We start from the raw sequence: 122,701 nt of genomic DNA, 5'->3' as shown, positions 1-122,701 counted from the left end.
GTAGGCGTGGGAGACTTCACTTGAGGCTCCCCTGCTAAGGTGAATTTTCTCTCGGAGCTAGCTTATTGGTCGTGACTCCTTTGGTGGCAAGTGACAAAATCACAACTCAAACCAGCTGAAACCAAAAAAGGCATTCATTCACTCAGAGGGTACCCGGGGAGCTGAAGCGCTGAGGCCGGCAAGCAGAGCAGTCACCGCTTTGCCTCTGTCCCCTGCCTCTGCCTGCCTCTGCTTGGTCTTCATCCTCAGGTGGTGTCTCCCAGTCTGTGGCGAAAGATGTCGCGCCGTCCCTCTTTATAGGTGGAGGAGATAGATGCAGGGGAGAAAGTCGGTCCTCTTGTCCTGCAGTTCCCGCGCTGGCCAGAGGGGGCACTGGTAGTCCGGGTAAGCCACCTGGTCTAGGAATGCGGGAGATGCTGAGCGGTCAAGGGCACTGCACACTTCCCTGGAGGCCAGCTACTGAACATACATCATTCCGTCCTTACCACCCTGTGAAGTAAGTGCTGTCGTTCCTGTTTTGCAGGCTAATTTCACACACTATATTAGCGTGCTAGGGCTGTCCAAACAAAATCCCACCGACTGGGCGGCTTGAACAATGGAGATTTATTTGTTCACAGCCCTGGAGGCTGGAAGTCCAAGCTCAAGGTGCCAGTGAGTCGGTGTCCTCGGAGGCCTCCCTCCTGCTGCCTCTACACACGGGCTTTCCTCTGTCCCCTGGTGTCTCTGTGTGTCCCAATCTCCTCTTCTTACAGGGTTACCAGACTAATTGGAGTAGGGCCCGCCCTAATGGGGAAAACACATCTCCTCCCCTCCCACTTCTGTCAGACAGAGCAGTGCTTCCCAAAGTGTGGAATTCAGACTGCTGGTGGAAGTGTGGGTGGATCCGGATGTTACACAGATCACCACATTTGAAGGGTTACCAATTTCTTTGAATTTGTATTAAAAGCACATCACTTGTCCTTATGAATCTGTACTTTCACTGATATTGCTTTAAAATAGAAATGTCAGGTATCAGTCCATTGAAAGAAAAATATCACGTAAATCACATTAAGTAAATAAAGAATCTGATGAAAATTGAGAAGGTCGTGTTTGAGTAACTGAAATTTGGGTAACACTTTTGGTCACAGGCATAGATGTCACCTTACTTTTGACCTGATTCATCTCTACATTGGCCCTTATTTGCCCCGAGGACTCACCGTGTGAGGGTGTGTGTGTGTGTGACTGCAGGCCTTTGGTTTCTCGCACCTGTGCTCCTGTGCCAATCATCTTGGACCAGGCCAGGTGAAGAGGCAAGGGGGCTCCTGGGTGGAAATGAGAGGCTGGCCCTCGTCTTCACAGCTTCGGGATCTTATTTATTGGGGGTCTCACTCCAGGGCTCTTGAACGGCGGCAGCAGCTCACGGCCGCGTATGTAAGTAGGTCTTTATCATTGTGTAGGCAAGATTTTGAGCACCTTGAAGTCTGATGTGAAATGAAGCACTTAAAACTTAATTCCACATGGGGTCTTAACGGAGTTGGCATAGTTCTGTGAACTTAATTACTGTGGGTTTTAGCAGTGCCTTCCCCTCCTTGAATTTCAAGCCCCTCCTCTCCATGTTGGGCTCCGTTCAGCGGCCACTGCAGCTGCCGACACCTTCCACAGCTCGTCCCACGTTTCTGCTCCAGGTGCCTGGTGAGGATGACGGGCCCCAGTGCAGGCGAGCTGGCTGCCCGGCCTGCTCTGCTCAGATGCTCGGTGGGCCTGTTTCTGTGGCTGCAGAATGCGGCCATTGTACTGACTTTAAGCTCTCACATTCTGTGATTTCTGCGCTCCCCCCTTTATGTTCTGCTTTATTAATGTAAGGTTGCCCCCCAGTGTTCAAAAAGGTCATGTGCATGGAGAAAAGGTTCCCTTCTTCAGAAAGGCTGGCACAAACCTGCTGGCGTTTGTCCGTAAAAGGAAGATGTTTTAGAGCGACGCTTCTCTAACCTCACTATGTGTGTGAATCACGAGGCGGTCTTACTAAAACACAGGTGGGGACTCAGTAGGTCAGGGGGGCGGCCTGAGATTCGGCATTTCTCCCAAGCTCCCAGCTGACTCCAGCGCTGCCGGCTGGGGACCCCACTCCAGGTAACGAGGCTCAGAGCGATTTTCCCTGCGTCTAGTAGATGCACAACCACAGTGCAATCCAGACGATGTCCGCAAAGCCTGAATGCATGAGAAGCATTCAGTCTCCCTGCATGTCCTGGACCCTGCCTTCCTTTCCTCTCCTCCTCCTCCTCCTTTCTCCTTCTCCTCTTCTTCATCCCCTTCTTTTTCTCCTCCCTTCTCTTCCTTTTCCTCCCCCACCTCCTTCTCCTCGTCCTTCTTCTTTTTAAAGTAGGTTCCAGGCCCAGTGTGGAGCCCAAGGAGGGGGCTTGAACTCATGACCCTGAGATCAAGATCAAGAGCTGAGCTGAGATCAAGAGTTTGGATGCTTAACCAACTGAGCCACCCACGCACCCCGCCCCCCTTCTAATCTCATTCTCCCCTTCACTCACTCCTCTCTGTCTTCACTGGAACATTCAGTTCCTCAAATACACCAAACTCTGACCAACCACCGTGCCTTTGCACATGCTATCTCTGTGCTTAGAGTGCTCCCACCCCTACCTTTCCCTTGCGTACTTCGTTTTCATCCTTCAGTGAGTATGAGAAGCGAGTTCCTTTCCGCTCCTCTCTCTGGTACTCCATTTGTTGTCTGTGCGGTCGTTATCTTCGTGTGTCATCTCTTTTTCTGTTACTTACTTACCATCTGTTCTCTCCTCTAGACCAGAGCCACACGAGAGCTCACACTGCCTTAACACTGTTGAATCTTCAGTGCTCCTGCCTCTCCCCAGATGCTCAGTAAGTATTTGCTGGGTGTGTGTGTGTAGGAAGGGAGCAAAGGAGCGTTTGTTAGTGTCCTTTTGCACATTTGAGCCACCTGTCTGGAGGGGCCATGGTGGGGATGATTTTTAGAAGAGTCATGTGATGAGTGGTCCGGAGAGGAGATACGTTTAAGCCACATCCCATCTTCAGAGATGTCAAAAGTGAGGTAAGTGTTTATCTTAGGGTAGAAATAGGAAATACAGTAGAAACAGAGTAAGTAACATTTCTTAGAGTTAGGGCAAATTAGTTTATGAAATGTTGAATTAAACAAAGGTACTGCAGGGCTTTGTGGGACTTTTGGCAATGTACGTTGTGGGTCTCTAAGGGGAGGGCAGTGGCTGTGGCAGGGACACTGTGATTCACTTACCCAGAGGCCCTTCTTTGCCCATCTCTTTCTTTCTCAGCACAGCACTCGCCACCCACTATTGAGGCTCAAAATGCCAAGTACTCAACCTCCCAGCCTTCTGTGCAGCAAGGGCATGAATCTGTTCCCTAGCTCTGCCAGTGGGACCTGAGAAGTCCACTGAGGACTTCTGGATAGTTTTCTGATCAAAAGAGACACATAAAGGGAAATTTATTTCCTGTTTTTTGTTGTGGTGGTGTGAAGACTTGATGCCTGGGGCCACAGCAGCCTTTTGTAAACATGAGGTGTCACATCTCAGGACAAAAGCCACTCTACTGAGGATGGTGGAGTGAAGAGATGCAGAGAACCTGGGCTCCCGATGGTATCATCGAACTGCTGAATTGATTACCCCTGCACTTGGATTTCCAGTTGTGCAGGACAATAGGGACTGTCATTGTTTAAGTCACTTTTAACAAGGCACTCCTTACTTGCAGCTGGAAGCATCCTGAATGCTAAGAGGGGCTAAGCAGTCTCTCTAAGCCCAAACAGGGTGAAATTGGCTTCTGCCTCCATCATGGTAATTTTAAGTCCTCTTGAAAGCTGTTTTCTCATCTGTGAAATATAAATAATTATTTTTATGTACTCCCTCTTGGGTTGTTACAGAGGCTGACATGACGTGACGGGTAAAGTCTTCAGTGTAGACCTTGGCCCACCATCAGTACTTAATAAAGAACTATTGTTATTCTTGCTGGTTCGGGATCACAGAACCATATTTGTCGGAACATCCTCCCCGTCTTGCAGACCCCCACCTGCTGCAGGACACAATCTGGGTGATGCTCGCCTTGTCAAGTTTTCTTAATTTACAGGAGGAGAAACTAAGGCCAAGAGAGAGCTGCTCTCTAGATTCTTTTATTTTAGAAAATGTGCACGGTTCGGCCTCTTCCCATATCACGCATTTCCACTCACACCAGAAACAACAGAAGGACACGGGCCTGGGTTGAAATTATGTGCTTTTATGGGAAACAAAAATACCCAACAACAATAACAAAAGCCCTTCATCTTGCCAAGTTCTTAACCAGTGATAATGAGGCAGTTTCAATGATTGCGTCTGGCTGGGGACATTTCTAAAGGGTCAGGACAGTTGAAAGACACTGGCCAAGAAGAGAGTTGCAGAGAGGGTTGATGTTTTAAATGAGAGTATGTTAGACCTCCTTCTGGCCCCTCATCCTATCATGCTTTCAAGTTACAGTGTCCTCTCAGTTTACAAAGATCCTTCCTGAAATTTGCTCATACGCAGTCTCTTCCAGAAAGCGCTCCTTGGTCTGCACCAACGTGCATCTGCTTTCTCAGTAATTCCACAAACACGTTCTCATGCCATCTCCGTCACTTCCTGCTTTACATCCATCACGTGTGAGTCCATGCCTGACGACACCAGTGTTAGCAGGCACGCCTCCCCCCCACAGCCCAGATCCCATGTTGATCATCTCAGGGTCCCCATCTCCCTCCCCCATGCAGTGCTCAGGATACAGTGGGGGCTCAGCATCAGCAGGTGCTCAGTGAGGGTTGCTGGGTTGGAGTCAGTTCTCTATTTGCCACGTCATATCACCAGCCTCGAGAGTCATATGGTTATTTCCACTTCTTCATCTTCCCTCCGTGACCTCAAAATGATCTATGTCAAGGCATCTCCAAGAAGGAACAGACCCCACCACACATTACCAACTGGGGGTCAAAGGTTTGGGGAAGGGAGGAGAGAAGTTAACGTCAAACTTTCATCCCTGCTCAAGGCGGCAAGAGGGCAGGAAAGGCAGCCACTGGGGAAATCCAGGGTGATCACGAGCAGTGTTGGCCAGTGCTTCATTTTGGAATTCCATAAGCAGCCATTCTTCTAAAGGTTTCCCCTATGAAACATGGCCAGCTTTGCAGTGGGAGCTGACGACTGGTGAGGGACTGGTTCGGTTGCCCTTCTAGCCCAGGGACCAGCAGGTGTAGACCAGAAAGCTTTCTTTGGGACATGGCCTGTATTATGTTTAGAAGGGTGTTAGAGGTTGTCTGTTTAGTTGTTCTGTTGGAGCTGTGATGGGAACGTTAGCCCTGTGGTGTGTTGAGTTGTCAGGCACATAGATCATAGTAAGGCTGAAGAATACGGGCTGTAATAATGGGCCTCTCCTCCAAAGGGGGGAAGGGTCAGGAGGTGCTGGGAGCAGTGAGGGTGAGAGGAGGGTCGCAAGAAGTCCTGCAGCTCCAATTCTAACAGGTTCCTTGCTCTAGCTCCTGTTGCCGGCTCCCACACCTTCCCTCGTTTCCACATCGGGGTCAGGCAACGGGGCCAGTTGGAAGTGGTGGAGGGAAGGGAAGTGCTTTTTCTTCTCCTACCATGAGACTTGGACAAGGGAGAGGTTAGGATCAAGGGCAGAAGGAGGAGGACTGAGGAGCTGCAGAGAGGCCAAGGCCCTAGCCACTTCTGTTTGCTGCTGTACTGAGTAGATCCGAGGCCCCCACGGCTAAGTGCATCACCCCCAGAGAGCACCGAACTCCTAATTGGGGGAGATGAGAAAATTCTTCACGGGCTCTCAAAGGTGCTCAGTGACTTTGGGAGATCGCTGTGGATCCTCCCGTGGGAGGGCCCCTCTGGGGCCAGTAAGGTGTGAAAACTGCATGGTCAGCATCCACCCTGGAGACTGGGGAAAGAGCCTAGAAGCAGAGAGAAGACAGATTTCTTCAGGCACCTCCTTTAGGAAAGAGATTTGGACCTTGGGGGACTCAGGTTAAGACAGATGTTTCAGTATAAAAAGGATCCCCAGTAAAAGGATGGGAGTCTCCTCAAATCCCTTCCCAAACCCCAGAGCACTTAGAAAAGAGAAAGTAAGGAGCATAAAAATATCTCAATGATGTGGGCTTGCCTGACAGTACAGAAAAGCAAGTCTCATGGCAGGCAGTGTCTCCCATTACACAAGAGAGGATTATACCGAGCTTCAGTATAGAGATTTTACATATATCTTTATATAAATGCATATATATTTATAGAGCCTCTGCCTAGAACAGCCGGGCTTGCTTCTTCAGTTCATTCCTCTTCCAGAGGGCCAGCCGGTCAAACTCGGAGATGGTCATGCCGAAGACCTGGTAGAACTCCTCCTGGGACAGGTGGCGCTGAAAGGAGGTGGGAGGGGACAGAGAAGGAACAGCTTGAGGACAACAGGTGGAGGCTGGGGGCAGGTGCAGGCAGAAGCGACCCCTGTGTATTTCCTCTGGGTGTGCTGTGCTTGGCACAGTGTCTGACCCTCAGAGGTGTGGTGTGGGTAGTTGAATGCAAGAGTGTGTGCGTGAATGTTTCCTTGGAGGGGCCTCCAGAGCTGGTCTGGAGGGGCTTCCCCTGCCCAAGACTCAGGTGGGGATTCTGCTTTACCTAAGTGCCTCTCGATGCATCCTGGTTGACCTCACCTATCTGCATCCTGCTCTTTGCATTCTGTGCCCCAGCGTGTGTATGAATTAATGAGGTTCTTCCTAATTTCAGGAGTAAAAGGGGTGCATGGCCAATATTTTGGGTGTACATCCTCTCATTAGTATTTTCATAAACGATCTGGAAGGCTATTCCTCAGGCCAGTCAATGAAAAAAAATTTCTGTTCATATTTTTCCACCCACTGAAATGTACTTTCGTATCTTTCTTATTTGAAAACAAATATGCCATATAATGAAGCATCATTCGGCATTCCTTGGCAAGTTTCCCTCCCCCTTTCTGCCTACCCTTCCTCTTGCCCTTCCAAGCAGCCTTGAAAGTTGATACATTGTCAAAAGCTTTCTGCGTTGGAAATATATTAACACCTGAAATGTGGCAAAATGTTAACAATTCATGCATTTAGGCAAGGGTAGAAGCATGTTCATTTCACTCTTCTTGCAACTTTTCTGGAGGTCTGAATTTTTCAAAATAAAAATTTAAGTTATGTTTGAAAAGAGATATATAGGGCTTATATCCTCCCTGAAAACCTGCTGGAATCACTGAGATGACCTGTTGGTAGCAATCATGTTAGCTCATTGAATATTGAAGGAGAGTCACTGAGAATTATGCATACAGCCACACAATAATCAGCCAACTGTCTGGCCTCTGTGAGCTCATGTTTTGGCCACATTTCCAGATCCTGAAGCAAAGGTAACTTTGATACTTTTGATAGATATCATTGGTTGCTGGTGGCTTTGAGCTGGTTTTCCAACACCTAACAGCATTTAATAACACCAGTGATTCCTTGCATTGCATTTCTGTCATGCCTGTGACTGTATGGTCACCCCCATTTTTCTCACTTAATCCTTCCAACCCCTCTGAAAACCAGAAATTATTTCTATCCAATGAAAAGATGAGAAAACCGAAAGTCAAAGAGTGAAAGTGACTAACTTGACCAAGAGGGAGGGAGGGTGGGAGGGGGCCTGGGTTTTAAGTAGCAGAGCTGAGACCAAAGGCCAGGCCTTCTGATCACAAACACAGAGCACTCTTGCCACCCCCTTGGCCAATCCCATTACTCATTCATAAATAAGTCTTTTACGAAAAATTTCAAAAATACTCAAAGGGGAGAAAATAGCACAATGTACACCCATGCTCATTACCCAGATTCAGTAGTTATCAAGAGTTTGTCACATTTGCTTCACCTGCTGTGTTTTGCGGAAGTATTTTAAAGCACACTTATTTTAAAGCACATTGTATCAGTTCCTGCCTCTCTAGTGTGCAGGCATCCCCCCCAGAGATGGCAAAACATACTGAAACATATTTTCTTAGGTAACCATGACAGCATGAGCAAACCTAAAAACAATTGACAATAATTCCTCGTAATTACCTAATACCTACCCATAATAATAAAATTCCCCTAATTGTCTCAAAAAGGTCTTTTTACAGTTTGGCTGTTTGAATAAGGCTTCCAACAGCATCCACATATCACATGTGGTTGTTCGACCCCTTCAGTCTCTGCCAGGCCAGACTGTGCCTTCTTTTGTCCATGCTGTCGACTTGTCTATATTTGTTTCACTCACACTCAAGCGAGGGCTGAGAAATGCTGCGGATACGGGGGAGTTCTCCACTCCTTCCATGGTAAAGACTGAGGGGGACTGTCAGTCTCATCTGTTCTTTTTTTGTTGGAGGGTGATGGTTACTATTGATTCTCTAGCTCATTTTCTCTGCTGTGCCCAAAAATCTTTTTTTTCATGAGTTTCAGTGCCAAGGAATGGCTGACTCAACTTGAGTACCGTGTCCACTGTAGAACAGTCTGGAGGAGACTGAGGCTCTTCTGCTCTCCCTCTGTGAAGGGCCAGCTGGAGCCTCCTTTCTCTTGCGAGTTCTCAGAGAACCTAATGCCAACGCTTTCCCTTTGACCCTCTCCATAGACTTGAAAGCATAAAGGTGAAGTGAACAGGCTTTAGAGCAAGGCAGATATGGGTGTGTGACCTTGGACAAGTTACTTCACCCCACTGAGCCTCAATTTCCTCTTCTGGAAAGTGGGAGCATCCTAGCACCTACCTCCTGGATATAGTGAGGTTGAATGAGATGGTTCAGGTCATGGAGAGCGGCCCGCACACGGGAAGCACTCCTCGCTGGTCACTCTCACTACTGAAATGATCTCTTCATGTGGCTGTCACATGGTGGAGTCCGGTCCTCATTTCCTTTGATTTCATTTCCTCCTCATCCTCTTCCCTGTGCTCATGTGACCCAGCCACACTCACCACTTGCTGTCCTCACCTGTGTTAGGGCCTTGCCTGTGGCTTTTCCCTCTGCCCGGGATGCTCTTCCTTCTTATATAAGCACGGCTACCTCCCTCTCCTATTTTGAGCCTTTGTTTGGATGTCAGGTATGCAGTGAGATCTGCTCTGACCGCCCAATTTAACAGTGCCACTTACCTCTCCCTCTAACCCCCAATTCTCTGCTCTCATTTTACTTCTTCCCTCAGCCCTATTAATTTCCCATGTTCTAGATCATTTATTTATTATTTGTGTTATTTAGGTCTGTCTCCTCAAGTGAGAATTCTGGCTCCAAGGGGGCAGGAGTCTCTGTTTTGTTCACTGATATACTGCCAGCACCTAGAACAGGGCCTGGTCTATATAATGGACTTTCAATAAATATCTTCTGGGTGAATGACAATCTACATGCTGAGCTCCTTGAGAAGCTCTTCAGTCCCCTCCTTGAACGGTGCAGGGGGCTAGGACAGTGTTTGTAGCCCTGCGGTCTCAGCTCAGGCTCCGTGGTTGACAACCCTGAGAGCCTCTGAAAAATACCAGCGCCTGAGCGCCTTCCCCAGATTGCAATTTAATTGGTCTAGGCTGGGGTGCAGTATCGGTATTTTTAAGAAGCTTCTGATTCTTAGGGCAGGTTATACTTCCCTGGTCGGAGGTTCTGGGTGTCCTGGAGGATATAAGAGGGCAATTGGTCCTCCAGGATCAACCAGGTTTCCATGCCTTAATGCTGGCTCCACTGAGCTGCCCTGGGAGCTGTCCCCTTCAGCACCGGCAGCTACGCAAGGCTGGACGGTAAAGGAGGCCCTCGTTAAAAATGTGGGGATAATCACCGGCTTGCTAGGCTGCTAGCCCAGCCTGCTAGAGCTGGAAGGACTCACAGAGCTTCCTGGCTTGCTCACATTCCCCTCCCTCTGCTCCAGCCCTTTATTCTGGGCAAATTCTCAGCAGCCAGGTGAACGGTGGTTGATATGCTCATCCCAAGGGGTGCTGAGCCTCCTCTCTTAGAAACCTGCATTTGAATTTCACAAACATTTTCCAATGTTCCCCTGGTTCGGGCCTCATGGTAGAGGACTGACCATCTTTGTCAGAGGAAATGGATAGCTCCCTGCTCTGATACAAAGGAAGGGGAGAGGCGCTTGATCTCCACTCTGGACACAGTGCTGGGAGAGGCTGGAGGAGGGCTGAGGGACACATCCTGGGAAGGTCTTAGGAGCCCTGGGACACACGCATCATTACAGGGGGTCCTGAGGAGTGAATAGGCTGGCAAGTTGGGAAGGGCATTCTAAGAGAGGGAGAGGCAGGGAGAAGCACCGTAGAAAGGGCAGAGTGTGCTCTAGGATCAGAGGCCCAGGCACCGGAAGTCCAGGCCAAGTGGAGCGGACTGCTGGAAAGCCCGATGCTGTGCTCAGCCCTGCCTCTGTGCTTTATTTGTGCTGTCCCACTCATCATGATGCTCTCCTTCCCCTCTCCACCCATCCAAACCTGCTCCATCGAAGTCTTTGCATCCAGGACACAGCCAGACTCTGTGCCAAGGGCTCTGTGTGTAGTGTCTCATTTACTTCCATGGGCACCTTGAAGGAAACACGACAACGGCCCCACTCCACAGAGGAAAAAACTAAGGTTTGGAGAGATTGTTACTTGGCCAAGCTGTCTGCCTAGGGATGGCGGGACCAGGGCTGGACCAGGAATCTGATCCGAGGCTACCTCATGCTTTTACCTTCTACACAGTGTTGACTCCCTTGTGCTCCCCACGAGGAGCACCGGTTTTCTGTACCATCCTGCAGAAAACCAGTGCTATGTTTCTTCCTATCAACCAGACTGCAGGCCCCTGCGGGCGGGAACCAAATCTAGCTCTTGTCTTAAGTCTGCAGAAGCATCAGGTGGGGACACTTCACTGCTGTGCACCAGATGCTAATCGAATGCATAGCAATGTCTAGTCTTAGGCTAAAGAAACGAGGTTGGCCTCTCCACTTTTTCCACAAGCTATGTGACCTTAAAGCTCTTCGTTTTGCCTGTCCTCCTGAGCTGGGTTACAATGGGCAACTTCTGGAATCCTTTCAAACCCAAAGGCTCCTGCTCAGTTTTCTAGACCCACCTCTAAACGCGTCCGGTCCACATCCTTGGGCAGCCGATTTCTTCCTCTTGTAGTCACCAGCAGCAGCTCATAAGGGTAGATCTGAGGAGAGAGGACAGGGTGGGGGTGGGGCACCAGGCTGGCTGAAGGTGGTGGGCTTGTCCCTCCAGCCACATTTTGTGTCTGGGCACCCTCCTCTCCCCAGACAGGGCCAGAGGTGAAATTCTGGAGGAAGGGCTGTGTCTGTTCTCCTTGGGGGTGCCTGGCGGCCTCAAGGCACCTTCTCCCCAAAGGCAAAACCCGAGTCCCTTAATGCTGCCAGGAATGAGCTTGGTGGCATTTGATATTAATGTGGCATAAGGCCTCCTAATTGTAAATGTCTAATGTCTGGTGATTGGGAAGCCTTCAGAAAGTCTCTAAGGTCCACGGGGAATTGTCTGATTTTAGTGGGAAAGACACATGGGGCAGAATTCAGGGAAAGGAGGCCAAGGAGGGGCTGGAAATGCTGGGCTGAAGAGGACCCTTGAAGTTATTTATTCGATAGCCCCTTCCCTGAGTAGAGAGTGCTGTCATCTTTCTGCTGGGTCCCAATGCAGCAGCATCCAGGGTCTCAAAGACCCCCAGAGTCTCTGTATCTTCTTTACCTTGTACTCTGTGGAGAGAGAAGAGAGACACACAAAATGGAAATATGTTGGTTTTCCCTTTGCATCACTAGACTAGCCTCTGTCTTAGAGTCTCTGTCCTTGTCGAATACACCCCGAATCAAGGCTGGGAGAAGCACGATGCACAGCTGGAGACAGGGGCTGGGCTGATCCCGAGATAGGGTTTTAGACGAAAAATGACGTTTGAGATAATCAGAATAGCAATAAGAACAATCTGAGATTGTGAAGCCCTCGGGCAAGACCCTCCATCCTCAGAGGAATCCTCCAGCGTTTTGATGCGGGCTTGTCTTCCTGCCTGAGCCTGCTTGTAGGAGCCGCTGGAAGCGGGCAGGGGAGCATCACAGGCAGAGAGCGCGAAGCTCATGGAACGTTTGCTGGGAACAATGTGCATTTGGCTCTGAGTGTTTCCCTCCACCCGGGGCTGGCAGGCAACTCTGGCTCAGCAATACGACTCTGCAATGGTTCTGGGAACCCAGATGGGACAGATGGCCTGGAGATCACCCAAGGCCAGGGACTCAAGAGGATGAGGGAAGAGGAGGGGAAAAGGGAGGGAATGGGAAGTGAAAGGGAGTGTGGGAACTCGGGGTTTGGACAGAGCCCAGCGTAGGGCCAGAATCCCGTTTGTGGAAGGTCAAGCCGCAGTCACGCAGTCACGAGCAGTGCATCCAAAGCCACTGTTGAGTCGCAAGGGAGGCTGGCACTCACCTCGCATGCCCCAGTTGACGGCGTTCATGCTGTCATAGTGGAAGAGGTCTGCGCTGGGTGTCTGCAGGGGAGACAGAGCCAGGGCTGGCCTGAGCACGCTCACTGCTGCCTTCCTGAAGCCCTCCCCCGCTCCCGAAAATGGCCCCTCTCAGAGAAGCCTCCGTCTCAAGTCAGGCTGACCTAACTCAGGCCACACCCCCGCTGCCTAAGGGTGGCACGTAGTAGGCACTCGATAAATACTCATTTCTTGGTGAACTACATTTCATGCTTTCTCTTGCTGCTCTGATACCACTTTGCCTATGAAATCTGCCCTGGCAGCTCTACTGAAATTGCAAGGGTGCCTGGGGGCTCAGTCAGTTAAACACCTGCCTTCGGCTCAGGTCATGATCACAGCGTCCGGGGACCCCCTGCTTCTCCCTCTCCTTCTGCCCCTCACCTGCTTGTGCTCTCTCTCTCTCAAATAAATAAATAAAATCTTTAAATAATAAATAACTAAAATTGCAAGTTGCCCCCTCCCCAAACTGCTAATCCCCTTTATCCTGCTCCAGGTTTTCCTTTTCTTCCCCCTAGCACGTTACGACCTTCTATATTCTCTATAATGTGACTTGCATACTCTTGACCACTTGTTTTCGGTTTCTCTCTACAAGAATAGAAGCTCCAAGGGGCAGGGGCCATGGATGCATTGCAAGTACCCGGCGTATATGAAAGCTTTCAATTAATATCTGTTGCATGAGCAAATGTCATGTCTCGGCTCTGAGGGTGTGGCGCTAATGCTGGACTTGTTAACATCTTGGGGGCAACGTCTCAGCACAGCTTCTCTTACCCTGTGCAGCCCGTTCCTTCGGTAGGCAGGCAGGGAGGCGGATTTGGAGATGAGGGGGTCTGAAAAGAAACAGCCAAACAATTCCCAGGAGCCCTAAGCCAGGGGTCCCTGTCCCAGAGGCCGTCTGGCTGCATATGGCCAATAGTGTTCCCCGACCCGGTGGGAAGTGGGAAGAGGCAAAGGCCACCAGCTCCTCCCCCTGCTCTACAGACATGCAACTGACCATCTTAGAGACGCCTCGCCCGGGCAGAACTCCAGGCCTGCACGAAGCCCATGCACACAGTCTTGTGGCCTCACCCTACACACATCTGTGCTCCTGTGATGAACCCCTGTGTCCTGGCCACAGGTGGCTCTGGACAAAGGCCCTGGACTCAGAGTCGAGCTCAGAGCCCAGACAGGTAGGCTCCCACATGGATGGAAGGGACTCCAGTTCTTTCTTTCTCTCTGGGAGCTATTGGGCTTGGCAACCCTGGTTCCAGAGCCAAAGATGGAGGCCTACGTCTGACAAACACAATGGGGCGGACCATTTGAGATCAGGACTGTGCTGGGACATCACAGCTACAGGGGACCCACAACCAGCTCAGCTCTGGCTCTCACAGGACACGACAGGCTGAAGGTAGGGCAGGCAGAACATACCGCTGTCAGCCAAGTAGTGGGACCGAGGGGCTGCAAGAGAGAAAAGCCAGAGATCAGCATTCATGGGGAGAGAGAGACATGGTGGAAAGTTCATGGGACAAACAGACCTGGCTCCCATTCCTGGGCTACCCTAGCTGGTGGGGAGAAGGGGCCTCCTCCACTACCTCCTTTCTCACTGGTCCATTTCCAGGAGCTGCTCCTGCCCCGGGGGCAAAGCAGGTGCTCTGTGATATTTGCTGCCCGGATGCCATTGAACAGAACTGGCCTTAGAACGGCACTGGCGCATTGCGCAGAGCCCAGAGCCAGGAGCTGGGAACAGTGTCCCTACCTGGCCAAACAGGGAAACAGGCTCATCAATTTAGCCTGGCTCTGCGATTAGCAGATAACTAACTTCTATACGTTACTCCATTATGATTTGGTTTTCTTGTAGTAAAATGGAGAGAGATAGCGTCTCCTTTATAGGTGAAGAATATATGACATATAGTACCATAAGGTATTAGCACAGTGGCTGACAACATACAAAACACTCAATAAAACTGGCTTTATCATCTTGACCACCACAATCTTCAATCTCAGCTAAAGTCAAGGTGCAGTGTGGTAAAGAGGGAACAGCTTTTGGCCTTGGAGTTCCTCTGACTTGGGCCTGATCCTGGCTCTGTCATTTACCAGCTTATTGACCTTGGGCAATTAGTAAGCTCATGTCTCTCATCTGTAAAGTGGGTGATAATAATCCCTCTACATTCCCAGTCTTTGTGAGGACCAAGAGTAATAATGTATTGAATTGAGATAGGATTTCCCGGCAGGACTGACTCCCACAGGGGTAAGAAAGGGAGGGAAACATGCATTTGTCCAGAAACAGGGAGAAGCTTACAATGAGAGGATCTCTGGGCAGAGCACTTGCATCAAGCGTCTGCTTGTTTACCTCCTGTGATGGGGGGCTCACTACCTCAAGAGCCAGTCCCTTATATCTTTGGGCCATTCAGGCTATTAGAAGACATTTTTCTTTACACTGAACCTGACTACAAGTCACAGCTTTCAGATGCCCCAAAGAAACAAATGCCTGCTCAGGGCAGAATAGGGTCTTACTTAGTGCCCCATGCAGCACCTCCCCAAGTCTGTATTCTAGACCCAGGCAGGGCCGTGGGAGTTCAGATTCTTTGAGGGAGTTGACAGGAAGTGCCCCCAGCCCGCAGACTTCCAGGGTGGTGCTTACAGCCATTGAGGGACATCTCATAGCCAGCTGTGTGCAGGGCTTCCCGGCTGCTGGTGGAGCTCCGGGGCGGGGTCCAGGGATCCGCGTAGGAGCTGGACCGGGCCTTCATCTCCTCCTTCAGAATCAGGCGGCCGATTCCGCTCTGGAGCTGGGCGTCGGGGGAGGACCAAGATGAAGTGGGAGGGAAGCAGACAACAGGAAGCAGGATAGGCTTGGGACAAAGGCCGGGTGGCCAGATTGTGGGGAACCTCTGTCATTTTCACCTTCCCGTCATCCCTCCCTTCCCACAGCTGCCTTTGGGACTTCGTCTCTCTTCCACAAGTGGTCCTGAGCTCTGGGGAGGGGGAGGTGGGTCTGATGGAGGGCACCGAAAGCCAGCCTGGCCTAGGGCAGGTGGGTGGAAGGCTTCAGCCAGGCCAGGAAGGGCCTTCCTTGGGACTCTGGTTGTTGCTGGCACTCATCTCTTTAAAAACATTTTTTATGGAGGTGAAATTCACATCTGATACGATTAACCACTTTAAAGTAAACACTGCAGTGGCATTTAGTACGACCACCACCTCTGTCTAGTTCCAAACAGTTTTGAACACCCCCCCCCCAAAAAAAAACCAAAAAGACCCTGGACCGAGTAAGCAGGCACTCCTTCTCTCCCTCCCCTCCCGGGCCCTGGTGTTCACTAGTCTGTGTCTGGCCCTGTGGGTTTACCTACTCTGCACATCTCGTATCAATGGAATCATCCAGTATGTGGGCTTTGGGGTCTGGCTTCTTTCCCTCAACATAATGTCTTCGCGGTTCGTCCGCACTGTGGCCCGTATCAGTCCTTCGTTCCTGTTTCTGTCTGGGTAACGTTCCGTTGGACGCATGCACCATGATTTACTTCTCCATTTGTGAACGGATGGACATTTGGGCGCTTCCCCCTCTTGGCTCTTGTGACTAGTGCTGCTATGAAGATCATGGACGTGTGCTTGTTTGAGTCCCGGTTTTCAATTCTTCTGGGTAAGTACCCAGGAGTGCAATCGCCAGGTCATAGGGTAGTTCTGTTTAACTTTCCGAGGAACCTCCAAACCATTTTCCCCCGGTGGCCACACTACTTTCCACTCTCACCAGCAGTGCATGAAAGCTGCGGGCACCCACTTGTCACCACAGAAGAAGAACCTTCCCCGGGCATGAGGCCAACGCAGCGGTGAGCCAGCACAGGAGAAGAGAGAGACAACTTTCCTATGGCAATTTGCTGAACAGCCGGATCTAGCCATACCTGAAACTTCCCCTCCCCTTTGACTTTTGGGTTATGCAAAGCTACATGTTTCTTTTTTCTACCGTAAGTGGGTTTGAATTTGGTTTCTGTCACTAGCAAATGATCAAATCCTCAGTAACACCTGTCTAGGCATCTCGTCCAGGGTGGACGCCACTCACCTTGTGCATGCTGCGGTCGAAGTCGTCCTCCTCTCCTCCAGATGAGAACCTTCTGGCTCGGGGCACTGCCAAAAGACAGCTGGGATCAGCTCCCGCGTGTGCGCCCCACTCAGCCTGCCCCCGGCAGAGGGCCTAGAGGGACACAGAGCCTCGGCAGGTGGGGGTTTCCTCTCAGCCCCCGCACTTTCTAGCCGAGTGACCCTGAGCGAGCGTACTTTGGTGAACCGCCCCTCCACCGGGGGCCTCCCGTACGGAGAGGCCCAGCAGCCCTTCCCATTCCCGGGCGTGAGGAGCTGGTGAATCCGACTGCCAAACCTGGCTAACGAGCCTCGATGTTGGGACTTTTCCCGCCACTGGTGGGAGAGAGAAGTCCTCTTTCTGTCCAGAGTAGGATATAAGCCTCGACGGGCTGGAGCTCATCTTGCCACAACCGGGGCAGGGCCAGCCTGAGAACGGAGCCACCCCAGGGACAGGACATGCTCTGACGATGGTGGCCATTCACCTCTGCATCCAGCGGTGCCTCAAAAACTTTCACTCCCATGACCCAGAAAATCCCTGTGTTGGCTTAAGCCGATTGGAGTTCTTTCTGTCTTTGGTTTGTTCTTTCGTGATTGAAATGCTGTAGGATCCCTCCGCCCACCACGTCTCCCCCCAGACACGTGTATCTCTCGGAGATCTCGGTCTGCTTCGGGGTGTAGTTGTGTTGTGTCTTAGCTCCTTTTCCAAATGCAGTTTTTGAGGGCAAGGAAGGGCCCATCTCCGAGCTCCTGTGAGGCTTTGCTCAGAATGGACGTTCAGTTAGGAAAGGTGTGTGCTGAGTCAAAAAGGAGCTTGATGAAAATGCATCCCGTGCTTGAAAGAAACAGCTCGAGATGCCCGACTGGGTGGGATGGCGCCCCGAGGACCATGAAGACTGCAGCAGGGTGCCTACAAGAGTCTTCCATCCCGCACAAACTCCCTTTTCTAGCTTCCAAACCGCTTTCCACCCCAGAGCCAAAGTGGTCTCTGAAACCCACGCATCTGATCCTGTCACCTTCAACGGCTTCCTACTGTTTAGGATAGAGACCCAAATCCTTGCTTCAGTGCACAAGGCCCCGTGGGATCCGGCCCCACACGCCCCACCTGCTTCCCTCCCTCTCTGGCTCCCCGTTAAGCTGACAGCCTTTCCTTTCTTCCGGGGGAGCCTGCCCTCCCAGCCGGGGTCTTTGAAGATGTGATTCTATACTCTGCTGGCTTACCTCCACCCCACTCTTCCTGTGGCAGCTGAGGCTCTGCTTTGAGACGGTTTCATCACCTTCCAGGCTGCACAGCATGCCCCTGCCATCATCTCCCCCCTCCTGTGTGTCACCTCCTTGCTGCACGTCACCTCCCTCTCCAGCTGGAACCTGGGTCTCCTCCACAAAGGCAAGGACCTGGTCTATTTCACTCCCCAGTGGCTCACTAGAGCCCAAGGCTGGCCCTCAGTACACGTTCACTGAATTAATAAATGAACAACTGTGTGGAGGAGGGGGCAGCCGTCCTAACTCTGGGTCCCTGGCGCAGGTGACAGGGCTCTGGTCCAGGCTCCTCTGTGGAGCGTGTTACCTTTGGGGGACCCATGGTAGGTCCAGTACTCGGACTCTGCAGCATAGTAGGGGTCCGGTGAGTAGGCTGGACTGTACTTGGAGGCCTGGCTGATGTCTTCACTTGTTTTGCTCTTGGTTGCTGTTGACAAATCGCCTGCAAAGGACCCAAGGAGAGAGCTTCAGGGAAGCAGAGTGTCCTAGAAGAGTGTGCTGTACACTTTTTACCTGCCTCGGCCAGGCTCCAGCCCAGGGGAGTGAGGGCACTTTGAGGCCAGGGTCTGGAACACAGAGCATCAGAGCTGGAAAAGCCCTGAGGCCAAGCCCCTCATGTTACAGCTGAGAATCTGGATGCCAAGGAGGGGAAGGGGCTTGCTGAAGACCACACAGCAAGTAGACCAGACTTGGACCGGACCCCAGCTCAGGGCTCCTGCCACCACATTCCATGGACTCCCAGGTCTGCTCCCAAGTGAACACTAAGGCCATGGCTCCTCCAAGTAAGATTAGACAGGTCCCAGGTGATCCCATGCCCTTACCTTCCTCAGCCTCTACAAGCCTGCCTTGTTTGGGATTTGAGCCATACCTAGGGCGGAAGTGGCCAAGGACGGCCATGCGGCATGTCAACTTCCTCCTCACGCTGAAATGCCAAACCTTGCCTGGGCAGACGCTATGGCCCAAAGAAAGGAGCACTGGACAGGGAATCAACAATGCTGGGTTCTGGCCCCGGCTCTGCCACTTAACTTAGCTGTAACACTGGGTACGTCCTGTCCTTCCCTGACTCAGTTTCCTTATTTGTAAGTATCTGAACTGGTCAGCTGGTTTAGGTGCCCCCCAGCTTTAAGCTTCCACAACATGGACCATCAGACCTACTGCAGACACAGAACCTTCCAGGTTCTGGTTCTTCCAGACCATCAGTGACTTTAGCACAGCCCAAAGCCTGTCGAGAGGCTGACTAGGGCCGAGAGAGGGCTGGGGAAACAAGGGGGCCCCTGACCATCTCTCAGGAGAGAAGTGACAGGGACAGCCTCTCACCCCGTGCAGCCAGAGCAGGAGAGGGGCCTGGGGTCGGCCTCTTGCCAGCTCCAGCCTGTGCACCCTCCCCCAGCAGCACTGGCTTCCAAAGCTTCCAGAGCTTCCAGATTCTCTTACACTGGGGTTCTGGGCAGTCCCTCCCACCCCAACTGATGTCATTCAGCCTTTGCACGTGCCCGTTTGTCCATGCAATCCCCCTCTACCCCAAACTCCTCCAGAGCCTGCTCTGGCGCTGCCCCTCGAGCCCTTCTGGAAAATCCCACACAGTCCCAAAGCGTCTTGAGACCTGGGGCCCCTTTCTGGACAAACTGGCTTCGTCACGGTTGGTACCTTTCTGTGGCCCCTTGGGGTACATGGCTTGTCCTTCACAGCCACACAGAGATAGGGCCCCTCTGAACCTGAGGACGTTTGTCTAAATTGTCAGGTCTTAAGCCAGAGCCACCATTTGTATTTGTCTGGCACCTCTACCCCTCAGTGAGCTCAGATCCCAGTACCGGGCTGCCTCCGCCTGTTTCTGTGGTTTTCCGATTCTGCACTCCTCTCTGTTACCAGGTAGACTGTAGTCACGGTGGCGGGGTGGGGGTGGGGGGCACAGGGTCGCAACTGCACCTCTGCTCCTCAAGGCAAGGGGTGTGCTTTGTCAGCTAAGGCTCTGTAAGTGCGTTTGCAAGAAGGAACAGGAGGTCTCAGTGACGCCTGATTTGGTGGTTCCCATACGGAGCGCAAGTAGGAATCATGAATGAGGCCGGTTACCCTGCAGATTCCTAGGTCACACTCCCAGTGTTTCTAATAAGAAAGTCTAGGGCAGGGGAGAGGCCAGGACATCTGTTTTTTAAATAAGTGTCTCAGGTACAGGTGGTCCACGGACCATTCTCAAAGAAACACTGAATGAGTGGAAGAATGAAGGCACCCTCATCGAAGCCCTGCTCCTTTCTCATCCACATCTCCTCTCCAAGCCTTCATTGACTCTCAGGACACTGTGACTGAGAATAGCTTAGAGCAGTGGTTTCCAAGCTGGGGCGGGCTTTGGAAGCCCTGGAGAAACTGTTACAAACACAAAATTGCGATTGGCAGGTCCAGGGTGGGGTGCAGGAGTCGGTATGCCTCCCGCAGGGTACTAACGACCATCAAACTTGAGCATCCACGCCTGGGAATGCTCCCAGTGCACGTGCGCTTGCCAAGGGCTGCTGTGCCCGAGGAATCTAGGACACCAGACAGTGGGGACGGGGGTGGGAAAGGAGGTGGGAAAACATTTAGGGGACACGAGGCCTTTCTTGCTCTTTTGAAGTGACACCAAACTCCTCTCCAGTGTCACCTCAAGTGACTGGGGGATAGCCAACAAGAAAGGCCAAATTGCAGCCTTGCGCGTGTCCCCTCCTGGTGGCTCAGGTAGACCATCAGCAAAGATGGTTACCGGCCCCGCCCCCTGTCTGGCCACGCCCTCTCTGCCCGGACCGTACCATGCCGTTTGTAGATCGGGGGTTTCCGGTAGATGTTACTCTCTCCAGCTGCCAGGCAGACAAGGAAGGGACCATGGGGAGGAGAGAGAGAGAGATATAGAGAGGGAGAGAGGAGGAAGGAGACAGCAGTCGGTCAGCTGATCTCAGAAAGAGAGGCAGTCAGCATCCTTCCCGAGGGTCCATCATCTTTCCCTGCTGGACCTGCTCTTCCAAAACTCAACTTCCAACCTCAACCCATGAGGTTCTAAGAAAGGTGAGGGCAGAGGAATGGATGGATTCTAACGGTGCTGAGGAAGGGACTGGGGCTCGAATGGTGGGCATGCAGGCGCGAGGCAGCGCGTGCTCAGCAGGACCCCATGCAGGAAGGTGTCCCCCGCCTCCCCCCAGCAGCCACGCCTCATTCCACATGGAAGTCTCCAGAATGCTGCAGCCGCCCGTTCAGCATGACCGGCCTCCCACTCCCTCAAAAACAGACAGGATGGGACCTTTCTGGGGCAGTTGAGAAAGGTATAGATGAAAAAGCAGGATGAACTCCTGGAGAAAAGTGGGGAGTAAAATTCTGAGCTCAGAGTTGGGAGACCAGGTTCCAGGCCCAGCTCTGCTGAACTCAGGGGGAGCCCCTGTCTAAACCATCTACAATGTCACCTGGCCCCTGCCTTCCTTTTATGTCCTATCGCTCCCCTCCTGCTCACCACTTCCAGCCACGCTGGACTGCTACCAGTTCAGTGTTTCAGGGCCTTTGCACTTGCTATGTCCTCTGCCCAGGACTTTTTCCTTAGGATCTTCACACGGCTGGCTCCTTCTCAACTTTCGACCTCAATGTCACCTGCTACAAGAAGCCCTTCCTGACCACCCTACCTAGCCCAGCCTCCCCCACCCCAGTCACTCTATCACAATGCCCTGTCTTATTATGTTTACTGCACATATCATTTACCTGAAACTACCCTTTTACTTGTTTGTGTACTCATTTATTAACTTTCTCCCCATGCACAAACACCATGAAGGCAGGGTCTGGGCTAGTTTGAGCACATTTGCAACCTCAGGGCCCAGAACAGTGCCTGGCTGTACAGAGGGAACAGCAGAAAGGCTCAGGGAAGTTAAGGAACTGGCCTGAGGTCACAGGCTTCTCAGTGGTGGAATTGGGATTCAGTCCCAGGAGTTTTGATGCAAAAAGCGCATGACTTTCAGGGCGGTTACTGCCTCGTCCCATCACGGCCCTCAGACATCCGAGGCACTTTTCCGGCTGCTTCCTGGCGGGCTTGATCAGGGCTGGCTGTGTCATGTGGGTGGACTAAAGCCCATGGGCGTGTCGGGACTGCAGGGTGGGTTAGTGTGGGTGACTGGTTAGGGAGGGTCCCCAGGAAGCGGCTTCTCCTGCTGCCGGTGCCGGTGCCGGCGACCCCGTGGAGCATGCACCCATGCTGGAATTGCGGGCTGGCAGCCTACCTGGGATGTGAAAGTGCTTGGGAGCCTGGTAAGAGGTCGGAGTGGAGGACCTCACATCTAACTGGCTATGGTATGGAGAGCTCCGGCCACTCTCGGGCCCTGGAGCGCGCAGGCAGTGGTCCCCAGAGAGAACAGAGGCACAGAGAAAACAGGCATTACTGCGGTGGCAGTTAAGGCAGCAGTGACATGATGACAGCAGGGATGGTAGGGAGGGGCTGTGCTCTCATGCACCATGTCTGCAGAAACAAGCTCGAGCCTCTTTTCTAGCCTCACCCCAAAGTCAGGTGGTAAGCATCAACTCCACTGAGCTTCCAGGAGGGTGTCTTTGGACCCCTTGGCTCCCCAGCACCCCTCTCAGTTGCTTCTTTCCTCCACCCAAGCCCCTGCTTCACCCCTAACCTCAAGGCAGCTGTGGATGATCTGACCAGATGGGGTAAGGCTGGGCCTGTTTCTGGTCCTCTGGCCCTCTGGATGGGGCAGGCCAAAGGACAAGGACAGACGAGTCTTCTTCCAGCCAGGGCTGCTGCGCTGCCTGCCACTCTCCTCGCCTGGCAGCTTACCACCCACCTTCCTGCTGCTTCTCAGCTCCACGTGCCCCTTCTCTCCCCCAGCCAGGGGCATGTCAGTTGGGACTGGCTGGTCCCCTGGGTGGTCACAGGCCTCCAGAGGGCCATGCTGTGACGGAGTTCCTGGGGGAAGCCCTGGGCTGTCTCTGCAGCTGGCGACAGCCAGCCACTGCATGGTCCCCCTGGTTCTTCCTGTTCCTTCAGGGGCTTCCCCCTCCTTACCGGAGCGGTAGTAGTGGTGAGGCGAGCGGGAAAAGGTGGGGGACATGCCCTGCCGGCTGTAGGTGGGGGAGTCGATGTATCCGGGGCTGGAGGCCCTTCTCTGCCGGAGGTCCAGGTTCTCGTAGATGTCCTGGGGGAGGAAGTGGGCCATGAGCCAGGCCAGCAATTAAACCAGCCTGTGACCCCAGGGTCCAGCAGGCAGGTGGGGGAGTGACATGGGGTCCAGGAATCTAGGGGGCTGAGGATTTTAAATTCATGGTGCTGCCCTTCTGAATACAGAGGCCCCTTCCCTGAGTTATACACATAGCCTGAAGAAAGCTGTAGACAATTTTTGGGGCCTTCACCCATCACTCACAATCTCTCGAATAGGACCCGTGGGTCAGGCGCCTGGAATCCTGGCCAAGGATCACAGGAGCATCAGGGAGGCTCCCTTCGGGTACAGAGGGCACATCCTCTACCGTTAAGCCGCAGTCACTTCCTCCAGGTCATGCCCTGGTCGGGGAGCACGCCGGGAGGCTGAGGGGGGCGTGAAACCAGGGGTCTGCTCGGGCAGCATAAAGGGACACAGGTATAGAAAATGTCTCCCCGAACCAGATCAATTACCTGGGAGTAGGGAGATAATGTTCCCAGCGACTTAGAAGCGAAGAGTTTGAAGGCCATCGTGGGAGGAGCAAAGGAGAGAGCGGAGGGAGAGAGGAAGAAGGGTTAGGTAGCTGAGCAGAGTGGGCCCGCAGCTGCTTCGGGGCCTCCCTCCCAGACAGCAGCCGTGCTTAGCGTGCTGGAACCCTAGCAGTGCCGACAGGTAGTCGGAAACCCTGAGATCATGCCCTTCGTTTACCAAAGGGAAACCAAGGCCCAGAGAGGGAACGGGGTGGCTTGGGGCCTCTCAGGTACAATGTGGTAGGGTCTTCACTTGGACCCAGTCTTCTCTACCACTAGCTCAGAGCCATTTCGTGATCTGCCCTGTCACACCAGTTTGTGACCCCTCCGTGTTTCATGAGGACAATGTGCAGGGCCGGGGACCCAAATGTTGGGCCAGCCAAGGGCCTGGCTGCTGCCATCCATGTGGGAGTTGGGCCGGTGGGTGGTGCGGCGGCTGGCGCTGGAGCATTCCGTCTGTAGAGGGCAGCGGCTGCTCAGCCCCCGGGACCCCTACCCCATGGTAATGCCGCTCCCGGCTTTTCCAAGACAAGTCAGAAATACAGGTTCTTGTGTGAACTTTCTGCATGTTTAAATGTTGGCAACTAAATTACATTTTAAAAAGGTACTTAGTGAAGCAACACAAATCTGGGGGTTGGCTTTGGTCTGTGGGCCCAGTATGCCATTTCTGGCTTCAGGACCATCCGTTTCTGCCTGGTCCTCCTTTCCTGGTTCATTTCAGGGGCCAGAGCCCCAGGATTCTCAGCATTGGGCTCTCTAACCAAATGAACCCTAATTCCCTTAGAGAGGAAGGGGACAGTGGTGGGGTGGGGACAAGAGCCTGGGTCCCTGCTCTCCAGGCCAGGGCTCCTTCTTCTTTCAACAGTCTCTGCTCAGGGGCCCTCAATGGGGTTAGGACTCGCCTGAGATACAGCCTGCCAGGACCTTCAGGGTAATAGCCACTTGCCTTCTCCAGAGAACGCTTTCTCTTGCCCAGCAACCATTTAATTCTTCCGAAAGCCATCTGATGCTGAGTTCTTAAAAAGCACCTCTGGCTTTGAGCAGAGGGGCGCATTCGTGGTGGCCAGGTACGACAGCCAGAGAACCTACCTAGCAGGGATCATAAACCTGAATGCCCACGGAGCCTGTCAGGGATGAGAGCCATGGGCTGTGTATAAAATTACTCCACTAGAAGAAAAACAGTAAATCAAGTGATAGGTGGTCACAGGTTCTTGGCTTCAATGCTGGGGTTCTCAGAGAATGGTGGAAACTGGGGAGAGCTGGGGAGAACTGGGGAGTCCAGGCCCTCAAGTAGGCACTGCTCCCCCCTCCAGATAATGGAAATACACCTGCTCTGGTTTTTCAAGAAAAGCCAGATGTTTGGATGAAATCACTTGATTTTTAAATGTTGACTATAAATTCCAGTTTAAAAGAGTGCAGGGGCCAACACTGGAGGCCAAAGTGTCTGTGATGGAGTGGCTGGGGACCGTGCGGGCCTTCTCTCCTCCAGGAGCCCCGGAGAGCGGGGCGAGATGCCATACCTCTCCATAGCCACATCTCTCCAGCATCTCGTCGGACGTGTATCTGGAATGAGGCTCGTAGGAAATGAGGTCGGGGCGTTGTACCTCGTAGATGGACTTAACCTTGGGGAGAGCTGCCAGGTCTTTGTAATTAAGGATCTCATTATCCACTTTAGCCTGGGGAAGAGGAAAGGTACAGGAAAGAGACAGAGAGATAAGAGGGAAAAGAGAGAGGAAACAAAAACCAGGCACAGGGGAAAGAGCTTCTCTAGTTTCCACGAAAAACAGAACATTACTAGGACGGAAGAAGCACAGAATGTTAGAATCAGACAGGTCTTAGAGGCCATCCCTTCCAACAGGGCTCACACTGGTTGAGCGCATTTTATGCGTGAGGCCCTGCACTTTGCAGGAATTGTCTCCTCTAAGAGTCCTGATGCCTCTGTGAAGTCAGTGGCAATGTTATTACTGTTTTCCAAACGAGGCTCAGACGGTTCTGAACTTTGTGTCCCTTCGCCAGTAGGTTTGAATCCTGTCTGAACTACCCAGCCTGGGTGGGGACTGCCTTCCGACCACACACAGGGAGGACATCCTCACTCACAGCCCCTTGAAGGTGACTGAGATGGTAAAGACAGAATTAATCAGGTGAAACCCGAGCTAACATTTGGGGGGCCCTTAGGGCGAGCCAGACTCTGTCTGAAGTCCCTTGTAGGGATTCACTCCCTTAGCTCCTACAGCTCACAACGCTACTAGCAGCCCCCAAATCATCTTCATTGCTGAATAAGGAAACAGGCACGGAGAAGCCATGAACTTGCCCAAGGCTGCATGACTAGTAAGTAGCAAAATCAGAATTCAAGCCCGGCCAGTCCGGCCTGAGGACTTGCCTTCCCGGCGGCCCCTGCAAGCTTCGCAGGGTGGGGAGCTCACTGTCTGACAGGGGGCGGAGGGCTGCCCTCAGAAAGCAGGCCCTACATTGAACTGAGACGAGCCTCTAGCCACTACCTGATGCTGGCTGAGCCCGGCCTTCCAGAACAGCGTGGATTAAGAGACTGCTTCCCCTTGCATGGGACAGACCGCTTCTTGGGGCTCCCGAAGCCCTGTCCTTTCCATGTCTGCACCCTTCAGCTGCTCCCTCTGTGACTGGCTTCTGCTGTGGTCAGCCACGATCTGTCTCCCCATCACTACTGTGACTTGCGAGGTCCTGACACGAGGTGAAGCGAGAGGCCACTAGACAGAGACTCCAAGGAAACTATATTGTCCAAATAACATTCTTCCAGTGCCCGGGGGCCCAGGTGAGTCTCAAGGCCAGAACTATTGTGGAGAGAGCAACTCTCATGAAGACCTTACAAGCACTGCTATTTGAAACCTATTCCAAGGCCCTCCCACTATTCTGTCCCCGTCCCAGCCCACTGCTGTTTGGGCGCTCTGCTGTTCATTCTGCATTGCCTCTAGACGCACCATCCATTCCTCCTTGCCCTGATTTGGGCTCCGAGGCCCCATGGACTGCATCAGAGGCTCCCTGGCTTCCAGCTGGGTTGGGCCAGTGGGGGGCACCGCAGACTGGGGGGTGGTGGAGAGAGAGGCTGCACACCTGTCCCCTGGCACTGCCCTGGCATCAGCGGCTGTGGGGGGCATGGCTCCCAACCAGGGCTGCCTTTCACAGCTCCAGCTTTCGTTGGACCCTCTCTTCAGGCCTAGGGTGGTGACAGCTCCTGCTGTTGTAGACCCTGGATGGCACACGATGTCTTGTGGGTCCCCTTACCCAGCCTACACCTCTGTAAATGGTCTCTTCACAAAACCGTCCTCAGTAAAACCCTCAGAAGTGGGCCATCTCATTTCTGCCAGAGCCTGCCCGGGTCAGGCACCACATGGGTACCAATCTGGGGGTGTGTGGGCCAAGGGAACCTTAATTGGATGGTCCCCTTGCTGAAGTAAGAGCTGCCTTTCATCATGGGATGTTAGATCTTGACCTTGAGAGCTCTTGGCATCTTGCAAACTTGTCTCGACCCATCAATATCCAATATTCTCAGCGCTTTAGTCCAAACCTCAAAAATACTATATATATACTTCTTCTTATAGCCACTGTGTTTATAGGGTTACAAATGAGCCTTCGGTTTGGAGGCTCAGTGATTGAACAGAGGCTTCCCAACATAATTAGCCAGGAAGGAAGGAAGAGAACACGTGGAGCTGGTCAAAGTCAAACGTCCTGAAGATGATTCTAGCAGTCAGTGGGGGGGGTGGGGCAAAGTTTGAAAGACCCTGCCCCCTCCAGGTTCATTGATAATTCTATTTTAATACCAAACCTCCATATTTATGAAAATCAAACCAATACTCTATCTTTCTGCCTGTTATTCTGTGTCCCGAAAGTGGTCGGATGGTTTCTTTCCTGAATTTGGAAGTCATGTTTGGAATGTTCTGATTGAAAACACAGCCCACGTGACATGTGCAGTCATTCCCCAGAGCAGCTGAAGGTGAGGTGTTATAACAGGCAGGAAAGGAGAGTACAAGCAGGGAGACACATGCCCGCATGCACGGGAAGCTGAGCCCCCAGCCGGACGGCACAATGGCAGGTGTCCCCACTGCTCTTGTCCATCCCTGTGGAGCTGGCCCTCAGAGGGGCCACTCTGAGATCTTTCTCCAGGACTCCAGGGTGGCTAACTTGTTTCATGAAGTTTACTGAGGCTCCTTAGTGGCAGGGAAGACCAGCCAGGGATTAAAGGCATTAGAGCACTGCCACATAGATACAGATACAGATACAGATACAGATCTCCCAAGTTTGCATATCCTGGTAACTCTCCTGGGGACATGCTCACTTTGTTAATAACCTTATCACGGTATAGGGCCTGAAATTTAGCTCATTAATCCTGCTGCGTCTGGCCCCATTCATAGCACTGGGGGGATAATCGTCTGTCTTGTTCTGGACAGGAATCTTCAGTGGGGCTGGCCTGTGATCAAAGGGCTTGTCTTCTGTGGGAGCCGCAAGGCATTACTGACCATATGGAAGTTGCTGCCAATGATAACTCTTATGTCTGATTTTCATTTGAACAGAGGAAGAAAGGCAAGGAAACAGCCCCATTAGTGGGCATTATCCAGGGATCAAGGAGGAAACTGGATGTGGATGTGGGGTAAAATAATAATGGAGCAAGGGTGCTCAGGGCCCACCCAGGGCTGGCTGGTTTGGGGGCTGTATCTATAGCTTCTTATCAGGAGCAGTCTTCCTGCTCTAGGCCATTCCCCTCCCTCCACCCCTCCTCCCAACTTTGGTCCTCTTGGCCCCTCTGACGTGGGACCTTGGGGAAGGCTGAACAGTCCACAGTCAGATGGCTCATTTCCCTTGCTCAGCTCTGTCCTCCCTGGCTCTGCTTTAACTGACGTCTGTTTCTCTCTCAGGTCTGAGCTTAAATATTCTTCCTCAGGATTCTTCTTCCAGTGGGCCCTAGACTGTCTGTCCCTCTGTCCATCAGCAGCATCATTAGAGTACCCTGCACTTTTCTTCCTAGCACTGACCAGGACTGCGACTGTTTACTCGTGGGGCTATGTGTTCAGTGTCAGGAGGACAGGCATCGGGTTGGTGCGCGAGCTAGCAGGTGCATGAAAACCTGACCGCTGTCTTCGGCTGTCCTTAGAAACCCTTTACATACCAGACCCACGGACAAGAAGGTGGCTGAATGGTGATACATACGCAGATGACTCGGTTGGGTGACCCAATGCTGGATCCGGGGGGTGAGATGGAAGTTTCGGACGTCCGCCTGTGCTGTGGGAGAGAAGAGAGAGAGAAGGAGTGAGAAGCTGCGCCGGCAGCCAGTGGGAAGGCGAGGAGGGGCGGGGGAGGAAGAAGGCAGCTCTGCAGGAACAGCCACAACACAGTTAAATACACTCGCTGGCTTTCTGTACTTTCTTTTTATTTTCTGCCTTTGTGCTCAATGTCTGAGTGTAAATGAAACTGGAAATGCACAGGACTTCGGGCTGTTGGACAGAATTTGGATTTGTGGTGTTTTGTTTTGTTTTTAAACATATTTGTAATTGACCTTTCAGGCATTTATTCATGAAACTTTTCATTTGGGCTTATCCTGCCAAAAATGTATTTATTTCAACTGAATAAAATTGGTTAGCACTCATTCCTTAGCAGTTTATTTATATAAAATGTACAAGCAGGTTAAACTTTCTGTAATTACATAAAGTACTGACTCTTTACAGTGTATCCATTGCAAATTGACATCGGCTTAAGGGATAAACTTAAAAATTTTCCCTGAACAACCGCAAAGATGTGTTCATGGCTCCCTCGGCAGAAGGAGGGGACTATGTCAGCCTTCCTGCAAGCTGGGAGACTGGCAGCATGTTGTAGTCAAAAAGCAAACAGACTGGAAACTGAGGGCCCCTAGAGAACCATGTGATTTTAGAGATCCCAGATTCCCGATCCGTAAAATGAAGGGGCTGGTCTGAGGGACTGCAAAATTGCCTGCCAGATCTCTCAGGCCACAATTTGGAATTAAAGCATTCTCCCTGGGGCTTTATAGCAGTGTCTCCCAAAGTGGTGACTCTGACCAGATGAATGTAGGGGGAGCATTTGATGACACTGGGTTGCCGTATGGGAGACTAAAATGTAAAATTGTATTTCATTCCTCTTGGTTAGATCAAGGAGGAAGTCTTAACTTAGTGCTGATGTATTTCAGCCACTGTCTCAACAGTTGTTAATTTCCGCCCTCCCAGCCTTTTTTTTTTTTTTTTTTTTTTTTTTTTTAGCAAAGAGAGTAGAGGCAACACCATCTATCTGGAATTTCTAAGATTTATTTTTAAGAAACATCTCATTTTCCTTGAATGTATTTTATGGTTACCTTCTATTTATAGCAAGTAATACTGGTTTTCCACTTGGTGATATAAAGTTTTATTTTAAAATAAGTTTTGTGAACTGAAGAGTAGTGGGTTGATTTAGAGAAGAATATTACGTATGTAATGGCACAGGTGGTACACAGATGTGGCAAAAGCATTGGGCTGTAGAAGGATAAATGAACCTGAGAAATGCCACCGAAAAGGTAGAAATTGAGGAAGGAAAGGGCAATTAGATCCTTTTACATCTTAAATGGAGAGCACTTGGAAGAAACGGGGGAGGGGGGACCTCATGGCTCAAACAAAATTATACAATAGACCAGTTCTTTTGCAAAATGTAGAGGCACTTCGGACATCATCAAGTGCCTGTCCCCAGCATGCACCCGGCTTTCTCCTTCACAGTGTCAAGGACTCAGGAGCTGGGCTCCTCCCTGCAGTCCTTGGATCAAGAACCCAGATTCATGGGGCGCCTGGGTGGCACAGTCGTTAGGCGTCTGCCTTCAGCTCAGGGCGTGATCCAGGCGTTCTGGGATGAGCCGGGCATCAAGCTCCTCCGCTGGCAGCCTGCTTCTTCCTGTCCCACTCCCCCTGCCTGTGTTCCCTCTCTCGCTGGCTGTTTCTCTCTCTGTCAAATAAATAAATAAAATCTTAAAAAAAAAAAAAAAAGAACCCATTGGGGCGCCTGGGTGGCACAGCGGTTAAGCGTCTGCCTTTGGCTCAGGGCGTGATCCCGGCGTTATGGGATCGAGCCCCACATCAGGCTCCTCCGCTATGAGCCTGCTTCTTCCTCTCCCACTCCCCCTGCTTGTGTTCCGTCTCTTGCTGGCTGTCTCTGTCAAATAAATAAATAAAACCTTTAAAAAAAAAAAAAAAAGAACCCAGATTCACAGGACTTCATGGTACTAGTCGGAGCACAGTAATTCAGAAGGACGCGGGACCACAGCTGGCCCAGCGTGAGCCTGGGGACACTGGCTGTGCGCCTGCCTGCTACGTTACTGTGGGCAAATCAACACCCTCTTTAGACTTTGAATTTCTTACGAGCAAAGAGAAGATACAATTCCTTGCCCCATCTGATCCACGGGTTAACGAAATCAAATCAGACAGTGGCCGTGAAGATGCTTTACAAACTGTCAATTTCGTGTCAACGCTATTATTCTTTCTACTTATTCTTAATAAATGACGTTAGGCTGGGGAAAACCCCAGCATGTGTGCTTCAACGAGGCCACCATCTTGGTGAGTAATACTAAGGCAAAAGCCTTCCCTCAGAAATGCTAAGAACTCACAGTTTTACAATTTTCAAAGTCTCTCACATCCAATGTCTTTATCCCCTCAAATGCCCAATGAGGCAGGTGTTACCATTAAGGAAATCTAAGGATCCGGGCATACATCTGGGAGTGTGCATACTAAGGAAAGACCCCCTACTAAAGCACAGTGCCCCCAACCCGTGGCAAAATTGTGGTCTGGTATCACTACCAGCTTGCTTACCTTTAACTTCTTCTCTGCCCGGGCTGCCTGTTTGCAGATGGGGTGCCAAACCTCAGAACCTAAGGGTCAGCAAAATTACAAAGGCTCAGACCTTTCCGCCTACTAGCTCTCTCGCCACCCCTCACCCCAGTTTACTCCCTCGGCAGTACATTTGCCCTACACAGCAGCCAGCGGGACCCCCTGGTGAACCAGGCTCTTTGCTGCTCCATCGATCAGCCACTCCCACTCTTTCTACCTTTCCAAATCCTACCCATTCCTCAAGGTCCACGTCTCACACGGCATCTTCTTGCAAATTTTCTTACCTGCCAGCTGGGAGTGACTTCTCTCTTCTCTGCAATCCATAGTTCTTTGTATCTTTCTTAACACATACGATCTCAAATCACAGTGGCTTGTGGATTCATGACCCTAAGTAAATTAGAAGCTCCTCTGGACAGGGGCTGAGCTTTATTCATTGCTGGCTCTCCTGCAGCATCCAGCATGGGATCTTGCTCTCAGCAGAGGCCCCATCCATGTTTGCGGGGTGAGCAGATGAGTGGATGACTGGCAGTGAGTGACAAGTAGCAGGTGGTCAATAAATATTTGTTGAATGAATGAATGGCAGTGGAGGTGAAATAAAGCATCGGACCATGGTGAACGCCAACCTTCCTTTCCCTTCAAAGACTTACGACAGTGTACGAGAGCTATCACACTGAAGTGTGGGGGGGGGGTCATGGTGTATATAGTCTGCTTGAGAGCACTGACTGTCTTGACTGCTAATTCCCAAGAGGCTCTGGACTCTTCAAATTTAGTATATTGCAAATGCCTGCATTTTATTGGGGGGGGGCTGTCCAGTTGGCCAGCCCCAAACTCAAGAGGCCAGTTTGGAAAGGCATGAGCAACAGGTGGCTGGTCACATGTTGAGAAGAAGCCCCGAATATTACACATTCCCCAAAGAAGAAACAGGTGTCCTGGATTAGAAGGAAAAGTAGGAACATATTATCCCTTTGGTGCCATCGCTCTTATTACCAGCCCGAAAAGGAAAGAAGCCAGCAAATGGTTGGATTCCTGAGTACCCAGATGGCATTTGTTTGTCTGACTTTGTTTTTAGGATATACTTTCCATTATGGTTTGTTGCCTGGAACCCCCAGGACTGGAATGCTGGCCAAGCGACAGGGTGGGGTGGGCGTGGGGAGGGGGGCAGGTGTTGCCATAAAGTTGAAAAGTTAGCTCCCAAAACGTGATGGAGAGAAGATAGGCCCGAGGTAAAGAGCCTGGGATCTTGTTTCTGGAGCCTGGATTCTTGCCTCTGCTTGGCCCTGAACACATTCTCTCTTCCATCCCGGTTTCTTCATCGGAATAACAATGAGGTGGGATTTGGACGGTCTTGGAGATTGTGTTTATCTCCCCAATTTTAATTCTAGGCCCACTTTGTCATTTATGAGATAGATAGGGATCCTTCAGTTTTGTTTGCTGATTTTCTTGAGTTCCTTAGTAATTCAATCTGAGTTTAATTCTTGCTCACGTAAAGTGCAATGGCTCTCGGAGCCCAGTAGAGGGACCCCGGGTCTGCGGCTCGAGCCTGGCCTTCACAGGGTGTGTCTGCTCCCAAGTGTGGGTGGGGATCCTTGCTTTGGGGCGTTATGAGAGAGAGCATTTCCGGGTCCCGGGATGCTGCTGAATGCACTAGCAGTTGTTTACCCCCGTGGCTCTGCCAGGAAGCATATGTCACGGGTCACCATAGGAAATGGATGAGGGGGATACGGATGTCTAAGAAGGTTGTGAGATAAAGGGAAAGAGGCACAGGAAGGGAAAGGGGTCAGGCAGAAGTCCTCATGGGGGGCAATGATGCGTAAAGACAGGAGGTCAGACTCGATGGTCTCTCCATGCTGCTCACATAATCTGTTCTGAAATAACACTGAGGCGCCTGGCTTCCGCACTCAGCTCACAGGAAAGCAGGTTTATAGAAGTGAGTGGGGAGAATCAAAAGGGAGAAAGAAATATAATTAGAGATGAAAAGAAAGCAGAAGTTTGGCAGGTGGCAGGAGAGCATCGAAACTAAAGAGGGAAGGAACTTTCTGCTTTTGGGCAACAGACTTAGATAAATCAAGGTAAGAACAGGTAATCTGCTCACGAAGACCCCTAGCAAATGGGGGCCTGCTGAGCTTTTGCCACTAGCCAGTAGCTCAACGACAAAGACAGAAAGACAGCATCCAGAGTGAAGAAGGTCGTTACTCTCTTCCATGGGCTTTCTCCCCAGAGCTTAAAACAACACCTGGCTCATGTGTGTTTCATAAAGACATAAATGAATGACTGGCTGGATCCTACCTCTCTATTTGATTTTAGCTTTTTTTTCTTTTTTAAGAGATTTTATTTATTTATTTGAGAGAGAGAAAGAGAATCTCAGGCAAACTCTACACCAGCATGGAGCCCGACGGAGGGCTCAATCTCACGACCCTGAGATCATGACCCAAGCCGAAACCGAGTCAGACTCTTAACGGACTGAGCCACCCAGGTGCCCCCACCTCTGTATTTTAAAATGAGACACAGGCTGAAAGGCACCCAGAGGATGATGGTAACCAGGATGGAGAGAGAACCCCAAATTAGGCCATAAGGCAGGGTCTTCACCGTGGAGAAGAGAAGACGTAGCAGAATGGTGAGATAGGGTTTTGAGTATTTTCATGCCTTTCTGTGGGAAGAGCAATGAACTCGTTCTGCATATCTTGTAACGCAGAACAAGGACCAAGGGCAGCAGTTTCAGGGAAAGAAAATTCAATGTCTGGGGACTGAACGGGTCCATTCTGAGAGTGAGCTCCCTGTCCCTGCAAGTATGTAAGTACACATTGAGTGGATACGTGCACAGCAGGGATATTGTAGAGGAGAAATATAATGAGGTAGTTACACTGATGGATGTTTACTTTCCCTCCCAACTCTGGGAGATTCTGTGTTTTCATCTTTACACATTTCTCTGTATAGAAAAAAATGAATTATTTGCCCCTATCCAGTGAATTAGACTGGAATGTAGGTTCTATAAGGAGCGGGATTCACCTCTGTCTTATCTGCAAATACAGCTGCAGGGAGTGCAGATTCTCAAGAAATCCTCGTGGAGTGAGTGAGTAAAACAAAAGAAACAGGATGCGCTGTTTTAGGCCAGTTGAATTCTCCAATCTGGGCTCGGAGATTTGGACAAGCAGTACAATCTAGACTCTGATTTGACAGCTACAGTTCCAGAGTGAGTGTCTGCCAGAATATTCACTGGACTGGGGTTTGTCCAAGTGTGAGCTGTGGCCCAGTTGTCCAGAAGCCGGGTAAAATGCCGATTCCCATGGAGCCCCTGACGTCAACTCCTGCCGGTGGGGCCTGAGGATCTGGGATCCTAATAAGCTCCCCGGTGACTTTGGACTCCGATGGGAGAACCACAGGGCTGAGTACTAGCTAGCACTCCAAATTCATTCCTTTGGAATGTGATGGGGTAAAGAAACCAATTGTATGAGACAGAGGGACGTTTTAACTTCTTGCAGGAAGTCAACACCTTTGCTTGTTAGACTCCTGGTTCCACGAGTCATACCCTTGGCCTCTGAGATTGTCCCTGACAGTTCCAGGTCCGTGGTTAAACCTCCTGTAAAAGTTACGGAGTGAAGGAATTAGCTATTTCCATGCGAGCTGACTCAGAGGCCGAGATAGAATCTCCGAAATGATCCCTCAGACTGTAGGGAGGCTCTTCGTAATTACTAGAAGAGGCAGCACCAGCCTTCTCTCTCTGACTGGTCACAGCACACCCCACATTTTGGGTTATTTTTGGGGGGGTTATTTAATGTTTGGGGACCCACTCATCTTTCTGCTGGACCTAGAAATTCCATTTGCCAATCTTCTTCTTCTTCTTCTTTTTTTTTTTTTTTGCATTAGTGGTGATTTTAATGCGGAAGCCAGACCTGGTACCACTGTCTTCCAGACCGCCCAGCCAGGGTTACAAACACAGCGGTGGCTGAACCCGGCCCACCCAAAGGTTCGATTTGCCCAGCACAGCGTTTTTGAGCATCTGAATGCTTTTAGACCCTGCAGGTGGCCAGTGACCCTCCCTGCTGTCTGCCTCCCGGCCCTTCTCCCCCATTTCAGCTGGCATTTGGGTTTTCAAAGCTGGATCCTAGCCAGGGTGTTCTCTCACAGCAGGTTTCTTCCCTGGATTTCTTTTGACCGTAGCAGGTGACATTTCTCCAAGTTCTGCCTGTACGTCAGCGGCACAGCCTCTGTGACCTAGACTTGCTAGGATCATGGAATGGGCTGTTTTAAAATCCCTGCCCGGACACACAAAAATGTGCTGTATCCACACAGTGGAACAGCATGCAGCCATAAAAAGGAATGAAGCACTGATACATGTGACATCATGGATGGATCTAGAAAACATTATGCTATGCGGAGTGAAAGAAGCCAGACATAAATGCCTATGCATTGTAGGATTCCATTTACATGAAATTTCCCAAATAGGTAAACTATAGAGACAGATAGCAGATTCGTAGTTGCCAGGCTCCAGGGGGAGGGGAATCGGTATGGGTCTCCTATTGGGGTGCAAATGTTTTATAACTAGATAGAAGTGGTGGTTGTACAGCGTTGTGAATATACTAAAAGCTACTGAATTGTACACTCTACAATGGTTAATTTTATGATATGTGACTTTCAGCTCGAACCAAAAAATCCCCACTTCCTGCCCCTACCAGGTGGACGGCTTCTGTAGACCACAGGATACTCTGCTCTTCTGTTATTACTAAAGGGTCCCAAACTCAGCCATAGGGAGAAGAGTGAGCCTTTCTGTTGACGCTGACATACGAGAACAGCTGTATCTTCGTCAGTATCATCTCGGGCACAGGGAAGTCCTTCCCGTGTACTGGGCAATCTCTGCATTATTTACTGTAATATTCTTCAGGGGTTTGAATGCCAGTTACATCCCTTCTTACCTGCATCATCTAGAGCTAGTCAGTTACCTCTCTGTGCCTCAGTTTCCCCCTGGTAAAATGGGGATGGTAACAGTATCTGCCTCAGAGGTCTGTGGTGAGCAGGAGAGAGTTCATATTCGCAGAGCACGCAGAACTAGGGCTGTTAGAGTTGGCACTCTGCGAGGGTCAGTTGTTGGGATTACCATCATCTACCCTCTCCTACCAAAAAAAAAATCTCTTTGCCTGGATCTAGCCTGGGGAAGGGGAAAGGAGTACCGGAGAGACCTGAGGGCAGGGCGGTAGTGTTTACTCTTCTACTCCCGGGAGCCTTGGCCTGGGCGAGCGAGGGGTGTGCCGCCCAGGGCTGGCTGCGCGGGTGGAGTGGGCGAACAGAAGCCCGGCTTCGCTGCCAGCACACCCCTCTGGGAGGCTGGCCTTGTGCCCAGGGACGAGGGCAGCTCAGGAGAAGTGGAAAAGCCTCGCTTGCCTGGCGCTGATAGGATCAAGTGGGCTTGAAGCTTCATAAAGAGGTGGAGGGAGAAAGTGCTGAGCTCCCAGGAAGCTGGTTAGCATGCAGGATAGGAGGCCGGGTGAGGGAAGGAGTGTGGCAGCACCCACGTGCCCAGTAGCTCAGTAGGAAATACTAACAGCTGATTGTAACTCATTTATCATTAGTTTTTAAAACTTATTATAGATTTATTTATTATTATTATTTATATATTAGATTATTATAACTAATATTTAGAAAGTGCCTCTGCCAGGCCTTATGCTATATATTTTAGAACAGTAGTACTTAAGTCAACACTCCCCATGATAACTAACATTTACTGACCACATAGGCTAAGCCCTGTGTTAAGCGTTGTAAATAATGACGGTAATATTGACAACAGCCAGCATTTTTGAGTACATGGCGTCATGGGGACTGGCCATTTCTACATTCCTGGATGTTTACGTGAGCTCAGGTGGGCACACCTGGCAGTGCCAGGCTTGGTGTTAAGCTTTATTGTATGTTCGTTCACTTAATACACAGCCTGGCAAGGTGGGCCTAGTGCTATCCCTGTTTTCAGATGGGGACACTGGGGTTTAGGGAGCTAAGACGTCTTGCTTCGTCCAGCATGGTCTCTTCACCCTTGCCTGGGTATGCACATAGGACCGAGTCAGGCTCCACAGAGTCTCTCCGGGACTTCTGTGCTGAGCCTGGCACGGAACACTGCCCCTCTGTGTCCACGGAGCCCCTCCGTGTCCACGGAGCCCTCCTTCCCCAGCATGGAGGCAGCCAGGGCAGGGCCGGAGGGTGTGCGGCCACACGCTGAAGGAAGCAAGGAACAGAACCACCTGCTGACCCCTGCGGGCTCCTCAACCCACTCGTGCTGCTTCTAGATGCTTCTCAGTTCTGTGAGATGATCAATCCCCTTTTACCTAAGGTTGTTTCTGCCGCCTAAAAAGTCCAGACTAATAAAACATCTCATTGAGCTAAAACCCGAGTATCTGACAAGTTCTTGACTTGCCCGGAGGGCAATTTTGTTTCCCAGGAAATAGAGGAAGCACAGGGAAATTGCTACTCTGGACCTAATTCTGACCAACGTGGACAAATTGGCTGGCGGAGTAGATGTGACATGTAACTGGCGAGAAAATGGCCACATCGTCTCGAGTTTGAGGTTACCGGAGAGAAGAAGCAAGTTGCAAACAGACTTTAAAATACAAACTTCAAGCTACTACGCTATAATATTTTCTATAGGATTCGAGATGTTTGGTAACCCTAAAAATCTAAAAAAGATATCGCAGCTCATCCAAAATGAAAATGTAGTCTATTTAAAGTGAAATACGCTTAGTAGATTCAGACGTTAGGAGATATCAATTTAGTACAGTAACAGGATATGTTTGAAGAGTCTAAAATTATGTAGCAGGATTGGGGAAACATGAGATTTAAAGTTTTGAAGCATTACTCCTACAAGCTAAGCTGTCAGGAGAGAGATCCAATTTAAAATAACAATGCTAAACTACTAACTTAGAGCAACCCATAGTACGTCGGTGCCTTTTAAAGTGTGGTTTGATGAGACACGTAGATTATGACTGAGGGCTGGGCTTCTACACTCCGTACCAACGGGAGGCACCTGCCCTGAACATCTGTTCGCCCCATGCACCTCTTCTAAGGTACTTGTCAGAGGAAAAAGAAGCCTCCGCTCCATGTCAGTGGCGTCCCCAGCTGTGCCAGAAATACACACCTCCTGGTACCAGGACCTTATATCATCTGAACTAAAAAAAAATGTGATCCGAAATAGACACTGTTATAGAAGAGAAGGTTTTGGGGTAATGATCAAAGCAAGCTTTCAGGGCTCTGTTTTGGATTTGCAGTAACACAGAACTGAGGCTTCTCACTTGATTTGGGGCTGTGGACACCTCTGAAAATTTGACAAAACCTACGGACCCTCTCCTTAAAGAAATACACCTACATGCGAACTTTGACAAGCAATTTCTCGGAGCTTCGTTGGATTCAGAAGGCCAACTACAAACCACAGGTGAAGAATTCTGAAAATAGGAGCGACTGGGTGGCTCAGTCAGGTAAGTGTCTGCCTTCAGCTCAGGTCAGGATCTCAGGGTCCTGGGATTGAGCCCTGAGTTCGGCTTCCTGCTCAGCAGGGAGTCTGCTTCTCTCTTCCACTCCTTCTCCCTCTGCCCCTCCCCCTGCTCGTTCTCTCTCTCTCTCTCAAATAAATAAATAAAATTTTTAAAAAAAGATTTTATTTATTTATTCGACAGAGAGACAGCCAGCGAGAGGGAACACAAGCAGGGGGAGTGGAAGAGGAAGAAGCAGGCTCCCAGCAGAGGAGCCCGATGCCTGGCTCGATCCCATAACGCTGGGATCACGCCCTGAGCCGAAGGCAGACGCTTAACCGCTGTGCCACCCAGGCGCCCCAACAAATAAATAAATAAAATTTTTAAAAAGAAAAGAATTCTGAAAACAAATGGGAGAAAGTGCTTTAAACAAAGCCTAGTAAGATAGGCCAGTTAACCTTGGCCCAGGGACATAACCTCTCTAAACGTTCTTGTTCTCTAACGTGGGGACATTCATGGCTGTTGTGAGGATAAAATGGAAGACTGCATTTAAGACTCTTAGTACAGAGCCTGGCACAAACTAAGTACTCCAGGAATATCAGCCGATGGCCTATTATTATTATTAGCAGGACCTACAGTTTGTTACACTTCTTCCTAACTTAGCAGAGCAAGGTTTGTCAGGATTTCCTGCCCGCGGGTTTTCATTAACTGTATGAACGATAACAGAGACCTGTTTAAAACTCAGCAGCCGAGCTCCTGGGCTCCCAGCGTCCTTCTCTCTCAGACCTCGGAACAGGGATGTGTGTAGCGTAGAAAGAAGGAGAGGCACAAAGTCTCTCCTCTTCCCTGGGTACAGGCATTTTTAGAATAAAACCAAAATCTATCTCATGAGCCACATTTTGGGTTTAGAAAAACTCCCGCCGATCCAGCAGTTGTAACCTTCGTGATTTCAGTGTGTTTTGTCCCAAGCTGCAGCCTCTTGGCTATTATTCTGCCGCACGAGATCAATGATGTGATTTCCTGGTGAAGCCCCAGTGAAGGGCCTGGACAGCAAACAGATTAGAAATCTGGCATCTTTACAGAAACAGTGAAAAGACTGAATGCACGACAGAACTTACAACAAACAGAAGAAAACTTGCTTTGGTCTCCGGGGGTCCCCAAAAGTTCTCCTCTTGACAGACGTCAGCTTTCTCCCAATTAGAGCTCATCAGAAAGCCATCACACAGTAATTAAAACACAAACAAACTGACCCGAGGAGCCTCCCGAGGCCGGCTGCCAGTGCCTCGCTGTCCCGCTACAGAACTGACAAGACTGGGATTTTAAACTTTGTAGCCTTCCTAATGCTCTCTCTCTCTCTCTTATGTTGCTTCATGGGGCACCTAGCACCTTCACATTCATTCTCTCTGATATTCACGAGACCTTGTGGAGCACACCTGCTCTCTGTAGGCAGGGCGTGTGGGGCCTGCCTCAGTTTCTCCACCGCATGATGCTCTTCCTCCCACCGAGGGCCTTTGCACCTGCTGCTCCCTCTGCCTCCACCATCTTTCCTCCCCTCTTCACCCTCCCACCTCCTACTCATTTCCAAGGTCTTGGCTTGAAATTTCCCTTCTTCAGCACAGCCTCCTCTGGCCTCTCAGACTAGATCAGGAGCCTTATAAACACACTCCCATTGCTCCCAAACTTTCTCTTCTCTGCATTTCTCACAGCTTGTCATTATATTCACGCTTCTATTTGATTACAGTCGGCCTCCCTTCCTGGTAGTGAACTCCACCGAGGAAGCAAGCACTCCTGCCTCGTTCCTGTCTGAGCGCCCAGCACATTGCAGAGGGCCTGGCACGTAGCATGGCCCCAGTTTGAATGTATGGATGAGAGACAGAATAATTATCCTCATTTTGCAGGTGAAAGAAGAGACCCAGAGAAGGAAGTCACTTCTCAAGGTCACAGCCCATCTGCAGGAGTGCTGCTGCTTGAACCCAGGAGTCCTGGGTCTCCTCACTTCTGTGCTGCCTGCAAGGAGAATTTTCTCGCCATTTCTGGAGACTATCATTCTGAGTCCTGGTACCCCCACCAAGGGAGGGTGTCCAAGATAATCACAGGCCCGGCTCTTAGTAGTAGCAGAACCCCCTGGTGGCTGACACCCCTAAGACACCCACAGCATGGGACGGCCTGGTGCCCCTCACTGTACAATCACCCAGCATCCCTTGAGGCAGGTCCTCGAACGCCCTGCAATTACTCCCACTCTCCCAGGAGCCAGGAGGGTAGGAATGGGGATAATTAAGGAGGAGGGTGACAGGCTCTTCTTCATCACCGAAAATATCTCCCACCTCCTGCAGGCATATCTGTCGTGGGTTCGATTGTGCATTCTCTCAAATGATCACCAAGCTGTTCCCCTCATCACTTAACCCTTGCAGCACTCTGTGAAGTTCTGGCCAGAAGCGAGGCTCAGAAGATTCTGATACAGGAGGCTGTGAGCTCCCTGAGGGCAGCAAACTTGGCAGATGAGCTCACTGCTACATCTCCAGCTGTTAAGGGAGCACACAGGCAGTGCTCCATAGATATTTGCTGAATGACTGAATGAACTAAGAGCTTTCCACATGTCACGAACTTACTCTATCTTGTAGGGGCTGTTATTAGCCTATTTTACAGGCTAGGGAACTGAGATTCAGTGTTAAGAGACTTGCTGAAGGTCAAAAACTTTGTAAGCAATGAAGCCAGGATTCAAGGCGCCAAATGGGGAGATCAGGATTGGGAATTCAGGCAGGGAGATAAAGATGTTGATTATTCTATGATGTGAATGACAGAATAGTTTCAACACTAGGAAATGTGTTTACCAGGAAAGGGGGAGAGGAATACCATGCAGTGAATTTCCAAACTAAGGGCACAGTCAAGATTCCCACGGTGGTCAGGGTCCACGAAGACATCATGCAGTGTGCTGAGACTCAGGGGGACTTCCCAGCACATAACCCAGGGCCCTGTGGCAGGAAGCGCTAGGGATCAGCGCTGATGGGAGGGGAAGGTCCAGTCCCTGCAGGGACCTAAGTAGCAGGCAGAGCCTGTCCCAGGAGGTGAGCTGGAAAGAGCCCTGGGGTGGTCATCATAAAGCCAGTCTGCCGCTGATGCTCTACCCCTCTCTGGGCCTCACAGTTCCCATCCATACACCGGGGATTGTTACTTCATAGTCTAGGGTGACCTCTGGGACCCTTCCATCTCCAGTATCTGTCTGGCTGTACATATAAGTAGGTAGTTGTAAATTTCCAGCATCTTGGAAATGGTCACCTAGTCCAATCCAACAGAGAATTCCTGCCCCAGCATTCCCAGTGGAAGGTGTGAGATTCTCTTGACTATCTTTAGGCCAGTGGTTCTCAACAGAGAACAATTTTGCCCCCCAGGGCAGATGTCTGGGATATTTTTGGCATCAAGTGGGTGGAGGCCAGGTACGCTACTGAACACCCTGCAATGCACAGGACAGTCCTTACACCAAAGACTTCTCTGGCCCAAAGCGTCAACAGTGCCAAGGTTGAGAAACCCTGCAAAGGCACAGGCACGCGTTGCAAGTTGAGGGAGCTTGGGCATTTGCGGCTAGCACAAGCATGATAGGAAGACACACTCTCTGTAAGTGCTTCCGGGGGTCTTAGTTCTGTCCTGGGGGGAAATGTGGAGGAGGGGCCTTCCAGTGGCTATTCAAACATCTGGGGATGACTAATCGCCCAGCTATCCAACCAATCAGCCAACAATGACCACCTGTAGAGTGAGTACTTAGTGGGGTCAATGTTGGGAGCAAAAAGTCTCCGGAGAAGGCCAAGGCTTGCACCGCAAGTTGGAGGGGACCGGGAAGGAGGGAGTGTGTTAAGTTGTGGGTGGGGTGAGGGGGCACCTGAGGGGGTCATGCAGTCGGGTGCGACCCACCTGGGCCTTGAATGGCAGGATTTCCAAACAGGGCATGGGAGCCTGGAGTGTGCCAGGAGGCAGGCAAGCAGAGAGCCCCAACAAGGACGAGGCAGGGTGAGTTCGCTGTCTGCCCCTGCCCCCCGCCCCCGCCCCCCAGCCTCACTTCTCACCTCACCTGCTCCAGCTACAGTCTCCCACTCCTGCCACCTGCCATTTCTTCACCCACCTCAGAGCCTGACAGATTTTATCCCCTCAGGGGGCGTATCCCAGCCCACCCATCCTTTGGGGCCCAGCTCCTGGCCCTCAGGGAATCCTCCCCAACGCCCACTCCACACATTCAGTGCTCTCAGAGTCCCTTACCTCCCCCCTTCATAAAGCTTATCATGATGGTTATCTGTGGGATTACTGACTGCAGCGGGGTGGCGGGGGGGGGGGGCGCTCTCCCACACGGGGCTGGAGCTGGAGCTCACTAAGGCCCTGCGGCAGGGCGCGCACATGGTGGCGTCTCAGGAGATGGTTGTTGAGTGGATGGAGAAGCAATTGCAAGAGGGCTCTGGCAGCTGAGATGTTGGGTTTATTCAAGGCTAGAAACAGTCTGAGACCTCAGTGAGAGGGTCCTGAATGCGAGGCCGAAGTGCCCATACCTACAGTGGTGGGCAGCGAGGGGCCCTGAAGACAGGGATCTGCCGAGAACACTACAATATTCTGGGGGGATAGACTGGGCCGAGGTTGGAGCATAGAAGAGCCTGGGGTGACCGGGAGCCTTCCAAGAAGCCTGGGGCCAGAGGGCTGGGCCCTGGGAGATGGCAGAGGGAGACAGTGCCTCTTTGCTTCTTGGAGACTGCTGGTTCCCTTCCATTCCTTTTGGTGTACCCCAAGCAGCAGGCCGCTGTGGCGCTCAGAGGGGAGGGGGCGGGAGAGGGAGGTGGGGTGGAGGCCATCAAGCTGCGGACGTCCCTGCAGCACGCAGCACAGGCATCTCTGTGGGTTCTCGACCCCTTGGCCTGGTTCAGCTCCCGCTCCCGCCCCCAGGCGGAGCCCAGGGAGTCTGCTCAGAGCACTGCCCGGGAAGCAGGCCAGCTGGGCTGCGGGGTGGAGGCGCACAGGGACAGAAGGCAGATTACATGTCACTTCATATTAGCCACACCGGCAACTTTCCCAAACCACCCAGGGAGGGGCGAATTAATTGCAATTCTGAAGACAAGCCAAAAACAAAAGATAACACCGCAATGAAGGAGACCGTACCTCCTTCCCAGACGCGGGCGGCTAGGGCTGCCTTCCGGAAGGTCTGATCTGCTTACCTGTGAGGTACATCTCCTCTCCTTCAGTGAACATCTGGCGGCAGCGGACGCACCGAGCGCAGGTTGGATGGTAGTGCTTCCCTCCTGCCTGTGGAGATAAAAAGAAGGAGGAGGAGGTCAGAGGTGGGCCTGCTGTCCAGGGAGCAGGTCGGGTTTGAACATCTCCTAGGCACATTAGCGCTGCTGGTGCCTTCGGGACCCTAAGGCTGGTGGGGAATCTACCCAGGGGAGTCCAGAACCGTCTAAAAGCCCACCTAGGAACCTTGGTGATTCCATACTGTGGGTCCCTGAAGGAGGTTCAGGGGACTTCCCTGGCCACCCTCACTTCTATTGTGCTGGTGGAAGGACCCCCTGAAGGCCACTGGTCCCACCTCCTCATTTCTAGATGAGGAAACCATCTTGCTTTGAGGACATCCCAACATTTCCCCAAGAACGGGGCCCTTACCACTGGCAGTACCTGAGTGACTTTGAGTGGTACATGGACCTGGGATTTAATGACAAGGGATCAGTGAAGAAAAGGCCCTCCTTTTCAATCCCCTGCCAATTCTTGTTTTATTATTTTTTAAAAATTTTATTTACCTAAGTAGTCTCTATACCCAACGTGGGGCTTGAACTCACAACCCCGAGATCAAGACTCATGTGCTCTTCTAAGTGAGCCAGCCAGGCGCCCCGAGGTCTTCTGCTTTTTTCAACGACAGAGTACCAGTTTGGTGCTAGTGTGTCTTTGACATCTACCTGACACTTACTAACATAGCTTTTAAAGAATTAGAACAGGTCTGAGGCTTGGCACGTCCACAGCCAGAGAATCCAGTTAGAGCCACATTTAGTTTTTGGTTATTGGCAACATGGCCCGTGATCTTGGTTTACCTGCTACTTTTTTTTTGTTTTGTTTTTTTGTTTTTTTTTTTTACTTGCAAGTGAGCCAACTTAAAGACAAATGAAAGCATTAGGTAAGAATGCATATACAAGGTTCGCAGACATGGCAAAACTTCTGAGAGTAGCACGTGAAGGTTTGGTGGACAAATAATGGGCCCCACAAAGGCAGGACCTGCTGGGGAGTTTCTGACCCGGAGGCTCCGGCCTGCGGCTGTTGCACCCCAGTGCCTCGGCCCCATCCCCAGCTCACCCCAGTCTAGTTTGGGTGAGCTCCCTTGACCATTCCCACTTTCCTTTCCTACAACTACTTCAAATAGAAATGAATGATTTGCAGCTGCAAATTCTTCTACGGGGGAAGAAACAGCCTCAGAGAAGGTTATAACTCTAGTTGTCACTGGAAACCAGTAGCAACAGAAGTTGGACCCAGGAGGGCAGGTCACCCGGGAGGGTAGGTCACCCACGTAGCATTCACTTCCACGCTGACCGTTCTGACACTACGATCCCAGCCCAGAGGGCTTCGTATGCAGGGATCCTTCAGCGGTGGCTTCAGACTCCCCATATGGAGGAACTCAGCCCAGCGATGGGGTTGGAAGGTGGGGCTTGTTTTGAAGGTACACTTGACCCTTGAACGGCATGGGTTTGAACTGCATAGGTCCATTTACAGGTGAGCATTTTTTTTGACAAATACAGCACTGTAAATGTATTTTCTTTCACTTGTGATTTTCTTACTAGCATTTTCTTCTCCCTAGCTTACGTTATTGTAAGAATACTATATATAATACATACTTCACACAAATACGTGTTAATTGATGTTCGTGTTATGGGTGAGGCTTCCAGTCAACAATAGGATACTAGGAGTTAAGTTTCTGGGGAGTCAAAATGATATATGGATTTTCAACTGTTTGGGGTCGGTACCCCTAACCCCGTGTTGTTCAAGTATATATTTTGCATGTTACGGCAAGGTTAATTTGGGGGGATATGCCTGAGGGCAATTGATGGATATTGGGGGATTGTTAAAGGCCCTTCCCAAGCTGTCACTTGGCGGGATGCTAATGGGTTCCTTCCAACTCAAAAATTATAATTGCAATTGAATAATGCTGATGGCTTATTTCTGAATCGTTTTTGGGGTGGTAGATGGGTAGGCATGGGCTTATCTATTCTGGAGATGCTTGATTTATTCTAAAAACTTAGCAAGAATGAACAAAGGGCAGATTTTTCAAAAAAGAAAAAAAAATCTCCACTGTTCCTGTTTCCGCGTGGTTTGCGTGGCTCCCACCAACGATAAAATGCCCTTATCATCATCAAAGCAAACCGTGTTCAAACTCTGGAAGGAGCCTGCTATCTTCCCTAGCTGAGATGTCGTGGGACTGATTCTCTCCTACCATGACAAGGATAATCGGTTTAATTAGTAGCCTCTTCCTACTTTGTGTCTCTTTATCATCATTTCAATTATAGACCTGTTTTCCAGGGAGGCAGCGCCTTGGCAAAAACCGAAGTTTGGCATCTTCCTAAATGTCGCGCCCCATCACCCCACCAGGGCCGAGAGAGGCTGAGACGCTGCACACCATCTCAGCGACAGCTTGGAAGCAACTTGAGGGAGACAGGCTGCTGGAGCAGCCGGCACCAACATAAGGGAAACCAAGTCAGCGAGGTAGGATGGGACATTCTGTCTGTTAAGAAACCGAAACCAAGAAAATAGTGCAGAAATATGGGGCATATTGGAGAGGGCGGAGAACCAGAGCAAGGTCAGGAGAGGCGGTACTCGATGGTGCGGTTCTCCTCGGAGAGGACACAGACTAGGAAGAATGGAGTGGGACTGTCACCCAGCATGCTGACCTCTGTCACTGAGGTAGGGCTTGTGGGGTGGCCTAGGGAGGGAATGGGAAAGGGGAAATGGAATTTAATTACGTGTCTATTGTGTCCCTGAAAATGCCCTGGGCCCTATAGTGGGCAAGTGTTTTGTTTTCCTGGCCAACATCCTTCCCCCTTCTTCCAGGAACAGCACCAGGCCTTCGCTGGGTGGGACTACTCTTTCCCCACATCAGTCCGTGTAGTTAAGTAGGGCTGACCCCACCCATAAGTGTATTCTAACTCTATGGTCATAGTTATTGTTTGGAGATGGGTCTGAGGTTGTCCAGTGAGAGCCAGTCCTGGGCTGAGCTCTGAGAAAAGAGGAGCTCTCCTTCCCCTGGGGGATGCTGTCTGATAGGATGTAAGCCTGCTGTCCAGCTCTCCCACCACGAAGGAGAGCCTTCCTGAGAATAAAGCCAGCACAGGACAAAGTGGAGCCAGGATGGCAGGATACTTCAAATGCATTCGTTTGAGTGCTGGATCCAGCTGGGCCTGAAGCAAGACCTCCTTCTGGGCTTTTTATTATGGGAGCTGATAAATTTCCTTTTTGGCCCGAGCCATTTGAGTATAGTTTCTGCACCTGCAACCAAAGTCCTGACTACCTGTAAAGACACTCCTGTCTGTGTCCTTGACTCTCGCATGACTACCCTACTCACAAGACGTCTGACAGTAGATGTGCGTGAGGGGTGTTCCAGAGCAAGCAATCACTGAGCCACCAGTGGGGTGTCCCACCGCTTAACTCAGTTCTGACACTATTTACCTGGACCGAGCGTCAGACCCCACGGGTTAAGGGCTCTGTCTCACAGGGCTTCCCTCCCCCACTTCGGATGCCAATCCCAAGTCCCAGGTTGTCACCTGTGCTTCTGACCGACTGGCTATAAACTGGGGCTCCCACGACCCCCAAGCTGGGTTCGATAATTCTCTAGAATAGCTCGCAGAACTCAGGGAAACACTTACCTTTACCTGGAAGAAAAGACAGAGGTGAGCATCCAGATGGAGGAGATTCGTAGGACAAGGGGTGTGGGAAGGGGCTCAGAGCTTCCAGGCCCCCTCCCGGCGCACCGCTCTCCCAGAACCTCCAGGGCTTCAGCAACCCGGAAGCTCTCCAGACCCCATCCTCTGGGGACCATTATGGAGGCTTCTTCACACAGACACGATCCGTCATTACCTCACTCTCCAGCCCCTGCCTCTCCCCCTCCTGGAGGATGGGAGGTGGGGCTGAAAGTTCCAAGCTTCTAATCATGGCTTGGTCTTGCTGGTGATCGCCCCCATCCTGAAGCCCTCCAGGAGCCCACCCAGAGCCGCCTCATTAGAACAAAAGACACTCTTATCACCCAGGAAATTCCAGGAGATTTAGGAACTCCACGTCAGGAACCAAATATTAGAACAAAAGATGCCCCTAGTACTCTTAACACTTAGGAAATCGCAAAGGTTTTAGGAGCCTGTGCCAGGAACTGGGCAGAAACCAATATATTTAGTTTCTATTATTTCACACTGACATAGTCATCAGAAGTTGAATAACAGTTGTATTCACCGTGATAGATAAAGACTCTAAGTCTTAGAGAAAGTGACTTGCTTCAGGTCTCATGGCTAGAAGTGGCAAAATTGGAATCCAAGTCTGTTTCACTCCAACCATGTAGCTCATGACATCACACGACCTCAAAGACCCCCCGAGTGGCTGAGAGCTGTGGGCACGTGTATGGGATAGAGGGGTCTGGAGTTCTAGATTTTAGCTCCCGCTGTCCCGGAAACACCACGCATGACCTTGGAATAACATCACACGTCTTGGGGTTCACTTTTCTCATCTGTAAAATGAGGAGGGTTAACCAGTTGATAGCTAAAAGTCTCTTCCAGCTCTAAGAAAAAAAAAAATCAATAAGCCCATGATGCTAATGGAGCCTCGTACAAATGGAATCAATTGAAACCTGGTTACAACAGCAGCCCGAGAGGAGGCTCCCACGATACTAAACACAGTAGCACAAGGGAGAAGACAGGCACCGCACACAGTTTCAAAGCAGCTTGGAAATGCTGGGATGAATTCCCATCTGCAGCCCTGCGTGTGATCCAAGTTTCCCCCTTTTCCAAAGAAAAGTCTGCTTTTATGACCTCTTATCCCACGGACTCTTTACTCCCCCACAGTGCAGATGCCTTTCTCCTATAACCCTGCAGACCTGAAACTGTCCTGAAGCTCACCTTTCCCCGCCCCACAGCTTCTTCTCAGCCCACATAGTCCTCAACTGCTCTACAGAATTGGACCAATGCTGGCAGACCTCGCCCTCCTTTCTGAAGCGCTTTCCTTTTGGGGCCTGGCCCCCAGTCTCCCCCACAGCCCTGACTGCCCTTCTTCTTTCTCTGACATCTCCTCAGTCTCCTCGTGCCACCCATAGCCACTCCCCAAGGCTGCCTTCAGCCCACTCCTCCCTCCCTCTCCCACCTCCCTCTCCCTCTCCCTCTCCCCTTCCCTCTCTTCCTCTCTCTCTCTCTCTCTCTTCCTCTGTTCTCCCCCAATCCCCGTGACTCCCCTGGTGCTGACTCTTATTCAAATCCTAGCCTTTTTGAGATTATTCCTTCCACAACGCTGCCAGAGCTTTGTTCCTGAGCTCAGCTCCACATTTCTGACTGCCTTCCTGAAACCTTCCCGGAATTTCAATCACAACCTGTCCCGAACGGAACTCGCTGTGCTTCTGCCCAGATCAGCTTCTTTCCCTGCCACCCCTGGTTCGGCAGAGGACAGCACCAGACTTCCTCTCATCCCGGCTTCACGCTTTGGTACAACTTTCGGCCTCTTTCCCTTCAATCCTCGTGTTTACCGGCGGCCCCACCACAAAGCTATGGGAATTCCACTCCCATTATGCGGGAGGCAGGTGGGTGCTCTGTCCACTGCCACTATAGGTCTTGAGTCCTGCCCGAGGTGTCATGGCCTCCTCACTGGTCTCCCACTTCCAGTTTCTTTCCTCTGAATGTAACCCGTGTCCATCAAGTCATCCTCTCTAAGGAGCAGCTCTAAGCGGGTCACTCATACTCAGTCTTTCCCCAACCCCTGTTGCTCAGTGAATCCCATACAAACACCTCACCCTGGAATGGGGCTCTGAGAAACCAGGGCCAACACCCTAGCGGTGCTCCTGTGTCTTGCCTTCTCCTCCACACTGCAATCCCACTGCTCCCTGGAGAGCTTTAATGGTTTATCAGCTCTGTGCCTTTATCTTATTCTCTCTGACTCCCTACAATCTTGCCGCGTTGCTCCTCTGTTTAAAACTCTCCAATACCTTCCTATTGCACTTACTACAAAACCCAACTCCTACAGGGCTACAACGCCCTATGTGGTATGCGCTGTGTGATAGACCATCCTCCCCGAGCCCCAATTTACATAATTCAGCCACACTGACTTTTTTCTCTGTTTCCTGAGTGGGTCAAGCATCACAAGGCAGCCTGCTTCTCATCCTCGGGGCCCAGCTGCAGTGCCTCTCCTGGGCTCCTGCTTCCCTGGTTAACAGCCCTCTCTCCTGCTGGGCCCAGATGTGGCTACAGAATCCTTCTCAACACACTGCTGCCTGCAGGGGACCACCACCAACTGGCCCGCTTTGACCCAATTAATGATTCTGCTCGTAAGAGCTGCCCCAGTCTGACATCCGCCAGCCACTGTCAGAAGGGATAACCTAGCGAGGCAAAGACATTCACCCCGAATGTGAGCATGAGTTAGCAGTTGAGTCAATATCCGAACCCAATTGTTCCTGGTCTTAGGCTATTGTTCGTCCTTTGTACCAAACTTTCCTGTTTTTAATTCCTCAAGGTGGGTGGTCCTAAAACATAGGAAGACAGTTTTCGGAGCCCACAGGGTGTGGGAAGGAAGGCCGGGAAGGGCAGCAGACAGGGGGCTGGGGCAGGGGCTCAGCAAGGGTGCTGCGGGCTGCTTGCTACTGGAAGAGCTAGTTGTGCGTCTGAAGCAGGGGAGAGCTGTTGCCATGGCGATGGACCAGCCAAAGCAGGGCACAGGGAGCAAGCTGCTAGAACGAGCTGGTTCTTAAATCAGCACATTACCAAATGCTTAAAAAATTAAAAATGGCATCCATCCTTTAGCCCGGTTGGGAAGAAAACCATAATTGTTCCTCCCCAGTAATCTAGCTGGGTCTGAGTCCAGAGAAGCCACTGATATTCCCAGCACAGCGTTTTTGGAACCAGGAATAATTTTGTCCAGTTTCTCATTTTAGGGGTTCCCAGAGAGGCAAAGTTATCTGCTCAAGTCATGGAGTAAGCTAAGCTGAGGTTGAGGCAGCGGGGGAGGGGAGGCTAGGGAAGGCGGGGTCCTCAGCGACGACCTTCTGGAGTCACCGGCCATCCTGCACAAACACCTTCACGGCTACTTGAACCCACTCACCTCCAAGACCCTGCCGCTGATGTACCGGTCACAAGTCTCGCATTTAATGCCAAACTGGGAGTGGTAGTCGGACTCGCAGTACGGAACGCCGTCCCTGCAAGAGGAAACCCACACAGGGAGAGGAAGTTGGGGGGGTCCATGGGGGTGTCATGTGCAAGTCCCCGGACCTGTAGCCAGTGGTGACTGGACCAAGATTAGAAACACTTGGGGAGCTTGTTAAAAATGAGAACTCCCCAGACACCCCCAGATTTGTGGAATCAGAGAACCCCTGGGAGGGGGGGCCAGGAATCTGCCTCTTGACAAACTCCCCAAGTGCACCTGGGAACCACTGGTCTGGGCTGCTGGTCATGGATATCCCTTTTCTATTCCCCTTCTTTCTATTTCTCCCCCCCAAGGTCTCCAGACCCACTCTCTTCTTTTTATCTCAAAGGGCTCTTTTTAAAACGTCTTGTAAAAACGTATGAAGGTTTGTTTTATCTAGATGAGGTAGTCTTCGCATTTGGCACATTACAAAGGCATGAAGTGAAAAGTCTTCTCCCTCCTCCCTGCCCCTTCCAGGAGGTCATCAATGGGGTCAATTTTTGTGCATAGCCTTCAGGGCTCCTCATCTGATAAAAAATTTTACCTGCGATGAGAGAATCATCTGACTGTGCTCCCGGGTCAGGAGATAAGGGGAACCTACCCTAACCACTTCCGATGTGTTTCATTTTCGCCTGGTGCTTCTCACTTATCAGGCAGTAATAAGATTATTGTGAATTATTCTTACAGTGCCCCCTGCTACTAAGAGCCACTGACATTGATGGCTCGGTGTGTGGCCGGCCCTCTGATGGTGCTTTATGTAGATTATTGCGTTGAATCTCTACGGCAGCCCTGTGAGGTCAGAACTATCAGTCTCCCTACTGCGTTAATGAGAAAACTCAACTCAGAGGACCGGAAGCTGGATTCAAACCCAGGCGGTCTGGTTTCTCCCCCGCTGTGGTCATGTGGCCTGAAGATACAGCTGTCATGTGCCGCGGGGCTTGGGCTCAGTGCCCGGCCTGTAGTGAGCACACAGCAAATGGCAGCTAGAGGAATGCCCATGATTGTGGAGAGGGGTCTTCAAAGAAGACATGGAGGTAGCTGGGGGCATCAGACGGCTCGCCCCGGCTCTGGGCCCTGCCTGGCTCTGAGGACCAGATCTGACGACACGGCTCTGTAGCGCTAATGAATCCACGAGAGAGAGGGCCACTTCCCCCACTTTTGGGTGTAACAGAACTGGCTGACGCAGACGGGCCTGAAGGACAGTCATGCCATCGTTTCATCTCCAAGTAGTTGCCACGTTGGGATTGCTGGGAGCCCACCCTGTGCTCTCCTGAAGGAGAGGGAGCAGTGGGGACCCACGCTCAGCGAGGGCCAGTGGTCAGACTGCTGCTTGAAGGCCCCCGAGACGAGCTTCCTCCCACCCCTGCCAACCCTTCCACACTCCGTGGGTGTGGGAGGGTGACTCTGCAGGGGGAGAAAGTCATTCGTCAGGAGGTAGGTACAATGAGCCAGCAAAATTTGTGTATAAATGCCAACCCCACCTCGTTTGGACCCATGGGTTGAGAGGCCTTGGGGAATTTGAAATATCCATGACCCTAAAAAGAGGCAGATAGTCAAATTAGTATTTACTAGACACTTACTAGTATGATGTCTGAGCCTTTGCACCACCCTACGAGGAAGGTCTTCTTATCCCTGTTTTTATAAACGAGGAAACAGACTGGGAGAAGTTCAGTCCTTTGCCAAGGTCATGCAGGCCGGCTTCTAACCCAGGCATCAATGCCAGAGGCAGTGCCGTTAAGCACCTGCCGCTCTGCCAGCCGCCAGCCGAAGAGCCCAGAGCCAGGCTGCGGAGGCCTTAGGTGTGATGGGCAGTGGGGGCTGGGCCTTCTTGACAGGAGCTCTGAGCAAACCCTACACCCTCGACTTAGGCTCACAGACTCAAAGACTTCAGGCTGGCGACTCACTAAGGGCACTTCTTACTTGGCAGGGACGGAGGGAAATGCCAAACTCCTACTAACATGGCATTCGAAGCTCTCGGTGATGTGACCTCAGCTCACCTCTGCAGTCTGGGACCCTGCTTCACCTGCGCACACGTCTGAGCCCCGGCCAACGAGACGGGTGTGTCAGGCGCCAGCCTGTCCCTGCCCAGGCTGGGCGTTCCACCTACAAGCTTTCCTTCTTTGCGTTTTCAAATCTAACCCCTGTTTTCAAGGTCTGGCTCAAATAGTGCCGTCTTCCATGAAGCTCTCACAGGTTCCAGACTGCACTCCCCGCTAGTTTGAAGGGCTCCCTTCTTTCTTGGAATAGTCGCAGACCTTCACTTGGACCGCTGACCCAGACGGTGCTGTCTGGTGGCATCCATGTTTCCTTTTGCCCATAGCCTCGCCTGGTTTTCCTTTGGGGGCCACCCCTTCCCACTCACAGTTACTATGGGTCACAGAGGGCTGCTCTCCGGCTCTAGGATTTATATCCTCCTGGCCAGTGATTGGTCGGGAATGCGCGTGTGACCCAAGGGTGGCCCAATCAGAGGCAACCGTGGGACTCTCACCAGAGTCCCTGGGAAAGAGGCCTCTGTCTCTCTGCCAGGCTGGCTAAGCTGCTAGAACGAAAGCCTGGGGCTGCTGGTGATCATCTCTGCTACCCTTGGGGACGGCTTGTTTCAGAATAAATCCAGCACAGAGGAAGGGAGAGCTGAGAGAGAGGAGGAGGGGGAGAGAGAGAGAGAGACTTTCAAAGTGCCAGTAACATCTTTAAGCCCTGGATTCAGCCAGGCTGGAAGTCAGTAGGCCTCTGGCCTTCCCATTTCTGAGTCAGTAAACTCATTTTTGCTTAAGTGAGTTTGAATTGGGTTTTCTGTCTCTTATGATCTAAAGGGTCTTAAAGAACAAACCTCTTGGGCTCCCTACCACATAACTCCTGGTGCCGTAATTCTTTCTGTATCTAGTTTATCTCCCTCATTAGACTATCAGTCTCCTGAGGCAAAACCCACACATGCGCAGTGGGTCAGAGCGCGCCCTCAGCCGTGTCCGCGTCATAGAGCATCGAAGCTATGAGGGTCTGCGGTCATCATTTCTTTCAGGTGCTTGAGTATGGCAATGTGGTCATGAGGGGTCTACTGGCAAGGGGGGCTCGTCTGGTGTGGTGCTGTGCTGCCACCGGGGGTGGGGCCCCCTCCCCGATAGTTTCGTGTGTCCATTGTATCTCATACCGATTCAATTCATTCAACAACTGTATTGTTGGCCAGGGGCTGGGCATTGCGCGAAAGGCAGCAGTGGGTAAAACAAAGGCCCTGCCTTGGCGAGGACAGACATTAAATATCATCATGGAGCAAGTTACTTACTTCCTGAAGCCTCAGCTTTCACAGCTTTTAAAATGGGGACGGACGCCTCACGGGGTTAGTTGCAGGGTTTAATGCGATAACCCATACACAGCCATTAGTATATCTTTTGTACGTAACAAAAACTCGGTAATTGGTAGCCAGTATTATTATCATTATCAAAAAGTTAACCTGGATGAGTGTATGACTGCAAACGGTGTTAGCCCGTGTGAAGGGAACAAACAGGGCCCCGTGAAGGCTGGTGTTGGGGGAGGGGAGGGGGCACAGGAATGAGACCGCCTCCGGAGAGTAGGTGTGGGACCCAAGACCAGAGGGAGGAGAGGAGCGAAGGCGTCAAGGAGCGAGAAGAGCATCGCAGGCAGAGGAAACAGCCCAGAAGGGCCCAAGGGTTGGGGAGGTGCTGTTTGTGGCTGTGGGAGTGGGTGGAAGTGGAAGGAGATGCCCAGGGAGATTCAGGCAAGGACACCCTGGGGCAGGCCGGTAGGATGCGGGGGTCCTGGAAGCCAGGGCGGGGGGATGGAGGAGACACCCACTTGCTGATGTACTCCCCGGTGAGGATGACGCTGCAGGTCTGGCATTTGAAGCAGCTGACGTGCCATTGCTTGTCCAGCGCAAGGAGCGACTGGCCATGCTTGATCTCCTCCTTGCACCCAGCACAGTCTGCAAAAACAAGAGGACGCCACTGAGCAGAACATCCCGGGCCCCTTGACCATTGCTATCATCTCAGCCCAAGCGAAGGAAACCCCTCCCTGAAAACCAGCCTTCTTCTCCCAGCAGCTCCCACCCTGGCACGGGCACCTGCCTGGAGCTCTAGCAGGTGAAAGCAAGGGCCCCGGAGCCCTGGGCTCTGGAGAGGAGGTCTTGGTGGGAGGGAGAAAGAGAGACATCCTAGGATTCCTCCAGAAAGCTCTCTGTCATCTTGACCGCTGTTCACCCCACACAGACAGACCCTGCTCTGTGCCTGGCCTGCCCTCAAACAGTTAAGTCAGCGTGCTACCCTCTGTGCCCGGGAACCTGCCACATCAGCAGTACCCGGGGGCCAGCAGATGTGCCGCATCTGAGACCCGTCCAGACCTACTGAACTTGACCTAAATCTCCAAGCACTGACGACTCTGAGAAGCACTGCTCCAGGGGATAAGCTTAGTATCTAATTTTTCCTACCCTTGGCTGGACGCTCAATGGCAAGGACCCTGTCTGTGTTTTGTGGTTAAATCTATTCTCTCGCCTAGTGCTGAGCTCAACACCCAGCAGGAACTCAGATCATATTTGCTCGATGAATATGAAGGAGTGGGCCTCATAGCACCCAGGCAAAGGACAGAGCTTACCGTGCCTGCCCCCTTCCCAGCATGCTTATAATACGCTGAACATTTTCCTCCCCAAGGATCAGAGAATCTGGTAAGACCGTCCCAAACCAGAGAGGTGTTCTTACTCCCCATCCTCATCACCCTGGAACGCGCACAAGGGCCACAGAATGTGGGGGCCAGGCATCTGCCTGTTGCTCAATCCGTGTCTGGGGAGGGGCAGGAAATGGAGCCAGCGTCCAAGGTACTTGGGAGATGCTGGGAATTCAGGCCTACCCGGCCGGATGGCCCACTCCGGAGGAGGAAAGGGTCATGGGACAAAGTTTACCAGAGGACAAGCCTCTCCATTGGCGCCACAAGACAGATGCATACTTTGAAGCAGTGGGGAGAAAAGAAACTGCGTATCCAGTTGGGAGAGGCTGGCTGGAAGCCCTCGTGTCCAGCTGGGAGCCAGTCCTGGGAGAGAAAATGATGTGTCTGCCTGTCGAGGAAGGGAGTGTGCCCAGCCAACAGTGGGGAACGTCTGGGCCCTGATGAAGTGCTTGGACGAGGCAACTCCCACGGTTCCCGCCTCTTGGCTCCCTAGCACCTTCCTAACATCCCTTAACACAGGCTGGGGGCGGGAGGGTCTCTGATTGCAAAATGCTTCAAGCCCCAGGCCTTCAGATGGGGGCTGGAAGAATAGTTTTGGGATTTCTTTTCCTTCCTCACTCCTCGAAAAAGTCTACCCACCTCCATCCCAATAATCACGGGCTTTAGAATGTAATCATTTAGAGACGTCAGGCACCCCCTTCTCCTTTTATAAAGGTGACTTACCCATGCTCAGGGGGGAGACCCTAAGGGCGCAGGGGTCAACTACTGAACCACAAATACTGAACTTGTGTCTGTCGGCCTCCTGGATAGGGTTAAATAATTCCACGGGGGCTCAGAGTTCACAGAGTCCTTGGTCACAGTCCCACCTAATGCAGGAATCTACAGCATTCTCGATAGGCAGGCGCCGTCCTCTGCTTAATTGCCTCCAGGGGTAGGAAGCTCACCCCCTTTGGAGGAAGCCCACTTTGCCTTTGGACAGGCAAAATTGTCACAAGTGCCTTCTTTTATTTTTTTCAGTTTATTTTTTAAATATGTATCACATAAAGGTTTATTCTTTTTTGTAACTCCATTTTTAATTTCCTATCTGATTTTTTAAAATTGCAGTATAGTTGACACACAATGTTACATCAGTCTCAGGCGTGCAACATAGTGATTCAGCAACTCTATACCTTACGCCTGCTCAGCCCAAGTGTAGCTCCCATCTGTCCCCACACACCGCTATTCCAGTATCCTTGGCCACATTCCCTATGCTGTGCCGTTCATCCCCGTGACCTACCCCTTGCATCAGTGGAAGCCTGTGCCTCCCACTCCCCTTCACCCACTCTGCCCATCCCTCCTCCCCCTCACCTCTGGCAACCTTCAGTTTGTTCTCCATATTTATGGGTCTGTTTCTGCTTTTTTGGTTTGTTTGTTCATTTGTTTTGTTTTTGAGATTCTACATATAAGTGAAATCATACAGTATTTGTCTTTCTCTATCTGACATATTTCACTTAGCATAATACCCTATAGGTTGATCCATGTTGTCGCAAATGGCAATATTTCATTCCTTTTTGTGCCTGAGTAATATTCCATGGTATATATATGCCACATCTTTATCCATTCATCAACCGATGGACACTTGGGTTGCTTCCATATCTTGGCTATTGTAAACAATGCTGCAATAAACATAGGGGTGCATATATCTTTTTTAATTAGTGTTTTTGTTTTCTTTGGGAAAATCCCAACAGTGGAATTACTGGATCATATGGTATTTCCATTTTTAATATTTTGAGGAACCTTCATACTATTTCCCACAGGGGTTGCACCGATCCACATTTGTCACCAACAGCACACAAGTGTCCCTTTTTCTCCACGTCCTCGCCAACACTTGTCATTTCTTGTCATGGCTGCCTTTTTTTTTTTTAAGATTTTATTTATTTATTTGAGAGAAAGAGAGCACAGAGAGAGAGAGAGAGAAAGAGGGAGAAGCAGACTTCCTGCTGAGCAGAGAGCCCGATGTGGGGCTCGATCCCAGGATCCTGAGATCACGACCTGAGCCAAAGGCAGACGCTTCACCGACGGAGCCACCCAGGCGCCCCATGACTGCCTTCCTTATATGGAGCTGAGACCTGACTCCTTGTGATGCCCCTTATTTTATGCAATGAGAATAACCTACCTCTTTTGCCTCCTGACATTTCCTTCAAATATTTAAAGACAACTGCGGTTTCTCTCTTCTCCCTCCTTCCTTACACTTCACTTTTCCTTGCTTGATGTGGTCAACCTCTGATCAACCTCACTTGTCGACTCCGTGGAGCTAGGTATATAATGGCCAACAGCACATCTCATTTGAATAGCTGCATCATTTGTGGCCACATTCTAGAAATGAGTCCCATCTCCTTAAGCAGCAATGATGCATTTCGGATGGACTTGGCATGCTGAGTTAAAATTCCGGGGGCAGTCCTGTGTAGTGGTTAGAGGCTAGGCTGGGAGGACAGAGTGGATGGTGAGAGGCTGGCTGAGGGCAGAATCCCAGCTCCCTTGCTTACTAGTTGTGTGACCGCTAAGACCCTGCTTCCTCATCTGAATACCTTCCTTACAACCCTGGTGTGAAGATGTACTATAACCAGGCCCGTAAGGACTCGACACATGGGCTCAACAAATACTCGCTGTCATTCTTATTTCACGTTCTTGTGTTTTTAACCCATATTCTGTGCACTGTCACGTCTCTGATCTGAGGCCAGAAGAATATTCCTGTTGCTGGGAAGGCCTGCTGATTCCTCCAGAGGATTCCTCCGGGATGCCTCCTCCATGTGGTTTTTCTTCTCGTGTTATACTGCGGGTCTTCCATTGCATTGGCCTCAGATTGATCAGGACCCTTTTCTCCCTCTTCGTCCTCCTTTCACCCTGACCTCTGGTGGAGTTTCAGGCATCCACCCAGGAGCCCGTGAGTCTGGTATAACAAACAGGCACGGTCAGGAAAGCTACACCCTGCCCCGTGCTGGTCGCTGTGCCGCCAGCTGTCCGCTCCTCATATGTTCCTCTCTATTCCAAAATTACAACCTTCAGCTGGCAGCAAGTATGAGGCCACCACCTGTTCCCCCAAATCCCTCAGTTTACTGAGGTCTCTAGAGATTCCCGGCAGCCATTTTTAGTTTCCCTTGACTGTGTCATACATTCCGTTTAGATCAACAAAAATGAGTGGGTTTTGTGAGTCATAGCAGGCTCCCTTCCTTGCTTTAGATAACTAATCCAGGAAGTCGGGACCCTTCCCAATTAGCAAGTCATGTCTCTGGTAGAGGGTGTGAAGGGAATAGGCTCCAGGGCCAGACCGCCTGGGCCCACATTCCAGTTTCATTACTTACTATTTGTGTGACTCTGGGCAAGTCATTTATACTCTTTGGGTCTCAGCCTTCTCATCTATAAAACAATTACTCTTCCCTCATAGAACTCTTATGAGATATTATATATAGATATTATGTATCGAAAACTTAGTGGATTGCTTGACAATAGTAACAGTCAATCAGTGTTAGCAGTGGTGATGATAGTGGTGGTGGTATTGGTGGTGGTAGTACTGGTAGTGATAGTGGTGACAGTTGTGATGGTGATGGTGGTGGTGGTGGTGGTACTGGTGGTAGTGATGGTTGTGGTGATAGTGGTGTTGGTAGTGATGGTGGTAGTGATGGTGACGGTGTTGGTAGTGATGGTGGTGACAGTTGTGATGGTGATGGTGTTGGTAGTGATGGTGGTGACAGTTGTGATGGTGAGGTGGTGGTAGTGGTGACGGTGACAGTTGTGATGGTGATGGTGGTGGTGGTGGTGTTGGCAGTAATGGTGGTAGTGATGGTGATGGTGTTGGTAGTGATGGTGGTGACAGTTGTGATGGTGATGTTGGTAGTGGTGGTGATGGTGACCATGGTAATGGTGATGGTAATGGTGATGTTGGTAGTGATGGTGGTACTGATGGCGATTGTGTTGGTGGTGATGGTGGTGGTGGTGGTGATGGTGGTGACAGTTGTGATGGTGATGCTGATGTTATTACTGCTGCTGATTCCTCCCAGTGAAAATGGTGAGGAAACACTTCTTATTCTTGTAAAAAGTAACACAATTCTTTTCTCCTGATAGTTCCTGAGTATTCTTATTGACCCTTTTGAGTAGAGAACTGCTCCTGCTGTTCCAGAATGCCTTTATTCACCCTCCAGGGATGAAATGTCACACCCTTGTAGATCACAAATACATCTGGTCTTTCCTCCTTCTTTTTCCTTTTCCATGATACAGTCTTCATCTTAGCCCTCTGATGAGTCTGGTTTTGGTTCCCTCTATCGTTCGGGAACTCAGCAGACCCTCCAACATCCCCGCCAGTTATCTACACGGACAGTGACCACCTTTGGGGAGAATACGCTTCTGTGGAACGTATTCTCCATAGATCCACAGCTGGCTGTCCTTACTTTGAGAGTAAAAGCACGAGCCGCGACCCTGAGTACTCCCCCTGGAGACCGCTTATGCGCTCACCTGCAACTCATTATTCACTCGTCTTCACCTTCCTCTGCCTTGGATTTGCAGAATTATGGTGGAGACATTTAGCACCTCTCCTCAAGGACACATTCATATACAGGATTCCCACACTCAGCCAAGGAACTCTCCCCCCTCTCCGAGGTCCCTGATGCGTGTAGTAACGCAATACAAGCCAAGAGAAATTAAGAGATTCAGGAGTCGTATTCTCTCTTTGGTGTGCTTTCCAGATTAAGTCTCCACGTCCACAGCATCCCTCACTTTATATTTAGAGAGTACTTTACACACTATGGCGTATGCTAGTCTGGCTCCTGGATACTAATACATTTGCTTTCCATAAAGCTGGGTAAACGGAGCCCCAGCAAGGCTATGTATCTGCTGTGTTCCACACAGAGGCTTGGCACGCTCCTGGCTCCAGCCTGCCTCTCTCGACTGCCTCACACGCGGTCCTGCTGGTCTCTCCAGAGCAGCATCAGTGATAGGGCCGCGGTCCTGCATCCCAGCACTCCAGCCCTGCTGTCATGCTGCACAATGCTTTCAAGGAATCATGAAAGATAACAGTGTGTGCACTCAGTCACCTCGAGATGGAAACCTGCTCAGACCAGCAAACTGTTCTCGAATGTCACCAAGGACGCTGAAGGAAGTGCTCTGCACATTCTGTGAGCGGATCTGATTAGATCTAGAGGAAGGAAGGGCGAGGGAGGAAGCCTTCCCGTCGTCTTTCTCCCCAGCTCACCACGCCGGGCAGGCTCTGATGAAGCCCCTCGGGGCCAAGCCCTGCTGACTCGGGGTGTTCTGTGCTCACCCTTCGGCAGGATGTGGCCTCAGCCTGCTGACTCTGTTGGGGCCCGCGTCCGCACAGTGAGGCAGTGCAGGCGGCTAGGCAGCTAATGGGTTTTCATTGATCCCGCTGTGGAGGCCAGCGGGAGCGTCACGCAATGTGAAAGAACACCGGAGCCTAGCGTGACTTACTGCAGACCCGGGGGCCAGGGCCACGTGAGTGTGTGTGCGGGCACCTGCTGTCAGCAGTCTGACAAGGGCGACTGGAACAGTGATCAAGACATCTTACCACTAGACATACTCGAGTGGAATGGATGTTCCACGAATTCGAATGACTGTTCCGAGGTACACGCTTGATCCTCAGTTTCCCCCCAGATCTATAGTTTGGTGATGAAACATAACATTTACTCTGGTGTGGTAGATGGTCCCCTCATCTCTAAATGGTGATTCTCAGTCTTAGGAGCGGCAAATGCATCACCTAGGAAACTTATTAAGAATGCAGATTTCTGGGTTCCTTTCTTAGAAGTCCAAAGTGGGAGGGTGCCTGGGTGGCTCAGTGGGGTAAGTGTCTGCCTTTGGCTCAGTTCATGATCTCAGGGTCCTGGGATCGAGCCCCTCGTCGGGCTCCCTGCTCAGCAGGGAGTCCGCTTCTCTGCTTCTCCCTCTGCCCCTCCCTGCCCCCTGCTCGCGCTCTCTCTCTTCCTTGCTCTCTCTCTGTCAAGTAAATAAATAAAATCTTAAAAAAAAGGATTAAAAAGAATTAAAAAAAAAAAAAAAGAAGTCCAAAGTGGGCCTAAAAACCTGCGTTTAGCAGTTATGCGGCGAAGCGATGCAGTGTTCCCCGGGACACTTTCTAAGAGACTCTAGCATATCCCTTGTGGTTTGCTCCCATAGTTCTCCTTTTAAAGATGTGTCTGTGTATACTTTTTAGTGGCGTTTGGAAAAACTGAGAACCACTGGTGGCTTCATCAGCCGTGTTAGGGTGTCCTGGGGAACATGGATCCAGAGGGGAGATAAAATGCGGGGGAGCCTAGCTCACCCCAGAAGAGCCCCACCCAAGCGGCCACACATGGTACAGGCTGTCATGGTGTATGATCAGCAGCCTGCTTTCCCTGCATTGCTGCATGAGGAAGCCTGTGAGCCTGGGCTGTACGCCAACTGGGTCAGGCTTCAGGAGTCCTCCAGGGTGGAAACCTCCCCCACTTCCCTCCGGGCCTGCAGAAGCGGATGATGGAGCTGGGACAGGGGCCCTAGGAGACATGGCCGCAGACAGGGAGGAGCCCAGGGGAAGCACTCACGGCTTGGTCCTCGGATCTTGATGGGCTTACTGCTGGTCATGGACTGGGAGCATGTCTGACATACACATTCCTTCCCGCTGAAGGTCACCTTGTCTCCAATGGGGAAAGGCTTCCTACAAGGTAGATGAAAGAGAAAGTCAGCCCCTCTTCTCTAGACGGATGCCCCGTCTATTGGTGAGCTGACAGCAGATGAGCTCAAAGCTCGTTGGTGCCACACGCGGCCTACCTTCTATTATACCAGGTAAATTCAAGCGCTATTCACGGTGCCAGGCTGACTAAACCACTCACTTGGGGCCATGACTGGAACTGGAGGCCCACTTGGGCCATTTGTATGATTTTAACACCGGGCAAATCATGACACTTAGGGAAGCTTACATTGCTCATCTGTGAACGAATTGGTTAATAATTCCTCCTTGAGTTGCCCCTTCCTCCTGGAAGGACTTTTTCCATCCCAACCTCGCCTATCCCCATACAGCAAGAAGAACTCATTCAACGCCTAAATTCACCAGAATTTCTTCCTTTCACTATCCAGGACATTTAGAAATCCACAAATAACCTCTCCTCCCCTCTGCGTTTGTGCAGTTTGGGGTTCAGAGTTCAGAGGTCTCAAACTTGTTCACATCCTGCCTCCCTAAACAAAGATAAACTGGACATCGAACCCCTGGCACCGTTGAGCCCATTGTTCAGCTGCTCTCGTGCATGAAGTCTGGGACAGCCTGTTATACAGACTCTGGGAGCAGCCCCTGACAGAGGCTTCCAGTGGCTCCCCTGCCCTTGTATCTGCAGCATGGGACATGGGAGGGAGTGCAGGGGTGAGTTGGGGGAGCTGTGTTCTCATCGTGGCCCAGGCACTGACTTGTGGTATAGGACACAGCATGATGTTGGGGAAGCACTGCATCTGTCTGGGGCTTGACAGAAACTTCACTTTAAACCATACGGACCCTGCTGTGCTAACTAATCCCAGTGGGTCTGGGATTCTGGGACCCAGGGCCCAGGTTTTAAGAGATGGATGAATGAATGAATTCCACTGGGTGATTTTATTTTCTTGTACACTGTGTCATTAGTCTCAGCAGGGACCCTAACTGGTAACTAACAGGTAGTTATTTTATGGGGAGAATAATTAATCTATAAATTCCTTTCCTAATTAAAAAAGGCATACATTTATTCCAAACCATGTTTCTACATATGACTTAATCAGAGTCAGCCCATTAAATTTTAATGTATTTTGGGGCCAGGCTGAGGTCTCCTTTATTTTTTTTGCATCTTCTTAATGCGGTACGTGGCGTACAGTGGACCCTTCACGTGTGTCTGCTTAGTTAACAAGGAATCGGGATGCAGGACATGAGGCAGAGGGAAGGGTGAGCTTTCCAACGCCTACCAGGTTGCCTGAGAGGCTAGATGGTTATCACATGATAATGACAAGAATAGCAAAAGCAGACACAATTATGTCCCAGTCACGGAGCTACGTATGGTCTTTGCAGACACCATCTCATTTATCTTCATGAAAACCCAACAATGTTGGGATGGTTTTGATGCCCATTTTACTGATGAAGAAGCCGAGGCTTGCAGAGGGGGATCACTTGCCAGGGTCATGGAGGAAGGCTACAAACAGATACCCCTCCACCACATGTGGCTGAGGAGGGGAGCTGGCCCAGATGCCTGGTGTCCAAAATGGGTTCTGGGTACTCAGTGCTTCCTTTGAGGACTTCTGATGGGAAATGGGAGGCTGAGGGTGGGGGCCCACGTCCTCACTCTGATCTCCAGAGAAACTAGTGTTTCACAGCCCTGGGAGCCCCAGAACCGCCAGGGGGCCCAGGCAGAGGGGCCTGGCCTCTGCCGGCCACCTGCCCACCTGCACAAGCTGCACACGAAGCACTTGGGGTGGTAGGTGCGGCCCAGGGCAGAGATGACCTCGCCGGTGATGAAGTCCCTGCAGCTGTCGCAGCGGGTGCCGTAGAGCTGCTGGTAGTCTTGGGTGCAGATGTACTCCTGGTTCTTGAAGAAGAAGCCCGACTGAGCCAGGCCGCAGCCGCACACTGCAGGGAGCAAGGAGAGACACAAGGGCAGGCTGAGTCCAGGCAAGGCTGGCATGCAGAGGTTCTCATGGGGGACAAGGCTGGCGTCTGACTTGGTCGTGAGTGCCCCGAAAATGCTGGCATATTGGACCTCGTGGGGCTAGTGTTCCTAAAGTGTGTCCTGAAGACCACGTGCATTGGAATCACCTGCGGGCTCCCTAGGATGCAGGTGGGTGGGCCTGAATCAGACTCCCTGGGCTCGGGGCCCGCGTATTTGCGTTTTAGCAAACACCCCAGCTGGTGCTGATGAGACCACGGATGTTGTACAGTCCTCTCCATCCATGCATGGAAGCTGAGGGCTGCGTGGCTCACACATGCCATCCTGTGATATTCTAAGTCTGATAAGATCATTCAGTTAAAATTTCCCTGGGCACTTCCTCTGCGCATGATTCTGTGCTAGGTGAAGACAATTTAGGACGGCAACGGGATGGATGGTTTGAAGTTTATAATCTGTTCTCACCATAGACATAAAGAGTCGGTCTGTTCCCAGGCAAGAATGATAAAGCACGATCCCTGAACTGTGAAGAACTAACAGTATATGCCAAAAGACGACCTCATAGAGCATACATCATGGGCGATAGGCCATGGGCTGGTGTGGGCAGCAAGTGCTGTGAGTGGGGAGGTAAATGGAGCCATGTCAGTGGGGGAGGGATCATGGTAGGCTTCTTGGAGGAGGTGGCACTTAAGTTGAACTCTGAAGGCAGAAAATGAGCTAAAGCACACAGGCAGGAAGTTGCAAGTGATATTTGTATGGAGGTGGGACTAGGATAGGAGTGGTGTTTTTAGGGAGTGGAGGGCAGTAATACAGGAAAATACTGTTGGAGGGAGGGCCTGAGTCCAGCTTAAGAAGTTTAGGCTTTGTGGAATATTGAGAAGCCATGGATGGTTTTTCTCCCAGTTTTCCAAAAACTTACAAAAATTATTTTGAAACTCTCTGACATAAATAAAAGAAGAGAGAAGGTTATAATGATGTCCGATCACCCAGTTGCAAAAATGACCAATTGCACCAATTGCGTTTGAATAGACAGGCAACACGATGTCATAAGGTCTTACAGGAGATGCTTGTGGACAACATGAAGATGTGTAGGACCCATAATAGAGGCGCAGATGGACGTAATTATAGGTGCCTGAACGACTGAATCACGTGGGACTCCTTACCCCCAAAGGACTTAGAAATGTGGGAAATGAGATTTCCCTCTGAGGGTTAAGTTATGAAATCAACACCTAATGGGAAGGGCAGAAAGAGGCAAAGTTCCTTTCAAGAGATCGAATGGCTCTCAGGGTCACCAGAGCTGCTGAGTGTATTGATCTGGCTAAACAAGGGTGGTCAGCCAAGAAGGGGCTCGCCAGCAATCAAAGGAAGGCCACTGGGGAGTCCATTCCAGCCCTGTGACCAGCCCCCTTGTTTTGAGTCTGCACTCACTAAGTGACTAATAGTTTGACTTTCTGCATAGACCTTTGGGGGAGAAGCAGCCGGTCAGGGCAATGGGAACTAGTACAATGGAGAAAGAAGCTCTTGTGCCCATTAATAAACGGGCACTCTGATTTTATAGCTTGGTTTCTTGAAGCCTTGGTTGGCACGAATCAGCTTTCTCAAGCATGATCAATGGTATGGAAACCAATAAGACGGAGTTCCAAGCCTGTAATCCTGGGGACCTGGCCTGGACTGGGTGATGCTACCCCCCTAAATACTACCTCCTTGAACATAGAGAAAGTTGTAATGCAAAAGCAGCCAGGTCGAAGAGAGGAGGGACTTCCAGGCGCATGGCCGAAGTAGTTCGCAAGTGTGTGTTCACCTTGCAGGCCAGAGGCAGGCTCACGGGGCCAGGATGAGTGAGGAGGGGGGCAGCCCCAGAGGTCACAGCGTTAGGGGGACAGGGCAGCGCAGTGGGAGATGTAATAGTCTGGGAGTTGGACCACCTGGGCTCTGGGTTTGTCACTGCCACTGACTCTCCGGGTGACCATGAACTTGGTCTCTGTTCAAATATACATAAAATGAAGAAGGTGGGTTAAAAAGTGACCTGAGCTTTTCTTCTGACACTGACATGCTATGAGTCCAGGAGAAGAAGTGCTTCCTTCAGGGCTTACCAGGTGCCTACACATTTTAAACCCGGTACCAGGTGGGGCTGGAGGGCCTTGGAGACCAGTGCTGGCCGCAGAGAGGCGGGCGGATTAGTGGAGGTGGAGGTTGGTGGTGGTTGATGGTGGGGGGGGGGGTTCATCTTCTAGCAGGTTTCGTGAAAATTCATCACATCAAACAATGCCTCAAGAGCAGGCCAGGCCAGAGTACAAGGCGTTCTGGGGCATGCAGGTGGCGGATCGATTGACTTCATGGCTGTGGAATTAGTGAGGTCATGGCCTACGACCTCATTGGAAACAGCTCCTGTTTTTTTCCTTCTTTTCTCTCCTTTGTTTCCCCTGCCAGCTCCACCCCCAGAGCCACCTCTCCCAGTGGACAAACCCAGGAGGCCAGAAGAAAACTCGGAACAATCGGTTCCTCCATTTCCCCCAAGGAGCCGAAGGAGGAAGTTTTTGGTAGAAAGGATGTAAAGGTTGATAAGAATCTCAGGGGGTTCCTGGAGATACAGTGGGGAACACGGGGATAGAAGGCAAGTTGGACAGCATGACAGATGTATTTGAGGCTGAGCAGAGCCCTACATCCAAATAACAGGAAAGGCCTTGGAGAGGGTCTACAGTATGGAATTGATGTGGAGTTTAACACACCCAGGGCAGGCGTTATTCTGTGAATCAAAAAAATAAAGTCTACTAACAACAGCAACAAAAAAAGCAGATCATTGGGTTTGACAGTGGGACAGGATAGGAGAAGTTAGAACGGCTTTGAGAAAATTCAGAGTGAATGTTCACTCTTAATATAACGCCCAGAAAGAGACCTTGCCCACAGTCACAGAGTGTTTCAGGGGAAAATGGACCGTGTTGCGGGTCACTGGACTGTGGTCCATGTTTCTATTCTACCACTCAGGTGCTGTGTGGCTTTGAAAAAGTTACCCCACCTCTCTGGAGCTCAGCTGCCTCATTTGTGAAATGAAGGGGCTATGTGGTACCTGAGAACACACCCTGACCCGTGTGGCTGCGAGTCTGTCGTAGGATTCTGTTGATTTTCAACTTTACAAAAGAGACGGAGTTTTATGGGATTTCAAAACCAAAGCGTTAGAAGGGCTCCTGACGGTGATCTAGTTAACATTTAAATGTTTCACTGTGAACTATATTCTACATACAGAAAATGTAGTAAATATACAAATACCGTGTAAAGAAGAGGAATAAAATACGCTCCCAGGTACCCGCTCCCAAGTTTATGAAACTGAACGTTCCCAGTGCCTCGGAAGCCTGTTTGCATCTCCGGAAAGCAGCCCCCCCCCCCCCCCCCCGCTGTCCCTAATCCCGTGTTTGTCATTCCCCTGCTTTTCTTTCTACTTTGACCACCTCTGGTACACCCACAAATAATGCAACGTTGAGCTTTGCCTTTTTTGAACTTTATATTGGTGGAATCCTACCGCATTTGTTCTTCTGCGCTTGCTTCCTGCTTTCAGGGTTATGTTTTTGAGATGCGTCCATGCCGATGCATGCAACCGCGTTTGTCACTTATACTGCTATGCTGTATCCCACTGTCTGGATCACAATCGATCTACTCCACTGTTGCAGGACATTTGAGCTGCTTGCAGTCTTTTTTTTTTCTTTTATGGAAATGCTGCTTTGAACATTCTTATATCCGTGAGGTGAAGCCTCGCCGTTTTCCAAAGAGTTTTTCCCATTTGCATTCCCACCAGCAGTTTCCACGGATCCATATCATCATTGAAAGCCGATAATATATGTAGTCAACATGGTGCCTATAAAACGTCATCTTATTGTGATTTTATTTAATTTATTTAATTTTTAAAAAACACACTCTTTTCTTTTTTTCTTTCTTTCTGTCTTTCTTTCTTTCTTTCTTTCTTTCTTTCTTTCTTTCTTTCTTTCTTTCGAGAGAGGGAGCACACATGGGTGCGCTTGTGCAAGCAGGGTGGGGAGGGTAGGGGGAGAGGGAGGGGGAGAGAGAGAGAATCCCAAGCAGGCTCCATGCCCAGGGTGAGCTCGACGTGGGGCTCGATCTCACGACGATGAGACCATGACCTGAGCTGAAATCAAGAATCAGACGCTCAACCAACTGAGCCACCCAGGCGTCCCATTTTATTGTGATTTAAAATTTCACTTCACCGATTATTAATGAAATTGAGAATCTTCTTATATGTTTATGGGCCATTTGTGTTTCCAGGGTTCATCCACGTGGATGTATTGCTGCAAAATATTCCACCATATTTTATTTATCCATTCATTGGTTGATGGATATTTGAATTGTTTCCAATTTTTGACTTGATGAATAATACTGCTATGAACATTCATGCACACGTTCTTGCGTGGACATACGTTTTTGTTTCTCTTAAGCATACATCTTATGACTTTGAAATTGTTAAGTCATGTGGTAACTACATTGAACTCCTAGAGGAACTGCAAGACTGTTTTCCACAGCAGTTACACACTTTGCATTCCCACCAGCAATGGATGAGGGTTCCAATTTCTCCACATTCTTGCCAACACTTATATTCTGACTTTTTGAATATGGCCGATCTCATGGGTGTGACATGTGTCTTCTTGTGGTTTGAAGCGCATTCTCACATGGCTCATGATGTTGAGCATTTTTTCCATGTGTTTACTGGACATTTGTAGAACTTTTTGGAGAAACCTTTGTTCAGATCCTTTGCCTATTTTTGAAATTGGAGGATTTGTCTTTTTCTTAGTAAGTTGTAAGAATCCGTTTTATAGTTTAGATACAGGTTCTTTACCAGATGTATGTTTTGCAAATTTCCTCTCCCATTCAGTGGGTTGACTTTTTACATTCTTGATATATTTTGAAGCACAGAGAAGTGTTTAATTTTGATGACACCTAATTCATTTATTTTTCTATTTCTTTTTCTTCTGTTGTTTGTGCTTTTGGTGTCATAGCCAAGAAATCTTTGCCTATCTCAAGGTCACAAAGACTTACTCTTATATTTTCTCCTGAGAATTTTATAGTTTTAGCTCTTACATGTAGGTGTTTGACTTATTTTGAGCTAATTTTTGTGTATGGTGTGAGGAAGGAGTCCAACTTCATTTTTTTTTTATATATATATGTATGTCCAGTTTTCCTAGCTCCATTTATTGAAGACTCTTCTTTCCCTATAAAATAGTCTTGGGAGCTTTGTTGACAATTACCTGACCATGAACCTAAGGGTTTGTTTCTGCTCTCTCAATTCTATTGATTTACATGTCTATCCATGTCCTAGTACCACACTGTCTTATCTATTGTAGCTTTGGAGTAAGTTTTGAAAGTGGGAAGTTTGAGTCCTCCAGCTTTGTTCTTCTTTTTTGGGATTGCTTGGGCTATTCTATGGCTCCTGCAATTCCATATTAATCTCATAATCAGCTTGTCAATTTCTTCAAGGAAGCCAGCTGGGAGTTTTATGGGGATTGCATTTGCTAAGAATGGAATAGTGTCCTGCCCCAAATTTGTATTTTGAAGCTCTAACCCCCAGTGTGATGGTATTTGGGTAGGGGGCCTTCAGGAGATAATTAAGTTTAGATAAGGTTACAAGGGTGGGACCCTCATTATGAGATTAGTGCCCTTTTTAGAAGAGACACCAGCCAGCTTGCCATGTCTCTCTCACTCTCTCTGACATGTGAGAACACAGTGAGAAGATGGCTATCTGCAAGTCAAGAAGGGAGCTCTCACCAGAACCCAAACATGTTGGCACTCTGATCTTGGACTTCTGGCCTCTGGAACTGTGACAAAATAAATTTCTGTTGTTTAAGACACTCAATCTACAATATTTTATTGTGGAAGCCTGGGCTGAGTAAGATAGCATCACATCTGCAGATCAGTCTGAAGAATACTGCCATCTTAACAATGTTAAGACTTTTGATCCACGAACATGAGATTTCTTTTCATTTATTTAGATCTTCTTTAATATTTTGTAATCTTCAGAGTATAAATTTTACATTTGTTAAATTTACTCCTATGTATTTTATTTTTGATGCTATTGTAAATGGAATCGTTTCTTAATTTTATTTTCAGATTGTTCATTGTCAGTGTATAGACATTCAATTGATTTTGGTATATTGCTCTTTCACCCTGAAGCCCTGATGAACTTATTTGTTATTTTTAAGTTTTTTAGTGCATTCCTTAGGATTTGCTATATATAAGATCATGTCGTGCAGATAGAAATAATCTTACTTTTACTTTTTCAATCTAGATGCTTTTTATTTCATTTTCTTGCGTAACTGACCCAATAGGAACCTGCAATACAGTTTTGAATGAAAGTAGTAAGAGCAAACATCCTTTTGCTACTTTTGACTTTATAGGCAGGCAGGCAGGCAGGCAGGCAGGCAGTCTTTCACCATTAAGTATGATGTTTGCTATAGGTTTGCCTTTGTTCTTGAAAAATACCTTTGCTGAATACATAATCCAAAATTTACAGTTATTTCTTTCAGTACATACAGGAATTATTCCACTGGTCTCTGGCTTCCTTGTTACTACTAACATGTCAGCGGTCAGTCTATTTACCATGCACAGGCAGATGATCTGTTTCTTCTCTCTGGCTATTCTTAGAATTGTCTTTTGTCTTTGGTGATTATCATTCTGATGATGTATGTAGGTGGATTTCTTTTGTATTTTTCTATTGGGATTTATTAAGTTTCTAGATCCAAAGATTTGTGTCTTTGAACAATTCTAGAACGTTCACAGCTGTCATGTCTCCAAATATTGTCCTCCCACTCATGTATTCGATTACATATCTCTAGAACTCTGATTGAATATATGTCAAAACTTTCCACTATTTTCTCCATGCGTAAACTTCTCTTTTATTTTTACCACCTTCTTATATTTCTGGACTACATGTATATACCTTTTTTCTTGGCTAAATCCTACAGTAATTCTCTCTTCAGCAACATCTAATCTGCTCTATAATCCATACACTGACTTTTAAATTTCAAATATTGTGTATTTTAATTTCTAAGGTTTGTTTCTTTTTCAAATCTGCTGTGCTATTTGTTATAGTGCGTTGTTTCTCACTCTTTATTTTAAATGGCTCTTCTTACCTATTTAAATGTATTGTATGTAGTCATTATATAATGTCAGAAAATACCAATGTATGAAGTCTCTGAGGTTCTGATTCTCCTCTTCACTGTTTCTGTTGGCTCTCCCTCCATTATGATTTGTGCATTTTTGACTGCGAGTTACTCATTTTGCTAATTATGTTACCTGTGGGAGTTCTTTGAGGTCTGGGGTAAAGCTGAGTTCCTCCAAAGAGGAATATCGCTTGTTTCTGCCATTTGCCAAGTGTGGAACGACTTTCTTTTAAATTCTGTTTCACTTCTTGAAAATTTATGCCAAATATACGGCATGAATATAGAACACGAATCCACGTTAAGGGTGGGTTATAGGTAGACATTTTGATACAAGTTTTATTCTCCTCTGCCCAGTGCCAAAGTTGGTACAGACAAATTTCATTGCTGTCTCCTTCTCCAGTTTATTTCTCATCCATCCATACTTTGAAAGTAAGATTATCATAGGGGAAAATCTCAGCTTTACTCAGAGGTCTCCAATTAGATTCCTACTTAGACCGGGCTCTCGCCTCCCTTCCTATGTCTCCACGATCGCTACAGCCATCAAGACAAAAGCTCGAGGTCTCCGAGGTTTAGTATAAACCATCAGGACTAACTCTGGCATTGGCAGGCACACGAGGATTTCTGCCTTTATTTTTGTTTTTCACCTCGGCTCATTCTTTCATGTCATGTCAGCACAGTAGTGCATGGTAAAAGAATTGTAAGAAAAATTCATAGAGATTTTAACTTTTTCAAACGAGGCTATGTAGGATCACTATAACTGGTTACTGCTGGAAACAAAAATTCTCTCATTTATTTCACTTCTAAGCAAGTTGGCATTGAAAATAGTCAGAAAAGTAAATCTATTTTTTTTCCCTTAAAATCTCCACGGAAAGATATTCTACAACTTCCCTGTGGTTGATGGTCAAAATGGCCAAGTCCTTCCTTTCTCTGCATTTGCACCCTTGCCATCTGCAAATCCTCCCACCAAAGGCAAAGTTTATTTTTCTATGATCTGGAACCTGGGTTGGCCACTTGACTCATTTGGGCCAATGGGACGTTAGCAAGGATGACATAAACTGAGGCTTAAAAACGTCTTGCTTTTTGAAGCTTGCTCTCTTGCTGTACTTGAGACCATCATGTAAATGAATCCAAGCCAGGCTGCTGGAGGATGAGAAGCCATATGCAGGCACTCGGCTCGACAGCCTGCCAACCACTGGCAGCTGGGCCACCGAGAGCAGCACGATGAGGCGAGTGGAGACAAGGAGAGCCAGCTCAGACTGGGAGAACTGCCCGGCCAACCCAGAGAATCACAAGCTAAATACAAAAGTTATTTTAAACTATTAAATTTTGGTCTAACAAAAGGTAATGAATATACTTTCTTAAGAATGCAATTGCAAAGCCGTAGCTCAAAACTCCTTCGAACAATTTTATTGTTTTTACGCTTTGTCCTGCCCTAACTTGTAGGGATGTAAAAATTGTCACTCGCCAAGACACTTTTGCAGGTCAGCTCACACTAAAGGGGTTTGCCAAGTCTCAATATAGAATTTAAATCACATCAATTAAAATATATTCCATATACGCTTCCATTAAAAAATTAGGGAATATGACTACGTAATTTATTTGCTCAGTGCAGAGTCTAGTGAGATCCTGAGGAAGAAATCCAGAATTTTTCCCAGTGGCAGGGGAAGTCAATCTCAGACACACGAGACTGAGGCAGGAAGCAGTTACTAAAATGAAAACATCTGAGGTTTTAATGGACCTTAAATTCAATATACGTCAATGCCATGGAGTGGCTCCTCGGGAGGTCAGTTCAACACCGATCATATTAATGGAAATGGTGCCCACGCCGTATTTGGCAGACCTTGAGAACCGTGGTCTGTTCTGGACACTATGCTTCAAGAATGATAGTGACAAACCAGCATGGATCAAGGAAGAAGACTCCAAGATGATACAAGTTGGAATCCTTTCAGGTGAGGCTCAAGGTAAGGACCTACAGTGTAATCAGGCCTGGGGAGACCTGGCTGCAAGGTGCGGACGGCAGCCGCAGGGAACAGCATGCATGAAGTATTCATCAAACCTCATGAGAACAAAGCTAGAACCAACAGGGCGAAGTTACTGGTTTGGGGGTCAAGCATTTCCTAACCCCATCCAACCTCGGAATGGCTGCTCTGTGGAACAGAAGGTCTGGACGAGGAGTTCAAGAAGTGGAGGCTGGAGAGGCATATGTCAGGGACCATGCGGGAGGGAGGGCAGCCCAGCTTGGGCCAGAAGTCTCCCTGGGCTCTTTCAGCGGAGTCCTTCTTTCTTCCTGCTGTTAGCTATCCTGCTTCTTTAAGAGTCCAGAGATAACTCAACATCCATCTGCTCCCAAGTTACAGACCTTAGTGAAGTCATAATGTACCTTCTCCCTTGTTAAACTTAAGCTTTGAGGACTGCCACACGGTCATAGAATAGGTGCTCATCTCAGAGCCACGCTCTTCCATTCATTCTCAAATTGGTTTATAGGCACAAGACAAGAGTCTTTCCAGATGTGTAGGCTAAGCTTGCAGGGTTGCTTTTTTCCTTCTGGGTCAGCGCTACCATGCTGAGGTCACCAGGTGCCCTCCTTCCCCCACGACCGACTCTTCCCTCCCTCTTCACTCTAAACTGCCTAAGGGAGAGTTCTCATAAAGGCTCAAGGAAAGTTTCTTTAGGCTTGGAGAGGTATCTCGACTGCCTGTGTTTCTTCTGCCTGCCCCTGTGGCACGTCCTGGGGGTGAAACCAGGGCCTGCGATCTGACCAGGGAGTTGGGGGTCCGGGCCTCCTACCTTGACAGGTGAAGCATCTGATGTGGAAATGGTTATTGTGGACACGGACCACTTCCCCTTTGCAGGTGTCTCCACATCGGTAGCACTGGATGACGCTGGAGCTGCCTCGGGGATTGTAAGGATTCTGCTGATAAGGAACTGTAGAAAGAAACAAAGAGATCACTATCCAGAAGGCCTTTCCTCTTCACAAACTCTGCTGTAAGACAGTATCACGCTCCTAACCAGGAGAAAAAGCAGAAAGCGTGCAAGTCATTAACCAAGTACCTTGAATACATTCCCAGGCTGCATATGCCAGGTAAGACATCACTGAGACGTGAGTCTACAAATCCCCCGAAGCAGGCAGACACTTACGAGTGAGCGTCATCTTTCCTCACCACAATAGAGGCCAAATTCAAGGAAGAAGAAAAGTAAAAGAAGAAGTAGAGTATTTCAAGGTAAATGATCCAGAAATACTATTTCTTGGGTGACTTCTGGATCAAAACCAGGTCCCAAACTTCTCAGGGAGAATTTGGTTCTTGCAGTTGACATGGGTCTCAAAGAAATGGGAGACTGGCCCTGCCTCCAACTGGCTTTGAGCAAAGCAAGTGACATCCCCTCTCTGGGCCTCTAGTTTTGACATCTATAAAATGAGGGTGGTTGATGGTAGCACAGGCTTTGTACAAAAGAGGCATAAAGGGAAGGCACTTTAGTTGGAAGGAGGTTGGTGAGGGGACGCATCTTAAACCTGCCTTTGAATGGCACTTTCCATAGCACTGAGAAAATGTTAAAAGCATATAATTAAAAAAAAATCTGGTAGAGATTATGAAGGGGCTGAAGTCAATGGAGGTTGGGCATTTGACGATACTATAGAGCTCTCCTAGCCTGTAGGTCTATTATTCTCTTGCCCAGACTTTCTCACGACTACTTTTCCAGATCTCCTGTCCCTGAGAGATACTTTGCTTGACCACTCTAAAATCTGGTCATCTGGTATTTAATAATAGTAGCTACCTGCTAAGAATTAAAAAAAAACCTGAGGGTTGGAAGGGATATCGACAGCTGTCTGGTCCAACCTCATTGTGTATAAGCTACTGGGATAACTGTGCCAGTGAGGAACCAAATCTTCTCTCTCGTAAGAAGCCCCTAGGGGGATCGGGAGAGAACTCCTCAATTCCTCAATTCTCAAAGTTGAAGCAACAGTCCAAAATCTTTTGCTCATACCCTATTAGGAGAAGGCTCACTCTTGTCCTGGCTATAAAGATGACCACCTGATTGGAGGGGAATCGATGCCTACCATTTAGACACGTAGGCTTACTGCCTAAATTTTGAATAAGCATATTACAAATTAATCTGGACTCACATGAACCTTCAACTGCAAAGGAACTTAGAGAATACTCAATTCAGGGCTTCTTGACCTAGTGTGTGAGTTGTTAATGGCTGTTCACTGAAATTTGAATCTTTTATTCTAGGCACAATGAAGGATGGCACATGATGTCTTGCTTGGCAAGGAAATGTGAATGGAAATTGTGTGTCTCACTTTCAACTGGAGACAGTTTGTGATCTGCCATATTGCCCTTTCCATAACGCAGCAACCAGCGATAGCCCAGATGGTGTGCAGGATGCATCAGCTTGGTGCCCTGATGGAGTCCTGGAGCGCAGCTCCAAGGCTAGCCCAGGACGAACATCTATGGTGAGCAAGGAGGAATTTTTGTTGTCATGGCCTTATTACTGCAGCATATCCTGATGGATACACCTGGGATCCGATATTTCTAATTAAATATAAAATTTGGTGTTATGTACATTATCCTACAGCTCTCTTCAGATTCTCAAAGATGGCCTCCATAACTGATCTCAGCTGCCTTCCTCCTTTTAAAGTCAAGTAACGGAAAAGCATGACTTCCTTTTTTTTTTTTTTTTTTAAATAAGATCTTATTTATTTGAGAGAGACAGCGATAGAGAGAGATTGAGAGAATGAGTGGGGGGGGGGGGTAGAGGGAGAAGCAGACTCCCTGCAGAGCAGGGATCCCAATGCAGAACTCGATCCCAGGACCCTGAGATCATGACCTGAGCTGAAGGCAGACGCTTAACTGACTGGGCCACCCAGGTGCCATGGACTTTCAATTATCTTCCACTTACTGGTCTCCTGAATCACCAGTGCACTGTAGGGCAAAAAGCTGGTTACTGAGCCCTGAAAGTGTTGCGTCTGACAACTTCGCTGTCTGAGGCGAGAGAATAACACCGTTCTGACAATCTTTGTCTCGAGGAGTCCCTGCCCCTTATTCAACTTTTCTCCTGTCTTAAATTTAAGACAAAATTTAAGTGAGTTAGCTAGTTAACGAAATCATTTAATTAACTCACTGAATGGGTTAATACACGTAAAGCATTTCGAAAAGTGCATGAAATGTTCCACAAATGCTCACTGGTACCATCATCATCACACCCGCCCCACAGCTTGGAGCAATCCTTCCCCAACCCCAGAATGTCCATAACCATTCATCCCATCTCCTCTTCTGTCTCTGATTCGTGTTCACCATCCCTGGAAAATATCTCACTCTTCCCTCGCCCACCATTCGGTGAGAAGAGTGTAGATCCCGTTTATCAGAGTGGTGTAGTAATCCATGATTGTGGAGGGAGACAAAGCTGTCAGTCTGAAAGTCAAGTAGGTACTAACAGGATAATCATCACCAACAGTGATGAGAAGTCTCAAAAGAATCCAAAAGTCCATCTGGAATCGCTGCACGAATTCTCATTTACCTCTTCTAATGTAACCCGCCCTAGTGCTCAAGAACCAGCTTCCAAGATCAATCAGAGTTTCCCCTGATTTGATTTTCTGGGGAAATTGATTTGTGAACATGGCCTTCAGTCAAGACTCAGTCTTTGCACCACTCAGATAAAAAGGTGTAAAAATCCAAGTGAGGGGATAGATTAGGAAAGTGGGTTTTCTGGGGGCAGAGTTAGGGATGGGCCCCCCTGCTTCCCTCAGGCTGAGGGTGCTGCTCCGGTGCTGCTGACCGTGGCTGGAAACCCACAAATGTCTGATGTTTGTAAATAATCCCATAAATAGAAATGCAGGCATCGTTCGCGTGAGTTCTTCCAGATTGCTGATGTAAACTGTGATTATAAAAGGGCAGCAGTGTAGCAAGATTTGAGCTTACAGATGTGCGGAGACCTTTCCTTATCTAGATAGTGCCAACAGGAACTCTAGGGGTCAAGGGAAGCTAGGCTGAGATATGCCATATCTGCTCTTGCCCTGTAAGCCTCCTCATTTCCAACAAGATTCTGTATCCTTGAGTAACTAAGTCAACGACATAAGCAAACCACACTCTGTGTATGTAGGTGTGTGTGGAAGGTGCTATGTCTTCCCACCAATCTCTAAACACCCCCCCAAACATTGAAATTTTATTGTTGATTTTCTGCTGGTTATTTTTTCTACGAATTTTTATCTCAGAAAGTACTAGAAACCAGTCACATGATTTACAACATTTGTCTTATGTACAAAATGTCTTTCGAATTTCAAATTGACTTGTACTTGAATTCTGAACTGCCTATCCTTGACGGCAACATTTTACAGCAGCCATGAGCCTCAAAGGATGTTAGCTCTGCTGACTTGTGAAATAATCCATAAAGTTACCAAGTTTAGAGACCTGGATCATGTGATACGTTTCTAAAATGCATGCAGGGAAACTCTGGCTTCTGTTTAAATGCTATTTGGCCAGTAAAGGGCGCCTAAGAGAGACATTCCCAGGTCCTAGTCTGTAAGGGAATGCCGTCCAATAGATTCCTGAGTCTAGAAATGTTCTATATTTACACTGGCCAATATAATAATTGCTAGCCCTAGGTGGCTGTTGGGCACTTGAAATAGGGCTAGCGTGACTGAGGTACTGAATTTTTAATTTTATCTCATTTTAATTAATATAAATTTACATTTAAATAGCCACGTGTGCCTAGTGGTACCATTATTGGACGTTACAACTTTATAAATCCACAAACGGAACACCAGGCATTGAGATTGGGGGAGCGAGAAATTAAGTCTGGTTGAATCCTATTTATATAAAAATAACATGTACAAATTAATTCAGGAATACCACCTCAGACTTAAATTATCCCTTTTCATCTTGAAGAGTTTTAAAGTCGTGCTCAAAAGCAGTTTGCAATAGGAACTCCCGTACTGCGAGACTGAACCACCTTAATTTTTCCAAGAATGGAAGCAAAGAAGTCAGTTGGCAGTGGCTGTCAGTATACTTTTTTAAGACAGAAAATCAGCTGGTCAGTGCCGCTGAGATGAAAAATGGAGGGTCTGAAATAGACACACGGCAGATCTTCAGTTCTATGGGAAGATACAACTTAATTCCACGACTACATTTGCAAGGAAAGCTCTTCCCAAAGGTGACACAGAGCATTTAAAAGGGTTGGAGCACAACAGCAAATCCGAGGGGTGGGGTGGCTGGCCTCCCGGTAGGTGAAAACGAACATGCGAGTCCAATGAGCAAGAAATAAGTTCAACACCCAATTCCTCCCCCTGCTTCTCTCCCTCCCTCCCTCCGGCTGGCTGGTGTTCCTGTCTCGGGAGTTTCTCAACGACAAGGCCCGGTGGCCTGGGTTCCAGTTCCCTCTCTGCTGTTACCTGGTATTACGGTCTTGAGCACATCCTCCCTCCGCAGTCACTGAGGAGACTGGACAAAATGATTTACAAAAATCCCCCCCCCCCAATTCAAAGCGGGTCCTGGCTCTGTGTGACCTTTTCTGTGCCTCTTCTTCCCTCCACACTCTTCCCTTCTCTGCACGAACTGGTCTCCCTCTTAAACGGACCAGTGCTGTCATTAGATGAGTCTCCTTTCAAAGCAGAGAGTGGCAGGCTTCCCCTCTCACAGACAACATGACCTGAGTTGTGTTCTCCTTACCGATGTGGCACCTGCACCGTTGGTCCTTCCTCCCCTGAGGGTGGCCTGACCTTGGAGAAAAAGAGGTCCCTCCATTCTCATCGAGTCCTCTTTAAAACGTCCTACGAAGGTAGACGCACCTGTGCTATCCTGGGGTATAATTAAAAGTGACAGAGCTGACTTGAAGACAGCACAACAGCTGTGAAAAATGGCTGGAAGTGTCATAAAAACAGTGGAGCTTCTGCTGGAACAGTGAAACATCAAGCAGAGAGAATCAACCAGTTCCAAAATGAGCTTGCCACTGCCCCGGGCCCCGGGGAGCGGCCGGGGCTGCCGCAGCTGTCACACATCGGCTCCTCACGGCTTCATTAGGGCCCAAAGTACCCCGAGTGTGTTCACAGGTATTTCCTAAGTACCGAGGAGGAGACCTGACTGTGGATCCAGGCATTTCATGGGTAGAGAGCAGTGTGCCTGACAAGTTAGGTGGGGTCTGTATAGAGGAGTCTCTGGTCGTTTACCATGTGACCTTGAGTTCGGTGTTGGAGTTGAATTGGGGCCTGTACCCCTGATCCCGTCTCCTGGGCAAGACAGCAGTGACATGGGATCCCTGCGCTGAGAGGCACAAGGCACAGGGGTTCAGGGTGTGGGTGCTGGAGTCAGGAGGGCTGAGTTTGTATTCTAGCTCTGCTGCCTGCCGGCTGTGTGACCTTGAACAAGTGAAGGGCACGATGACACCTGGAACCACTCAGGTCATCTGTTAGTATTAAATCACTTAAGTTATATAAAAGCATTTAGGACACTGCTTGGGCTTAATAAATATAAGCAATAATGAATATTAAAGGATCTCTAAAGTCACGCACCCCCATCTCCAAATCAATGTAAGAATTTGTTCTAAATTGCCCCCTGCCACTTGCCCCTGACTTTGGCTCAAATGTTGTCAAATCCATTTTGGGACCAGTCCAACTTGGGCAAAGGTTTTCTGGTTTTCCCTCCCTGTTGCCGCTCAGGAAGAGAAGCTCCGGCTGCAGCCTGTTCACCACCTTAAAGCAACCTCTGCTTTCTCCCCCCTCTCTGAGCTTTCTGTTTATGGGTTTCTGTGGGCTGCAGAGGTGGGTGGCTGACACGCTTTGGATGTATCCTGCAGAGGAATGTGTGAATTGGGTGTTTCCTGTTGTGGGAAACAGAGGCTATGATCTATGTTTTCCTGGGGCGGTGTATTTTGGGCACATCTGCTGTTTCTAGGGGGATGTGTCGGCGTGTCAGTTGTGTGTGCATACTTAGAATAGGTGAGTGATTTGTTTTCTGAAAACTCTGCCAGGGAGACCGTGAGAGCTGCTTTTGTAACCCCTAAGGGCCCCACGTGTGTCATCTCATTGTGTCATTACATCTGTGTTCATCATGCGAATCCCTGGAACCCATCAGAGCTCCCTGGACTGGGAGGGTACCTAATACAGAGATTGTGAGCCTCTCGAGGGCAGGGACCACATGTGCCCTGTCTGCCTCTGCACCGTCGTGCCAGGTCTGTAAGTGCTCCACGAGTACTCGATGGATGAATACGAGAATGAATGAGATGAGTCCCCTGGTTTCACTTAGCAAATGAGAAGGCTGAGGCCCAGAGGGAGAGGGAGAGAACTTAGGCTTGCCCGCGTCAGTGTCTGAGGGTGTGTGTTGTAGGATAATAGGATAAAGGAGTGACCTGCAGCGTGGCCCACGGGTCACAGAAAGATGGGGGAGAGACTTCACCCAAGAACACATTTCCATAAATCTGGAGTCATGCTGAGGCTTAGCATTAGCCTAGGTGGCCTGGGGTGGGGGGAGGGGTGGTCAGCGGTCCAAGATGAAGAAGCATAAGGAGGCAGCTCGGAATGAAGCCACGCATGTAGAAATAGCAGGGGGAAATGCCCAAGGAAAGGCCTGGAAGGATAAGAGATAGCATTTGCAGAGTGGTTACTGTCAGGAACTGGGCTCAGCAATGTACATATGCCATCTCACGGAGTTCTCATCATTCAGGAGGGGGTGATATTATTATCCCTATTTTACAGATGGGGAAACTGAGGCCCAAAGAACTGAGGTCACTTGCCCAGGGCCATACCATTAGTAAATGGCAAAAGGAGGACCTGAACCTAGGCAGCTCTCACCACGAAGTTCTGCTGCCTGCCACGCAAAAGTGCCAAGAGAGGTTCCCTCTGGGGAGGGGGTGGCCTTGGGGGAGGCTACCAGGGGTTTCTGATTATTCCCCCCACAGTAATCATCCATCCATTAGCCGGCTGATTTAAAAGACACGTACATGAATTTCACACAGATTGAAGAATAATGTTTGCAGGGTACAGACCAGGAAACCGGGCACAGTAATTGCGCATTTGTGGCCGAGGATGAGGGTGAAGAAGCCGTGATGGCTGTCCCCGGGCTAGGGGATGGCCACCTGCACGGCCTGACAGGTGTGCGCGGGGGGCTCCGCAGGGGCTGGTGGCTGTCGCAGGGCAGAGGCAGGAGCGCCCTGGGAATCCCCGGGTCCCTGCCCAGATAGCCCGGCCTGGCCACACGTGCCCGTGGCAGCAGGTCAGTAACGTCAGGAACACAGTCAGTCCCCCCGAGACGCTGCTGTATACACCTCGCCGCCACAGACGCTCCCCCCAGCCTCTCTCTGCCAGGCCGGGCAGCACGCTGCACCGTCATGAGTGTAGCTGGCAACACGGCTCGCACCGCCTTCTTCTGAAGCACGCTGTCAGGACATGTGTCTGAACGGCACGCTCTTGGCCAGACAGACGGCTCTTGCCTGACAGCCAGGGCTGCGCGACGGCTCCAGTAGACAGACCTGCTAGGCCCACCTGGGCCCTTAGCATGACGGGGGCCGGGCGAGGAGGCCTGACCTGCAGCCCACCACTGGTTGGGGAAGTCACTCGCTAAAATGGAAACTGTGTATTTGTTACGGATTCGGTAAATTCAGAAAGCTGGTCCAGATACGAAGTCAGAGAATTAACTTTCCACCTATTTCTATGTGAATCTTATGATTGTAAAAAAAAAAAAAAGAAGAAGAAAAAAGTCCCGTCTATTTCTGATTGAATTCAATAAAACACTTTAAGATTAAAAAAGAAAAAAACCAAAAAGCCCTCAGTTCTCATCAGTCAGCGTGGTTCCTATTTCAAGATAAGCAGAAACTAAGTTGCAGCCAGTGTGTACCCCCCATCCTGCTTTTCACTGGGGGTCTGGTCCAGGGCTCAGCCCAGCAGGGCCGCACGGGCCTCTTTTCTAAGGACTCAAATAGATCTGTGTTCTCATTTCTTTCCCTGAGATTCTCCTCCCCACCTCTGGGCCAGGGAATCATTTTTGTTAGCTGGGGGTAAAGGAGCCCTTTCTGCCCTCTCTAATTTACACTCTCTCTAGAATATTTAGCTTTGTAATGGATCCTTCCTGTTCTGAGGGCACAGACTTGAAACTCAAAAGCCAGGAAAAGACCTCTTTTGTCTCTGCCGTCTGCTGCCCCTCCTGGCCCTGAGGCCTCCTTCCCTGAATAGAGGGGGAAGGAGCAAGACGCGTGGCTGAAGGAAATACCAGTTAATATTTCAAGAAGACCATCTTGCTACGCTGGGGCATGGGGTTTTAAAAATCTGATCTAATAAAAATCTGATCTAGAGAGCTGGGTACGAACGGCTGAGGGTTAGTTGAGACCTAATGGAGAAGGGGAAAATGCCTAGCGTGTCTGGCATTTTTTGGGGTGCCTCCTATCTATCCACACCAAGTCCCTTGTCACTGCTGACTCTGTTCCTCACTACCTTTACCAAGCCCCCATTCAGGGACACTGAGCGGCTGTAAGAAGAGCCAAACGCTAACATGAATTGGGCAATTACTTTGTGCCAGGCCTCTTGCTAAGGGCTTCATACCTGCCATCTCATTGAATTCTCTCAGCTCCAGGAGACACAGACCATAGGATCCCTCTTTTATCTACAGGCAATCTGAGGCACAGAGAGGTTCATTAATTTGCCTGAAGTCACACCCCATGTAAATGTTGGAGCTAGGGTTCAGACAGGCACTGTAGATCTAGAAGAGGCTTGATTTTCTCTCCCAGCAGGCATTCCCACCCAGGCTTCCTTCTGCCCAGTGTATCCCAAGGGAAGGAAGGGGATCTGCCCAAGCATCGCCCGCAGGCAGCACGGGGCTGCCTTGCACTGCAGCCTTGAGGCACCCTTTCCAGCATCTCTACAGCTTATCTGAAAATACAATTTGGGTTTCGTCTGAGGTCCTGGAAGCCATGTTGGAAGTAGAGGAACTCCAGGAAGCCAGCGATTGTCTTCGTGCTCTGAGTGACTCAGTCCCTTGGCCTCTGAGCCAGAGGTCTGAATACTTCTACAATGTTTGCTTCCTGAGGCTGGCAGGCCATCAGGCTCTGAGATACTGCTGAGAAGTGCAAGAAACATCAGCTGTCACCCAGGCTCCCCTTGACTTATGGGTTTTAACATCAGAGCAGAAGGCATATATAGAAAACATCTAGTCGAGAGGTTTCTTTTTCTTTTTCCTTTCTGTGTGTGTGGTTTTTTTTTTTTTTTAAGCTTCAGACACTTCCTTGAAATGATGCAATGGCCTCCAGGTTGTACTAATTCCATTGTAAACCATGCGTGGAATGCAAACATCCGGTGACCTGGCAGCCATTCGGGGACATCCCCTAGACCTGGGGCTGCTTGTGCTGCATGCGGCTCCCAGACAAGCTTTACCTGGGAAGCTTGGTGTTTGTTTCTAAATCCTTCCAGATCACCATGGTTCCTATCTCTTCCTTTTTGCCCCTCCCCTGGCCAACTTCTCTCCCACACTGCCAGGCACTTGAAGGCACTGGCGTTGTGGTCCCCGCCTGGCCCACGGAGCTTCTGTAATTGAAGAGGTGTAGGGCCTGACATGGACCTCCTTAGGACTCCCCCTCTCTCCAAGCTGGCCCCCAGGGCACCCTCTGCTCCAGCTCAGCCACTTTCACACCTTGACAGATGCAGCCCTGAGGCTCAGAGAGGGGAGAAATCTGCTCAGCGCCCCCCCCCCCCCCCATGCTGGCCACGCACAGGACCAGCAGGGAAATGCTCTTGCTTCAGCTCAGGATGGTTTCCCTGAGATGAGGCCAAAATGAGGTACAAGTGACACAAGTTGGGGAATTCTCAAAGCTGTTCTAAGCAGCCTCAGTGCTTGGAGGGCAGAGGTCCCCCAGGGCCCCCCTTTGGTGTCCAAAGTGCTTGTCCCATGGCTCCAAGTTCTATAGGGCTCTCTTGGATGACCTTTGCCACCACCCATTCACCTACAGCACGATTAGTCCACAACAGCATCCCCCCAACCCCCAATCTGAGCCGTCAGTCAGGTCCGCCTTTCCCCAGGCTGAGAGGTTGGCTCACCACCATCCCACTGTGTCCCATCTTCTCCCTCCCTCCTTCTTTCTTTCTCTCTCCCTCTCTTCTTCTCCCTTTCTTCCCTCCCTCCCTTCCTCCTCTGTCCCACTGAGATTTCTGTGAATGCCTGGTTCTTTGAGAGGGGGAAGCGGTTATTTTGTGTGAGGCCTCAGGCAGGACACACCCCATTTCTGGGTCACTGTTTTCCCATCTAAAAAGGAAAAGGCTTGCATTCTTGGGTCTCTCAGTTTCCTTTCAGATCCAAAATTCTATGCATATTAAATGAGGTTGCAACACAAAAGGCCTTCAAGGGCTAGGCAGGTGCTGTCAGTGTAACATCAATCCGAGGGGACCAAACCAAGGAGACAGGCTCACCTAAGGAGAAGAAGCTGCTGGGCCCCAGGGGGTTGTTGTCCTGCAAAAACATGTTCAGGTCCCCAAAAGGCTTATCTGTGGGGGTATATTCTGCCTGTGGGCCACCAGGTTGGGATGTGTGCAGCCAGCCAGATAGATGACCACAAAGTCACCTCCAATCACCATCGAGAAATCACATGCTCACCGCATGCCTGTAGGATGTGCAAGGACAGAATATTCCTAAAATGAGGTCTTGCAGAGCCCCAGGCTGGATAAAGGCGCACCCTATAAGCCTGTCACTCTCAAGGTCTCTGCGACATTACTCAGGGACAGGCAAAGGTTTCCATTTTTTTTTTTTTTTGACCATGAGCTGCTAGACCAAATTAATTTTGCAAAGTGACCCAGGACACAAATATGTGAAACAAAGGTTGACAAACTAAACTTATTTTTAGCGCATGTGGTATGTCCTATTTTATCATTCTCTATTTCCTTCCAATACCTCGTGCCATTTCATTAAAAATGTTGTCCGCAACCCAATAATATGTGTAAGATCAGAAGTGAAAAGAATGATAAAGATCATTCTAGGTTTGCACTGTCCCATATGGTAATCATTCTTTACATGTGGCTATTCAAATTAAAATTAAGTAAAATAAAAAATCCCATTTCTCAGTCACACTAGCCACATTTAAAGTACTAAATGGCCAGACGTGGCCTATGGCATTTGTATTGGATCGCACAGAAACAGAGCATTTTCACTGGTGCACAAAGTTCTGTTGGACATCTCATCTTACAACAAGCCTCACAGTTCTGTCAATGAGGAGACCAAGGCCCACGGGCCTTCAGAGAGATGCATCTGAAACTGTGGACAAAAAGGTTGGGGACAAATGGATGTAGCCTCATAGATGTCTGCCAGGGTCACAAGAGGAATTAGGATGGAGTGGTCCCTTGCACATTTACCCTCACTATAGGACCCACAACTCAAAGGCCACACCCTGCCGGCCACACCCAAGGTGGTAGATCAGAACCTTAACCCTCACAGCAACACAGCAGCAAATTTTCGTTGCTATACACGACATTTCTGGAGTAGCTTCTGTGAGCTGGAGAGAGAACCGGTTACGAAACCTGTCAAATCTGGGTTCAAATCCAGGCTTGCTCTTGCAGGCGGTATGAGATTAAGCTGAGCGCCATGTCACTGAGCCTTAGCTTCCTGATCCGTGAAATGGGAATAATATACTTGCCTCTCAGAATTTCTGAGTGGAGCAGAAGTGGTGTACACAGGTGCCTTTCTTTTCTTTTTTCTTTTTTTCTTTTTTTTTAAAGATTTTATTTATTTATTAGACAGAGATAGAGACAGCCAGCGAGAGAGGGAACACAAGCAGGGGGAGTGGGAGAGGAAGAAGCAGGCTCATAGCAGAGGAGCCTGATGTGGGGCTCGATCCCACAACGCGGGGATCATGCCCTGAGCTGGAGGCAGACGCTTAACCGCTGTGCCACCCAGGCGCCCCTCTTTTCTTTTTTAAAATATTGTATTTTTTCATTTGAGAAAAACAGAGCGCAAGCAGGCAGAGAGGGAAAGGGAGACGCAGACGCCCTGCTGAGCACAGAGCCCGATGCAGGGCTTGATCCCAGGATGTTGGGAGGTAGCTGAGCTGAAGGCAGATGCTTAACTGACTGAGCCACCCAGGCGCCCCAACACAGTGCCTTTCTTCCTGGAAGTGCTTTTTGCCCCACCATCTGGAACGTTGCAAGTACTGAGCCAAAGCCTGCTGTCATGATGATGATCGTGATAATAGTAGCAGCAGTAATGATACCCAAACGAAGCTCATATTGCGGAGATGTAAAACTAAAGTAAATACATCTCCCACTCCAAAGGAAATTCCAGGATGGAGTAGCTTTAAAGCTACACCCAGTCCCTGGGACTAGTAAGCACTCCATTCATACTTGCCAAATGAATGAAGAGTGCAAATGTGTCCCTAAACTCTACAGCCTCAGGTAGATTTTGGTAAGAGAATCAGAGAGGTCCAAAAATGGAGTGCTAACATTTTTATGAATTCTTTCTTTAAAAAAAAAAAAAAGATTTATTTGTTCATTTGAGAGAAAGAGAGAGAAAACACCAGTGGGGGGAGGGGCAAACGGAGAGGGAGAGAAAAGCCTCAAGCAGACTCCCCACTAAGCGCAGTGCCCAAGGTGGGGCTCCATCCTAGGACCCTGCAATCATGACCTGAGCGGAAGTCAAGAGTCCCTGCCTCAACCCACCGAGCCACCCAGACGTGCCGCGAATTATTTCCGACGGAAAAGGGGAGGAGAGAGAATGAACACAACCGGAGGCGGCACCATTTTGTATTTCATAATAGGTTGTTGAGAACATGGTACCTGGGACGAAGAAGTCAAGACAGGATAAGTAACCAAGAAAGAGACAGAATAAAAAGACTATCTGACAGGAGGAAAGATGAAGAATACACTTCCTTTTGAGATAAAAGATTTTGTAAAAACAAAGATCCACCCCCCCCCCCCCCAATCAACAGGCAACAGTTGCTTTTTGTCTTCAGGAAACAGACCATTGTTTGAAGTTGAAGATTGAACCTGTTCAGTCTGGGGGATGAGGGGGAAATGTTTACTTTCTGTGTGTATCAGCAAGTAGTTCTCAGTTACCACTTGGCCCATACAGAATGCCCTGCAAACAGCTTTTTCCATCCGCAAATGTAGTGGACATCTGTTGTTTTGCCTGCTCAGCATCTGCTCAGCTTCTGGCAACACAACCTCTTTTTCCCGTGGGGAACCCGCTCCGCGGAGTTCGGGTGGGCTGACCCTCTTCCAACACAGGGTCGGAAAGTAGCCCGGGCCTGACCAATCAGAGGACCCCAGTTCTCTTCCACATGATTGCCAGGCACGTGACCATGGCATCTCTGGGGCTTTTCTATAGGCGCTCTTGGAGGAGCCATCTGGGCGGCTAAGATGGGAGGAGGTGGTCTGGGGCTCCTGCTGCCGTCTTGCCCGCCCCCCTCCCCCCCACGTTGGGAGAGCCTACTAGAGATGGAAGAAGAATGAACAGGTTCCTGACTCCATCACTTGAGTCTGTGGATCCAGATGGGCCTGAAGCCACTGGCACTTCTGAACTTCCCAATTATATGAACCAATATAGCACAGGCCCTTTCTAAAAAAATATATGAGTTATCTTGAGTTGCAGTTTTGTCACTTGCAGTCAACTACTTTATGTCTTAATTAATCACAGCTTTCCCTCTAAATCGTAATCTGCTATCAAGTTAAGTTAAACACATTCCAGGACTGTTTCATGCTGGACCTCACGGATCTAACACGACTCACAGCATCTAGCTGAGGACCCAAGAACGGATGAGGTGGGCGAGGTCCCTGTCATCACATGACACACTCCGGCAGAGAAAATAGCGGGCAAAGTGCTCCAAGAGAGGAAGAGGAGTCTGTTCCCGGCTCAACAGCCATTCATCTCTTCGTCTGCTAACAGAACTTTTCTCTCCTGGAGGAAGCCTCCTTTTATTTATCCTCCCCGGAGTAGCTACGTCTTTGGGTCTTTACCTGGGGAGGGAATCTTGATGGGTGAAACTGATTCCTTGGCCAACTGACTGGTTTAGGCAAAGGCATATGATATACTCCTGGCCAACGAGACACAAGGGGAGGGCAGGTGGAAAGGGAAACGGGACACAAGGGGAGGGCAGGTGAAAGGGGAAGGTTTTCTTTGCTCTTCCCAGCCTCTGGAGGTTTTTGTCCATCCTGGATGCCGGAACCGCAGCCCTGCTGCCCACGATGGATTCTGAATTGTAAAGAATCTGGGTGCTTGAGGATGATGCTGAGCCTCTAAACCAACCTGTCTTGGATTTGCCCCTCTTTGACTTTTCTATTCTACGAAATAGGCATGGCTAGATTCTTGAAGCTGCATTCAGGTGGGGGCTGTTACTTGTTGCTGCGGGCATTCTGTGGAGCCCAGGGTGCGACGCTGTGAAACATCTAAGCAGTCAGGGAAAGTTTCTGGAGCCACTCTGGCGATGAACAAGTTAGCCGAGCAGAGGTGGGGCGAGACAAGGCGGTTGTATACGGGAAGTCAGTGGTGGAAGTGGAATGGGAACACATTTGGTCGTGGTGATGCTTTCTGCGGTATGAGTGTGTCTCAAAGGGATCAGCTAACCAGCTGCTTCAGAGTCACCTGGAAAGGGGTTGTTACAAACTGTCCACATGCAGATTCCTGGGCTTTACCCCATACCTGTGAATCAGACTTGAAATTTTACACAAGCTCCTTTGGGAGAGTCTTTTGTTCACGAAAGGCTGAGACCCCTTGGGTTAGTGACTTGAAGACTCATACAGTCTCTGGCACCGAGATGAGGATTTTAGAAATCTTGATATCTGATACTAGTGCCTATCACAGTGTTGTCACAGATGACTTGATGCCAATATCCTTCAGAGCATCACAAAGTATATTTTCTCCGATGTGTTTGCCAGTCTTCACAAATGTTTAAGTCATCTGGCAATGAAATAATATCTTAATACAAGTAGATTAAACATCCATTTAATTTACTCAGCCCCTTTCTTTTCTCAAGTTGTCATTTCTTTTAGGAAGAGCTGTTTGGTCTGTTATTAGAGCCACCCCTCATCAGGCAGAGATGAATGGTGGTGGCTGTGTGGGCAGAGACATGAGCAAAGGGGTGTCCTCTCTCTCCAGTGTGTTTTGAGGAATGCCCTTCGAGGTCTCAGAGCCAGCTTATGGTGGTGTCATTTGTCTAAACTAGAGTCAGTTCTTCAACATGATAAACCCTGAAATTCGTGGGTTTGTTGAAACTCTCATTGTCTATCCATTATCAAGGCATATAGATGGATCCCTTACCCAGCTCCCCACTTCAGCCTTTTCTCTCCATCTCGATAAGCCCTGTCCCAGCCGTAAGCATCTCTCACCTAGATAACCTCAGGGACCTTCCTACCACACATCTTTTCTCGACCTCAAAGCAGGGCAATTCCGTGATCCCCCTGACCCTACCCACTGAGGATCCTTTCCGTGTTTTGACATCTTATCTCGTGTTTTTGTATTCAACAGCGTAGTCAGGACTAGAACCCAGGGCTTCTGATGCCAAGTCTAGTGTTCATGCTGTGGCAGCAGGATCTGCTGCACCAGGTAAAAGAGCTGAACTCAGGAGAACGGACTGGGTGGAATGAAATGGAACTGGGCAGTGCAGGCAGGAGGGCCAAGCCGGCCGCGTGAGTGCGGTGAGAGCTCACCCATAGGGGATGCAGTCAACCCGGCCAGAGCAGCAGACAGAAAGAACACAGTCCATTTGGATCTCATGAGCAGCTACTCAAAGGTCAGGAGCCAACAGATTCCTGCTTAACTTGAGCCAATCTGAACTTGCAACCTAAATTCTCGTAAGTGCAGTCTTAAGGAGGGAATTAACATTTTGCACCCTCAAAAGCAGCCACAGAAAATACGTCAATGAATGGGCGTGGCTGTGTTCCAATAATACTTAATTTACAAAGATAGGCAGTGGGCCAGAACTGACCTTTGAGCCCTTGTGTGGCCAGCCCTGCTGTAGAATCATCCAGCAGAAGTGTGTGTGTCTATGCCCACTGTCCTGATGCCGCCCGTCTTTCAAGGCCAGCTCAGAGGCGCTCTGGCTGGGTGTTAGACTAGATGATTTGAAAGATCCCTCCCCACTGTGAGATTCAAGGATGCTTTGGCCCGATTTTACCTCAAGGATATGGAGGTAGAATCTCCACCTCCAATTCAGGCTATGTTTGGAATGGAAATTATCCTCCAACAAAATGCCTCCGATCGTAATTGCCAGTTCTGTAACTGAGCATATGTTGGTGGAAGCTTCGATTCATAGCGAGCCAGTTAAAATGCAAGGAAGGGACAGCTAGCAGATCTTTCGAGTTAGAGTCCAGGCTGTTAATTACTTTTGTAAAAGAAATACATAAACATGCAGATGGCAATTGTAGTAAATACGATCATCTACATATAAATATAAAAATCCTATCTCGTATGCAGCATACTTCTAGAGCTATTTCCAGATTCTCCCCTCACTCTCCTCTAAATATGAGCTCTCTTCTTTTAAAACTCACGGCATGTACTTCTTATGACTAAGCCGTGGTTCTCAAACTTGAGCCTGCATCACAATCCCTTAATGTCTTGTCAAAACACATTGCTGGGCCCCACCCCCGGGGTGTTCTATTGAATAGGTCTGGGGTGGGGGCTGAGAATTTGCATTTCTAACCAGATGTGACGCTCCTGCCACCGACTGTGGGGAGAGCCACGGAGCCAGACCATTTTCTACCCTATAACGGCGTCACTTTTGCACTTGCTTTATTCCCCTAGCAGATTTTAAACTACCTGAGGAGAAATGCTACAGTCTGGAGGATTCTTGTGGGTCCTGGACAAATGTTTAGAGGCACCCATGGGATGAGATGAGGTGGTTACGTTTCCGGTCAGGAGGAACTTGACAGCTGTTTCCTACAACAGGTATTTCTTGGACCCACAAAGAAGGCAAATGCAACAGACCTGCTCTCAAGAAGTAACCGGTCGCCAGTACAGGAAATTTCTGTGGCTAAACCACGCCGCAATAGAAATCACAACATGGTCAAGTTCAACATTCTGGTGGAAGACCAAAACCCAAATGAAATCCATCAAACGGTTATACAACTTTTCCCATACACAATGTGGTTACTGGGTGTGTGTGTTGGGAGGGGGCGGAGTGAGGTGAACAATGACAAATAACAGAAATGCTAAAGTTTATCTCAATACCCTTTATAAGGGATCCAAAAATAAAAGTACATTGGGAGTCAGAGTGTAGCTGTATTTGAAGTCAGGGACTTCAAAGGGATGATGAGGTTACAGTGAAGTCATCAGGGTGAGCTCTGATCTACTATGACTGATGTCCTTACGAGGAGAAGAGATTAGGACACAAGCAGGCACAAGGGAAGACCGAGTGAAGACACAGGAGGAGACGGCCATCTGCAAGCCAAGGAGAGAGGCCTCAGAGGAAGCCAGCCTTGACGACCCCTTGATCTCAGTCTTCTGGCCTCCAGAACTATTTCTCTTGTGGCATTTTGTTATGGTAACCCTAGCGAATGGATACCGGCTCCAAAGCAGTATGTTAGGTAGTATAAAGGGTGTAAAAGTTGCCAGGGAATCAAGACTATGTAATGCCCTGGGAGGAGAAGACACCCTGCTCCGTCTGAGCTGGAACTTCTCTGGCCTGGAGGATCCCAGTAGGTCCGGACTGGACCTTTCCTCCACTCACTCTCCACACAGGAGCCACAGCGATGCTTTCAAAACGCAAATCTGACGATGCTTGACCTTGACTCCCATCACTGCCAATGGCATTTAACACCATTCAGTGGCTTCACTTGGCTGTTGGGATAAAGCCAGACTCCTCGCCATGGTCTGCAAGGGTCTGCGTGGCCCGGTCCCCGCCAGCTTCCCCATTTCATCTCAGACCCCCGTCCCCCTCCGGCAGCACATGACAGCCTCCCTGGCTTGCTTTCTTTTTCCTCAAATGCATCCTGCTCTCTCTTAACACCAGAGATTCCCAGTCGGAAACAGACACGCCAGAGGTGCTCCCACGTTCAGACAGGAGACGCGTCCTGGAAAATGCGTCTTGAGGCAGATGGCTTCCAGCAGGAAGAAGTCCTGACTGCTCTTGCCCCACTGCCTTTGTCAGGCTAGTCACCAGCAGAAATTGTCCAAAGAGCAGCTGAAACATGTCAGAGCTTTGAGCAAAGGTGCAGTAGAAGGTGAGGCCTACTGAGATGGACACAGGATGTCCTTCTCGAACTAGACACGAGCGTCACCAGGCACCACTCACCTGGGAATTGTAAAAGGAGCTGAAGGGTGAAATTCTGGGCCTGTTGGCCAAAACAAGTCACCTGCTTTCACGGGCCTGATGAAAGGGTTCTTTCTTTTTGGTCTGGCTTGCCCACTGCCCTTCTAGACCTAAAGAGAAGAGCAAAGCCTCTACCCCGTGCTCACTGTCCTATGTCCTCTTTTTATCATTGCTTAATTATAGAGACCGTGCTTTCTGAATGAGAGACTGAAACACACGGTTGGACGCACAGTCTAACAACGGGATGAAATATTTAAAATGAGAACAATTGTACATAAGGACACTAGACCCACAATGGACTCTTTTTACCCTGCTCCATTTACGTATAACCCAAATAAAGCTTGATTTGCCTTGTGCTCAACTGCTGTGCAGAATTGCATTAAATTTTAATGATGAAAAGAAACACGGCCAGCAATGAAAAGTAATAATAATAATAATAAAAAAAGCCAAATATATGCTGGCTTCTCTTTCAAAGCCTTTCCAAGGGAAGAAGCTAGCAAAACAGGCTAACCCAAAAGCTTTCTCATTCATTGTTTCATATGATTGTCACCCAACACGGGAGTCAGGAGAGCTGAGGGTCATGTTGCCTGTTTCATGGATGAAAAACTTGAGGCTAGGAAACTGGAAAGATGGACCCGGACTTCTGCACACGCCTTCTGACCCTAGTTCAGTGAGGTTTCTTTTCTACGCTTGCGTGCATGTGAGTACACACACACACACACACACACACACACACACACACATACACCACTAGACATTCTTTCCACCATTCTGCATCCTAAAATACTGTTTTTTATTTCCTGGCACTAATGTCAGCAAAAATGATGATTGCCAATATAAGTTCAAGAAATCCTAAGAGATTCATTAACATTTGGTTTTCAAATCCCAGTTAAATGTGTTGCTCAGACAAGAAGGAACAAACATCGATGAAACATACAAGCATTTTCACTCTCTCAGCCTCTCTAAGCTAGATTAATGCTTTAAGAAAAAAAAAATCCTACCAGACTACCTCTTTTCTAGCCAACAAGTCATTCTGTCCCCAGTCAACTCCAGGAACGCTGGTACAATAATTAACATGTGGGCCAGAGGCCCAAACTCATTGGCACAGGATGGATTCTCAGATGAGAAACAGAGAAACCCCAAATCCCACTCACATAAAGGGCTTATTGACATTGTCTGTTGAAAAGTATACAGATTTCAAGGGACCTAGGCAGAGAGAAAGCAGAATTTTGGCTATGGAGGAAGTAGGTGGGGGACAAAGGGAGACTTCTCCACTATTTCAAAATCCCTACATTTTCACCAGAGCATTCTCTAAGTTCATACACTCAGGTGGACTTTGCAACTGGCTAAGGAACATTTCCCCATAGCACTGATGTCACAGAAGCCAAAATAATCCGGGCCAGCCAACACATTCCAGTTGTAAAACAGGTTTCAGAGTGTTCCCACAGGCAGGTTAGCTATGTGTGATACTCGGGTGCTGTGGGTTTGGGGGGCGGCCCACTCAACCTGGGGCTCACTCCAGGAAGAGAGATGGCCTCAGTCATGGCAATGGCATTCAGATCCAGAAAACTGAAAAAAAGACAGTGGTTTGATTATTAGAGGGAGAGAGAGAGGAGGGGATTAGGGTTAAAAGTCCCCATGACAAGCCAGAGGTCTGAAAAGTGCCAAACAAGAAAATGGACACAGGCATTCATTCAATTTTCTCCTGGTCCCTGTGCTGAGTGTGGGATGCGGAGGGCCCCGGAGCTGAAGGACAATTCTTGCATGGTAGATCCTTAGCCTGTTCATGCTTCAGATTCTTCTCAAACCTCCAGGTTGAGAACCCTGGGTTGTGGCCCAACGGAGGGACTATAAAGCATCGCTATGAGGAGAGGCTGTTTCTGCCTTCCTAAGGACATGTCCTAAGCTTTCCTTGAGTCCTTCGACACAGAGAGCTTTTCCCATGGGAGCACACTACAATGACACTAGCATTACCCTGGTGTCACTTTCCTGGCACCTGTCAAGCCCTAGGGAAGACCTGGCTCCAAGTCCCAAGTCAGCACAAACAGATTTTAAAGTCCACGCACTACAGCTCATGTTTGTTGGTATAGTTATTAATTTGGCAATAAGTTTGGGTCATTTCCTGTGGACCGGGTAATTTCTATGTGCTAAGGACTCGGGATGCACCGGTGAATAAAACCATCATGTTTCCTATTCTTTGGGAGTTCACAAATTCCCAAAGTTTGTATGGGAAAGTCTGTATGGGAAAGATACATGGTAAGTCAATAAACAAATAAATAACTACAAAGTAGGACAAGTAGAATGAAGGAAATGAGTAAGGGGTGGGGACACATAATACATTTCAGCTGATGCTGAAAGAATTTGAGGAAGCCAGCCATGGAAGTCCAGGGAGAAGAACCATGTGGGTGGAGAAACAGCATGTGCAAAGGTCCTGAGGCTGGAAAGCACATGGCAAGTTCAAGGGGGCCAGTGTAGCTGGAACATCAGGGCCAGGGAGAGGGCTACACAGAATAGGAGAGCCTTGGAGAGAAGGCTCTTACAATACACAATTAAAAGTTTTCCAAGCACTTTCCCAGATGTTAGAGTTAAAACACCTCTTTGAGGTAAGCAAGACTGATAGGATGGGTCCATTGAATTGATGAGGATACTAGCAGATATCACAGAGTTAGTGGGAGAGCTGAGATTTGGAGTCAATTCTTCTGTTCTTAAGCTTAGGAATCTTTTAAAAGGTCTCTCTCTCTCTGTCTCTCTCTACTTGTACATATAAGTCATATTTATATAATTATTACATATTTATATATATAATATGTATTACATACCTATATTTTTATATACTTATACTTATTATATAATTTATAGACCTACATATTATTTCTTTACATATAATATACAGAATATAAAAGTATATATAAATATACACAAATTGGGTATAAATTATAAATAATGAAAAATGTCGATCTTAAAAACAATGAGTTTTGACAAATGTATAAACCCATGTAAACAGCATCTCAATCAAGCAGGGTAGTTTCCATCACCCCTGATCATGTGCTGCAACCTTTTGCAATCAATCACTCTTTCCCCAACCAGAGGCAAACTCTATTATAATTTCCACCCATAGATTAGTTTTGCCTGCTCTTGCACTGCACATAATGGAGTTAAACAGCATGTGCTCTTCTAGGTCTGGCTACCTTTACTCAGCTTTTGAGTAACGCCTTTGAGATTCGTTCGTGCTATGGAACGTATCAATAGTTGGTGAGTTGTGTTCCACTGTGTAAAGTGCAACATGATTTGTTTATCTATTTGTCTGTAGATGAGCATTTGGGTGTTTTCAGCTTTGGAATATTACGACTCAAGCTGCCAGGAACATTCCTGCACAAATCTTTCTGCAGATGCGTGTTTTCGTCTCTCACCTGGTTAAGTCCCTAGGAGTGGGAGTGCCGGATCACAGGCAGGCGTAGGTTCGGTTTTTATGAAAGTCACACTTTTCCCCAGTTGTATCAGTTTATATTTCCACCAACGACGTATGAGGAATTTTAGCCATTTTAGTGGGTGCAAATTGGTGGCTTTAATTTGCAGTTCCCTGATGAGTAATGTTGAATGTGTTTTGTGTGCTGACTGACCATTTGTATATGCTCTTTTGGGGAGAGTCTGTTAGAATTTCTTGCCCATTTTTGCTTTTAGTGCTCTAAGAAGGTATTGCCTACCTCAAGGTCATAAGATATTCTCCTATATTTTCTTCTAGAAGCTCTACAGTTTTAGCGTTCAGCTTATTTAGGTTTCTGATCTCAATTTTTCTGTGTTGACTAGTGATGGACAAATTTGTCAAACACGAGGACTTCTTTATTTTTGTTTAAAAAATTTTTTTAAAAGATTTTATTTATTTATTTGAGAGAGAGAGAGAGAGAGCGTGAGCATGGGGGGAAGGGCAAAGGGAGAGGGAGAAGCAGATCCCCCGCTGAGCAGGGTCCCGGATGCGGGTGCGATGCCGGGCTTGATCCCAGGACCTTGGGATCATGACCTGAGCCGAAGGCAGATGCTTAACCAGCTGAGCCACCCAGGGGCCCCTCCTTTATTTTTATTTTAGTTTTTACTTTTTATCATTGCACACCTTGCATAAAGGGCACAAACGTTAGGTGTAAAACTCAAAAGTTTTGCACATATGTATACATTCATGGATTCACATTCAGATCATTTGAGGACTTGTTTTTAATGTCAAAAATATTCTCTAGCCTCTCTATATTAGTATTACAGTTAAGTAATAGTTATGGTAGCTTTTTGCCATATTGAAGTTTCTCAAACACGTGCATTTGACAGAATACTGTGCATTAGAGGCTTGGGGCACACAAGGATTTATAAGCTTCAGCAATAATTCTCTGGCTCCCCAATGATCTGTGGCATGCAGATGGGGAGCAAATATACTATACACCCTACTGACATATGGCTCCTGTCTCAAGGAGCTAATAATCTAAGAAGAGTGCGAGGAAATGCACATAAATAAACCATGTTGACCTATAGCAAATGACCTATAACCATAAGAACATTTTAAATCAAGGGCCAGGGACTTCGGAAGAGGGAATACAATCACTTCAGGAGTGGATGAGAGAAGCTGGAATGGAAAAGTCTTTTAGCTTAAAGATGACTAGGATTTTGACAAAAAGAAGTGCCTTAGTTAGGATCCTTTCTGTTGTAATTTACAGAAACCCAACTGAGATTAGTTTAAGCAAAAAAATGAATGTGTTGGTTCTTATAACTAGGAGGTCTGGGGGGTGGAGAATGGTCGGTAATCTCTGGCTTCAGGTCTGGCTGGGTTCAGGGGTTTATTCTATGGTCAGAGCTCTTTCTTTAGTTTTCAGGCAGCTTCCTCCTCTCACTTATTGGACAATAACAGCCACCGGAATCCCTAGACCCTCCCAGAATCTCCTCAGTTTAGCAATCTCAATGGAATGAATACTTCCCCTTCCCAGATCTCCCTATTCCACTTCAAGGAATACTCTGATTGGCTTCTCTTGCGTCTAATATCCACTCATGAACAAATTCTTGTGGCCAAGGTAGATAGGAAACTCTGATCAGTCGGTCTAGGTCATGTGCCGTCATGGGGTGGAGACGCAGAACACCACACCTGCCAACCTCTTAGTACTACATGGAATCAGTGGGAAAGAATCAGAGGAAGGGATGATGACTGAACAGACACTTGGCTGCTGTATTTCATTACAAGGGAAAGTGGGCTCTGAGTAGGAAATGTGAACGGGAAGCAAAGCAGGAGACTCCGCTCTAGACGTGGACCACGGGCGTGGACCGTGGCCCTGGGTGTCTTTCCCCAGGATCATGCTCTTCAGCCCAAGAGCTGTCTACTGAGTGGATCCCAGGGCAGCCTGTGCAGCCTGACATTTAGTGGCCCCGTGGGAAGAGTGTGAATTATGGGGCGAGCTGTATATGAAAGTAGCATGAAGATCAGAGACGGCTTCGTACAGGCCTTTCTGTGTCTGTCTTTCCAGTGCATCTTGTCTACCATATTCGAAGTAGATTCCTCTTGTAGTTACAAGGATGAACTAACTAGGGATTAGGCATTTCCGCGTCGTCATTTCAGAGTGTAATGTCAAAGCTGGACGAGCTCGTGGAGGTCACGTAGCATAGGGGTCAGCAAACTCTGGCTCGTGGATCAAATCACTCTCCATTTTTTTGTAAATAAATTTTGACTGAGCTGAAGCCTCGTCCATTTGGTCACACGCTGTCTGGGGCTGCCTTTATCTTGCAGAGACCATAGGGCCTACAAAGCCCCACATCTTCACTACCTAGTAAAAGTGTGTCAATCCCTAGGTCTAGTAGGACATGCTCCCTACTCAATTAGGATTTTCCTCTACAACATTAATTTTATTTCTGACTCACGCCAAAGATCAAAAGAGACAATTCACGGACAGTTCAGAATGTAGTCTGACATATAATAAAGCGCCCCTTAAATGTCAGCCAAACACAGTCCTGGGTTATCAATATATACCTCTGTTCCCCTTTGCCAGTGGAATGACCAAGAGGTGACTGTATCGTACCAACAGCATGTGCTGATTGATTTCTTATTTAAAGGGAGTTTTCCCAACACATTCAAATGCATTTCATTACTCTACTGCTATTAACCATTACCGGGTGTTTTCATATGCCAGACACTGCGTTAAGCATCATACATCCTTTCCCTCACTCAGCGCTCCCCCAATACTCCCATCTTGAGAGGAAAATGCAACTTCGGGGATAAAGCAAGGCACCGAAGCCTGCACAGCTAGTGAGTGGCCGAGCTGGAATTTGAACCCAGGCTGTCTGACTCCACAGCTCAAGTGTGTATCAAATACACTAGGCGGCTTGATTTGGTTAGTAACCTAGTTTTCGAAGTATCAGTTCACAGTCCCAGAAATCAGAATCAGATAACAGGTCCACCTGTGGGTATAAGAACAGTAATGCAGAGCCGGCTGTACGACCGTGGCCGCCCTCCCTGCACCCCGCACCTCCTCTCCCCTCCACTCTCGCCATACCGCTGCCCTTAGCCTGCCTCCCTCTGCCCTTGGGCTCTCCCACCCATCAGGTATGTGCTGTCGGGGAGATCGTGTTAAATAATGCCCAGCTCTGGTCGGGTCACTGCCTGGCTCCAAACCTCTCACAGCTTCTCATTGGCCGTAGACTGTAACAAACACCCTCTAGGCTGCCATTTAAAACCCTCCACGACCTGATCCTCCCCAACTGCCCAGCCTTACTTCCTCACTGGCACCTAGTCATAGTCTACGGAGTACAGACCAACTGGGCTTCCTGACGTTTCCTGGAATACTCTGCGTTTATTTATTTCACCCTCCATCCAAGCCAAGGGCCCAGGACGCAGACGTTGTGCAACGCGGACTGCAGAATCTTGCTGGAGAAGGATTGAGTAAGCCCATCTGGGATGCCCCAGCTTTCCCTTATGCTCTGCCTAACACAAGTTTATCCTCTTCTCAGGGTCCTCTCTACAAAGGAGGACCCAGGTCCTCCCAAGGGAATTTGAATTCCTCTTCATACCTTCCCTCTCGACACCCATCATGGCTTCTCCAACAATTCAGTCACACACTCGTGTCCACCCTTTGGCGACACTGGAAGGAGGTAATCCGGGGTCAGACTCTCTGTCCTGTGCATCTCCCACCCCATGGCGCCTGGCCCGCTGCCATACCCAGAGCACGGATTTGTGTCATCATCTCAGTGAATGGGACAGTAGTTCTGGGACATGGAACAGGAGCGTGACTGTAGGGTCAGCCACCCCAACCCACACCTTCCCCCTGTGATGCTCAGTAGTGTAAAATGTGGAAAGATGGTCAAAAGGAGGAAGCAGGAAGGAGTGAAAGAAGATCAGGGTCAGATGGACATGGTTTCAAACACCTGCCCTATACTTCCTAGCTCGTGTGAGGGTGGCCACGTGACTTCGCCTTTGAACCTCATTTCCCTTTCATGCAAAATGGGGTATTAAATATTCCTCATTAAATCCGTCCGTTCACATATTCATTCAAGGTTTTATGACTTATTTTTTTCTATTAAAGTATAGTTGACACACAATGTTACATCAGTCTCAGGCGTGCAACATAGTGATTCAGCAACTCTATACCTTACGCCTGCTCAGCCCAAGTGTAGCTCCCATCTGTCCCCACACACCGCTATTCCAGTATCCTTGGCCACATTCCCTATGCTGTGCCGTTCATCCCCGTGACCTACTCATTGCATCACTGGAAGCCTGTGCCTCCCACTCTCCCACTCCCCTTCACCCATTTTGCTCATCCCCCAACACCCCTCCTCTCTGGGAACCACCTGTATATTCCCTGTATCTATGGGACCGTTTCTGCTTTTTAAATGTTTGTTTTTGTTTCTTTAGATGCCACATATAAATAAATTATATGGCATTTATCCTTCTCTGTCTGACGTATTTCACTTAGGGTCGCCTACCCTGTAGGTCAGTCTATGTTGTTGCAAATGACAAGATCACATTCTTTTTTATGGCTGAGTAATATTCCATCATAAGTATATATGTATATATGACACATCTTTTTTATCCATTCATCTCTCAGTGGACATTTAGGCTGCTTCCACATCTTGGCTATTATAATTAATGCTTCAATAAACATAGGGGCTCATGGATCTTTTCAAATTGTGTTTTCATTTTCTTTGGGTAAACACCCAGCAGTGGAATGACTGGATCAAACGGCATCTCTATTTTAGCTAGTGAGGGACCTACACACTCTTTTCCGCAGCGGCCGCACCAGTGCACATTCCCCCCAACGGTGCATGAGTGTTCCCTTCTCTCCACATCTTCACCAATACTTGTTCCCTCTTGTCTTTTTGGTACTAGTGTTGTGACGGGTGTGAGGCGACAACTCATTGTGGTTCTGATTTGCATTTCCCAGCTGATGAGTGATGCTGGGCAGCTCTTCCTCACTACTATTCAATGTGACATTTGGGGCCAATGACCTGGGCCTTGAGCCTCGGTTTCCTTCTTTGGAAAATGAGGGTACTGTTGGTACCTATCTCCTACAACTCTCGTGAGGGTTAGGTGAGTTTATGTCTGCGAAGAGCTTAGTTAGCACTGTGCCCGGTACATAGTAAATGCTCAACAAACGTGAGCCATTCTTCGCCCTCACCCCTCTGGGTCAAGCACTGTGATGAGTCTGGAGGACCAGGCACTGAACAAAACAGACAAGCTTGTCACACAGTCATCATGCAGCTTACTGTCAAAGGAGAATAAGAGACAGAAATCAAGGAGACATGCTCATGGACGAAGCAATTACTGGCTGTGGAAAGTTCTGTGGAGGATGGTGAGAGCCAACATAACACAGGGACCTGTCTTAGGTACAGAATACAGGGAAGGCTCAGGGAGGATCGTTGCGAGGATTAACTAAATAATACATGTAAAACATTTGCACTCGGAAAGGCTATAGCTGGGAAAGAACGTCTCTTTATTAAGAGGAGGATAAAAAAGTGGTCTGAGGCTAAGAAATCTGTGATGGGGGTTGGGCTTCTCTTTGTTCCTGAAATGCTGCCTTCCTAGGCCCCTTCTCCCTACACGTAATGGGTCCAGGCTCTGTCTCTGGCCCTTGAAAGAGGGCTTTTTGTTCCCTTGAGGTGCCTGCCCCATATAATCCTGGCATCACAGGCAATTCTCCTTCCAGAATAACTCATGCTGACCGTAAAAATATCTCATTTTACGGTTGCCTTAGATCATCCTTGCACAGGCAGGGTCTGGATCCCTGGGCTGTTTCCCCAGATTTCAAAAAGCAGGAGCAGACCTCGGGCTGCCTCTGCTCCTACATGCTGAGAGCAGCTCGCTGCGGGAAGATTCGCACTCGGTGGAGTGTGCTTCGGGTGCTTAAAATAGATCCACTGTGTCGTTAGACAGACTATCACAAAGCAGTCGTTTCATTGGCCCTGCTGGTGCTGGTGAGGGCAAGAGATAACAGCCCACGGAGAAAGACCTGCACTTTGCACAAAATTAAGCAGATGCGAGGAAGGAGGTCTGGAAATGATACAGGCAGAAGAGAGTGGAATTCTGCCAGGAGAGGGGGTGGGGGCCATTGCAGGAGAACTGGGAGCAACGGGGACTGCCAAGTACAGCCTGTCTGGACCCCTTGTCTGGCTGGTGATAAACTTGGATAAGAAGCTAGAGACTTCTGGGTTGCAGGGCACATTCCAGCAACACTGTGTGAAATCGTCAAGGATCATCCAAGGTGTGGGGCTGACTCTGGCGTCTCCCTCTTGCTCCTTCCACGCCCTCTCTCTGCCCTTCTGCCACCCTTTCCTGGCCGTGCTCTGCCTGATTGCCTGCCCCGAATGCCATGCTTCAGATGCAGCCTCAGCAGGGGTCTGCGGAGCGATGCTATGACCTCCTTCTGTCCATGAGCCTAGAATCGTGTCGCCCAGCAGCCCACATTGCTCCACTGCCTCCTACTGAACTTGGGATCGACTCATCCCCTCCCCCAACCTTTTACTCCGGTGGCCACCATGCCTGGTGTCATGAACAAAGGGAAGTGATGGGAGCTGAGGAGTAGAAGAGGTCCAGTGGGAGGTTGGAGTGACCAGAGGCGGACACAGACTGAACACAGACACCTGAAGGAGAGGGAAATGTTGACGAGGACTACTTTCGAATGACTAACTTCGGTGACTGTTCCAGCAATCAACTGGGACCATAGAGTTGAAGAAGTTTTTCTCTTTTTTTCTCTTACAGAGAATGAATTTATTAAATTTTTGGTTGAATTTGAAGTACCTTGGAATGTCCAAGTGGGCAACTTAGCAGATGGTCAGAAAGATGAACCTAGAGCTCAGTAGAGAGCTCTTTATCATAAAGACAGAGGGCAGGCTTTTCACGAACAAATGAATTCATCAAATTATCTTTTGAGTACCCACGGTGGGCTAGGCACTGTGCTTTGCTTTCTATGAATTATTTGCTACCCTATTTCTTCTAGAAGAATGAAGAAAAATCTGCTCTCAACTGCAGAAATGATGTTGGCATTATCCACTTACTCGTACCTTTCTTTCTCAAGCAGGAGAACCTCATACCGACAGAGAAGAAGTCTTGAAGAGCCATATGGGATCAGTGCTGTCTGGGGTCAAGTTCAGTGACTACCTTACAGTAATTGCTCCGTAGCTGGGATACACTGACCTTACCGACACAGAACTCATGCTGTTGACAATTGTCCCCAGATGGACCAGGCCTGCCCCACAGGTCAGAACAATCTCTGGAATAGTTCAGCCTTTCATGGTGCCTTCCTTTGGTCTGGAAAAAGTACCCAGAGCTGGGATCAGTTCTCCAGAATAGCCTTCCTTTGGTCTGTGCCCCACCCCCTACTACTGGGTTCTCTTGGAAACAAAACTGACCTCTAGGAGACAGGGGCAGGACATGTTTGCCCAACTGTATCGGACAGGATATGACATCACCCTTCTGGGAATGGGTCAGCTGGGGAAATCCTTATTTATGCAGCAGGATTTTGCTCACTTCAAGACAACTTTAATAGCATGGTGGTGTTAATCAGTGGCTAACTCTAGACAGAACTTTCTCCAGTAAAAATGAGCAGATATGCTGCCGTTCCTGCAATCCTGGCTGAACACACACTTCTCCATGTTTGATGTTATATTGATTATCTACTAGACTAGGGGTTAAAAATTAAAATGCCTACAGTGGCAAGGGAACATAAAAACACAAAGCTGTCCTTGTGCAATTTGAGAGGACAGGGTGGCAAGCAGGCAGCCTAGAGACCAGTACGTGCCCCATGGAAAGCAGGCAGTCCTATTGCTGTCGTCATGCAGGAAAACAGGGGCTGGGATGCAAGATCTTCCCCCGCTCCCCACCCCCCTTTTTAAGATTATTTATTAATTTCTTTATTAGGGAGAGAGAGAATATGAGCAGGGGGGAAGGGGCAGAGGAAGAGGGAGAAGCAGACTCCCTGCTGAGCAGGGATTCCCAAGGCAGGGCTCCATCCCGGGACTCTGGGATCATGACCTGACCCGAGGGCAGACGCTTAACCGACTGAGCCACCCAGGCACCCCCCCCTTTTGAAGAGAAGCTAGAAATCCCAATTTTTTTTATCTCAATTTCCCCATTTCTCACCGTTGGCAAATAATTCAAATTCATTAAAAACCTCATGTAGGGCAAATAAAACATGTCCTATCATGCTCGTCACCAGGTGGCCCGTTTTTCAGGGCCCGTATGACTCACAAAGACAAGAGCCATGCTTGTTATATTTACTGCTGTGTCCCTAGCATCATGCCTGGTGCAGAGTTGGTGGTCCGTAAATATTTGTTGAGTGAACAAATGAACAATCCAATTCTTATTCCCCATGTTGGACATTCCCAGGAACGAGGCAGATTGAAAACCAATACCAATATAAATTCTGTTCCACCATCGAGATGCTACTGTTGTGCATAATGACCTGGATGGGGGTGGAGAGGGAGTTGCGTTTTCTGCAGATGGACTGAGTGTGGAATACTAAGCCACCACAGTCCTCCCTGCTGGGGACTTCCTACGTGGGAGCACTACCCTTCAGGTCTTCAAGGAGCGGCTCCATCCCTGCTGGTCAGAGGTCAGCATCCTTCACTAGCCCTGGGGCATGGCTGATATTCAGGGGAAACCAACCCCCAGAAAAATCTTCTTGATGAGTCATTTATGTAACAAACACCGTTATGGATTGTGTTCATATGTTAGAGTCCTAACCCCAGCTCCCCAGAATGTGACCTTATCTGGAGATGCGGTCCTTACGAAGGTAAGCAAGTTACAGTGAGGTCATTAGAATGGGCCCCAATCCAATATGACTGGTGTCCTTATCAAAGGGGAAATTTGGACACAGAGACACACAGAAGAAGGGGCACAGGTGGAAGACGGCCATCCACAACCAAGGACAGAGGCTGGAACAGATAGTCTCCATGGCTCTCAGAAGGACCCAATCCTGCGGACACCCTGATTTTGGACTTTGAGCCTCCAGAACTGTGAGACAATACGCTTCCGTTGTTTAAGCCCCCACCTGTGGCTACTTTGTTCTGGCAGCTCCAGCAAACTAATACACACTGTTTTCATTCGTTTTATAAACACTTGCGACAGGCCAGGCAGTGTTTGAAGCAATTCACAACTACTGGCTCACGTATTCTTTGCACTAGCTCTACAAGACAGCCACTATCACGAGCTCCCCTGTGGTCAGATGAGGAAGTGAGGTACAGAGAAGGTAGTGACTTGCTCTTGGACACACAGCAAGTAAAGGGTAAGTTCCAGTCTGTGCCCTTAAGGGCTAAAGCAGAACAATTGAACTGGTGAATTACTCAAAAAGTCAGAGGTGCTTACACACTCCAGGTTGTTTTCTGTTCTTGTACAATGGTATCTGGCCACTGTTGGGGGTCTGCCAGTGGTTGACCATTCACTACACCAGATGTTATCTCCGCAAGATAAAGCCTTTGCCAGATAGGAAAGCGGGGCTCAGAATTGATATCACTTCTTTTGTTCACTACAAATACTCTTGAAATCACATTGTGAATTTCAGAGATGTGTTATACTCATTTTGGATGGCTTTTTTTTTTTAAGATTTTATTTATTTATTTGAGAGAGAGAGATTGAGAGAATGAGTGGGAGGAGGGGCAGAGGGAGAAGCAGACTCCCTGCAGAGCAGGGAGCCCGATGTGGGGGTCCATCCAAGGACCCTGGGATCATGACCTGGACCGAAGGCAGACGCTTAACCGACTAAGCCGCCGAGGCGCCCTCAGTTTGGATGGTTTTAAAATTGTTTCTTACGTTATTCCTCAACCCCGCTCCTAGCCTCCAGGACTCATTTGTCAACAATTGCTTCATTCATTTGGGAAGCCCGGTTTAAAAAAAAAAAAATCTCCACCCTTATAAAGTATACAGTCATCTCTATTTTATCTAAACTTTGCAAATGTAAAATTGCTTTAGAGGGTAGCCTACCAAGTTTGTGTTTGTAATGGACCCTTCTCGTAAAGGACTCTGGGAGTTCCTGACCTGGCAGAGCACGGTCATCTTGTTCCTTGTGCTGGGTATCTTCAGTTCTGAGCTCCCATGTGCCTCCACACCCAGTCTGCTGCCTTCTCTATTCTGCACTGTGCCCTTCGAGGCTGAATGTTATGGGCCCATCAACGCCTTCCTTGCCCTCTGGCCCCTGGTTGGCTTGGGCCAATGGGGAGCACAGTAGGAGATGGGGGGAGGGAGGAGAGGGAGGCCAGGCAGTTACCAGCCTTCTAGTACTGGGCCGTCCTAGCTTCCTGTTTGTTTCTCTACCCCTTCTCACACACTTGCAAAGACTCCTTCTGTTGAACTCCCTTCAAACTGCCCATGTGTTCCCTGCCAGGACCCTAACTGATAGACTCCTCCCCTTCTTTTATCCTATAATCCAACCGCTGCGAGGCCACGCAGATTTTATTTTCTAAAAGATTTTCCCCTGATTTTTATTCCCACAACCACCAAAATCATGGCCTTCAGACCTTTTCTGAACCAGGATGATTGTTGCTAGCTAGGATCCTACCTTTCCGTTTTGCCCTTTTCAACCCATGCCCTATACAATACCGGGTTAATAATCTTCCCAAAGGTCTCCTTCAGGAAGCTAGGGCTTTCTTATGAACAGAACCTCGTGCCAGCTTCAACAACAGCAAAGCATGCTCATTTTCAACCAGAGCGTTTGGTTCTTCTGATCCTATCATTCCAGAGCTTTGCTCTATGGCCAATTCAACTTCAGATTCAACTCCATCCCCTGGGACCCGAGGCCAGTGAGCTCACGTGATTTCTCCTCATCCTCACGACAACCCTGCACTTTGGTATTATTGTTCGCATTCTATACGTGATAAAATTCAGGCTCAAAGACGTGAGCTTTCAGGTCCAAGATCACGGAGTACATCACAGATCTTGCATTTGAACTCAGGAATCCGTACCCCCGAGCCCCGGTTCTTACAGCCCCAGAATGGTGTCTGCTTATCTCATGATAAGGGTGATAGGACCCTTCGATGCTCTCTTTAGCAAAACAGCCTACTCCAGAACAGTAACCTTTTGGCATGCCAGTCCACGACAGAGCCCATGGAAAGGGTCAGAGGACAGGAAGAGCCAATGAAATGAAGGAGGATGGCTCTTGGCACTGTGGTGCATGGTGCGCGTGACGCTCTGCACCCTGGAGGAGGGGCTGGTGCTGAGCTCTGTGCGTAGGAAAGCCACCACTTGCAGGAGCTCTGGGAGTTCGGACCCACGTGAGGAGAATGGCATTTATGGGACGCAGCATCGACCCTGGCGCTCGGGGCTTCTGGAGCCTGGGGTAAACTCAATTTCCCCCGGCTTTGGACCAAGGGCTTGGGAACTCCCAGGGCCAACCTGGGAACAGGAGACACGGACAGGGAAAACCCAACGAGCCCCTGTTGCCTAACAATTTATTGTTGCCCATTAGATGGCAGTGCCTCTGTGGCTCCAGGGACCGTGTGAACGGGATGGGTCTGGGGTCAGCTCCTTCCTTGCTGCGCGGGTTCGGGAAAGTTGCCAGCGGTCACAGGGACGAGCGAGGGATGACAGACAGGGCTCTGAAGGAACAGAGCCAGGGCACCAGGGCAGCATACCTCAGGGGGGACATTCCCTTGGCTGCGGGGCCTGGAGGGCCTTCTGCCTCGTCGGTGCCCCCACCCGACTCCCTCATCCCAGAATTACCCCTTCCTCTCAAGCTCCTGCCCTGCTGTGTACCGCAGCTCAGCTAGATTTTGGAGGAAAGGATTCCAAGGACACTAGAAGCGCACTGAGGAGTGGCTGACGGAGCTCTCCCCTGGTGTCCCATCCGAGCCACGCGGGTCTCCTTTATGAATAAAGACAATTCGCGTCTGTGTACAAAGCATTTTCTCCTGATCCCGCCCAAGCCTCAAAAATCACACTTGTGGTATCCTCGATTTATGACCACGGTGTGACATCTGAGAGGCTGAGGGATCTGCTGGCTGATGACACAGAGTCCACAACGACAACCACCGTGATGACCACAGTGGTGGTGAGAACAGCCTGACCACCATTGCTGACACGGGGCCAGCTGTGGCCCGGGCACCACACTCTGTATTTGGCATGCTGTGTCCATATTTCTCTCCATTCCACATGAAGCGCATCCCGTCACCCCCATTTTGCAGGCGAGACAACCATGCCGAAGACCGCGTGGCTAGCAAGTGAAAGACGAGGACCTGAACCTGGGGCCGGCTGAGCCCGGAGCCCGACTCTATGAGCTCTCACACGCTGCCCCGAGACCTCAGCCCCGAAGTCCTCTTGCCCAGATGAAGTGAGTGTCACTTCATCATCCTCTCATGCTTTGCCCCCACGTTGGTGGTGCCGTCTGAACCACTGATCAGGAACGGTGACACTGTCAAAACGCAATGCGTTTCATAACCCAACAGCTGACCGCTTGAAGAAGTTAGTGGATATTATTAGCTACAAGGTGTCATCCACGAAACTGGAGTGGTAACGCCGTCTCCTAGGCTGGGGGTGACAACTGGGGAGACCATACAGGTGTGATAGCGAGCACAGTGACCGGTGGAGGGTGAGGACCCAATACATGGAAGGGAGAGGAAAACTGAGGAAGGCTGTTTCTTAGGTTCAGTTTCAGGCATGAGGATTAAGTAAGAATTTCACACCCCAAAGGGGAGAGCTTTGTGCTTACATCAGGTCACCTCCAGGACCTCCTGCCACCCCAAGGTCCCTATATCCTTATGACCTTGTCATTGCTTCACTCACGTGAGGTCTGATTTCTCTTCTCTCCATTTGCAGACTCTCGGGGTGGGGGGCAGCCTCAGGGATGATGGAGCCCCTCCCCCGAGCCCTGAGCACGAGTGGCCCAAGTGTTCCCTGGGGTAGCCCTTAGAGAAGCACTTCTCATGGGGACCTCAGCGGCTGCCCAGGTCATTCTACTCTGTTTATCTTCCACTACTCCTGGAAAATAAACACACTCTTCCTACTTAAAAAAAGTATATGAGGCTGGAATAGCATTTTTGTTAGTCCTCATCTTCTGTGGTATTCAACTCTATTGGTTGTTATTTCTTTAAAAAAAAAAGTAAAAGCTGTTTCCTTCTTTTAGGAATATTCAGTGTTGCTAAAGGGACAAGAGAAAAGGGCAGGGCCAGCTGCTTGTGAACTTATCTCTTAGTTTCTTGAAAAATAGATGAGCCATCTTTCTCTCCTATCATTCAGTGAGAAAGGACTCCCATAAAATACATCTTTCCCCTAGAGATAGCGAGAAGTGACAGGCAACTCACATCTTTACTTCTCTGAAAGCACGCAAAGGCAAACATGTGGCTCACTGAGGTGATCAGGTCTACAGAATTTTGCTCTTTTCTGGAGCCTGGTATGAAGCCAAAGCACCGTTCCTGACTGTCAAAATCAAGAGGCAAAATTCTTTGGCTGGAAGAGGCAGAGGGAGTTCAGCCACACTTGCTTAGCAGAGCTATGTAATGCACAAAGGAAGACAGCAGAGAGATGAGTCATACAAATACATAGTAAATAAATATATTTCATTTCCATCTCCCTGGCTTTTGCTTTGTTTTCCTCCCCTCCATGCCAACAGCCTTGAAATGGAGGGAGGGTGGAGAAACAGTGGCTTTGCTCTGGACACAGCCTCAGAAGGTACTGATTTTTCTGGCCTCACTGTTCAGCTCTAGCTTTTTAAGAAGAAACTTACAGATTTAGATTCAACCCTTCTTATTTTACAGATCAGCAATCTGGGATCCAGAGAGGAGACTGATGGGAAAGTCGCAGACCCAGGGAACCAAATGTTCTTCAGGTTCTCTGCTTCAACAATCCCACCTGCTACTGGAAGGACCCAGACAAGCTGAGCTGATGAGGAGGCCGGAGGGGGACCACTTGAACCCAGACCTCCTGTCCAGGGTGGCGGTCACAGTGGGTACCCGTGGTCAAAGGGACTACACTGAAGAGAAACGGCCGGGGCCTCCTTGTATTTCTACTTGCATTTCTCAGCAGCTGAGGCCCAGCCCAGTAGCAAAATGTCTGGTCCTATCTCTGCAAAGCAGTTGCTGCCTCTGGCATGTTAGCAATCTTGGCCAAGGGGCTTGTCCCTTTCCTCTCTTCTCAGGATGGCTACACAGCCTGTAGGTGTGTGGACAAATCAGCCCCAGGCCCATGGGGCTGCAGGCCCAGGAGCAGGACATTTCACAATCTCCAGACCCAAAGGTGGCTTCCTGGTGATTTGTTTATCAAACTGCTCGTTCCCAGCCCACTGCCTGCCCACATCCACCCACCACCAGCCCCAGGGCCAGCCTCCCTTGCTCCTCCCAGCTTCAGGACAAGTCAGGCCCTCCATGGCTTTGCAGCTGTGTGCACGGAGGTCTCCTCAGAGCCCCCACAGTCAGACAATGGCCACGTTCGTTAGTGCTTCCTAGGCCTTCCCAGGCATTGCTAGAAGGAGACAAGCAGCCTTCCCCGCAGAGGCAAGTGCCGCTGCCAGTAAAACATGAGCAACATTCTCATGAAAAGCCGGACCCACATTCCTCTTCTGGGGAGCACGGAGAGGACCAGAAGGAGTCTGGGGGCCATGTGTCCACCCCGATGCCAGGCTTCCTTCCTCCTTCCAGACAGCCCCAGCGCAGGCTCCTGCACCTCCCGCCCCCACCCTGTTCCCATGGCAAAGGAGAGGAGGACCCACTTACTGCTCGTGTTCATGGTGATGCCTTTGCACTGGGTCTTTCATTCAACACGGAGGACCCGGTTGCTTTTTAAATCTTGCGATCTTCCGACCTCACTCATCACCTGGGGGGTGAAAAGGCAGTCCAGTGCCAGCTCTGTATCCTCAGGTGCTCTCTCTCCCTCTGCCGTCCCCCTCGGCAGTCTGGGCTGCAGCCACTGGCCTTGAAGGCGAGTGGACTAACAAGCGCAGGTGAGAGCAGGGAGGAGGCGGCGGTGGCGGGAGGACACGCGCGCGGGGTCCCGCGGCCCCTCGGACCCCGGTGCCGGGCAGAAGCGGGGCTGGCAGCGCCGGCCCGCGCGCACCCCCGACTACTCCAGCCCTGCGGCTCCGGAGCCCAAAGGGGGTGTGGACCACGGGGAGGCAGGGCGGGGGCAGCGCGTCCCCGCCCGGCCTCGGGAGCAGCCACCGCCCCGGGACCCACCTCTCGGCCAGCGTCGGGAGCCAGAGGCCCCTGCCTGGGCCCCTGCGACCGGCTCATGAATCCTGGTCCTCGTCTGGAGTCTCGAATTCCAAGGCGAGCAAAGCGAAATAGGAGAGCTCGACATCCATGATGCGGGCTCGCGGGGTGGCAGCGCGGGGGGCGCGGCCGCTCGCTGCCGCCACCTGCTGGACGCGCCGGCGCGTGGCCAGGCCCCGCCCCGCCGGGCTTCTACCGGGGCCCTGGGGATGTGATGGCGGGATGGAGGGGTCCCTTGCGCCCTGGGGCCGGCGGGGGGGGTGGTGCTCGAGCGCTGCTTTCCCCTCCCTCAGTGCTGGGGTCTATGGGCTAGACAATGTTAGAAAGATAAAGCCGTCATTGGGGGGGCTGGGAAGAAAGGATGGGCTTTGCAGGAAGACGGTTCTCACTTCCAACTCCGCTTCTAACCAGCTCCCTTGTACTCTGGTCTTGAGCAGGTCACTGCTGTTTCTGCCTCATTTTCCTCATGTGTATAAGGTGGCGGCTGGACCGAGTGGGTGAGACGTTAGAGGTTCCTCCAGCCTCCTCACTTGTGTCCCTGCCTCCCGCTTTATACCCCTTAGCACAGATTCATTGGGGACAATTTTTCTCATCTCCCTACCCAGCTAGAATGTTAGCTCAGTAAAAGTCTTGTCAGTACGGCTCACCACAGGGCCCCCGCTACCTAGAACACTGCCTGGCACACAGTAGGTATCAATAAACATTTGTTGATAGAATGCCCCAGGTCTTTTCTGGATCTAATATTGTGTAGCCCTCAGAGTGGAAGGTCTAGGAATCCCCACCCTGAGATATTTCCCCATCTGAGGCAAAGGCAGGTATGTGGCCTCATGACTCAACCTCACTGGTTCACCCAGTTTTCGTACGGCTGACTGACTCTTGTCCAGAGTATTATTATTATTATTATTGTAATTAGTCCTTGTAGGTGTGTATTACAGAAACCTATGTTCTGATTTTTTGGTCATGATGAATTCAGTGGGGTGGGGTTCTTTGCATTCCCCTGACTTCTTATCCTCTCACCTTCTGAACCTAATTCATGGTCACAGAAGCATGACTTTTGAGTATAGCAAAACAAGACTGAGAGACTCCATGCTCCCTGTGCTTAGAATGACGCTGGTTCGAGCGTGTGCAGAATCAAGATGTTGTGAACACTCCCACCCTGGACATATACGCAGGGAAACAGTGTCACAAATGCTGAGCTACGTGCCCTTGGACACGCAGCATGTCGTGGCGGACCTGAACCAGATCCTCCCGTACTAGCTTGCTTCCATGTGCGGGTGACTCCGTGCACAAGAGTCTGGGATGTCAAGGCAAGGCAGGTAGCCACCTTCTTCAAAATGGGGAAAGAAGATCTTGTAGATAAATACAACGTCTCTGTCTTATATGGGATTAAAAAAATTACTATGCCGCATGATCCCAAGATGTGACAGTGCTTAAGGAATTGTTAGATACATCAAAGGGTGACTGGTTTTGAAACACATTTTGATAGCTTGTTAGGGTTTGTTTTCAATGGCTGGGGAATAACCTTCACCCGCTCACAGTGGGCCTCAAAGTTTAGTTTATGTTACAAGGGAGATGGCTGTAAAATGCAGATTCCCAGGCTCCTGGTTTTTTTCTTGCTCTGCATTTTATTTATTTTTTTTCTTAAAGATGTTATTTATTTATTTGACAGAGAGAGAGGGAGAGAGAGCACAGCAGGGGAAGGGGCAGAGGGAGAGAGAGGGAGAAGCAGACTTCCCGCTGAGCAGGGAGCCTGATGTGGGGCTCGATCCCAGGACCCTGGGATCATGACCTGAGCCGAAGGCAGACACTCAACCGACTGAGCCACCCAGGCACCCCTTGCTCTGCATTTTAAATAAGTATCCCAGGTGATTCACAGACCACTTTTGCTACTGAAAAAGGCAGGGGCCTAGAACAGCTTTGTGATTAATAAATATTTATATGATTCCAAAAGATCTCTTTAAATTTATATTTTTCTTTACATTTTCAGATTGGGATTCCTTATTCAATTCCTACATTTCATGTAACTTGCTAGGTTCTAATGCTTGGAAAAAAATTATTATTTTTTTTCTGGGAGAAAGCTCAGGTAAGTTAAATGGGTAAAATTAATAGGACTGTAGGATGAACATATTTAAAGATCACCCAAAGCCTCAATGTTCAGATTTTTCAGATTACAGGACATAGTCAAATAAAAACATAGTGTTAATTCATTCACTCATAATCATTTATTGAGGGTCTACTTTGGGCTGGGCCCTGTGCTTGCGGTTGGGGATGCAACAGGACGGACAAGGACCTGCTCTCCTGGAGTATAACTCCTACTTGGGGAAGGCGTAGTAGATAATAATTAAGTTAGCAAAGCGTGAATTAGGCAAACCCGATGGTGGCTGCGTTAAGAGCCCAGAAACTTTCCAGCCTGGCTGATTCTCAGTCCTGGCTCCATCAGTTAGTACCTGTGTGACCCTGGGTGAGATACTCCAAGAGCCTCAAATTCTTCATCTGTAGAATGGGTATAATGTGGTACCTGCCTCATGGATGATTGTGGGTATTAAAATACTCAGTGCAATGCTTAGCAAAAAAGGTTGATGTATGCAGATTGTTAGTATCATCCCTCACTTACACCTACCCTCAGAGACAGTCTTGTCATTTTCTATTTATGTAAACCTGGTGGGCTTTTCCACAGGGGGGCGGCCATGAAAATATGTCTCAGAATTTTCCAACTGCAGGGAGCTTAACAGATATGTTCTTCTCATCTAGGGTTCTTTTTAATAATATCTACAACTGGATGGTGATGAATTCAGCTCTTGGGAGAGAACTTTGGTCCACTCTTAAAAGCCCCAAATTGCTCCTGTTGGGAAAAGAATCTTATTTTCTCTGCATAAGTATAAAGATAGGAAGAAAAGAGTTAAAAGAAGCTAAAAAAACTATACCCGTGAGGATGTCCACAACAATTGGAGGCAGCCAGGAAAGACGCAGAAGGAAGCTGGGGGTGGGATGTTCAGTGGACTTGGCTGTGAAAGTCATCAGGAAAGCAGAATCTTGGCTCTGTCCTTGCAAGAGAATGAAGCTGAAAACCGCAGAGCGGAGGGTCCCTTTGTTTGGAAGTTTGTTTTGAACTTTGAGACTCCAGAATGGAGATAAACACGTCTCACTCGGAAACAGGCAAATGCTCCTGGGTGTTGGAAAACCAGGTGGGAAAACCATTGGGAGACAGATTTTCCACCTTCTTCAAGGGGTGGATGGGCTGCCCCCATTATGCTTCTTTTCTGCTCCAAGAGCCCCTTGTCTCCTGATTTCCGGTCCCTGATGGGGGCGCTTTCTAGCTCTTGTCCCCATTTTCTGACCCTCTCGTTGCTCTCCCTGACTAGCCCAGCCTTAGGCTCCTCACCTTTCCCTCCCAGTTGTCTTTCTCTCTCTCCTATCCAGCTGCATCCCACCTTTCTTGCCTCTACATGAGCCTGTCCTGCCCCACCCCACTCCTGTGCGCTCCTGCCCATTCATGAATACCCCCTCATTCACCCTCATCTGGACACGAAATCCTTCTGGCCTATGAGGTGTGGCAATGGTGGGAAGAGGCGCTTGTGATCCAATGGTTTCTGCTTACCATTCCTAGACTATTTGAATACCCCACCAAGAGTGAGTACTTTTATTTTTATTTTTGAAAAATAATATGTAGTTGTTAAGAACATGAGACAGATCGACCTGTGGTAGTGAGCAAAGACTTCACAGTATGTGGTTAAATAAGAAAATTGCTGAAAAGTATATTCAGTATTTTGGGGGGGATAATGTATATTTGTGGACCTATGTATTATATAATGTAGAGATCATACAGAATATACGTGTCATATAAAATAGTTAAATCATTTTTCCACAAGTGGGATCCCCTATAGGTCCCCCATATACATGTATGTATAACACATGGAAAATAGACCTGGGAAGACACACTTAATTATCGGGCTCTTGGATCAAAGTAAAGTTTTGGATTAGGTAGTTTTAACAAAATCATTTGGGGAAGTGGAAACTTTTTGGCAGACATTTATTTGAAGAACTAAGGTATTCTTTTGTTTTCTAGTTCATTCATTCTTTCGTTCATTTATTCAACAACTTCTAATGGAGTGTGTATCCATGCCAGAGGCTATGTCTGCCAGAAACACAGGGGAGAGGACAATGCATAAACAAACACACAGACTTATGATTACAGTCTGTAAAGCAAGTGAAGAGAGGGCAGTGGTGGACACTGAAAAATGGGGGTCTCTCAACAGGTGACCTTTAAGCTCAGCGGAAGGAGAAGGAACGGCCATCCTGATTTGGCCTAGGGCCACGGGGAAGGAGAGGGCACAGCAGTAAGTGACAAAGGACAGAATCACGGGTCCAAGGGGAGGCAGAACCAGATGCAGGTGAGGAGTCTAAAGGCTTCTTCGTGGCAGAGTTGAGTGGGTGCAGATGGTCAAGAGCACATTCAGGATTAACGAGCCTGGGAAGGCAGAGATCCTGCTTACAGTCCTGACGTAGAGAATGAGAAGAAGCCTGAGGGGCAGTGGGAAAGAATGGTCTGGGCTAGAGTGCGGGCTCTACTCTTCATTGCTGTGTGACCTGAGGCAAGTGACTTCACCTGTCTAGGCTGGAGGTTCTTTGCATGTAAAGCAAGGGTCATAGCAGTAGCTACCTCCCTGGTCGTGTCAGGGGCAGTGATGGGTAGAAGGGCTGAGCACTGCACCAGACATCTAGCGTCGCCCATATACTTGGCTGTCGTTTGCCTTGGAAGAAGCTGACCGACTTGAAGGTGTCTCTCTGGGCCCGGGTTGCCACATCTATAAATGGAGGATTGGACCAGATGTGTCCTGAGGTAAGTTTTCCCTCTAGGATTCTTGGTTCTCAGCCTCTGAGTGCGCTGTGGTTGGTCTTTGGCAGAAGATCTGACCATGCTCCAGGCTGATGCAGAGACCTTTGATCCCCCAGGGGCACCACTAGTCTGTGCTAAGCCCCAGGCCCTGAGCAAAGACTAGACTTCCCACCAGGAAATTTTTTTTTTTTTGCGTGGTGCTCCCTGACTCTGTGTCTGCACCCCTTTCCTCCCTGGGGGAGCTCCCACACTGGGGTGGAATTGGCAGGACACAAGCCTGTTTTTCTGGCCCCAAGAGTTTGGTGATAGAGCTGTGCTTTTCTTCTTGTTCCTTACATTGTTTTGTGCAGAAATGTTTTAAAAAAAAAAAATCAAAGGGGTTCCTGAGGTCTTTGGGAAGCTTCTGGGGAGGGGTACAAAGGAACTGGCTTTGAGATCAGAGTGTTGGGGGCTGCAGTGCTGACTGCAGGGAGCTCTGGGCAGACGGTCCCACCACAGGGTTCTGCTGAGGCCTCGTACTCACATCCGACCACAGCGCGAGCCTCCTTCCTGACAGTCTCCCTGCCAGCGGAAGCCAGGAGCTGGGGCGGAGCCAGCTCCGGATGGGTATCTGGGAGATCTGGGACCTGGACGCAGCCCGGCCGCTCCCTTGCTCAAGCTTCCCTGGGCTCAGTTTCCTTACTGGGATCTAAAAGGGATGTCAGTGAGCCTCCTAACCTACTCTCCCATTTTACAGATTAAGAGGCTGCACCTTACTCATTATTCACCAATCATCTCTCTTCTGCCTACAGTTCTGCTTTGTAGCGCCCTCCCTGCGGTGCGTTCCTTGAATAATTCCAGTCCTATTTCCTCAAGATGCCCCCAGGTCCTGTCTTCTCCTGGAAGCCATCCTCTGAACGACTCTAGCACCAACTGCCCAGTCCAGTCATTGAGGGACCCACCTTATCTCCTACCCACCCCTCCTGTTGGCTCCCTGCACAGAGGGAGTCCCTGGCCTTCCAGTGAGTTTGTCCATCTTGGAACTTTGCACATGCTGTTCCCTACACCTGCTTTGCTCTTCCCCTGTGTCTTTGCAAATGGAAGCTCCTCTTCCTCTAGGTCTTCGCTTAATTGCTACCTCCCTAGAGAGGCCTTGCATGACCAGCTAACTAAAGTCTCCTGAGAGAATCTTTAATTAATGGGTGGAGTGAAAGCCTCTCAGACAACACGGACTTACTCATCTCAGAGTTTAGTTAAATTAACTCCCATGCCCTCCTATCCCGAACTGGCTCGCTTCCCTCTTTATTCACTTGGCTCTTTAAGACCTGACTTGTCTCTCTGAATATGGTCTTCCAGTATATCCTTTTGAATCTGCTGAGGGTACACCTCTCTCGTAGGTATTAAGAATTGCAAGTGGTCTTCGTGGTGGCCCAGCTGGAATGCACAGTGCTCTCCTGTGCAAGAGGAAAGCATTGGCAATGGGAGGACCTGAGTTTCGGGTTTGCCCTCCCTTCCTAGCTATGTGACCTTGGGCAACCAATTAATTCTTGTTGTCTGAATCTACTCAGCTGTAATGTATAACATATGCCTTTAAACATTATCATAATACATATTATAATTATCCGTTTCCTTGTATACCTCAGGGTCGTTCCAGGAATGCAATGGGAAACTGTGTGCTTTGTGAACGAAAGTCTATGCAAAGTAGGTGAGGATGATTTTTCCCTCATCTCATTACAAATTAGCAATTCGAGCTCAGTTATTTACACAGAGTTTGCAGAAGGTAACATCCTATCCCCTGGTACCCAGGAAGGCCGTGGTAAAGGGCAAGCAGAAGGCTGCGGCGTGTGTGTGCTCGTTGTTTCCCCAGGAACGCCATTAACGTGCATTGCACTGCTTGGCGTGACATTGCAATTCTCAGGCCTCCCACAAGCACCTCGTAACCCCTGAAAGGGCAGCAAGCTTCTATTTGTGAGAGATCCCACAGTTTACTCTCCGGCATTGGCGAGTTTTAGGTTGCAGCCGCTGTGCGAGCATTAACGCTCATCGAAAAGAAGTCCCTCCTTCTAGAGCCCGGGCGGCGTTGGGGGATTAGGGCAGTAACTGTAAGGCAAGGTCTCTGGGGTCTAGATGAGCCCCAGGTGCTTAGAAATTCCCACGACCCATTCTGCTTCCATTTGGGAATTGCGTCGAAGAGTCGAGTCCTCCTTCCGCCATAGAGGATTCCTCACCAGGTGGGCAGAGCGGAAGTTCCGTTGCCGTGGGATTGTATTGGTAATACAAAGAGAATTGGAAACAGTGTAAATGACACTTCAGAGGGAGATGAACAGTGGCGTATCATCCTAAGGACTAGGACACAGCGATCAGCAGAATGAGGTGGGTGCTGATGATGTCATAACCTGGAGAGCTGCTGCGACCTAGTGTCGGTGGGGGTGAGCACGAGCCGCAGACCCGTGCTACCGTGAGCCACAAATGATTCAAACGAACACATAGAAAGCACACTACGTTCCCTTGGAGTGCATTTTAGGGCATAACATGTGGTCTGGAATTATGATAGTATTTAGCTCCAGGTGGGAGACACGTGGGACACTGACAGATGCCCAGGATTGGAGGAGAGGTGTCTTAGGGGGACACTGGACTTAGGGACCATGTTTCATTTCATTTTTTTAAGATAAGGGGACTGTATTCATGAGTTCTTGTATGATGAAAAATTAATAATAATGATTTAAAAAATTAGCCTTAGGCTCTCTTGAGCCCTTTCTCTGGGCTGGCGGGAGCTGGTTCATGACCGACTAACCTTGTATGAGTCACGGTGCCTAACGGGGAGGGATGGGCCCACTTTCCATCTCCGTGTTGGCTGGTCCTGGGGGCTCCCTTGGCCTCAGGAGGCCTGTCCCATGCCAGGTCCTGCGTGTGAGCACAGCGTGGCCAGGCTCCTCACAGTGCGGCAGGGTCCTCCTGTAATTGACCTGGTGACTCAACACGACAGAAGGGTCTGCACTGCACAGTTGACACAGACCCGTAAAAACTGTGAACCTGGAGCCTCCAGTCTGAATCTCAGTCCTGCTTCCACCACCCAAAGTCTTCAGGCAAGTGCCCTCAGCCCAGCAGGCTCTGACCTCCCTCTCCTACCACCTCCTCGTTCACTCTGTTCCAGCCACACTGGCCTCCTGTCTGCTCACTCTGCCTCCCTCTCTTGCCTCAGGTATTTGTGGTGGCTGTTCCTTTTCACCAGAACCCTCTTCCTTCTGACTTCCACGGGACTGGCTAAGTCTCAGGGGTCAGATCTCCTCTCCAGTGACACTGCTTCCTAGAGGGGTCTTCTGAGTTACCCCTCCCTGTCAGTCCTTCTCCACCAACCCATGCTGTTTTATTTCCCTGAGAGCAGGAAACACCACCAGAATTATGTTGTATAACTGATTTGTGCACTTTTATGGGCTGTGTGGTTCCCTGGAAGGTAGGTGCATTGGGAGCGGGCACCTGTCCTGTCCTCTGTAGCCCAAGAATCAAGAATGGCGTCTGGCACATAGTAAGTGCTCAGTAAAGAGTATGTGAATGAATGTATGACCTTCGCAAGCCCAGGGTAAACAGTGAACTGGGAGAAGGATTCCAAGTTTCCTTCCAGTACCTTCCAGTCAAGAGGCAAGTCCTTGAGTGAGGAAGGCGTGGCTGAAAGAATAGGCCCCATGGCTCCTCTTCTCAAGTTGGCTTCTACAAGGCTGAAAGTGCGGGGCCTTTTACTTAAAGCCCAGATGCTTCATCTGCTCATCTAGAAGACGGGGGACTGGACTGCATGCTTCTTTCTGGCTCCAAGCTTTTACTATGCTATAAAATATAAATGGTTCAGGTTCATATGCTCAAATCGAGACATATGCTTGAATACACTTTCTTTATATGCCTTTAATATCAGTTTGTGTTTTCTCCCCCATTTTCTTCTTTCTCATAAAAAATGGAATGCAGCGTGTGTGGCACCGTGGTCTCTGGTGGGCTGTAATCCCAAGCCCTTGATGCAAAATTCATTATTGAATCAAAGGCTGCAGTTTTCTCTCCTCATTTGGTTCTTCTCTGTCCAAACAATTTTGAGCTTTGACATCTTTATTAGTGTCCTTTGGCCTTTCAGCAGAATGAAAATGCGGTGTATGTTGTCATTGGGGCTGTATTCTGAATATGGCCAAGTGGGCATGCAGAAGAGTATGGAATATTTGTTCCAGAACCCCTCGTTCAGGCACGTGGAGTAGGAGGCAAGGAAGGTGAGCTCCTGACTTTCCATGCAGCAGAAAGGAGCTGGGTCAGCTTGGTCTCTGGGGCCGGGTTCTGATTTTCGTACGGTGTCTCTACTTCTGTTTGGAGAGGTAACTGAGCTGGTGCCCTTGATTTGGACGCGGGAGGCCAAAAGCATGATAAAGCCTCCTTTTACAGAGAGCTTGCTGTGTGCCCGGCACTGTGCTCATTTAACTTTAGTTCTTCCAAGTGCCCTGTGAGATAGGAATCGTTATTACCTCCATTTTTCAAATGGAGAAACTGAGGCTTAGAGAGGGTAAATCAACTGTCTAAGCTCATGTAGGGGAGCTAAGATTTATACCCAGGCCGTCTGATGCTAGAGCCCTCCGTCTTTCCTACTGCCAGTACTATACAGCACAGTTGTACATATCTTGAAGTGCCAGTCTGGCTCTGCCAGGACAAGGTGCAGCTAATAATAGTAATCCCTAACAGTCAAGTCTCTCAACAAGATTTAAAAACTAGCAGTCAACATCAGAGTTCTAAAAACAGATTGTTATAAGCAAGTCAGGTATCATTCGTTGCTTCAAGAAATGCACAGGTGCTTCCTATATGCAAGGAGAATGTATATACTTTGCTGTCCCAAATAGAGATCCCTCTAGAGACCCCTGCCCTCATCGGTCTTTTAGTCACTTCACATCTGGAGTTAAAGCTGAGAGATTTTGTATAACTTGTCCATTCCATTCAGCTTGTCTGTGGCAGAATTATAATGCAAGCCAACCACTGGACCCCTCAGGCACTCAACTTCCACGTGTAATGGAAAGCAAGACCTCAAAGGTCCAATATGAAAGGCTGCCTGTGATCTTTTTCTTTCCCCGAATCTGTGGCGGTATTCAAATAGTCATTCACTGAGTTACCAAAGATACAGATCAGTATGAGTGGATTGAAGAGGGCTGGGTTCCTTGGCCCTGGTGCCATTGACATTTCGGGCTGCATAAGTCTTGGTTGTGGGGGGCTGTCCTGTGCACTGGACGGTGTTTAACAGTGCCTCTGACCTCTGCCCACCAGAATGTCGTAGCCAGCTGCTACAACTGGAAATGGCTCCTGGTATTATCAAACGTTACCAGGAGGCAAATTGCCCCTGGTTGAGAACCATGGGAACTGAGTGACAATAAAACAAAAATTCTTTCTTTGCTTTAAGTCAATGACAGTGTTGCATTCATGGGACTCACATCATATCAGAGGATTGGACCTCAAAATCTCATAATGGTTAAAATAATCCTTGGGATGATGCGGAAGCCTGGAGCTATGATATGATCAGGTGAAGTTGAGGTTAATTGATGGGCTTGGTTTAAGAGTCATGTATGAGCAAAACGTGTCTTTAAACACTAGAATTAAGCAAAGCAAAACAAAAAACACTGGAATTACTCTCAGTGAGGAGAGATGCTCACACAGTGAAAGGTAAGGAACTGAGAGGTCGGCAACTCCGTTGCTCCCATCTCATGCTAACTGGAGGGAAAGGAATGGCAGTGGGTGACATGGGCTATGGCCTTACTGCTTAAAGCGTGGTCCGCAGACCTGCAGCCATCGATCACCTGGGAGCTTGCTAGAAAATGCAGACACTTGGGCCCTCCTTCAGTCCTACAGAATCAGAATCTACATTTTATTAAGATTCCCAAGTAGCTTGTTTGCACTTCCATGTTTGAGAAATAGTAGTCGATGGTATTAAGATATACTTTAAGAACTGAGAAGAACTAGCCTCTATATTTAAATGATTCTCTCTCTCTCTCTCACTTCTGCTGACTGTGCATGAAAGTGTGTGGATGGTAAGTTTGTTCTGCTTGTTTGCTTAGCTACAATAGGAAAGTGGTTCTGTGTAGATTAGAAGCATCTAGACTTCATTATTCGGCAGAATTGCAGAAGACGGATGCGAGGTTTGTGCTGTGGGCGTGTGTGTGTGTTTCTGGTTTATGCTCCCTTGTAAGTTTTAAGTGATGAAGCTCCGGTATGTATATTCCCTGTCACACACGCCCCCACCCCCACATGTGAGAACACGTGTCTCTGCCAACTATTAGAAATCAGACCTCAGAGAAGTCCGCTGACATATTCCTCACTCACACAAAGGGCTGTTTCACAGGCACGGTGCAAGGATGCAAGGAGTCGGTGAGTTTGGATGAGCTTTATAAACAGGGACCTCCCGTACGGTCCCAGGTTGTTATTTGTGATCACTGTACCTGCAAAGAATGAAAGAGGTCTCCGCGGATGGTCTCCGCAGCTCAGACGCTCTGTCTGTGCTGC

At 49.3% G+C, this 122,701-nt stretch overlaps 1 protein-coding gene across 4 annotated transcripts; it reads right to left on the bottom strand.

Moving 5' to 3' along the window:
• Nucleotides 1–4,222: 4,222 nt before the first annotated feature.
• Nucleotides 4,223–111,539, bottom strand: ABLIM3 (actin binding LIM protein family member 3). Of its 4 annotated transcripts, XM_026510726.4 has the most exons (24): nucleotides 111,337–111,503; nucleotides 110,878–110,977; nucleotides 74,311–74,448; nucleotides 64,143–64,326; nucleotides 62,291–62,403; nucleotides 54,864–54,990; nucleotides 50,973–51,066; nucleotides 43,871–43,958; nucleotides 31,219–31,277; nucleotides 28,589–28,660; nucleotides 24,931–25,086; nucleotides 23,354–23,383; nucleotides 22,751–22,880; nucleotides 21,963–22,061; nucleotides 20,517–20,564; nucleotides 18,047–18,181; nucleotides 16,463–16,527; nucleotides 15,053–15,200; nucleotides 13,840–13,869; nucleotides 13,204–13,262; nucleotides 12,381–12,441; nucleotides 11,658–11,665; nucleotides 11,035–11,115; nucleotides 4,223–6,376 (listed from the first exon to the last, which is right to left on the bottom strand). In XM_026510726.4, the coding sequence occupies exons 2-24, from the start codon at nucleotides 110,888–110,890 to the stop codon at nucleotides 6,263–6,265; spliced, it is 2,052 nt and encodes a 683-aa protein (XP_026366511.1). In that variant the 5' UTR covers nucleotides 110,891–110,977; nucleotides 111,337–111,503; the 3' UTR covers nucleotides 4,223–6,262. The 4 variants fall into 4 exon arrangements, 2 of the variants coding, with proteins under 2 accessions (XP_026366511.1, XP_057168228.1); XR_008959214.1 differs by lacking the exons at nucleotides 21,963–22,061; nucleotides 24,931–25,086 and having other exon boundaries at nucleotides 11,035–11,665; nucleotides 111,337–111,539; XR_008959215.1 differs by lacking the exons at nucleotides 21,963–22,061; nucleotides 23,354–23,383; nucleotides 24,931–25,086 and having other exon boundaries at nucleotides 4,223–5,920; nucleotides 6,263–6,376; nucleotides 11,035–11,665.
• Between the last annotated feature and the right edge of the window lie 11,162 nt (nucleotides 111,540–122,701).

The sequence above is a fragment of the Ursus arctos genome, unplaced genomic scaffold (assembly GCF_023065955.2).
Source record: "Ursus arctos isolate Adak ecotype North America unplaced genomic scaffold, UrsArc2.0 scaffold_15, whole genome shotgun sequence".
NCBI lineage: Eukaryota > Metazoa > Chordata > Mammalia > Carnivora > Ursidae > Ursus > Ursus arctos.
This window is presented reverse-complemented; position numbering and strand designations above follow the sequence as displayed.

What these genes read in the sequence shown, in the direction of transcription:
- ABLIM3 (XM_026510726.4), bottom strand. An exon ending in CATTATCTCCCTACTCCCAG is followed by an intron (nt 22,881 to 23,353) that starts GTAATTGATCTG and finishes TTCCTCCCCCAG; the next exon opens with GACATCTACGAGAACCTGGA. An exon ending in CCCGATCTACAAACGGCATG is followed by an intron (nt 18,182 to 20,516) that starts GTACGGTCCGGG and finishes GGTCCTTTGCAG; the next exon opens with GCGATTTGTCAACAGCAACC.